At 39.1% G+C, this 144,179-nt stretch overlaps 1 protein-coding gene across 1 annotated transcript; it reads left to right on the plus strand.

Annotated features, from left to right (window-relative positions):
• The first annotated feature begins 5,434 nt into the window (after window positions 1-5,434).
• Window positions 5,435-100,480, plus strand: cand1 (cullin-associated and neddylation-dissociated 1). The gene is made up of 15 exons (XM_028806955.2): window positions 5,435-5,845; window positions 25,674-25,817; window positions 46,324-46,478; window positions 71,863-71,986; window positions 73,223-73,479; window positions 73,561-73,666; window positions 81,085-81,230; window positions 83,442-83,734; window positions 86,604-86,745; window positions 88,035-89,528; window positions 90,703-90,798; window positions 95,957-96,126; window positions 96,207-96,371; window positions 96,896-97,003; window positions 99,148-100,480. Exons 1-15 carry the CDS (start codon window positions 5,778-5,780, stop codon window positions 99,370-99,372), a joined length of 3,693 nt encoding a protein of 1,230 aa, XP_028662788.1. The 5' UTR covers window positions 5,435-5,777; the 3' UTR covers window positions 99,373-100,480.
• The last annotated feature ends 43,699 nt before the right edge of the window (window positions 100,481-144,179 follow it).

Consider the following 144,179-nt stretch of genomic DNA (forward strand, 5'->3'; position numbering starts at 1 on the left):
AAAAGTCAAACAATTTGCAAATCGCAAAAAAGTACAACAAAGCACAAATAAACTCACTATTCCCAAGCATGTTCAAAATGAACTGCCAGGAACTGTGGAAGACTGTCTGGATTTATAGGGTGGAGGAAGGTTCCTGGTGGTGTTTAGTAGTTGGCCATGCCTCTTTGCGGACTACCCACAAAACACATGGAACATAACACCAGAGGACAAGATGAAAACCAAAGAATAGTGCACATGACCAACAAAAGCAACATTATCATAAATAAATAGTACAAAAGTGAACAAAAAAGACATGAAACAAGACTTTGAACCATGGCCAGCGGAGAAACCCTAACTAAAGCATAACATATGCATCTGGTCATGTCATCCCTACATGGCATCAAATCTTAATCCAGATTCTTCTCATGTGTAGCTCCTAGCTGGTGGAATGACCTCCTTCCCTCAGTGTGTTTATGAAGCCTTTGAAAAATGTTCTGTGAATATCTGTCTAATGGATAATGGCTTTAATAGGTTATTGTAATTCAGGAAATAACTAGTTTTGCATTCTGTTTGGATTAAAACTCTTCACTTGTGATGAGCAATTTTGCAACTTTGTCCTGTAACACTTCATTTCTGAACAGTCCCCAAGTTTATGCTTACTTGATTATGTTGACCATTTTGTAAATCACTTTGGATAAAAGCACCTATTAAACTGAATAAAAGTAGCACATAATTTAATAGGAGTAAAGTGCCCTTGCCATAATCACCAAACAAAATGTTTAATGATTTCACTTAGGTAAAACCATATGTAAACACACTCAGAAAGGTATTTCAGTGTTTTTCACATGGTGTAATTAGCACATAGCCTGCACCAGCTTCCACATGGAGAAAAGAGTATATGGCAAAGAGTGGATATTAATGCACAGTGAAAAGTACCATGTTACAAGGGCGGTGCACTTACAATGTTTTTATAGATTTGGCAGACCTTACAATGCACGAAAATATAACAATAAAGACTAATTTTTCTTTGCTTGATACTGACACACATCCAAGACTGGACTTTGGCTGTAGCCAGAAGGAATGACGTAGCATGAATTTGACTGTTTATGAAGCACTGTTTAGGAAAAAAATTGATTTATTAAAATCAGAGTATGTGCTTGCAATTAAGTCACTGTGTCTGTATATGATTTAGTATATACAACAGTACTGGGAAAAAAAAACAAAACACAACAACATGATTTGAGAACACATGGCATAGTAAAAAATAGATTGGATTTGAATATACATCTGACACCAGCGCTGGCTCATGTTTTGAATCATATACAGTCACTATAGTCTGATGAGAGAGGCACACTCAAATCAGATGATTTTACAGCACACTGACAGCTTTGCTGCTACATCAAACACTTAGCACACCTTTGTTACAAGCCATGGCAGAACATATCCATTGATGAAACAGAATTGGAAACACAAAAGAAAGAAAGCTAAGGTGAGGCTTAGAGCAACTGCCAATCAGACAGAGTTAAAAAATAGTGATATAAAGTGGGCGAACAATTAGATGTATTGGCACATGCACCCACTTCTTTTTAATACAAATTTGATACATTAATATAAACCAATACTTTTGTAGTAAAAATAGAGAAGGTTACCCTTGACCAAAGTGTATTGATAAATAGAACAGAACAGATGTTACAAAATGACAGAAGCTATTAAAGCTATTCTAAATGATTAGACAGGGTCAGTTTACCTGATTTTTGTGCAAGAATTTAAAGCACTCATTGAAAATTCTAAAGCAAATGAAAAATAATCTGTAGAAATCCATCCATTTTCCAACCTGCTGAATCCAAACACAGGGTCATGGGGGTCTGTTGGAGCCAATCCCAGCCAACACAGGGCGCAAGGCAGGAGCCAACCCCGGGCAAGGCGTCAGCCCACCGCAGGGCACACACACACACACGCACACACACACACACACACACACACGAAGTACACACTAAACCCAATTTAGAATTGCCAATCCACCTAACCTGCATGTCTTTGGACTGTGGGAGGAAACTGGAGCACCCGGAGAAATCCCACGCAGACACGGATCTGTAGAAATGTTTAACTAAAAATATTTAATTGCTAATTTGACAGAAATAAATTTAACATAAATAGTTAATAGAAAAAGAATCAGTGCAAGAGACTGATACATTACAAACATCTGTCTTAGATTTTTATCATTCACTGGTTTTAGCCCATTTTTATTTCCATTGTCTAACTATGTCATTAAAAGCAAAAATATTTCATGCTAGCACATAACTCACAATCATTATTTAGAAAGAAATTAAATGATTCAAAAGGTATTGCTCAGGTGAACAAAAATAAATCAATGCAATAAAAAATAGAGCATACATTTCCAAACTCACTTAATCTCATCATACAATAACAGGGAGTCTAGAACTCCTCCAGGCAGCATCTGACACAATGCTGGAACCAAACACACTAGTTGCTAATACTACAGTAAAACTACTATCTTTTCCAGGCTGCATTGAAAAGACTAGCCCATAAAAGACTATGTTATTTAAGCCCCCACATAATCTTTGTAGCTGGATAACTCTGGCAACCCTAGTAAACTACACATCTGCATGGATGCTCTTCTGCTGAAATGTTCTGGATGTTCACTTGCATAACTCATTTTTTAATGTCCACAAGTCATTAGTTGTTGAGGGGAAGGTTCAACAAGAAATACTGTAAGTATAACACTAATTTATACATTTTAATAAAATGAATTGGTTCTATACTTTGATAATTAGAATTTAATTAAAATAAAACTTAGTAAAATATTTAACGATTTACATGAAATGTCCTACAATTATTTTCTCACTTGCATATCTTAAACTACATGTTTTCTCTCATAAAGACCATTGGAAATGTTTTTGCTATGAAACACACTAATATGAAATAGAAACTACTTGTTTTAGCTATGCGTAACTGAAATATTTGTGTAAAGTGCTGACTCTTGATGATGTTGCTTATAAAAATTAATACAAGTCAAGTGACGCCATGGCAGAGCATGCAGTAAAAGGACATAAGGTAGGTGGATGGGCTAAATAGAAGTTATATGAAGACATAAACTGGCACTGACAAATGGAGAGCCTTTCTGAATGTGAGTACAGGTATACAGCAGTTGGTTTGGGGGGGCAGGATTAGCATGGCAGGGGTTAGAACCTTGTAAATGTAGATGGGATTTCTAGATAAAGATTCCCTAAAGGCACCTAGGGTGAGAAAAATGTTGTGGGTGATAGGTATGACAGTGCTGCGGTGGGTTGGCACCTTGCCCAGGATTGGTTCCTGCCTTGTGCCCGGTGTTGGCTGGGATTGGCTCCAGCAGACCCCCGTGACCCTGTGTTCGGATTCAGCGGGTTGGAAAATGGATGGATGGAGGTATGACAGTATCTGAATTCCTCCTTTACTAGGTGGCAGCAAAGAGTCCTGAAGAGGGAGGTAAGACACCCATGGGTCTTAGCAGCTTAGAGGAATATGACATATAGCAATCTAGAGAAACCACAGGGTGATCTTATATGACCCACATATCTTGCTAGAAGCTTGCCTCATCTGAAAACGAACTCTTATGATTGCTCAAGGAATTCATTTTGGTCTGAGGATTAAAGGTCATTTCCTTTAGAATTGAAAGTTGTGTTTTGGCAGTGGTTTACCAAGCAGGGTTGTAGTGTACTCGTGAGAAGAGAAAATGAGAGTAAATAAAAGTGCTGCCTGATTATTGCCTTTTTAGTGAGGGGTATGTGGGTGAGACACCTTATCAATTAGACAGGAGTCTCTGTGAAAATAAAGTTATGTGTGGTAGCAGGGTTTATTTTGTTATGATTTTTGTTACTTTTGTTAACCTTTGTGGGCTTAATATGTTTTTCTTTAAGACCTCATAATTTTTCATAATGTGTTATACTCTGCAATTTTATGTTTGTCTGTTGTTTCTACACTACTTTTGTTTAGGGAGATATATTTTACCTTTTATTTTTGCTGCATCGACAACTTGTTTTTATTTTTTTGTGACATGGCCCGTAAGTCGCATCACATGATGTCATCAGTGCAACACTATTAAGCTGATGTTGTGGATACAAGTCCAGTGTACCAACCACAGCAAACACCATGGCTCATAATCCATAAAACTGTCAAACATACACAACAACACAAATAGACAGCATATTGTATTAGCAATATTTGACTGCTAGAGAAGAACAAACCTCAAATATTAACCAGCTAGCCACATATATACCCACTGGTCAAAGTTAAAAAAAAACTGTTTGTTACTTACATATTAAATGACTAAGAAAGGCAGATTCTGACAAACGACTATTAAGAACCTTCTCGTCTCTCATCCACTGTGATGCCATTGTTCACAGTGGTAATAAACTGCTTGGAAAAAACTGAAGTGTCACCTATGAGATGAAAAAAACTATGAATGATACAATCAACAGATAAAAAATAACTATGACTATTATATATACTTCATACAGTGACACCCTTAAAAAATGGACAGTGATGTAAAATAATATTGTTTCAGTACAGTTACACAATTTATGCTTGAGATAAAAAAAATATATAAATTATATACATATATATTTGTATATATACTGTATATATATCTGTATATTAGCGAAGTAACTAAAACTGGTTACAGTTCTTTTGCATTCAACAGCTTCTCCAATCTCGTGGTCCATTGATACGTACATTTTTTCCAGTGTAGATGTATTGCTGTAGAATTGTTGCTAAACTGGCCCTCGTGTATGTACAGTATGTGTATGTTCACGCTGTGATGGACAGGCGCTCATGTTGTTCCGACCTTGCTTCTAATGATTTCTGTCGTTGGTTTGAACTACCCTATGACTTACTTTAATTTCATGACATTTGTTTGTAAAAAAAATAGTTATTAAAAATGTATTTCATTCTTCCTTTATCCACACACACGCTGTAAATACATGTATTAATTTCTCAAACTTTTTGTGTTAGTTAATAGCCTTCACATTATTGGTATTTGTTCACCCTTATTACAACACAAGGGAGGGTATATATTTAATATACAGGAATTTAATGTATTCAGTGTATTTACATCATTTAATGTATTTAGCACGCTGGTTACTTTTTAAAGCCACGCCATTAAACGGTAATGAAGAGCTACTTGAAAATACTTCTGATAAATTAACATTTATAGCATTTGGGTGGTTAATAAAAAAAATGCTAGCCATATACGTCAGCAAATCTTAAATAGTTTAGATTTATGTTCTAAGTCGTTCAAAAGAACTCTGATAAACAGTTGAAAGTGACAGAGCAACAGCAAGAGCATGATGCCATAAACGGAAACAGGAAGTACTCTTCCGATCCATGACAAACTGACAGCGAAGCGAACCAACCACAGCCGCTGAACTTCTACTTGGTCCCGCCCTATAAGAAACTATCAACTTTGACCCTTCAGAAAAAGAAAAAAGCGCCCTGGAGCAGAATCAGTAACAGCGTGAACTAACCTAACGCGTCTGCTTTCCTCTCGCTAAAGAGATACGGAGTTACTGAGACACAGCTTCAATTAGGAAAGCCGGGAATGAAATTCGGATCACCACGGGGTTATCGCTGCAGCCGTTAAAGAAAAGATCGCACCCGTCCCCGTAGGTGTACAGACTGCAGAGAGGTGCAAAACCTCATAAAACACCAATCCCCACTTCACTTCCATCTACTAAACTTGATCTGTAGTATTCCCACCCCCTATTTTAACCCGGCCCGACCGGAGTACTGTAGCCGCAAAAATGGCGAGCGCCTCCTACCACATCTCTAATCTTCTGGAAAAAATGACATCCAGCGACAAGGATTTCAGGTAAACAATGTTTATTATTTTCTAACTTTCACCATTAATAGTGACTTCCAGTGTGGCGACTCCTTATATATCTCGCTTCTTCTCACTTCACCTGTACGATGCTTTTGAAAATTAAAGTGCTAGCGTTTGAACTGAGACAGCAGCCGTCAGGCGGCTGCTTCCAGGAGGAGTAGGCCGCTAAAGATTGACAGTTTTTGAGAGCTGAAGTGTTGAGAAGCTCCAAAGCGGTGACAGGTAGTCTCAGTTGCTGGCAACTGCATTACCTTATTAATTGTGCTGAGCGTATTAAATAAACTAAACTGGAGCTGCACTGGTGTGTTAAGCTGTTTGCAAATATGTATGAGTTGGCGGCAACGAGCGAATAAACAATCCAGCAATGCATTCCTTGACAAACTCTTGGCGTGTCATCGTAAAGTAAACCTGCACAGCTTAGTAAGCGTTTTGCTAGTCTGATCGGAACTGGCTAGTAGCGAATGCAGCATTTTGGGACAGAACAGCACCGCAACTCCTTCACTGCATATGAACTGCACTCTTATCTAATAGTTTTTAAACTAAATGTAAGTGCAACTGCAGCGATTCTAGAATATCGATATAGAGTCAATTTTATAAACGTTCTCCCAACGATGCATTTTAATTTTGTAACATGATATATACAACAGTATTCATAGTGCAACATGCCTACATTTAAATGAAATTCTACCCGTGGGGTACTATCAGATTAATTAAAATGATTATGGGTAATAAAACATCAGGAAAAACGATCCAGGAAACTCCAATGGCCGTTTTATGGATAATAACTGGAACGCAATTTGCCATAATACTGTTAGTGGTCAAGAAGTTGTCTTCAGACTGCCAGTCAGTTACCAGATAGATGAGACTTTTTTTTTTTTTTTACATAACTTTAATTCTTACTGTCCTTAGTTCTGACATCACCCGGATTTAGTAACATTAGTTTCATTGTTATCAATATATACATACCCGTGTTATAAATTAGTTTCAATATCAATATGCTAAAATGAAAAATACATTTGATATTAGTGTATGTTTCTGTGTTCACTGGCCACTGAAATATAAAAATAATATATTTGAGTTATATAGCACCTTTCCCAAGAACAGAGCACTTCACAGAAATTCAAAATGAAAAATTACATATTTAGCACCGGATGCAAATAATAATGGAATTAAACATAAATAAAGCTTTGAATTTGAATAAAAAAAGACTATAAACCTGAACAAAAATACAAAACATATGAAATAGTACAAACAATGAGTAACTTTCATACTCTTTTATGTTTAAAGTATGTTGATTCTGGTTTCTTATTAGAGTGATTACCCAAAGCATAATAATAAATCTATTACAAATGAAGTGTCAAGCATGGGAATACAAATCGGTCTTTATTTGGGTAGCACCACTGTGCAGTAAACATCATCCTCCAGATTAATACAGTATAAACACTTTGAAATTGAGGATTTATGCGAGTTGTTGTATAGCACGTGCTTGTGGTCTTCAAGAACCTGCAGTGTTTATTACATCTAGAAAGGAGTTGATATTTCACTGATGGGGGTGTGTTCGGTTGATACCATTATGCTGGTTTTGTCAGATGATGAGCCTTATGACAGCAGTCTTTCATGCTAATGGTTCAAATTCTCTGAATTAGAAAACAAAACAAATGTAATCAATTTTATCTTAAATGTTTTAAGTCGCCTTGAATAAAGGCAGTCTAATAAGCAAATGTAAATGTAAAAATTGTCCTTACAGTGATGACGCTGAAAAGGTGTAAATTTTGAAATTATTAGAGGCCTCAAAATAAATAAGCATGTGTCTTTGGATATTAAATGTTCAGTATGCAATTTACAATGGAAATTCACTTGAAGCAGCACCTAAATTATTTGCTGGGATTTCATACTCTAGCTGCCAGACATGCAGTATGGGTTTATAGACCAGAGGAAGACCTTACGATCAGGGTTTGTTTGCAGCATACTGTATTTTAGTTTTGCACCAATCATTTGAGCAGTATTTGGCAGTAGTTGCTTTTTAGCCTAAAAATCTAATTACTTAATAATATTATACATGGTAGATTGTTTGCCTTTAATAGCGTAAATAATTCTATGTTAATTTCATAATTCAGAGATTTGGTAATTTGAAACTTTTGAAACAGTAGTGAATTTTAGTTAAGTTTAAGTTCATTTGCTAATTTATGTATTTTTTTTATACTTTTGTGAATGGGCATAATATATTAAGATGAACACTTTATAAGGCTCCTTTCCCACTGGATTGTATTTTTTACAACTTATGTAGCAGAAGTAGTTCTTGTACAGTCCAGAATTCATACATGAAAGCAGCATCTTCACTTTTCCTTCACTGGATGAAAGCTGGTCCAGAAAATTACCACATGGTGTAACCTTCAATAACAAAACAAAATTTTCGTTTAACTTTTCATTGTTATTTAAATAAGCCGAAGTGTTTGAAAATTTTGAATTTGAACTTTTCCTTTATTAAGGTGTATATATAACTTCTATTCCAGCACTAGCATTTAAATTTTTCTTTTTTTTAAATATTAGAGATTTGAGGTACAAGGCATCTAATGATGCAGAAGGCAGCATGCCTTCAAAATAGCAACAAAAACTGCCTTGAAAATGTAAAGAGAAATTAAGGCCAAAATTAGAGAGATGTTTTTATGGGTTGCTGCAGGGTTATAGTGAAGAAATGGATAAAGGCTTCAGTCATGCTGGAAATTCAGTGTCCGAGTTCCTAGTCCACTTGGCACCAAGGTAAAGCCAAAAGTGAAACTGGAATTCAAGAATTTTCACATGCAGCATGCAAAACAAAAGGCGTTGTTTTATCACCCAAATCTACAAGCCTTATACAAACACCAGGTGGTTAAGAAACAAAACTAGGATATTGTGAAAGAATTAGAGCTGCAACTAACAGCTCTTTTGTTAATTGATTAGTTGGTCAATTATTATTTAGATTAATCTAGAGTTTTAAGACTATCAATGACATCAAGGAGAAAAAAGATTGAAACCAATAACAACCATTGACAAATTTTTCCTTGAGTATTTTATTTTATTTACAACGACCACTAGCTGAACCAAGTTTTGCTTATTTAAAGCCACCTTTTTCTTCACAGTGCAAAATCAAATACTAGCTATTAATGTCAAAAATACTCCGCAAGAGACTTTTCATATTGTTAATGAGGTAAGGATTTTGAGCTGTTAGAAGAAATAAAATAAGTGAATGCTGCTAGATTATCCAAATGTGCGAGTGACGGAAGCTTCACCATTATATTGATGTATTTTCTTTTAAGGTTCTCCCACATTTAGTTATGACCCCGTACTGAGTAAGTTCATTTTCACAGATCAAGCAAGAGTTGAATTTCTTACCAGATGTGAATTTAAAATTTCTTCATACTTTTGAGTTCTTTGCTTGACCGAACCTGCAGCCTATTTACAACCTCTGTCTCTTTTTTATCTTAAAATGTGATAAACATTGACTTTTAGGGAAAAGTGAGTTACATAAATAATAACAAGGCAACTAATTGATATCAAAATTAATTTCATCATGTTATTATTCATGACTTTGATTATTTGTTGCAGCCGTAGAAAGAATACATAGAAAATGCTTCAGTATGAGGAACTTCATGATTAAGTTGTGGATAGAGATGAAAGAATGACAGCTATGTCTGAGGGTTTGAGTGAGCAGGAAGTGAGGGATGAAGTGTGTTTGTTAGGAAATTGGACACTGAGATTAGAATGGTTGGTGCTCGGCTCAATAATGTTAAATATGTTTTAACAATCCCCATAGAAGAAATGGAACAAATGGTCAATACCACTGATGAAAAGAATACTTCTTAGAAAATGAGTGTAAAGCTCTTTGGAATAAATAAAAAATTTTGGTAGACCCAGCAAGAAAGAGGATTGTTTAAATTATTAGAATTTTGAATGGCTTGAAATGTTGAAAGTCTACAAATGTATTTTTTTTTTTTTTACTAAGATCTTCCGTGATGCGATTAAGAAAAACCCAATAAGTAAAAGTACCGTATCATTTACCTGGTAAACGCTGTCAGAAAGCTTTCTTTGTTTAATTTCATGAGCTCTAGCTAAAAGGAAAATATGTTATTACATGCTAGGAAAAAGGGAGAGATTCCTATCGAGAAAGACTGAATCTCTCTTTTTCTAGCCTTTTCATTTGCAGCCACTGAAAAAAGTGCAGCATATTGTACTATGAGCAGCAACTAGGGTTTGTAGGAATAAGTATTGGCTTCCTTTTTTCACCCAAACTAAGTGGCAAGTTTGAAGGTTACACCCAAATGCATACAAAATGCCTGAGGGGTTGGAGAAAAGTTTTAAAGGATTTCTCCAGTTTTACCTCGCATGTCTTTAAATTTGAATAGGGTCTAACCATGGACTGTAATAGATAATACAAACTGTGATTCAAACAAATATTGTGAAGTGAGCATCTTTCTATTTTAATTATTTGTCTGTTTTTTTATTTTAATTATCCTTCTGGTAGAGGGGTTGCAGCTTTTATGCTATTTTAAACAGCAAAACACAAACATTTAGGACTTTCGCTTATTGATGTTTGAGACTTTTCTCATTTGTTCATTCCACCATTTTTTATTTTTTTTAAATAATACAATTACCAAAAAAAAAAATCAATATACAATATATGACTGCATTATATGTAACATGGGCAAACAATAATACAGTATAGTGTACAAAACCACAAATACAATTTACTATCTAAATGCAACTGCCTCTATGTATATGTCACTAAAAGTAAACATGCATTCATGTTTTGCTAAAATATAGTTAAATTGATAACTGCAAAAAAAAAAAAAAATGTCCACACATCAGAAACACTTTCACACAGGATTACATATTTGAATTAAAGACCCGCCTCTCCCCTGATTCCTTGGTCTAGAGTTCTGCTTTCAATACAGGCATGACTTTGAGTGAATGTTCTTCAGGGCTGTGGACTGCTCTTTTAGTGGACATATTAATATAAAAATATTTTTATTGCATGCATTGTGCACAATGTAAGGAAATGATTTGAAGACTTAACGTGGATTATGCAACACAAGTATGCAAGATTTTTTCATGGACTTTTTAATATGGTTTCCTGTTTTCCAGTGCTGGTCACTGTATGCTTCCATTCAAGCATAAGTTCAATTCTCCATGAAAACGTGAGATTAGAATGTTTTCTTAGCCATCACTACAAACCACATGGGATAAGTAGCATTTAAAAAAAATCGCTTTTTGGGTGGAATATTTGTTTATGTACATTGTGTTTATTGAGACCTAGTTAAAGATTACACCAAATTTTTATGAGTAATTACTGCAGCAATCCTGGTAATCCCCTAGCGTTCATCAGTATTTTCTTGAAACTGTATATATGGGATGTGCTTTGATGTTTGGATTGGTATAGAAAACTGGGGTACCCACACAGATATAGGTAGAAAGTGCAGATTTCATACTGAACATGATCCAGATCCTTGAAGCTACAAGGCAGTAGTTCAAATCTCAAATGATTGTGATTACTCCTCCTCTTCACACACAAGGTTTTGTCCTATCAGGTACATATAAAGCTTCAAAAGGCTCACACACCAGTGTTCACTCACGGCATTTAATATACATTAAGCAAGATGAGTGCACCAAATTGCAAAATTCCAGTAAATAAAAAAATTAAAAATTTATTTTAAAAAGAGCACTATTATGAGAGTAAAGCAAAGCAAAGTGAAGTTTGACACAAAAACAAAGGCAGGACTTGGATATTACTTTCATTCTGTAGATCTTATTTCAGTAGCACTGATCATGCAAAACTGTTGACTTCTGTAGTTTATCTAATAGTTATTTTTAAAGCCATTTGTAACTTTTGTTGAATTTTTTAATTCTTTATACTTAAATGTTTATATAGAACACTCAACTATATTTTGTGAACTAAAAGTCATAACTGCCTAGACTTCATTTCACAGTTGCTTAAGCTGATGTCACATTGCACAACTTTGTCATGGCGTATGTCAGATTTGCCGATCGCAGTTGCTGATGTTGTCGATATGCCATGTCAAGTTACACAATGAAAAATCACAGCCCATGTCAAATTTACAGACTGAGCATTGATCTTCCAGAACAGTTGTGTTTGCTGCTTTTACTGGCAGCCAGTAGCATGTACCCCTGACAGAGCGCTATACGAAGTGTCAACAGCTGCAATGGGTTTTGCAGTAGTGTCTACAGTTTATTTTTTCCATTCTCTTATGGTATCCAAGATATGAAACATCCAATGGACAAGCTTCTCTTCTGTTTCTGAGGTTCACAGGCCCTGTGTGGGCTGACAGAGCCAGCGCTGTGTGAAGGTTTAATAGCTTAGGTGTGTGTTCAGCCCTAGTCTTTTCCTATTTTTTTTTCTCTTTTCCATTATGTTTTGCTACATAAAACACAAGATATCAGACAGACAAGCTTCGCTTCTTTTTGTGAGGTTCAAAATATGTGTTCCTTATTCCTTGTTGCTACATTCAATGCATTGTACTCCCGGCTGAACACTCATTGGTTCTCAGCTCTTGGTTACAAAGATCAGACCAAAGAGAAAATCAAACCGGTTTGATTTTACCTTTGCCAGTCACAAATAGGTTGGTATCAGTCGTTAGGTATGTCACATTAGATGATTGGATTTAAGGTGTTCACATGTCCTCCCAGTGTATGCTTTGCTTCTCTGTGTTCCACCATCTGAAAACCCTTAGGACTATAACTGTACCCTTCCCTTGCACCAGTTAATACTGATATAAAAGGAAGTTTTAGTTGAGGTAAGAAGGTTAGAAAATGTTTAGGTTAAAAAAAAATGTCAAAGGAAAAGATTGAATTAGAAAACACTAGTATATGCGACAGAATTTCTTGATAGGTGACTGAAAATATGTGGCTTTAGCCACTAGCTAGTAAACACTCATTTTCAATTTCCATATTTGGGTGTTTTTTGAATGTGGTCATTCTATTAAATTATGGTGCTGCATTACACGCTTACAGTGTGTTTGTTTCTTTGCAACCATTTTTTGTAAACAAAAGTCCCTGTTCAAGCAGACTTTTTTTTTTTTTTTTTTTATATATATACCCCAGTCTTCTGTGCAAAGGAAATCAAAAACTCTGCAAGAGTGTGGTGGTAATTCTCAGCCATGTGTGATGTGCTGTGAAAGACATATTGCTCATTCAGAGTCAAAAGATAGGAACGGGGTAGAAAAACGAAAGTTCCAGACTAGCTTTTATACAATCTGGAGTATAACGTGATGATGTGCAAGAGCTGATGCAGCAAGTCTAGTGCATCTGGTTAAACAGATTTTGTGGCTGGATCACACAGTTTCAAATGTGAAAATCTAAGAGTACACTCCCGACAGCAAATGATATGCAGCAGGCTGTGATGGTGTGTTGGCCACAAGCAAATGTGCCAAAGAATCTGCGGTGGTAAAAGGATTCTGGACCCCAAAAAAATGATGATACAAAAAGATACGAACTATATATAATATGGCATGTTACATAGCAAAGGACTTGTTTTGCTTCAAAAGGAAAAGAGTCTGGACATTTCCCAACATATGACTAATTTTAAACAATGCTGCAGACTTAAAACTAATAAAGTCATGATGGTGCAACAAATTCTTCTGTGGTGGAATATTATGGTGGTCAGATATTTACATGATACTTTGCCAGCAAATTACATATTATATTCTGAAGTGCTGGTTTGATGTGATTCTAAATACATAAACCAAAAAGCGAATTTAGTTAATTTATTGAAAACCTTAAATACCTGGATGTTTCCTGTGTTTAGCTGGCTTGTTATCCCTGTGTCTGTTTGGATTTTCTTTTAGGTTCTCTATTTTTCCTATAATATCCTCATAATAATGATGAGCAATTCATTCATAATGATTTTTGAGTGTATCCAGTATTTTAGTAGTAAACATAAACATCCTTGTCTCATTCCATTTCCTATTTGATGATGATGATCTCTTTATGTCTTAAGTGGTGCAAACAGTTGTACCTGAAGTTGATTTAAATCCAGTTTTTGCTATAAGCATTACACCACCTGGAGAGTGGGTCTGAATCCCAGGAGTGGTCACTATATCTGTAGCAAAGTGTGAACATTCTCTTCCCTTCCTATATGAATTTTCCCCCCTCATGTTCTATAGGCATGCTGGTTAGCATATAAAAAAAAAAAATCACTGGATGTGCATGTATCTAAACTGTTGCACCTTGTATGAAAAATGTATAAATCCTAATGTCAGATGCAAGATTCTTTTATCCAACTGTTAAATTTAAAACTGTTTTGCCCCTAGTATTATGAGATTAGCTTCTCTTTAAATAAAGACTTAACTGTATCCACAGTATTCTCAGTGGCACAGAGGGTGTGCAGCTTTTCGATTTAATTAAAATTGAAAAAAGAAAAAATCCACAAAAAAATTTTCTCTTTGGCATACTTTCACTGTAAGCCGTCTTTACTGTGATAATTTGACTGTGGAGCTCTAACTAAAGGCACATAATTTTAACAAATCAACATTTTATGTATTCTTATGGGGGGGACATTTAAGTTATCTGTTTTTATTTTTGATAGAAAAAAAATACTCTTTCAGGTAGGAACTGTGAAAGAAATTTGTTGTACCACTTCATATTACATCTTTGTAAAAAGTAACAGAAAATATCTTGAGTTTAGAAAAGATTTCAAATTCCAGTATTTAATACAGCAGAGTTAACCATGCTCTCTACATACCCTGGCTTTCCTCTAACCCATCCCTTCTTGCTATGGAGGAAGTTGCAATTATGCAATTTGTAACCACATATGCATGGTTTGAATTATGCGGAGTTCTCACATTAGTCAGTTGTAACTTTCTTATTTTTCAACTGATTTTCAGAAAATATAATTGGTAGATTAATTTGCATATTATGGTACAGAGGAAGTGTACATGTTGTTGCACTTGGAGCTATCTGTAAACAGAGTAGCCAGGAAGACGTTCTATCAGAGAAGACTGGAATATTTACTTTCACATTAACACTAGAATTACCAAAGCTTACAAAAAAACTCGTAAATCCGGCCCACCTTAAATACGTTCGCACCTCACCGTCACTGCATTTTGTTTTGTAAATGTCGATAAGCCCAAGCAGCAAGCAGCCTGCTATACCATCCACCCCACCGTCGCTGAAAGTGCTAAAAGCTCTCCCAACTTAAGTCTGGTTTATCAGGGAGTCAGGTACCTAGAGCTGTATAGTAGTGCTGGGAGGTATACCGGTTCATACCGAAAACCGTTTTTTATTTTTATGATAATGGATTTTTCTTATAGGTTTAAATAGCCTAAACAAAGTTCAGAACATGGCGCAGCGTGAAAATGTTTAAGGGGGGACCTTTTTCTCTGCTACTCCACTAAACACGCTTGCAACGGAGTACATGTGTTAGCGGAGGTATTGAGCAGTGAAAATGGACAGAGAACATTCTGAAACTGAAGCTGTGGCAGACGAAAAAGTTGAACATGATGACACAGAAGAACTTTTGCCGAAAAAAGGAGCCGTGTCTGTTGTCTGGAGATTTTGGTTTTAAAAGGTTGGATGTGGACCAAACAACTATTTACTGTAAATGTGGTGGAGCTAAAGTTGTTGCTGGAGGCGGCAACACGAACAATTTGCTGCACCACCTTAGCCGCAAACATGCTTTGGAGTACTATGAATGTATGGAACTAAGATTGGCACCCTCCACGTCCTCGGGTAAAACTGAAAAAGCTAGAGGACACTCGAGTCAGACATTACTTGTAGACGCATTTGCTAGAGGTATTGCCTACGAAAAAAAAAGCAAGCGGTAGATTGAGATAACCAACACCTTTACAATCCGTATAGCTAACATGTCATTGGACAGAGATTGATAACATTAACAAAGTGTAGTTGGTTTTCAAAAAATATTTACTCTTTATTCCTTTTCTAAGACATGTTCAGTGCAAACTTTTGACAAGCACCTTTGAATATTTTACTAAGTTTAAATGCCTCTTTAGATGGTTAAAAATATGTTGTCAAAATTATAGTTGTTTGCAAAATTTGTTCAATAAAAAGGTTCTATATTTTGACTGCAACTGTCATGCAATGTGATTCCTTCTCTTCATTAGTGCCACCCCCTTGAAAGCTATCACTTTATTTGGCCATGCAAACCTGTATTAATACTTTTATGCACATTAAAATAGTGCTGGGCGGTATGACCAAAATTCTACAGTGGTGTGAAAAACTATTTGCCCCCTTCCTGATTTCTTATTCTTTTGCATGTTTGTCACACAAAATGTTTCTGATCATCAAACACATTTAACCATTAGTCAAATATAACACAAGTAAACACAAAATGCAGTTTGTAAATGGTGGTTTTTATTATTTAGGGAGAAAAAAAAATCCAAACCTACATGGCCCTGTGTGAAAAAGTAATTGCCCCCTGAACCTAATAACTGGTTGGGCCACCCTTAGCAGCAATAACTGCAATCAAGCGTTTGTGATAACTTGCAATGAGTCTTTTACAGTGCTCTGGAGGAATTTTGGCCCACTCATCTTTGCAAAATTGTTGTAATTCAGCTTTATTTGAGGGTTTTCTAGCATGAACCGCCTTTTTAAGGTCATGCCATAGCATCTCGATTGGATTCAGGTCAGGACTTTGACTAGGCCACTCCAAAGTCTTCATTTTGTTTTTCTTCAGCCATTCAGAGGTGGATTTGCTGGTGTGTTTTGGGTCATTGTCCTGTTGCAGCACCCAAGATCGCTTCAGCTTGAGTTGACGAACAGATGGCCGGACATTCTCCTTCAGGATTTTTTGGTAGACAGTAGAATTCATGGTTCCATCTATCACAGCAAGCCTTCCAGGTCCTGAAGCAGCAAAACAACCCCAGACCATCACACTACCACCACCATATTTTACTGTTGGTATGATGTTCTTTTTCTGAAATGCTGTGTTCCTTTTACGCCAGATGTAACGGGGACATTTGCCTTCCAAAAAGTTCAACTTTGACTCATCAGTCCACAAGGTATTTTCCCAAATGTCTTGGCAATCATTGAGATGTTTCTTAGCAAAATTGAGACGAGCCCTAATGTTCTTTTTGCTTAACAGTGGTTTGCGTCTTGGACATCTGCCATGCAGGCCGTTTTTTGCCCAGTCTCTTTCTTATGGTGGGAGTCGTGAACACTGACCTTAATTGAGGCAAGTGAGGCCAGCAGTTCTTTAGACGTTGTCCTGGGGTCTTTTGTGACCTCTCGGATGAGTCGTCTCTGCGCTCTTGGGGTAATTTTGGTCGGCCCGGCCACTCCTGGGAAGGTTCACCACTGTTCCATGTTTTTGCCATTTGTGGATAATGGCTCTCACTGTGGTTCGCTGGAGTCCCAAAGCTTTAGAAATGGCTTTATAACCTTTACCAGACTGATAGATCTCAATTACTTCTGTTCTCATTTGTTCCTGAATTTCTTTGGATCTTGGCATGATGTCTAGCTTTTGAGGTGCTTTTGGTCTACTTCTCTGTGTCAGGCAGCTCCTATTTAAGTGATTTCTTGATTGAAAACAGGTGTGGCAGTAATCAGGCCTGGGGGTGGCTACGGAAATTGAACTCAGGTGTGATACACCACAGTTAGGTTATTTTTTAACAAGGGGGCAATTACTTTTTCACACAGGGCCATGTAGGTTTGGATTTTTTTTCTCCCTAAATAATAAACACCATCATTTAAAAACTGCATTTTGTGTTTACTTGTGTTATATTTGACTAATGGTTAAATGTGTTTGATGATCAGAAACATTTTGTGTGACAAACATGCAAAAGAATAAGAAATCAGGAAGGGGGGCAAATAGTTTTTTCACACCACTGTATATCACGGTATTTTTCGAAATTATCCCGGTTTCACGGTATTGGACTGTATTTTTTTCCCCATGCATGAGTGAATGTTAACCACATTTTCCACTGCAATTACTGCAGTAGACTGGCTAAGAATAACCTATTCCACTGTTATGAGAATTGTACATTGTACAAAAAAGCATTTTAATGTGCACACAAGTATTAATACAGGTTTGCATGGCCCCATAAAGTGATAGTTTTCAAGGGGGTGACACTAATGAAGAGAAGGAATCACATTGCATGACAGTTGCAGTCAAAATATAGAACCTTTTTATTGAACAAATTTTGCAAAAACTTAAACTATGATTTTGACAACATATTTTCAACCATCCAAAGAGGCATTTAGACTTAGTAAAATATCCAGAGGTGCTTGTCAAAAGTTGTATTGAACTGAACATGTCTTAGAAAAGTAATAAATAAATATTTTTTGTGAACCAACTACACTTTGTTAATGTTAACCATCTCTGTCCACTGACACGTTAAAGTGACTTTTTCAAAAACTTTACCATCAATAAACTGCATAATATTTAAACTAATAAATAATAACAATAAAATAAAATAATAGTATTATTACTGATAGCTGCACTATTACTTCAAGACTTCAAGCCCAGGTGCATTACACAGTATTCACCAAATTAAAATAAAATAAAATAAAACAAGTGCAACTTTGTGATGACATCCTTACCAACTGTACCATCATTTAGGCAAACTGCATTAATATGAACCTTGCTTCAACCTAAGCTATATACATAAATAAAATAACTGCAACTTGCATTTACTGTATAATGCTATTTGTGGTATAGCCCTACGGAAGTGCAGTAGGGCCACGGTGAAGAAAAAAAAAATACAGTAAAGAGGGAAGAAAAAAAACAAACTACCGGTATATGTCAAGAATAAAGTCGACATGCTGACTTTATTCTCGACATTTCCACTTTAATTTGACGCTTATGTCAAGATTAAAGTCGAAATTTCCACTTTATTTTCATAGTTTACTTCATAATTAAAGTAGAATGTCATAAACTAAACTTCATCCTAAAATCAATGTTTAATTTACTCGATTTTCTCAAAGTCCGTCATAAGTTAATGCAGCACATTAAATGCTTTGTGTTGTGTTCCCCGACCCAGTTGTTAATCACTATGCTTCTTAAACTGACTTCCTCCGCACTAAGAGGAGGCAGCAATCACTGCACAGAATCCATTCACTTCATGGTATTCCTGCTCTCTAAAAATTTAGAATGCTAAGATAAATACTTGATATCATTTTCATGATGAAATGCATTAAAGCAGGTATTAAACAAGCACGGTAGTGAGGCTGTAGTGCTGCTCCCTGGCAGTAAGGGGTCCCCAGGTGTACGTTCAGTGTAGAGACCTTTATGGCAGGTGTGACGAGGCTCCAAAAAAACTGGATGTATGAATAGCTATCGCACAGGTTTAACTTAAATATTGTGTAAATGTTGGGTTTGTGATCTGGTGGTTGGAGACACAAACACAGAATTCAATGCATGTTCTTCTGAGCGGACTTTCTTTATTGCACGCGTGCTGTCTGCCTGACGTACCAAAACCCCAGTTCCTATCCTTCCTTTTTCTTTCTCCACATAACCAATCACCACACGATAAATGTCTTTGTGAAATTGAAACTAGTTATAAACTTAGCCCACGGAGTGTTCAGAACTTTAAAAATATCTTCGCTATACATGTTTAATTATGCCATCTATTCAGGGTTGCGCCCATCCCAGCAAACATTGTGTGCAAGGCAGGAATAAATTCTGAACGAGTCGCCAGCACATCGCACAGCAAAATCCCACATCCTACATGACTTTGAAAGGAAACTGAAGCACGCCGAGTAAACCGACCAGAAACAAATGCAAATTCAAAGCAGGGAACACCCAGGACTCCTTTTGCTGCAAGGCAGCAGTGTAACCTCCATGATTAATACATGCTTTAATGCATTTCATCATGAAAATGATATTAAGTATTTATCCTTGCATTCTAAATGTTCTGAGAGCAGGAATATCATGAAGTGAATGTATTCTGTGTGGCGATCGCTACAGGTGCCTCCTCAGTACAAGAGGAAGTCAGTTTAAGAAGCATGTACTCGATTTAACATGGCTCGGGGAACACTTAACACAAAGCATTTAATGTGCTATATAACTTATGACAGGGTTTGAGAAAAATCTAGTAAACTAAATATTCATTTTACGATGTTCTACTTTAATGGCAAATTACGAGAATAAAGTCAACATGTCGACTTTAATCTTGACATAAACAGCGAGAATAAAGTCAACCTGTCGTCACACTATTACACAGTACCCAGGTACATTACACAGTATTGAAAACAAATAAAACAAGTACAACTTGGCTTGCAGTATTATCCAGTAGTATAGAAACAGTGTTTACACATTTGAACATAATGGTCCACATCTGACCTTTTAAAATCAAAGCATCTCCAGATAACGGACGCGACTCCTTTTTTTCGGCAAGAGTTATTCTGTGTCATCATGTTCAACTTTATCGTCTGCTACAGCTTCAGTTTCAGTTTTGGAATGTTCTCTGTCCATTTTCAGAGTGCAATACCTACACTACCACTACCTATTTAGCGGTGTAGCAGTGAAAAAGAGCCCCCGTGCAACACCGCTGTGATTAGCGGTGTAGCAGTGAAAAAGGGCCCCACGTGAACAGTTTCCCGCTGCGTCACGTTCCGAACGACGTTTAGACAATTTATACCGGTGTTGCGATAAAACAAAAATCCATATCATAACAAAAATAAAAAACGGTTTTCGGTAAGAACCAGTATACCGCCCAGGACTACATTAAAATTTTTTTTGTACAATTCTTATGACAGTGGAATAGGTTATTCTTAGCCAGTCTATTGCAGTAATTGCAGTGGAAAATGTGGTTAACATCCACTCATGCATAAGGAAAAAAATACAGTTGAATACCATGAAACTGGTATAATTTTGATAAATACCGTGGTATAGAATTTTGGTCATACCGCCCAGCCCTACTGTATAGGCTAAAAAAATATATTGTTATTGCATGTGTGTTCCGTGTCAGCAAAGATCTATGTAAGTGTAGGATGACAGGAAATGCAAGAAATGTTGAACACATGCCTAAAAGACAAAACTTTTTCCATGTTTCAGTACTAACGAAAAAAGTTTGAGATGAAGTGTATAATGCATGAAGACTGAAGTTCAAATATCAAATAAGCACTTTCACAGAAGGTACAAATATAACAGAACAAGTGAGCTTTTATTCAAGACTATAACCGAAGAAAAAGAAATCGGGTTAGTGTGGTTTTTTTGTCGCGGCTCCTTTGGTATTACAGCGGTAAGAACTGCTGCCTCCTATTCAAAAGGTTGCAGTTTTGAGCCTTCCCATGTCTCAAAAAAAATGTTTTGAGTAATGAGCTGCTCTTATTGTTACTATTATACAATAAAAACAAATATTTGATTTGAAATTTATATACGTTGATTTATTTACTTATCTTCCTACAGCGCAAAGTCACAAGCAGACTGCAAAGCTTTTTGTGTTTGATCGACAAGGGCATGCTCACAAATTACACATGTAATGCCATGAAAAATGCCTGTTGACACTTAAGTACGCGAGCAATGGTACGAGAATTCAGTTAGATGATATGTAAATAAATCAAGGTAAATAACATTCGATCTGGCTTTTATATAAGTAACATATAAATGTTTCTTATGTAAAGACCATCACAAGATGTAATCAGAAACAGGACTCTGCACAATATGTTGTTGAGCTCTGTAAGGAGCTCTGTAAGCCGTGCTCTTTCGTAGAAGGGCAGGTGTGGGGCAGACTGACTGGCAAGATGACACCTGACCTCTTGCTGCATCCAAACAGTGCCATCTTTCCCCTTTACGACTGGTTCAGCTGCGTTGTTCTTTTATGTGAGTGGATGTTTCTTGGGGGGGGGACTCTGTTCTCTTTCTCCGATGTAGAGCCCTCATCCGAATTCACCTCTGTTATAACACGTCTTTATTTGAAAACTAACAGTGTCAGATGGGGGCGAGCGTGAGCGCGACTGAGGGAATAAAACTGAATAAAAAAAAAAAAAAAAAGCTAACCTTTACAAGTTCCATACATTTACACCGGCTGTTACAGACTTAAATCAAATGTATGTTTTTATTGTCTAATAGTAACAACAAGACCAGCTCACTACTCAAAACGTTTATTTTGGGACGCGGGAAGGATTGAACCGGTGACCTTTTGAATAGGAGGCAGCAGTTCTTACCGCTGTACTACCATAGAAGCCGCAACAAAAAGCCACACTAACCCGATTTCTTTTTCTTCGGTTATAATCTTAAATAAAAACACACTTGTTTTGTTATATTTGTACCTTTTGTGAAAGTGCTTATTTGATATTTGGACTTCAGTCTTCACGCATTATACACTTGATGTCAAAATTTTGTCATTAGTTCTAAAACATGAAAAAAGTTTGTCTTTTAGGTGTGTGTTCAACATTTCTTTTATTTCCTGTCATCCTACACTTACATTGATCTTTGTAGACATGGAACACACATGAAATGTATGTGTTCCAAATAACAATATATTTTTTAAGCCTATACAGCTCTTGGTACCTGACTCCTTGATAAACAAGGCTTGAACTGGGAGAGGTTTTTGCACTTTCTGTGGCGGTGGGAGGATGGTATAGCAGGCTGCTTGCTGCTTGGTCTTATCGACACATTTATAAGACAAAAGACGCTGACGGAGAAGTGCGAGCGAATTTAAGGTGGGCCGGATTTACGAGTTTTTCGTAAGCTTTGGTAATTCTAGTGTTAAAGATAGTTGAATAATGAACTGAGAAAAAAGAATCTGAAGAATCATCCTATTAGTGCTGGGTGATATACCGGTTCATACCAAAAAACCGTTTTTATTTTTGTTATGATATGGATTTTTCTTATACCGCAACACCGGTTTAAATAGCCTAAACAACTTTCACAAAGTGGCACAGCGGGAAACTGTTTAAGGGGGGACCTTTTTCACTGCTGCACCGCTAAACACACATGCAATCGAGTACATGCATTAGTGGAGGTATTGAACGGTGAAAATGGACAGAGCTCATTCTGAAACTGAAGCTGTAGCAGACGATAAAACTGAACATGATAAAAATTGAACATAATGACACAGAAGAACTTTTGCCGAAAAAACGAGCCATGTCTGTTGTCTGGAGATACTTTGGTTTTTAAAAGGTTGGATGTGGACCATTATGTTCATATGTGTGAATACTGTTTCTATACTGCTGGATAATACTGCAAGCCAAGTTGTACTTGTTTTATTTTTTTTCAATACTGTGTAATGTACCTGGGTACTGTATAACAGTGTGATGACATGTTGACTTTATTCTCGACATTTCCACTTGTAATCTCAACGCTTATGACGAGAATAAAGTCAACGTTGCAGCATTACATTACATCGTAAACTGAACTTCATCTTAAAATTAATTTTTAATTTACTAGATTTTCTCAAACCCTGTTTTAAGGTATGTAGCACATTAAATGCTTTGTGCTAAGTGTTCCCCGAGCCATGTTAATCGCTACGTGCTTCTTAAACTGACTTCCTCTTGCACTAAGAGGAGGCGCAGGCAGCGATCACCACACAGAATACATTAATTTCATGATATTGCTGCTCCCTGAACATTTAGAATGCTAAGATAAATACTTGATATCATTTTCATGAAGAAATGCATTAAAGCATGTATTAATCATGTGGGGGCACGGTGGCATGGAGGTTGCACTGCTGCCTCTCAGCAAGGGGGTCCCAGGTGTTCCCTGCCTTAAATTGCATGTTTTTCTGGTGGGTTTACTCGGCATGCTTCAGTTTCCTTTCAAAGTCATCTAGGATGTGAGGTTTTGTTATGCTATATTGACCCAAGTGTATGTATTGCTCATATTCACCCTGCGATGTGCTGGCGACTCGTTCAGGGATGGGCGCAACCCTGAATGGATGGCATAATTAAACATGTATAATGAAGATTTTTTTGTTACGTCAGACAGACAGCATGCATGCAATAAAGAAAGTCTGCTCAGAAGAACTCTGACGTAGGCTACCAAAACCCCAGTTCCTATCCTTCCTTTTTCTTTCACCACATAACCAATCACCACACGATAAACGTCTTTGTAAAATTTAAACTAGTTATAAACTTAGCCCACGGAGTGTTCAGAACTTTAAAAATATCTTCGTTATACATGTTTAATTATGCCATCCATTCAGAGTTGCGCCCATCTCTGAACAAGACGCCAGCACATCGAAGGATGAATACAAGCAAAACATACACTAGCAGGGTCAATATAGCACAACAAAACCCCACATCCTACATGACTTTGAAAGGAAACTGAAGCGCCAAGTAAACCCACCAGAAAAACATGCAAATGCAAGGTGGGCACGCCGCCGTGCCCCCATATGATTAATGCATGCTTTAATGCATTTCACCATGAAAATTATATTTAGTTTATTTTAGCATTCTAAATGTTCAGAGAGAAGGAAGATCATGAAGTGAATGTATTCTTGACTACAGATCGCTGCCAGCGCCTCCTCTTAGTGCAAGAAGAAGTCAGTTTAAGAATCACTTAACACAAAGCATTTAATGTGCTATATAACTTATAACGGGGTTTGAGAAAATCTAGTAAATTAAATATTCATTTTATGATGAAGTTTAGTTTACAATGTTCTACTTTAATGACAAATTACGAGAATAAAGTCAACATGTCGTCACACTATTACACAGTACCCAGGTACATTGCACTGTATTGAAAACAAATAAAACAAGTACAACTTGGCTTGTAGTATTATCCAGTAGTATAGAAACAGTATTTACACATCTGACCTTTTAAAACTAAAGAATCTCCAGGCTCTCTGTCCATTTTCACCGCGCAGCATTCCTATGCTACCGCCCACTATTTGGTGGTGTAGCAGTGAAAAAGAGCCCTAGTGCAACAAATCTGTGTTTAGCGGTGTAGCAGTGAAAAAGGTCCCCACTTGAACAGTTTCCCGCTGCGCCACGTTCCGAACGTCGTTTAGGCAATTTAAACCGGTGTTGCGGTATAAGAAAAATCCATATCATAAAAAAAAATAAAAAACGGTTTTCGGTATGAACCGGTATACCGCCCAGCACTAGTATGTGTTCATTCATTCACCCTGCAATGGGGTTATGCCCTGACCAGGGAGGTTTCTTTCCTGATGCTTCCCTGCAGCCTAGCTCTGGATAAGCAAATATGGTAAATGGGTGGTTTGATGAAAAAGAAATTGAATGTAAACAAGAACATCATGCAGTTTCTACAAAAATGAATTAAATACATATACTTATAAACCGGAAAGTTTGTTGAAATGTGCTGCTTTTTTTAAAAAAAAAAAAAAACAACAACAAAAAAAAAGGATAAATGAGCTGGAACGATGTTTATGTTAACCATTGTATTTAAAAGTTGAAGATACTGATAACTTGCTAATTTGCATTCAGAAGTAAAAGTCAGTGGTTTAATTTTTAGCAATAGCAAAGTCTTGGAATGAAGGCTAAGTACTCACATCTTTAAGCTAATTTCATGCATATATCTGGAGTTATTCTGAGCAGTGAAAGAAAATGGAACTTGTGCTTTTGTTTTGTATTTTTTTCTTTAGTGACTAATATAGACTCAGTATTATAGAAAACATAATACAACTTCAGTATAAGAAAAGACTAAAGATACATTAATCCTATGTTTGTTAAACCTGCAGCTGATAAAAAAAAAAAAATTTCCCCAAAATTTCTGATATTAATTTTTTAATACAGTGTTTTAAAACTGTACACACATTGCTTGTCAGAGTTGGTTCTTTACTTTTAGTCAGTACTACCAGTATACATTCCTGCCCTAGTGACTCTGAACTGTATTAACTGGTTTGACAATGTTATATCATGTTAATGGTTTCTAATCAAACATTTGTGTATAACCTTGAAACAGGTTTATGGCAACAAATGATCTCATGTCTGAGCTTCAGAAAGATTCCATTAAACTGGATGATGACAGTGAGCGCAAAGTAGTAAAAATGATTTTAAAGCTACTGGAAGATAAGAATGGTGAAGTGCAGAACCTGGCTGTCAAATGGTAAGTAGAGAGTTTTGTTCAGTTTCTTAACTTAGTGAAATTTGAAATTGGATTTATCAAAGTGATTACTTTAGTGAGGTGCTGGTAAGCAGTTTGTTTTCTAGAAATCTTATGAATTGGAGTGATGAGCACCGTCATATCTTAACTGTTTTATAATAAGTATGAGTGTGTTATGTGTAGTCCTAAGTTGATAATCTGTTGTATGATATGTTCTTGAGATGGATGTTCTCAAAAATTCTTTTGACTTTTATAAAAAATAAATTTTATCACAGCAAGCCATTCTCTAGAAGTAATATATTGTACAATTTAATTACTTTTTTATTTATATTTGATTTATTGTAAAAAGTTAGTTGGGGTCTACTATTATTATTTTTAAAGTATGTGCCAATTAGAAAACTGGTATCCAGGGGACAGCAAGCAACATTTTGGGATCATTGAGAGGAATAGAATACAGGTAAAAAAAAAAAAATAAATTTTTTGGGTCACTTGAAAATATATGATGGTAGGAAGGATATGTATAAGCCTAGATATAAAATATTGATTTTCCGATTGATCATTTTTTCTTTTAACAATTTGATAACAATTTTTAAAGTCAACATCAAATTTTTGAATTTTTGCTCTTGTCCGTATTTGACTTCTGAGCCAGTAGATGTCACTAATGCGCCTGTTAAGACACTCCTTGGAAAAAGCACTTTACTACTTTGTATAAAATGTTGTGTCCTCCACAACTGAAATTAGCACCTACACTTAAATCAGATATGTGGACTTACTCTGGATTGAAACAATGCGTCAGTAAAAGGACAACTGAATAAAAGGAAAGCCATATGCAAGCTGTGCAACTCAGAAGTTAAGTATTGTAATGCAACAAATCTGAGAAATCATTTATCCCAATGTCACCCATAAACGTAATCTCAGTTGACATCCAAGTGAGTAGAAACAGTCTGCATTTAGCTCTGTACTTCAGTTTAATTCGCCTCATGCCCAAAAAATAACAATCTAATAGCAGTTTTATCTATAAAGATATGAGACTCTACAGTGTTGTTGAAAATGAGTGCTTTTGACAAATGATACAGGTTTTGAAACTGTGGCATTCTATATTAACATGGTAGCAAATGAGTGAAGTTATAGTACTTGGGCTTTATAGAAATCCTAAGGAAAGCATCACCACTTCTCTTATGTCATTACATTAAAAGTGACTGGGCACCTGTAGTGGATGTATTGCAGAGAAGAGCACAGAATGCTAGTTATACTGGGAGCAACCTCACTGCTGAGATGGTTGATTGTTGTTTCAAAAACCTTTCTATCATTTCCAATGCACTGTTGTATTGTGGGACTGCATCAGTCCCAGGTTTATGTGTTGGGTAGTCCAATAAATGTTACTTCTCTTTATGCAAATGGCTAACTGTACTGCTAAGGAGGAAAAAAAACTGCAACATGTTTCAACAAGCCAAACAAATGGACAATTGTTGCAATTTTCATAGCAGCCTGTGATACCAAAGTAAATGTGTACACAAAACAGATAAAGAGAGGTAGCTATGTAAGCTGTACTGCACAGATCATGGTAGCGCTGTTGTCAGTCAGGATGGCTGGTTCTTTCTTTTATGTTCCTTTCATCCAATGCCGCTGTCAACATACCTCAAATCTAGATCCTAATTTTAAAATGCTTCCTATTTGTCAGAGGAGAAACTGTGAGAGGACATTTTCGAGACTGATTAATGTGACTGGAACACTTGAGTAACTGAAGATATGTGTAACCTATAGAATTATAGAAAGACACGAGTCTTCCTTTTTAATTAATTCAAGATTATTTTAAATGCCCAGTATGGAAATAAATTTGGCTAACAGTTTAGTTGAAGGGTGTCTACATGGAGATTCATAACACATGAATAGATTACTGAATAACCTATTTATTATTTAAGAAGCAATATTTGATTATTTTATAGTAATATTATTCACAAGATGATACAGATGCTTTATAAAGTACTGACCATGTCAGGTCCCCAAACTTTTGTTTCAGGCCCTTTTCACTTTTTTGGTATTTTGTACCTGTGAATGATGGAAATAAAATGTAATCTTGCTTAAAATATTAAAGAAATGTGTCATCTTCAACTTTATGCCTTTTGGTAAGGAGTTCATCATCTTCTCATTCAGTAACAGACATATTAAGCAAGAATGCCCAAACTTTTGCATGCTACTGTAAGCATTTACATCCCTGACTGGTACTTCTCCATTGTTATGGCAATGGAGAATGCCACAACTACTGCTGATGTGTTTCTCCCTTTCGTTATTGTGACTTGCACACTTCAGCTTCTTTTAGTCCTGTTCATTACTCACTGTCCCTTCCAACTCTTGCAGCGTACTCTGGCTCCCATATTTAATCCTTTCATCTCTTTGCATAGAGAGCCACACTCTCCTGTAAAAGTCATTGGTTGCTGGGAGGCCAGTTACATCAGGACGGGGGTTTTCCCCCACTTTCCTTGCCTGGTGAATGAATTTCACTGCATATGTTATGAAAAATATAACATCATAAGGATAGGCTCCTTCTGCCGGCATGATCATGCCCAGGATAATTGGGTTAGGAAAATGGATGATGAATGAAAAATAATGACAACCTGCATTAATCTGTGGATCAGTCAATATAAGCTGACCTTCCATTACGTAGATGTGCGTCTTTAGGGGACCAGTTTAACAAGGGCATACCTGCCAAATTTGCAAAAGAATTCCAACTTGTGCGCAGCCACAGTGAGAGATTATTTTAAGGACAGTGAGCTACCGAAAACAGTGCGAAACCATGGGCACTTGAAGTCTGTGAGCACAGCAACAGTGTGGTGCTACAAAGATACCTACACTCCTCTCATTCAAATTTTGCATGCGATGCAATGATCAGGCTGCTTTCCCTCAACTACAGCACACTTCTGCTAAACTTAGCAAGGCACAGGAATCTAGCATGCCCCCTGCTGAGAATCTGAGTCCCTAACAGGTTACCTTTGGGCATGTATGATTTATAAAACAAACAAAATAAAACTGTTGAAGTTTGTCACTTTGATTGAAATTGATCATGGGGACGATGATAGAACACTGCACACCACATTTCAAAAAGAAAATTAGACATCATATTCAGAAATATTTTGTCTTCAAGACAGGAGAATTTTGTTGCTTATTACTATAAAAAAGCCAAAACTCACACACACAGAATGTTGTTAATGCCACGTTTTTCCCCATTATGGAGGTAGTTTATAAATAGCTACATGTATGCTTTGTAAGTGCATTGTTGTGGTCGATGCAACTCTTAATTGTTCAACTTATAGTGTCATGATGTTATAAGAGGAGACAAAATAAGGGCGTGATGAATCACTTTTTAATTTCATGTCATACATGGTACATAAAAAGAAACGGAAGCTTCCCATATAGTCTGATTATGAAACTCCTCCAAAGATGTGCTTTTAAGCATCCATCTTTTTTTCTAACCAGTTCATATAGTTTTCATGAGGGAAATGCCGCATGCACCATTCACTGTTATGCAGATAGGATTGTCTGTGCTGGTAGTGCAAACTGCTTTAGCATTTTAAAGTTTAGGCAAGTTTCTAAATGTGGCTATTTGGCTTGCCTACACTAGTGAAGAAATGAGCAGCTCCATTTGTTAATACCAAAATACAATTTATTTAGGGCTACAAAGCACTGTGATTATGCCAGTTAGCAGGACAGGCAAAATGACATTTTATTGCTAATTATGAATACAGTACACCCCCAAAAATCGCAGGGGCTACGTTCCTAGAGCATCCGCGAATTGTGAAAAACCGCGACTTTTGGATGCGGTTAAAAGATACCTTTTAAATGCCTATTTTTATAGTTTCACCCTAAATACAATATGCCCCCAAAGCACTTTCATTTCGTTGCAAACTCAGCTTAATACATTACCTAAAAAATTACCTTAATACATTACCTAAAAACAGAATGTAAAGGTAAACCTGTCTACTGTACAGTACTGTACTGCTATGTCTCCTGCAGTGCTAGAATGTAAAATACCAATGTTACCACTATATGTACTGTAATTCATGCAAGCGCATTTTCTTTGGTATGCGCTGTCATTTTCCTTGTTATAAGTAAATACATAATTTCATTTCATTAAAATACAGTAAAATGTATGGGTACTCGCCAATGATGAATGATATTGATGATGATGAAGTAGCTTTAAAACTTTAGTAGATTTAAAACTCCTCGGGTGGCGCCTCTTCTTCAGGCGCTTCAGGAGGAGTCGTATCTTTGTATGGGTCTTCTTCTGGTAGGGTTTCGTGCTGGCTTTTCTTTATAGGTTTCAGGAACATTGTGATAGGAAGTTGCTACATTGTCTCCTGTATAGAACTGCTGGTACAATTTCCGTGCTTTCTCACGGATGATGTTACCGTCTTCCTGCAGTCGGTGACCAACAGTGCCAAGGCAGGTTCCATCCTGATGATATTTTTATTCCTTAGTCTTTTCCTTTTTGGCACTATCATAGAAACTTACAGATACGGTACTCCAGTTCGCTGCTTTGTTCTTCTTTATGTAGCATACGGTGCTTTCATTAATGCCATAGTGGCTCGCTACTGCAGCATATCTTTTTAGTTCCCGGAGCAAATCAACCTTCTCCTGGAGTGTTTTAAACTTCTTCTGGCGCTTAGGCTCAGTTCCTGAAGCCTTAGAAGGTTCAGAGCGGTTTGACGACATCGTGTGCGTTTAAAAATAACAAAACAGTAACAAAATGGAAAACACTAGGACACTCAGCTGGAGACGCGTCACAAAGCAGCAGCCAGTCATCAGCAAGGAAAAATGAATAACGCTCTCGGATTGGCTACTTTCACCATCCCAAACCGCGTTTCCCTCGGCGGTGGTAAACCCACTCATCAGGAGACTCGTCACATGGCAGCAGTCAATCAGCAGCAAGGAGAAATGAATAATGCTCTTGGATTGGCTACTTTCACCATCCCAAACCGCGTTTCCCTCAGCGGTTGCACAGTATTGCCACGAAAAAAGCCATAAAAAATTGCGGAGGATATTTGCGCTTTCCGCTAACAATTAATGGTTAGGTTCTAAGAAAAAATCCGCAAACGATGTAGTCCGCGAACCCTGAACCGCGACTTCGCGGGGGTTTACTGTATATAAATGCTAAATTTTTGTCATTCGTTTGGTTTTTGAAACCAAACTAATGTTCATTCGTATAATCCCTAAAATGTTACAAACCTAGAGAAAGCAAATGTCATGTATTTGAAAGGAATGTTGTTGAGTGTAATGCATCCTACCAGTTACATTGCAGATCTAGTTAATATTCTAATATTTTGTACTAGAAAACAGACTAAGCAATAACAAACTCCAGTTAATTATATGTGAAATTTTGAAAATATATCTTTATCTGAAATAACACATTAATTTATAGTTGTCAAGTTTGATTTCTTGCAAGAAGTTAAAGTTTGCACTAACGTAAGAAACATAATAAAAAAAGAGACAGGAGATAGATTTGGAAAATTTAAAGTTCTAGGATTTTGTGAAATTTTACTCATTAGTGTTTTTTTTTAAAAAAACAGCTAATGATTGCGCAAAAAAAAAAAAAAAAAAAAAAAAAGATTAATTTTTCATTGTGTAACACATACATCGTGATTCTGGTACACTACCTGAAACCATGCTTAAAACTATACTTTAAAACAAAAACACATCTAATTTTCTCACATGTACAGCTCACACATTACACGATTATCAACATATACAAAAAATGTTTTTTTTTTTTTTTAAATATTGCACAACCTAAGATAATAAATAATGACAAATATGGTAGCTCACAATTATGTCTATAAGGTGTGTGATTTCAGTACAGAATTTAGTGTAGTAATCACTTTAGGGTAGAAACTGTTCATCAGTCTTTTGGTACAAGCTCTATTGGACCTACAGTATATGTCTTTACTGAGGGGAGAAGTTCAGACAGTTCGTGAGATGGGTGTTGCATGTCCTTTATGATATGGATGTCTTCTGCAGACACTGAGGACTGTAGATGTCTTCCAAGGTAGGCAAAAGTGTGCTGGTAATTTTCATTACTGTTTTTATGATTCTCTTCAGTTCCTTTTTGTTAGCTGCTAAGCTGCTGCCATACCACACAAATATCCCATGAGTCAGGACACTCTTAATGGAGCAAAGATGGAAAGACACCAGAAGTTATTGTGACAGACTGACCTTCCCGAGATTTCTCAGGAAGTAAAGTCGCAATTGTGCTTTTTTTCACCTGTGTGTTTGTGTTTATAGTCCATGTGAGATCTTCTGAGATGTAGGAACCTAAAACTAGAGACTCTCTCCACTTTCACTGTTTATATACAGTGGCCGATGGTCATCCTGCTTCTTCCTGAAATAAACGATCAGTTCTTTAGTTTTTTTTTTTTCCATGTTAAATATCAGGTTATTCTCTATACACCAGTCCCCGTAGGCAGACTCGTCTCCATCATTGATCTGCCCCACTATGTTGTATTGTCCTCAAATTTAATAGCATTGGTGTTGAGGGCTGGTATGCAGTCTTGTGTATACAGAGAGTAAAAGAAAGGGCTCAATACACAGCCTTGTGGTGCTCCTATGCTGAGTGACAGAGTGGTGGGGAGTCATCCTGACTGACTTTGTCCAGTTTGTTAAAAAGTCCTACATGCAATGGCAGATGTTATGTTGGAGGCCTAGGTCAGTCATTTGAAAAAGTAGTCTGCTGGGCATGATGGTATTAAAAGCAGACCAGGTGGAGCAGTACAGTGTAGAGTATAGCGGAAAGGACATTGTCCATTAACCTATTGGATCTATATGTGTATTGGTGAGGGGCTAGAGTGGGTGGGAGAGCAGCCTTGATATACTCGAGGACCAGTCTTTTCAGACACTTCATGATTACTGGCGTTAATGATACTGGCCTGTAATCATTGAGGTAGGTTATTTTAATCTGCTTTGGAACTGGTGTTATGGTAGATATCTTCTTGCAGGTAGGGATAGTGCACTGTGATAGAGATCAGTAGAAGATATTTGCAAATAACTCCGCCAACTCCACAGCACAGTTTCTGAGAATCCATCCTGGGACACCATCTGGGCCAGCTGCTTTCCGTACATTGATATTCCGGAATGTGCATACAGCATCAACAAACTAGAGAGAGTACCTGGCTGTTGGTGTCTGGAGTTCCCGGTGTGTCCTCCCCATGTCGTCTGAAGAAGTGGTTAAGCTGCTCTGCCAGTGAGGAGCTGGTGCTATTGGTAGCTGGGTTGGTATAACTGTTTTGTTTAGTGATGTTATGTATAACTTGTCTTGTATGGTGGGGGTCTGAGTTGTCAAAATAATGCTCAATTTTCCGCTTGTAGGCTGATTTGGCATCTATAATTCCCCCTTCTGCCTCGTCCTGGCAACGTTGTACTGCTGTTTTCAACCAAAGTGGAAAGCTTTATGAGTCTTTCGCAAGAGTCTTACATCTGTTGTCATCCATGGCTTATTGTTGAAGAAAGCACAGATGTGTTTTTTATAGTGACTTTGTTGATGCAGCTCTTTATGTAAAACAGTACAACAGAGGTGTATATATCAATATTGTCATCTTCAGATACAGTCCTGTCAGTGCTACTGAAGCAGCCCTGGAGCTGCTCAGAAGCTCCCTCTGGCCACACCTGTATGTGTCTTACAGTTACTGTAAACAAAGAGATGTGGTCAGACTGGCCCAGATGTGGCAGAGGTAATGCTGTACACATGGTCAAGTGTGTTTTGTTTTTTTTTGTTTTTTTTTTTGTTTTTTTCCTCTCGTGCAACATTGGACATGTTGATAGAATTTGGGGAGCGTAGCCTTTAAATCTGCCTGGTTAAAACCACCTGCTATTACAAACATTCCTTTTGAGTGGGAATTCTGTTTGCTAATGGCAGTTTACAATTGCCTTGGGCTTTTTGCTGTGTTAGCATTTGGAGGTATGTATACAGTGGTAACTATAATAACTAAGTTCTTTTGGCAAATAGAATGGATGCCATTTTATTGACCCACATTCCAAGTCTAGAGAGCAGTGAGTATCAATAATCTTAGCATTTGTACACCATTTGTTTGTGTATACACGCAGTCCTCACCCCTGCTCTTACCGAAGTCTGTAGTCCTGTCGGCTCATTATGTTACATGGCCCTCTAGCTTAATAGCCTTATCCTGAATCATCGGGTTGAGTTGCATATCCATAATGACCATAATGCACCAATTATTACAAATCTGAGTGATTTTTCTGACAAACTAGATTTTGCAAGCACGTTACAAAAACAGCTTTAAAGAGGTTGTTTAAGTTATTCTAAATTATCTTGGAATTCACTAATTCAACAGAACACATATATTAATACTTGATTTTTTTATGTTTAGTAAGTAATGCTTTTTGCATCTACTGGTGAGAAAATGTCAAAGAATAAATTCTAATGTGTACATGGTAAAATAAATTAGGTGGTTCATGTTAATATCATCCTTTATAAACACTATGCTGAAGTCCCATAAAGATTTTTAAAATTCCCACCATTTCTTGTTACACTAAAGAAATTCCCCCATGTTCATCACACATTAGAATTCAAGCCCTGCATTGTAATTTGATATTTATCAATGCCAATACTAGTTTACTTAAATGAGAGTTGGGTAACCTCTCGATGGATATACCACTATTTTAAAGCTGCTGTTATAACTGTAGCAGTGTGGCATAGTTTTTGGCAGGCAGTGTGGTATAGTGGTTAAGGCTTTGGACATCAATCCCTGTGGTTGTTGGTTCAAATTCTGCTACCGACAATGTGTGACCATGAGCAGGTCTTTTCACTTGTCAGTGCTCCAAATGGAAAAACAAAAGAAAAAGAATCAGTTATGTCTGAAATGTTGTTAAGTCACCTTGGATAAAGGTCTCCGGCAAATAAGTAAACAAATTAGTATTAATATATATTGCAGAAAAAGACACAATGTTGTTCGCTTTAATAAGGAAGGTATACTTTAAATAAAAAGTGGTTGAATGGGATTTCTGTTTTTGCTGTAGTATCAAAAAGGTATTGAGTATCGTGGAATTTCACCTGGTTTTGGTATCGAAAGTTACAATTCTGGTATTGTGACATCCGTGTGTGTGTGTGTGTGTGTGTGTGTATGTATATATATATATATATATATATATATATATATATATATATATATATATATATATATATATACAGTGGACCCTTGACTTACGAACTCAATTCGTTCGCGAGGGCTGGTTGTAACTCAAGTTGGTTGTAAGTCAAGACTATTTTTCCCATAAGAAATAATGGAAATACCCATAATGCGTTCCGAACCTCCCACTGCAACACTTACTTAACCTTTTCATAATAAAAAAGGATTGTATAATGTGCATAATTTACCAAAACACCAATAATTTTTCTAATGTACTAACCAAAAAGTAATAAAAAGTGCCTAGCCTACCAGAAACAACAATTTCATACTGTACTCACCATTTAATTTGACATCTTTGGGCTGCAGGAAGGGAGGAGGATGATAATGAAACTGATGGCTTTTTAAAGGCTTTCTTTAACTTGCGCTCAGGCATTTGCAATCATTTCAATAGCTTCTTTTGCGTTAATTTTAATCTCCTCCTGCCTACAAGTTATTCTGACGAGAATTTTTCTCAGCATTTCCTTGCGATGATACAAGGAACTGTTTCTGAACTCTTCTGAGACCCCCCCCCCCCCCACTCAATGGGAACGAAATGCTGAAGTGCTCCTGAAGCGCGATTGCCGCAACTGTGGAAGCTTGCTTGTCCATTGCCAGGCAGGGATATCACATGCATATCACCCATCAATATCTTTTCTGTTTGCTTTGGCTGAGAGACTCAGCACAGCTTTAAGCCGGCTGTTGCCCCAGCAACAGATAAACAGTCTTCCATACGGAGTTTGGACTTTGGCATGTCTTCTAGTTGGGGGAGGTCCTAAGAGAGTTTACAAACCTGACATTTTATTGAATTAGTGCCACATTAATACGAATGTTTCTGTTTGTTTACAATCGCGCAAGCGGATACACGTGACCGCATTCAGGTCGTAACGCAAGATGTTGGTCATAAATCAAAATAAAAATTTTGGTCGTAAATCAAGTTGTTCGCATGTCAAGCCGGTCGTATATCAAGGGTCGACTGTGTATGTGTATATATATATATATATATATATATATATATATATATATATATATATATATATATATAATATAAAAAATACATACACACAGGTCCATAAATATTTGGACAGAGACAACTTTTTTCTAATTTTGGTTCTGTACATTATCGCAATGAATTTTAAATGAAACAGCTCAGATGCAGTTAAAGTGCAGACTTTCAGCTTTTATTCAGTGGGGTGAACAAAACGATTGCATAAAAATGTGAGGCAACTAAAGCAATTTTTTTTTAACACAATCCCTTCATTTCAGGGGCACAAAAGTAATTGGACAAATTAAATAACTGGAAATAAAATGTTCATTTCTAATACTTGGTTGAAAACCCTTTGCTGGCAATGACAGCCTGAAGTCTTGAACTCCATCACCAGAATGCTGGGTTTCCTCCTTTTTAATGCTCTGCCAGGCCTTTACTGCAGCGGCTTTCAGTTGCTGTTTGTTTGTGGGCCTTTCTGTCTGAAGTTTAGTCTTCAACAAGTAAAATGCATGCTCAATTGGGTTAAGATCAGGTGACTGACTTGGCCGTTCAAGAATTTTCCACTTCTTTGCTTTAATAAACTCCTGGGTTGCTTTGGCTGTATGTTTTGGGTCATTGTCCATCTGTATCATGAAATGCCGCCCAATCAATTTGACTGCATATTACTGGATTTGAGCAGACAGTATGTCTCTGAACACCTCAGAATTCATTCGGCTGCTTCTGTCCTGTGTCACATCATCAATAAACACTAGTGTCCTAGTGCCACTGGCAGCCATGCACGCCCAAGCCATCACACTGCCTCCACCGTGTTTTACAGATGATGTGGTATGCGTTGGATAATGAGCTGTTCCACGCGTTCTCCATACTTTTTTCTTGCCATCATTCTGGTAGAGGTTGATCTTGGTTTCATCTGTCCAAAGAATGTTTTTCCAGAACTGTGCTGGCTTTTTTAGATGTTCTTTAGCAAAGTCCAATCTAGCCTTTCTATTCTTGAGGCTTATGAGTGGCTTGCACCTTGCAGTGCACCCTCTGCATTTACTTTCATGCAGTGTTCTCTTTATGGTAGACTTGGATATCGATACGCCTACCCACTGGAGAGTGTTGTTCACTTGGTTGGCTGTTGTGAAAGGGTTTCTCTTCACCATGGAAATGATTCTGCGATCATCCACCACTGTTGTCTTCCGTGGACGTCCAGGTCTTTTTGCATTGCTGAGTTCACCAGTGCTTGCTTTCTTTCTCAGGATGCACCAAACTGTAGATTTTGCCACTCGTAATATTGTAGCAATTTCTCTGATGGGTTTTTTCTGTTTTCGCAGCTTAAGGATGGCTTCTTTCACCTGCATGGAGAGCTCCTTTGACCGCATGTTGTCTGTTCACAGCAAAATCTTCCACATGCAAGCACCACACCTCAAATCAACTCCAGGCCTTTTATCTGCTTATTTGATAATGACATAACGACGGACTTGCCCACACCTGCCCATGAAATAGCCTTTGAGTCAATTGTCCAATTACTTTTGAGCCCCTGAAATGAAGGGATTGTGTTAAAAAAAATGCTTTAGTTGCCTCCCATTTTTATGCAATCGTTTTGTTCACCCCACTGAATTAAAGCTGAAAGTCTGCACTTCAACTGCATCTGAGTTGTTTCATTTAAAATTCATTGTGGTAATGTACAGAACCAAAATTAGATAAAAGTTGCCTCTGTCCAAATATTTATGGACCTAACTGTATATATATTGTGAGACATGCCCAGACACCATCAGACTGACACCACATCTTTATAAAAGTACACACATTTATTCACAGTTCTTCTTACACAACACAGACCCGCACAACACACTGTGCTTCCAGCACCAATCACCCCTACTCTGGGCTTCTCTGTAAATGTCCGTGGGCCACCTTTCCTCTCTCCATGGGAGCCTCGTCCTGCTCCCACTCCCGACTCTAGCTCCCCGATTGTAGGGAGGTGGCTCCTTTTATTCTTACCCGGACGTGCTCCAGGTGCCTGATGACATTCTTCCGGCAGCACTTCTTGGTGTGGCGGAAGTGCTGCCCTTGCACCTGGAAGTACTCCGGGCGTCCCTGGAAGGCTCCTCATCAACCTTCTCGGGTGTGGCGGAAGTGAATGCCTTCTAGGCTCTCTGAAGCTTGGGGTGCCCCCTGGCGGTGGCCACGGACCCCAATGGGCTTGAGCCTCCTTGCTCATCTCCTGTGGTCCTCTCCCGATCCAGGGCGGTTCCCCCCTCGTGGCCCGGAGGACGAACATGGCACCTCCCAGTCTTTCCAGGCGTCCCGGCTGGGTCTGTCCCCCAGCCGCTTGTGACTATATAATATATATACAGGTGCTGGTCATAAAATTAGAATATCGTGACAAAGTTGATTTATTTCAGTAATTCCATTCAAAAAGTGAAACTTGTATATTAGATTCATTCATTACACATATACTGATATATTTCAAATGTTTATTTCTTTTAATGTTGATGATTATAACTGACAACTAATGAAAGTCCTAAATTCAGTATCTCGGAAAATTAGAATATCAATTAAGACCAATGCAAAAAAAGGATTTTTAGAAATGTTGGCCAACTGAAAGGTATGAACATGAAAAGTATGAGCATGTACAGCACTCAATATTTAGTTGGGGCTCCTTTGGCCTGGATTACTGCAGCAATGCGGCATGGAGTCGATCAGTCTGTGGCACTGCTCAGGTGTTATGAGAGCCCATGTTGCTCTGATAATGGCCTTCAGCTCTTCTGAATTGTTGGGTCTGGCATATTGCATCTTCCTCTTCACAATACCCCATAGATTTTCTATGGGGTTAAGGTCAGGCGAGTTTGCTGGCCAATCAAGAACAGGGATACCATGGTCCTTAAACCAGGTACTGGTAGCTTTGGCACTATGTGCAGGTGCCAGGTCCTGTTGGAAAATGAAATCTGCATCTCCGTAAAGTTCGTCAGCAGCAGGAAGCATGAAGTGCTCTAAAACTTCCTGGTAGACGGCTGCATTGACCGTGGACCTCAGAAAACACAATGGACCAACACCAGCAGATGACATGGCACCCCAAACCATCACTGACTGTGGAAACTTTACACTGGACCTCACGCAACGTGGATTCTGTGCCTCTCCTCTCTTCCTCCAGACTCTGGGACCTTGATTTCCAAAGGAAATGCAAAATTTACTTTCATCAGAGAACATAACGGAGTGGCGGAGTGGTGGCTCTGAGGCTAAGGATCTGTACTGGCAATCGGAAGGTTGCCGGTTCGAATCCCGTAAAATGCCAATAGGGACTCCGCTCTGTTGGGCCCTTCAGCAAGGTCCTTAACCTGCAATTGCTGAGCGCTTTGAGTAGTGAGAAAAGCGCTATATAAATGCAAAGAATTATTATTTATTATTATAACTTTGGACCACTCAGTGGCAGTCCAGTCCTTTTTGTCTTTAGCCCAGGCGAGATGCTTCTGACGCTGTCTCTTGTTCAAGAGTGGCTTGACACAAGGAATGCGACAGCTGAAACCCATGTCTTGCATACGTCTGTGCGTGGTGGTTCTTGAAGCACTGACTCCAGCTGCAGTCCACTCTTTGTGAATCTCCCCCACATTTTTGAATGGGTTTTGTTTCACAATCCTCTCCAGGGTGCGGTTATCCCTATTGCTTGTACACTTTTTTCTACTACATCTTGTCCTTCCCTTCGCCTCTCTATTAATGTGCTTGGACACAGAGCTCTGTGAACAGCCAGCCTCTTTAGCAATGACCTTTTGTGTCTTGCCCTCCTTGAGCAAGGCGTCAATGGTCGTCTTTTGGCTGTCAAGTCAGCAGTCTTCCCCATGATTGTGTAGCCTACAGAACTAGACTGAGAGACCATTTAAAGGCTTTTGCAGGTGTTTTGAGTTAATTAGCTGATTAGAGTGTGGCACCAGGAGTCTTCAATATTGAACCTTTTCACACTATTCTAATTTTCCGAGATACTGAATTTGGGACTTTCATTAGTTGTCAGTTATAATCATCAACATTAAAAGAAATAAACATTTGAAATACATCAGTCTGTGTGTAATGAATGAATCTAATATACAAGTTTCACTTTTTGAATGGAATTACTGAAATAAATCAACTTTGTCATGATATTCTAATTTTAGGACCAGCACCTGTATATAATTTTACTGCTTGTACAGCCATGATCCTATAATGGTTAAGGCTAGTTTTGAAAATACAGTTAGATACATTGGGCATGAAGGTTGTGTATGGTGACTTAAGTATTCCCTCATTGCTTTAAACACATCAGTGGTAATTAGCCAAAAACATCCCTTGGTTTGAGGGTCTGCACCATAATGAATAACTAGGTTGACCAGTTTACCAGTGTAGGTGAATCATAGAAATATCTGGTTATCAAGCCAGCAGTGATGAATTTCGAAAACGCGTTAAGCACAGCACAGGAAATGGTAAATAATATTCGTTATTTATTTAAATCTGTGCCAGCAGCGGCACCCTGCTATGTGTGAAAGCACTGACTTGTTCAAGAATCAGACATTTCTGCACATTCACAAGTCAGTGAACATTATTGTTTCCTAAAGCAGTGCTTTCCAAACTTTTCCATGATATAACCCCCGAACTTTATTATACATTCTGCTTCATGCCCTTAGCTTTATGGGAGGAATCTACCTAAGGAAATGTTTAAGAGCAAGGGACAAAGTACAAAAAGTGGATGAGAATATTTATTTTAGTGGTTTGTCTTTTAAATATCTATGTTCAGAGCTCTTTGGTGTGAGAAAATTAGTTACTATTATTATTTTACTGCACTTGCAGTATATTTCTTTCTTGATTAGATCTTGTTATAGGATTGAAAATATTGTTTATAGAACAAAGCATGCACATTAATATGGTTAAAGGTAAAATTGAACTCTTCTAGAAAAGTAGCATTGTTTGACACCGTTTCATGAAGTTTACTGTCAGCCTTTTAACAAAAGTGTTCTCCTAAAATGAAAATAATGCATGCAAACGGCAGACCACATTAAATCAAATAGAGAAACAATAAGTAAAGCACAGTGAGAGAGAGGAGGCAGGGCTACTGCTCTGTGTCAGGGACTGTGTGTTTGTGTGTCTTGTAGTTTGTGCCTCTCACTGTCAAAAATAAAAGAGCAAGCAGGAAAGTGCATCTGGATAAAATCAGTACTATAGAAAATGAGCATTGGTAGCATTTTAAAATTTCAGAATCGATATTTATCAATAAGGCTGGTTTTGACATTGCTTAAATAATTAGCAGAACTTCCTGTTTCTCATTTCTTTAAAATTGATATATCCAAATTGTGACATGTTGTGATGTTAGTAGAATACTAGGGGGCTCCGCCCCCTGCTCGCTTCGCTCGCCAAACCCTGGTGTTGGGAAATTACAAAGAGCGTGATGTATGAATGAGATATAGCATAGTGTGATGTTTGGCACAGTGTAAAGGTTTATTGGAAAATTTCTTTGTAATCAACATTAGTAGTAAAGATGGTGTCTTGTCCTTGAATGAGTTTTCTTTGGCATGGAGCATTTATGACCTTAACTGTAACGTCAGATGAACGTCGAAGTTGTGAGAAGGCCACATAAAGTTGTCCATGTCCAAAAACGGGCTCAGATAGGTAGATGCCAACCTTGTGCATGGTTTGTCCTTGTGATTTGTTGATGGTCATGGCAAAGGCAGGTTTAATGGGGAATTGTTTCCGTTTAAGTTTAAAAGCTAATTCCAGGTCAGAACTTGTAAGGTCAATTTTAGGAATTAGAACAGTATTGTTAGCATGTGATCCTGTAAGAACTGCTGCTTGAATAACATTGTGTGTTATGGTGTAGACGACTAAACGTGTACCATTGCATAAACCCTGTTTAGTGTTAAGGTTTCTTAATAGCATGAGTATTCATCTGTTTTTAAGGTTAAGACTGTGTTGTGGTAATCCGGCTGGGTTAATAGTGTTCAAATATGCTAAGGGGAAATTAAGATGGTCATTGTCCTCATCAGAGTCAACTTTGTCAGAGCTTAGAAAGAGGTGTGACTCTCCAGGAAGTAATGAAATGACCTGGTTATTAATGTGATCAACAGTAATATTTTTTGGACATAATATACTTCGTTGTGTTAAAAGGGGCATTTGGTCTAATGAGACCGCTGTTCCAAATATCTCCGTAAGTAAGTCGTCGCAGATGAAGGGTTAAGGAATTGTAATAATATCTGGGTGAAGTCCATCTGTATTGGTGAGTGTACAATGTTCTAGTTGTAATAACCAATTGTTATATTCGGGATCTGGAAATCGCATGTTTTGTACCAAGTGTATCTTTAGAAAGCAATGCCAATTGTTCGCGTAACATTTTTTGTTCAGCGGTTTTAGAAGCGCGCCGAGGTGAATTTTTTTTTTTGATGCGGGTTCGTGTTTGTGGTCCCGTTACTCGAGCCGTCTAGTTTTGTATCCGTGATCGTGAATTGATGACTTGTTTGATCTTTATCGTTAGGAATATGGATAATTAATAAGTAGGATCGAACTCACTGTTAATATGCGGACTGTTCGTTTCTTCGTATTATCACCAATCAGGTCTCGAGCCTGTATATGTATTGTAGTTCGGTCTCGTGTTGTTTATATGACGTCGTCGCGTATTTTAAGGTGGACTGAATAATAGCTGAGCGCATGGCATGTGGAGCAATAGGTAAGCACTGTCTAAAATGTACTCCTAATAAAAGTACCTTTCCTCCAAAGGGAATATTATTATTCATCAACGCAATGCCAATTGTCCGCGTATTTTAAGGTGGACTGAACAATAGCTGAGCGCATTGTAAGTGGAGTAATAGTTAAGCACTGTCTAAAATCTCCTCCTAATAAAAGTACCTTTCCCGCAAAGGGAATTTTATTATTCATCAACGTTTGTAGAAGTTTATCAATGGTGTTGAGTAAGTGACTGGATGCCATTGTACATTCATCTATAATTAATAGTGTGGCAAGACGGATGTCACGTGCATTGTTACTGTGCATTGTCATAGTGGATACCGATGTTTCTGTGATTGGGACCGGTATTTGGAATAAGGAGTGACATGTGTTTTTGGAGCCGAGACATTTTTTCTTCCGCGGTTTCAGAAGCGCTTTGTAGGTGCCGACGTGATTTGTGCATATTTGCGTTCTTGATTTGTTTCAGGGTGCACTGTTCCAATGCGATGTAATATTTGTCCACATACGCGAAAGCAGTATGGGTCATTGCCTTTTGGTGACCTGATATTTACTCCGGTAGATGCAAAATCAAATAAACTATTGTAGGATGTAATGCAGTTCATAAAGTTTTTACTTTCAGGTACTTCGTTAGTTAGAAGCTTCTGTAGATATGCAGGATATGAATGTAAAGGAGGCAGTGTAATTTGACTTTTTTGACAACAACGTGTAAATTCATTACTTGTATTGCCATTTGTTTCTTCAGGGAAGTTAAGTGAATGACAATGATTGCAAATGACATTCATTAATCCCAATGAATTTTCATGAAAAGTGGACTTATTATTGAACGCGCTGTCAGTTAACTGGCGCAATCGTTAGTGTGGTCGTGGGTCTGAATCGTCCTTTTTGTGTACGTTTCGCGTGCTATGTCCGTAGTCTGTCCCGTTTCGTGTCCAATGGGCTTTGTGTGGCGCTTGCGGCTTGTTTTTTTTGTGTGCTGGGGGCTTGTTGCCTGAGTTTTTATTTCTGTTAGTGGAGGGGGTGTTTGTGTGTCGTGGGGCTGAATCGTCCTTTTTGTGTGCGAACCGTTTCGTGTGCTATGTGTGCCTGCGTGTGACTCCTTTGTTTTTGGTGTCCTAGGGGCGCGTGGCCTCATTTCTTATTTCAGTTACTGGAGGGGGGCTTTGGGTGTCGTGGGTGTCAATCCTGTTCTTTGTGTGTGTCCCGTTTCGTGTGCAATGGCTTCGTGCGTTTACGTTGCATTCCATCCGGCCGGTTTCCGTTGCTTGGGGGGGGGGTAGGGGGGTTCGTGGGGCGCCTGCGCAGTACGTCTTTTGTGGCCACGGCCCATGGCCGGATGTCCCTGCGTCCATCCGGTTTAGCATTCTCAGTTAGTAATATGGATGACTGCTGAGTTTCTATTTGTTTGTTTGTTTATTTTTTTTAAGCCAAGAGATCCAAGAGTTTGGGTCTTATTTTAAACAAGAATGTATTAAAAATACATCATTTTATTTTATTTAATAAGTACAAATCACTTGATTTACTCCTTACCCCAGTTGAAGTTAAACATGAGAAACCGTTATGTTAAAGAGGAACATCCACAAGGACAGGCCTTCTATGGTATTGGGACATTAAGTACAAACCAGCTTATTTTATCTCATCTACTAACTCCTTAAGTCCCTGACACTTTACATGACTTTTCTAGAGATTTTCAGTTGCAGATTAATACATAAGATTAGCAAGTCAAGGGCTGTCACAGAAAGCTGCTGTGGCTTTCCCAGCAGCTCAGTTGGACCAGTCTGCGATTCACCCCAACAAAATCCAAAACAGGTTTAGATTTGTCTTAAGTAATATGGACAAGCATAAGTGTTTGCACCAATTACCGCAATCTGGAAGTATAACATGCAGTCCCACTGACTCCCTTAGTGTCATTGCATATCTCATTGCTTCTCCAGGGTACCACCTTTGGAAGTGTGGAATCAAATCTTCCACTGTGCTTTGGAAGGTTCTCTGACAGTTCATACACCCTAAAAAGGATGTGGTGTAAAAACTGAAAAGCAGAAATTTCTGGCTCAACCCTGACCTCTACCTCCTTTAGCCACACAAAATACTGTATTTTGCCTGTTCTGCCACAATTCCTTTTTAAAAATATGGAAATAAGCATTTTGTTATACTTAAGTTTTGTAAACTGAGAAAACCTATAACAAGTTAAGTCACAGCTCTTTCGCCAGTTAATTTATGCAGAGCAAGTTTTCACCTTTGTATTTCATAGGTGAGGAGAATGATGATACAATATTATTTTGATAGTTATTATCTATTATATAGAAAACATTAGCCAGAAATAAAAGATGACATTCTGTACTTTAGTTTCATATTAATCTTTTCACCTAGAATACATATTTAATGGATTTGATAAAATATTAATTTTTAGTGTGTCAGGTGATGTAATTTATTCCTTTATTTTAAACTGTAGTTTAAATAACCTATTTTTGTAAAACCTGACTTATTTGTATGGAATGGTGTTTCATTTAATAAAATCAATAAAATAAAAAAATAAAAAATCTGTAGTTAAAGTTGAAATCGTATCTGTATAGACAAAACAATCTGTTTTCCCAATCAGAAAAATCTTCAATTCAATCCATAGTACTTTTTTTTTTTTTTTAATTTTATATATTTATTTTTTAGGTATTGCTGGTTTCCTTGGGTGAAAATTTATATACATTTAAAATCCTCAGGCCACTCCCCAACCATTCTAGTGCCTTCTCTTCAAGAATTTTTTAATATTTTATTGATATGAAGTCAACCCATTCATTCTTGTTGTACCTTTATGACTTATAATGCTCTTTATTTTAGCAGGGTTGGTGGACTTAATCTTATTAGCAGTCCGTTCCTTAATACAGTGTTAGTATACTTTTATGACTTGCACTTCACTTAAGCCCCATCTATCTTTGTTGCCTATCTTTCCCTCAATTTTCCCCTGCCTGTGTTGTCAGACACATCAACATTGATTTATTTGGACATCTGTTGTTTCACAAAGCATGTTCTTCTAGTCTTCCAGTAATCATTTCCAAAGATTTGACCTAATCTTTGGTGTGATGTTTTAAATTATTTTTCTTGCCCTTAACTTCAAACTTTATGCCTGTCTTTCTTAAATATTTTGTGTGTTTCTTATTTTTTCAGTGGCTTTCTTGATCAAGATATTTTCATTTCTGCTGGACCAAAAAGAGAAATTTAAGTAGCAGCATGAAGCACAACATTTACCTGACTCTTGTTTCCTGTTCTATGTTAGGCCATACGATTTTTATTCTCACTATCAATTTTACTAACTATTATACAGATAATTATCAAATTCATTATAGAAACATATTTAAACTATCTACTGGAATGTATACAACATTAAAAAATTGTGTGCGAAGATTTGTAACTTTTAGAGAACTAGCCAAGCTAGTTCTGAAAACTTAGGTTGTGTAAGTTCATATTTGAGATAGGAAAATAAAATGCCACTGTAATTTTGTAAAGAATTAAAGGGTTTAAACTTTTATTATCCCCTGAGATCTGTTTTCATCACAGGTGGATTTATAGCTTCAGATTAGAAGATGACTTCTAGTGATGTCTTTTACCCCTACTTTCTCCAAATTACTGGATAAGAAATGGTGTAACCTTTATAATTTAAGAATTTAAATCATGTTTATATTTTTAGCCTTGGCCCTCTGGTCAGTAAGGTGAAGGAATACCAAGTGGAGACCATTGTAGACACCTTGTGTACTAATATGCTGTCAGACAAGGAGCAGTTACGGGACATTTCCAGCATTGGACTAAAAACAGTAATAGGAGAACTTCCACCGGCATCCAGTGGTAAGTAGAAACTTTTCAGTTAATGGGCAAAAATAATTCTCATTTTGAATATAATCTCAGCAGTTTTGAATTAGTTTTTTTCACCGATTTGTTTTTTTTTTTTTTAAATACATCACATTAGTCCATTTAAAGAACACAGTTTTTCCCCTCTTGTTTTGTTTACACTGTTGCTTCATCAAATGAGTGGCAGTGTGTATGGAAGTGCTGCAGTCCAGCTTAGAATCCTAGGTGATATGCAAGTTAGGATGTATGCTTAAGTGTGCCCTGTCCAGGTTTCGTTCCTGCCTACACCCAGTGCTGCTGGTAAAGGTTTTGGTCTTTTATTAACTCTGAGCTATATAAAGCAGATGTGAAAATCAAGAGATTAATGCATATGCTTTAACAAAATCCCTTCATTGTTATCCAACATTACAATTACTTTATTTGTTAAGTGTTATTATATTTACAAGGATGTTCCTTAATCTTCTTAGTTATTTGACACTTATTTGTTTCAGTAAACATTGTACTGTTTTACTATTGATCCAAAATCTTGTATAAGTAAGTTGTACTGTCAAAAAAAAAAAAAAAAGTTAACTTACTTTCTAGGCTAGAAGTATGTTAATTGTAAATGTCCTGCAGTGGATAACTTAGGTTTATATACAGCAGTCAATGGTCATTTAGTGTCAGCAGAGTTTCTAGGGTAACCTATATGCTTGTTGAGGTGGTTAGTTTAGTTAAAAAATGTGGATTGCTTAGAACATTTTACCAACAAGGAGACCTGTTAGGTAAACTGTTAATCTTTTTTGGTTAGGAAAAAGCCAATCTGTCCTAGGATCACTGTTGTGTCATGTAGATAGAACAGTTTGTTGTAGATTTCAGCAATTCTTCCAATTTTTGGGCAGTTTCCCTTAACAACCACTAATACACTGTATGGGTGAATCAACTGTATTGACTGCTTTGTGAATTTTGAAGCGCTGAATGATGGTAAGCCTTTTAAAGATGCTTAATTCCCTTTCACAGCTGAGTATTTTGTATACTGTTCCCTGCAGTCATTACGTTTTACTTTTTTAAAGCCAATAGATAGTCATTTAGTATATCCTTCTAATTTGGGTAGGTAGAAAGTGAGCTTTTAACAGTATTTTCTAGCCAGGTCTTAAGAGAGAGTCTTCATGAGAGCTTCCTAAACTACAGTATGTGACATGGTGTTTTATTTTAAGATTACAGTAATCCCTCACTATATCGCGCTTCGACTTTCGCGGCTTCACTCTATCGCGGATTTTATATGTAAGCATATTTAAATATATATCGCAGATTTTTTGCTGGTTCGCGGATTTCTGTGGACAATGGGTCTTTTAATTTCTGGTACATGCTTCCTCAGTTGGTTTGCCCAGTTGATTTCATACAAGGGATGCTACTGGCAGATGGCTGAGAAGCTACCCAACCAGAGCACGTATTACGTATTAAATAAAACTCCTCAAATATATTGTGAGCACGGGGGCTGTTCGCACCCCTAGAGGATACAGCCACTCCTCAAAAAACACTGAAAGATTACCTTCACATTGCTCTCTTCCTTGCTGGGCTTACATATGGCTGCTTTGTCAAGCGATATGCTTCCTGCATTGTGCTTCGCATACTTAAAAGATCAAACAGCACGTATTGATTTTTGATTGTTTGCTTCTCTCTCTCTCTCTCTCTCTCTCTCTCTCTCTCTCTCTCTCTCTCTCTCTCTCTCTCTCTCTCTCTCTCTCTGACATTCTCTGCTCCTGATGGAGGGGTGTGAGCAGGGGGGCTGTTGGCACCCCTAGACGATACGGACGCTCGTCTTAAAATGCTGAAAGATTACCTTCAAGTTGCTCCATTCTGTGCAGCTGCTTTGTCAAGCAACATGCTTCCCGCACGGTGCTTCGCAAACTTAAAAGCTTGAAGGGCACGTATTGATTTTTTTTTGTTTGTTTTTCTCTGTCTCTCTGACATTCTCTGCTCCTGACGGAGGGGGTGTGAGCAGAGGGGCTGTTCGCACACTGGCCTAGAGGATACGGACGCTCCTCTAAAAAATGCTGAAAGACTACCTTTACATTGTACATCCTTGCAGCTGCTTTGTCCGGCGGTGCTTCGCATACTTAAAAGCCAAACAGCCCTATTGATTTTTGTTTGCTTTTTTCTCTCTCTCTGACATTCTCTGCTCCTGATGCGCACTCCTTTGAAGAGGAAGATATGTTTGCATTCTTTTAATTGTGAGACGGAACTGTCATCTTTGTCTTGTCATGGAGCACAGTTTAAACTTTTGAAAAAGAGACAAGTGTTTGTTCTGGAACACAACCCCCGCGATCGAGGAGGGATTACTGTATAGCCTTTTGTGTAAAGTAGGTGACCTGATATTTTTTCTTGAAGAATTCAGTGGTTTGTAATTTTAGAAACAGGTTTTCAAAGCTTTAATTAGGTTACAACTTAGCATGGTTTCATCAAACCTGAACAGCTTCAGTTTAGGTCATAGTAAGCTTTAAAAAGGAAGTATACGTAATTACTGTTCTCTCTACGTCATATTCTGCTGCCTTTCCTGCTTTTTATATTAGATTTGTTGTTTACCCCAAATCTAGTCGCACTTGCATAGTATAGATTTTGAGCATACTCTTGTAAGACTTGTATTCATCATTTTTTACTGAAAAATACACACTTCAGATTTCATTGGCTTCAGCGGATTGTCTAGAGTATAGGAGTGGTTTGTCAAAACAAACCTCTAAATTATGTTTTTTGAAGTTTTAATATTATAGAGCAGCCTCAGCGGTTTTTTTTTTTTTTTAAATAGTATTTCCTTTGCCTATTGTAACTAGAAGGATGCAACATAAGAAAGAGTGATGGCCCTGGCTGGATGAAATCCTTTTAATTGAAAAGTTAGGATGGTAAGGCTTCTGAAAAGAATAGGGGATAAATGTGGGGAGTTTCATAATGCTCTTCAGGAAGACTGCTGGTGAAATGAAGATGTTTTCCGATATCTTCACATGGGCTTTTCGATTGTATGCACAGGAAGGGGAAGAGCAGAATTGATGGCAATGTTCTTCTAGGCAGTGTTCTCAATTCTATGTAGGTAGATGGATTCTGTGTAAATAACTAATTGTTCTACTATTATGTGATTTTTTTTTTTTTGATTTTTTTTTTGTCTTTCCCCTTTCTTTAAATTAAGTGATCCAAAAAATTGCAAACTTTCCACATTGGCAAGAGATGTGACTGGAGAGCACTTTCTTTAACTTCTTTTGTGATGCACGCTACTTTGTAACTGAAAAAGGGAAAAAAAAAAACTCAGCTGTCTTTCAGAAACTGTTCCTTCCCACTGTCTTGTCTGCAACTATTGTAATTAGCTACACCTTTAGCTATGGAGTGACAACAGGTAGAATTATGAATGATTACCACAACCTGTAATTTTGATCAATTTGCCTGGGAATTTCTTGGTGTAAATCAAAAAGTCTTTTCTGTAGTGCTGCTTCATCTCTTGCATATATTTCTCTTCTGGTTTGTCCTGCTTCCACTTCAAAACTGGTCCCGCCCACACGCAGCCAACACGGCATTTCTCGATTCTTATTCGTCCTCCTTCATGTCATGCACTATACTGGCCTGCTGAGCGTAATACATCCAACAAGTACTTGAAGTGCTGCCACAACGGTAAAGTAGCTTTACCACCTTTGCGGGAGCCACCTGTGTCTTTACAACAGCTTCTTACACAGTAAACATCGGAAGCTAAAAATTATCTGAACAAGTTCGTGAATACAACTCTTCTCAAGCGTGCACAGATGACTTAACCTCCTGGCCACGGACCATACTGTTTTAAAATACACGGGCAAATTTATCACCAAATCTCTCCACTATACGCTAACACTTCTACCTGTCCAGGATATGGACAGTTGTGTTTTTGACACAACGCAAGCTACTTAAGTACGCTTACAAAATAAAGCAAATTCTGCATGCGGCAAAAATGTACTTCTCCAGCTAGATTCCATACTCAGAACCATCAACCCCTTCACTAAATCATACAAACACATGCATGAAATCGCTCAGTCCAATCCAACAGCATCTGTAAGAATGGTTTTCAAGGAAAACCCTGGGCAGGATTTACGACGATACAATGCCCCGACATTGCAGTGATTTTCGTCGGAGAAGATGGCGAAACGTCTGCAGAAAGGGACATTTGCATCTATCCCATAGGCAACTCCTGTAAACAGATTTCCACGCTCAATATGAATTGCGATCCTATGGTTTACCCACTTTTATTCCCTTACGGAGACATTAGCTGGCACAAAGATTTACAACATGTTCCCGATAAAAGAAGCGCCAAGTGAATAAGGCTTACTCAATGCCAATTTTACACGTACAGATTAGCAATGAGGAATACATTTGGTACTTTGCACTCCAGCGGCAAACTATTCCAACTGTACGACATAGAAGCGTATGTTAAAACGGGGCGCGCGTCTCAACTATCTCAAATTACATCAACAAGATCTGCGCGTGGAACTATCGGACGCACTGCAAGCACACACTGAAAATAACCACGTACGTGTAGGCAAAATGATCATATTACCGTCCACATTTCCAGGAAGTCCAAGATACATGCAACAAAACTATCAGGATTCCATGGCCATAGTACGTAAATTCGGAAAGCCTGATTTATTTATCATTTTCACATGTAATCCTGCTTGGCCGGAAATTCTATATGCACACTGCGTCTTTCAAGAAGTATTTGTTTCTTCTTGATTTCTGAATTCCTTTCTCACCGTTTTCCGTTCATATTCTTACACCGCCATATGCTACAGTGGGCGTCGGCTAGTAAAATTATAAACCAATTAAAATTTTTAATTCCAAAAACTGAAATGTCAACAATTTGTAAGTATTCATTGCCACTGTTTAGTACTTGGTTTTGAACCACCACTTGCTGAATTATTACAGCAAGTAGTAGTGGGAAAATTTGCTCAAGCTGTTGAGGTTAGTTGGGGAGCTGTAGAGGTGAGTAATTTTTAGGTTTTACTACAGATGTTTGATGGGGCTAAGATGACGACTCTGTCTGGGCCACTCAAGGATATTAATGTTCTTAATTTTAGACCACTCCATTATTGCTCTGGCAGTGTGCTTTGTATCATTGACCTACTGAAAGACAAACTACCTCCCCAATTTAAGCCTCCCTTTAGATGGTAGCTGCTTTACCTCCAGGATCAATCTGTATTGTTCATCATTTATCTTCCCATTAATCCTGAGCTGACTGTTAGAACTTTCTTCTTAAACGTATCCCCACAATAGGTTACATTGGGGATGGTGCTGCCTTGATGTGCAGTTTTTGCAGTTTTAGATTTAGCCCACTAATGCTGCTTAGTGTTCAAGCCAAAAAAGTTGTACAGTAATCCCATCAGCCCATGGGATATTCTGTAACAATTTGTAACATCTTCTAAGTGACTTATTGCAAATTCTTTAACGGCATGTTTGTGTGTTATTTCTTCACTAGGGGGCTTCGCTCGCCAACCCCCCGTGCCTGCTTTGCTTCCGCAGTTTCAGATGTGCGTTGTAGGTAGGGGTGGCCGGTATGACCAAAATTCTATATCACGGTATTTTTCTAAAATATCCCGGTTTCACGGTATTCGATGGTATTTTTTTCCCCATGCATGAGTGGATGTTAACCACATTTTCCACTGCAATTACTGGCTAAGAATAACCTATTCCACTGTCAAGAGTATTGTACACTGTACAAAAAAAACATTTTAATGTGCACACAATTATTAATACAGTTTTGCGTTGCCCCATAAAGTGATAGTTTTCAAGGGGGTGGAACTAATGGAGAAGGTATCACATTGCAGGACAGATGTAGTCAAAATATAGAACCTTTTTATTGAACAAATTTTGCAAAAATAAACTATAGTTTTGACAACATATTTTCAACCATACAAAGAGGCATTTAGACTTAGTAAAATATCCAGAAGTGCTTCTCAAAAATTGTATTGCACTGAATATGTCTTAGAAAAGGAATAAATAGTAAATATTTTTTGTCAACCAACTACACTTTCTGTTAATGTTAACAATCTCTGTCCACTGACACGTTAAAGTGACTTTTTAAACAACTTTATCATCATTAAACTGCATAATATTTAAACTAATAACAATAAAATAAATAATAGTGCAACTATCAGTAATAATACTATTACTTCAAGACTTCAAGCCCAGGTGCATTACACAGTATTCACCAAATTAAAATAAAATAAAACAAGTCAACTTGGTGATGACATCTTTACCAACTGAACCATCATTTAGGCAAACTGCATTAATATGGACCTTGCTTCAAGCAAAGCTATACTGGGAAGAAAAAAACAAACTATATGTCGAGATTAAAGTCGACATTTCCACTTTATTTTCATAGTTTACTTCATAATTAAAGTAGAATGTCGTAACTAAACTTCTTCCTAAAATCAATGTTTAATCAATTACTTAATTTACCCCGTCATAAATTAATGCAGCACATTAAATGCTTTGTGTTACGTTCCCCGACCCAGTGGTTAATCACTACGCTTCTTTAACTGACTTCCTCCGCACTAAGAGAAGACAGCGATCACCATACAGAATCCATTCACTTCATGATATTCCTGCTTTCTGAAAATTTAGAATGCTAAGATAAATACTTGATATCATTTTCATGATGAAATGCATTAAAGCAGGTATTACACATACACGGTAGTGAGGCGGTAGTGCTGCTCCCTCACAGTAAGGGGTCCCCAGGTGTATGTTCAGTGTAGAGAACTTTATGGCAGGTGTGACGAGGCTCCAAAAAACTGGATGTATGAATAGCTATCGCACAGGTCTAACTTAAATATTGTGTAAATGTTGGGTTTGTGATCTGGTGGTCAGAGACATGAACACAGAATTCAATGCATGTTCTTCTGAGCGGGCTATCTTTATTGCATGCATGCTGTCTCTATCTGACATAGGCTACCAAGACCCCAGTTCCTATCCTTCCTTTTTCTTTCACCACATAACCAATCACCACATGATAAACGTCTTTGTGAAATTAAAACTAGTTATAAACTTAGCCCACGGAGTGTTCAGAACTTTAAAAAATATCTTTGTTATACATGTTTAATTATGCCATCCATTCAGAGTTGCGCCCATCTCTGAACGAGTCGCCAGCACATTGAAGGATGAATACACTAGCAGGGTCAATATAGCACAGCAAAACCCCACATCCTACATGACTTTGAAAGGAAACTGAAGCGCTGAGTAAACCCACCAGAGAAACCTGCAAATGCAAGGCAGGCACGCCGCCGTGCCCCCATAAGATTAATGCATGCTTTAATGCATTTCACAATGAAAATTATATTAAGTCTTTATTTTAGCATTCTAAATGTTCAGAGAGAAGGAAGATCATGAAGTGAATGTATTCTTGATTACAGATCGCTGCCGGCGCCTCCTCTTAGTGCAAGAAGAAGTCAGTTTAAGAATCACTTAACACAAAGCATTTAATGTGCTATATAACTTATGATGGGGTTTGAGAAAATCTAGTAAATTAAATATTCATTTTACGATGAAGTTTAGTTTACGATGTTCTACTTTAATGACAAATTGCGAGAATAAAGTCAACATGTCGACTTTAATCTTGACATAAACGGCGAGAATAAAGTCAACATGTCGTCACACTATTACACAGTACCCAGGTACATTACACTGTATTGTTTTATTTGTTTTCAAGTACAACTTGGCTTGCAGTATTATCCAGTAGTATAGAAACAGTATTTACACATCTGACCTTTTAAAACTAAAGTATCTCCAGGCTCTCTGTCCATTTTCACCGCGCAGCATTCCTATGCTACCGCCCACTATTTGGTGGTGTAGCAGTGAAAAAGAGCCCTAGTGCAACTAATCTGTGTTTAGCGGTGTAGCAGTGAAAAAGGTCCCCACGTGAACAGTTTCCCGCTGTGCCACGTTCCGAACGTTGTTTAGGCAATTTAAACCGGTGTTGCGGTATAAGAAAAATCCATATCATAAAAAAAATAAAAAACGGTTTTCGGTATGAACCGGTATACCGCCCAGTACTAGTTGTAGGCGCCTATGTTCATTGTATTTGTCCATGCTGGCGCGTTTTTGTAGCTCCGTTATTCGAGCTGTTTGGTTCTGGAGCCGAGGTAGTTTTGCTTCCGCGGTTTCAGACGCGCGTAGTAGGTGCCCACGTTTATTTTCTTTATCCATGCGGGCTCGTGTTTGTAGCTCCGTTAGTCGAGCTGGATTGTTTTGGAGCCGTGACCATGACTCCATTAGTTATCCGTTGTTCACAGTTAGTAATATGGATAATTGCACTTACTGTTATACTGTTCATACTGAGCGTTTTCTGTGGTTGTACTGTCAATGATGCATCACTGTAATGTGATTTACATATCAGTTGAGCTCGTTCGTTTTGAACCCGTGCCTGCTTTGCTTCCGCAGTTTCAGACGCGCGTTGTGGGCGCCTGCATCCATTGATCTTATCCAGGTGGGCTCGTGTTTGTATCGTTGAGCTGTATTGTGTTTGAATTTGGTGTAAAGCGTTCAGTGGTTTGTACAATCCCAAGCAGCACATTATTTCTAACTACTCCGCAGTAGTGCCACTCACAATATGGCGGTGACGCCTGCACCTTCACTCCGCAGTAGTGCCACTCACAATATGGCGGTGATGCCTGCGCCCTATCTTTGTGGACCTGTGGGGCCTCCGTAGCCTCTTCCATTTGAATCTGGGCTGCAGCGCAGAATCCTCTTTTTTTGTGTGGATGTGTCGTTAGTCGTTAGCTATGGGCACGTTGTTGCTTCATTTCTCATTCATGTCAGTTGAGCTCTTTCGTGTTTGGGCCGTGACTCCTTCGTTCACGGTGGATATGACTTCGCTTGTGGTTTATGAGATGCGTGCTGTACGCGCCTGCACAGTATGTCTCATGGTCCCATCGCCGTGTACCTGCGTCCATGCCATCCGGTTTTCGCCGTGTGCCTGCGTCCATGCCATCCGGTTTACCATTCTCGGTTAGTAATATGGATTGTTGTCTTGTAACCCCAAGTCAGGGCTTTTTTCTTGCCCCTTTTCCATAAATTGTCTTTTTGTGCAGTACATTGGAGATTGTTGAGCCGTGAACGCCCTCTCCATGTGCAGTTACTGATTTCTTCAACTGCGTGACAGTAAGCATCACACTAGCTCTCTGACAAATGTCATATTTGGTTGGCAAGTAAGTTTAGATTGGTGATCTGATGTAGGCAATGTGGTTGTAGTTTCACATTTTTTTCAACTTCCTTATGATAAACTGCACTTAGGTTCAAAATACAGTGGGTACGGAAAGTATTCAGACCCCCTTCAATTTTTCACTCTTTGTTATATTGCAGCCATTTGCTAAAATCATTTAAATTAATTTTTTTCCTCATTAATGTACACACAGCACCCATATTGACAGACAAAAAAAGAATTTTTGAAATTGTTGCAGATTTATTAAAAAAGAAAAACTGAAATATCACATGGTCCTAAGTATTCAGACCCTTTGCTGTGACACTCATATATTTAACTCAGGTGCTTTCCATTTCTTCTGATCATCCTTGAGATCACCTTCATTTGAGTCCAGCTGTGTTTGATTATACTGATTGGACTTGATTAGGAAAGCCACACACCTGTCTATATAAGACCTTACAGCTCACAATGCATGTCAGAGCAAATGAGAATCATGAGGTCAAAGGAACTGCCTGAAGAGCTCAGAGACAGAATTGTGGCAAGGCACAGATCTGGCCAAGGTTACAAAAAAATTTCTGCTGCACTTAAGGTTCCCAAGAGCACAGTGGCCTCCATAATCCTTAAATGGAAGATGTTTGGGACGACCAGGACCCTTCCTAGAGCTGGCCGTCCGGCCAAGCTGAGCTACCGGGGGAGAAGAGCCTTGGTGAGAGAGGTAAAGAAGAACCCAAAGATCACTTTGGCTGAGCTGCAGAGATGCAGTCAGGAGATGGGAGAAAGTTGTAGAAAGTCAACCATCACTGCAGCCCTCCACCAGTCAGGGCTTTATGGCAGAGTGGCCTGTCAGAAGCCTCTCCTCAGTGCAAGACACATGACAGCCCGCATGGAGTTTGTTAAAAGACACCTGAAGGACTCTGAGATGGTGAGAAATAAGATTCTCTGGTCTGATGAGACCAAGATAGAAATTTTTGGCCTTAATTCTAAGCGGTATGTCTGGAGACAACCAGGCACTGCTCATCACTTGTCCAATACAGTCCCCACAGTGAAGCATGGCGGTGGCAGCATCATGCTGTGGGGGTGTTTTTCAGCTGCAGGGACAGGATAACTGGTTGCAATCGAGGGAAAGATGAATGCAGCCAAGTACAGGGATATCCTGGACAAAAACCTTCTCCAGAGTGCTAAGGACCTCAGACTGGGCCGATGGTTTACCTTCCAACAAGACAATGACCCTAAGCACACCGCTAAAATAACGAAGGAGTGGCTTCACAACAACTCTGTGACTGTTCTTGAATGGCCCAGCCAGAGCCCTGACTTAAACCCAATTGAGCATCTCTGGAGAGACCTAAAAATGGCTGTCCACCAACGTTTACCATCCAACCTGACAGAACTGGAGAGGATCTGCAAGGAGGAATGGCAGAGGATCCCCAAATCCAGGTGTGAAAAACTTGTTGCATCTTTCCCAAGAAGACTCATGGCTGTATTAGCTCAAAAGGGTGCTTCTACTAAATACTGAGCAAAGGGTCTGAATACTTAGGACCATGTGATATTTCAGTTTTTCTTTTTTAATAAATCTGCAACAATTTCAAAAATTCTTTTTTTTTGTCTGTCAATATGGGGTGCTGTGTGTACATTAATGAGGAAAAAAATTAATTTAAATGATTTTAGCAAATGGCTGCAATATAACAAAGAGTGAAAAATTGAAGGGGGTCTGAATACTTTCCGTACCCACTGTATGTTCAGTGCTTTTGAGATGGTCTTTGTACTCTTTCCCAGATCTGTGCTTCTCTCCAGCAACATTCTTGACTTATTTTGAATGAACTTTTGTCTTCATTTTGGTTTGTATTGTGGAAAATCTCCACACTTACATTCGACTGTAGCATGAGAGAGGGGGTGTTGAAGCTCATAAATTAATTAATAACAGGTGAGCCTGTTATAAATTAGAAGCAGAGATCGTAAACTGTGGAAATAGTTTTGGGGAGGTTAATATTTCAAGGCCCTGTGTACATTTTTGGTTTGGATCCTGAGGTGCAAACTTATTTTGTTTTCAAAAGAAACTAATTCAAGGAAGATTTTTGATAATATTGTTTATTAGAACTACTTTTAGACAATGCATGGTAACTGAGGTAAAAGGGATTCTGGGTTAGACTTCTGTCGATGGACAATATCCTTGACAACTGATGATTATTTGCATCTTCGATGTGCGTTTTGGTAGTGATTTGAACCATGTGATTAAACACATCATAAATGCTCTGTTTATGTTCAGCACTTCTATCTTGATTTTATTTATTTATTTATTTATTTATTTATTTATTTATTGTGAAAGGATTCATACAGACAGGTTTGAAGAGGTTTGGGGGCAGCCGTCTGTATACTTGAAAATAGGTTGCCAAAAGTGAAGGTTGTGGTTCAAAGTTTGTAAAAACTTTAGTCCAAAACAAGAACCAACAGACAGGATCAGTGCACCCTGCCATCTCCTGGTCTGGCATAGAATTACCTTCATTTGAGCCCTTTAGCTGCCTCCCATGTGCACGTGTGTGATGTGGGCCCCCCCTCAGCCCAGATCCATTGGGTCGTTATTTTCCTGACCGAGGGGTTTGTGAACCTGAGAGAGCATCAGTGATGGTGTGACGAGAGCCTTGTCGGAGAATGAGCGAAAACTTATAAGGCTGCATGTCTAAAAACCATCTTGTGACTCGCAGGTTCGACTCCTTGTGCAAGGTCATCCACTGTAAAGGTGCATGGTCTGTAACCAACGTGAACTCACAGCCCAGGATGTAGTACATCAGCTGTGTAATCACCCTTTTGATTGCCAAGGCCTCCCGCTCCACCACCGCATACCTGGTTTCCCGTTCTAGCAATTTTTGGCTCACGAACATGATGGGGTATTTGATACCATTGACACTCTAGCTCAGCACAGCCCCCAGACCTGTATCCGAAGCATCCATCTGGAGTATAAAAGGCAAAGACAAGTTAGGAGCCTTCAAAATAGGTGCCGACATAAGTGCCTGTTGTAAGTCACAAAATGCAGCTTCGGTGTTAACAACCCATACCACACTATTAGGGGCCCTCTTCTTTGTAAGATTAGTCAAGGGAGCCGCTCTATCAGAAAACTGGGGTACAAACCGGCAGTAGTAACCCGCTAATCCAAGAAAGGCTTGGACCTGCCTCTTGGCCCTTGGACGGGGCCAGTTTAAAATGGCATCTACTTTGGTACACTGTGGTCTCACAGTATCCTGACCAACCAGGTAGCCTAAATATTTGGCTTTGTTCATCCCAAAAAAACATTTGCTCGGATTGATATGGCTTCTCCTAGCATCCGTAATACCGCTTTGACCTGCTTTAAGTGCTCTTTCATGTGGTGCCCCATGTAACCCAAATGGATGAACACAATACTGCCAGTGACCAATGGGGGCGTTAAACGCAGTCTTAGCCTTCGTGGAATCTGTTAAAGGAACCTGGCAGTACCCCTTCGTCATGTCAAGTGTGGTCAAATATTCAGCCTATCCTAGTCGCTCAAGGAGGTAATCCGCTCGCGACATTGGGTAGGCGTAAAAATGGGAAACTTGATTAAGCCGCCGGAAGTCATTGCAAAACCTCCAATTTCCGTCAGGCTTGTAGACCAATACAATAGAACTGGACCAGGGACTATGACTCTACTCTATCAGTTCCACCTCTACTCTTTTTGCCTTCTAGGGAGTCAATGTGGGCATTCTCGTATGACTACCCCAGGTTAGGTCACAATGTAGTGCTCAATCAATGAGGTTCATCCTGGTTTCTCATTCACCATCTTGGGAACAGAAAGGATAACTGTTTCCAGCTCCTGTCGTCGTTTGGCGGTCAAATTGGGTCCAAAGTTAAGATCTGATTTGTGAGTAAAGAGGGAACAGGGCTGGCCGGAGGAGGGGTCAGGCTCCCTATCCTTCCACAGCTTCAGCAGGTTCACGTGATATACCCGTTCACTTGGTCGACGATTTGGTTGCTTCACCAAATAGTTGACAAGTCCCTTCCTCTCCTTAACTTTTGTAGGAGCCTTGCCAATGGGCCAATAGTTTAGAGTGGGAGGTGGGAATGAGGATTATGACATGACCTCCGGGGCGAAACTCCTGTAGAGATGTGCCACAATCATAATGATGGACCTGCGCTGCTTGAGCGTTTTCCATGTGTGTTTTTAAGATAGGCCTAATTTTTTCAAATTTATCACATAACTGCACAATATCCATCCATCCATTTTCCAACCCGCTGAATCCGAACACAGGGTCACGGGGGTCTGCTGGAGCCAATCCCAGCCAACACAGGGCACAAGGCAGGAAACAATCCTGGGCAGGGTGCCAACCCACCGCAGGACACACACAAACACACCCACACACCAAGCACACACTATGGCCAATTTAGAATCACCAATCCACCTAACCTGCATGTCTTTGGGCTGTCGGAGGAAACCTGGAGTGCCCGGAGGAAACCCACACAGACACGGGGAGAACATGCAAACTCCACGCAGGGAGGACCCGGGAAGCGAACCCAGGTCCCCAGATCACCCAACTGCGAGGCAGCAGCGCTACCCACTGCGCCACCGTGCCGCCCACTGCACAATATACTCAAGTATATTTGTGGAGGAGAGTGCCTTTTCTTCCCAACCTTTTTTTAAAATATCCAGAATATCCCGGGGTTGTTGCCCGTGTAAAAATTCAAAAGGTGAGAATCCTGTGGAGGCTTGTGGGACTTCCCGATAGGCAAAAAGGAAGAGGGGGAGGTGCTGGTCCCATTTCCTCCCATTCTTGTTGACCACCTTGCGGAGCATCTGCTTGAGGGTCTGCTTGAACTGCTCTACTAGACCATCGGTTTGAGGATGATACCAAGGTCTATAAATGCTTCATCTTAAATAACTTGGCAACTTCCCTGAATGTCCCCGAGGTAAAGGGTATCCCTTGGTCCGTCTGGATGCCGCCTCGCGTAAAGACCCCTACAAATTCCCGTGCGATAGCTTTGGAGGTAGTTGAGCGCAGAGAAACAGCTTCAGGATATCGAGTAGCACAATCTACCAGGACCAGTATGTATTCGTGTCTTCTAACCGAGGGTTCTAAGGGTCCCACTAAGTCGACCCGATGCGTTCAAATGGGGCGTCAATAAGGGGAATGGGAACTAGAGGAGCATGGTCCTCTGGGAATTTGGCGGAGTTCATATTCTGGGCAGGATGTGCAAAAGTGGCAAACCTCCTTATTTATTCCCAGCCAATAGAATCGGAGGTTGATCCACTGAAGAGTTTTTTCTAGGAAGTGGGTGTGTGCTAGCTCACAAACTTGCTGCCAGTAAGTTTGTGGGACTAACAGCAGCAACCTTTTACCTCCTCCTCGTGTTTGGCTACCTGATAAAGAAGAATGGTTATCTAGCTTACTAAACCACAGTTAATTTATGCACGGCGGACGCACCGAGGCGCATGCGTACTGCCACCGAGGCGCATGCATACTGCACCGTGGCGCCCGCCCCAGAGTCAAACGCGGCGGCTTCCCAGAGTCAGTAGATGGCGCCCAAACAACACAACCTGTAGGGTCAAACGCAGCGGCTTCCCAAAACGCGGCGGATTCCCAGAGTCAGTGGGTGGCGCCCAAACAACACATCCTGTAAGTGCCAAAACAACACCACCTGTAAACTAGACTTAATGAATGAAGGCGCCCACACGAAGAAACCGCTTTAGTTCAAATAGGGTTATTCAATTAAATGGAAACTTTACCATGCCTACGACCTGTGAACTAAACCTGAGGTAAAGGAGGAACGGCAGGTTGTACAGCCGCCCGGACAATGAACGAGCGCGCCGACAACGCGCTTTTGACACAGCACAGGCAAAGGAGGCACGTATCCAAATAGAGGGAGCTCAACGATTAGTAATACAAACATGAGCCCGTATGGCTACGACCTGTAAATGAGCCTGTATGGATACAAACAATGAACGAAGGGGCCCACACAAAGAAACCGCTTTAGTTCAAATAGGGTTATTGAATTAAATGGAAACTTTACCATGCCTACGACCTGTGAACTAAACCTGAGGTAAAGCGTACACGCCAGGTTGTACAGCCGCCCGGATGCGACCGCCCACACCACCGCATATACCCTCCATGATATTTCATCACGCAGCAGCTTCCCACCGAGGCGCATATTGCGCCGTGGCGCACGCCCCAGAGTCAAACGCAGCGGCATCCCAGAGTCAGTAGGTGGCGCCCAAACAACACAACCTGTACACTGCACTTGCTCTAATCCACTATACCAGTAATATAGATCACATAACGGTCACAGACTCAAACCCAGCGGCTTCCCCAATTCAGTGGCTGGCACACGAACACCACAACCTGTGAACTAAACTTGCTGTGCTCCACTCTGCCAGCAATCGGTGTCAGCAAAGGCAACAGAATCACGTCTCCACAAAACGAAACCGCTTTAGTACAGATATGCTTATTTAATTAAATGACATTTCCCCAGACGCACCCACCCTCCATGATATGTCATCCATCCAAATATCGGACGGAACAGAAACTGATTGCCATTCTTGGATTTCCAATTCGCTAGCGAATCGCGGGCTTACTTGTTTAATTCAGAGTGAGGCCCATGTGGCATAGGATGTTGTGTGCGATGGCCATTTACCATAACCACTGCATTTTTAGCAAATTTAAGGGAATCGTCATTCCATTGTTCCCTTTTAAATGGTGTCTGCTTAAATTGAAAGTGCAACTGAGAGAGTGGATCTGTAGTGACCTCAAAGGGCGTGGTTTCATATCATTCCGCCGCAGTGCTGGGTGATGACGTCCCATCATTCGCTGCTCCAGGATTCGCCACATCACTTCAAGGAGCCGCGTAACCGCTCTCAGCCATCTCTGTACACGGCATAGATACAGCTTGGGATGTATTTTCCCCATCCATTAATAGGCCCAATCTTTGTTTAGGAGTGGATTAAGTAAACCGCATTTACTATCGGACCAATCTCACCTGAGTATCACTGGGAAAGGTGGAGTTGGAAGGACCGCCACCATTAGCTTTTTTAGTGATCCTTCACACGCAGTGAATTAGGAGGCAGACCTGTATGAGCGAGTATCCCCGTGAACACAGGTCAGATTGGTCTTAACTGTTGCGGTAACATGAAACAGCGAGCAACAATGGAGATGTTACTGCCGGTATCCATGAGGGCTGGTACCATATATCCATTTACAATTACCACTCCTGTCTACAGCTTTGATAAGGGATTAGCCAGAGCACATCACCCCTCTCTCTCTGTACCAGCACTTGCCACCAAGCAAAAGATGCGGCAATGTAATCGGTGGCTTCAGCGCTTGCTCCAATTGGTGATGACTAAGTGTAAGGTTAGGGACACACAATGGTTGGGTTTTATACTAACATTGCCCGGTTCTCCCAGAGTGTGAAGCTGCCCAATTCTTTTCAATGGCCTCTATGAGATTGACCATGGTTTTTAAATAATCATCCCCAGGCTTGCGGGACGAGATATTCAGGCAGTGCGTTCAGTAAGACAAAACAGGCCAGTTGTTCAATCACCTGAAGGGCGTTGTTTTCATTTAGCCATAGCCAGCACCCGAATTTCGCCCATAGGCGCTCTGGGTCAAACTTTCACCCTAATATTTTCCTTGCCTGCTGTGGCAGGGCTTCGATACCTTTTGAAAGGTGTTTGTGGGGCATGGAAGGGCAAACACCTCCTCCAAGAGGCCATAACAAACCTCCTGTACTTCCCCTGTCCATCATGGCTGTATTCTGTTGGCCCCCTTCACACTCTCCCTGTGGACTGTATTACATACTGACCACTGGGATGGAGCTTGCACCTGGTCCTCCTGACCCCGCGACCCACACCCTGTGCTTGGCCACTTGGGTATGGTACTCTCCCACCTGGATCCTGTATATGTATGTATATGTTTTTATGTGTATATATATATGTATACAGTATATATGTGTATATGTATATACAGTACTGTGAAAAAATGCTGTAAACAAAGAATGCTTTCAAAAATGGAAGTGTTAATCATTTTATTTTCATCAATCAACAAAATGCAGTGAATGAACAAAAGAGAAATCTAAATCAAATCAATATTTGGTTTGACCACCCTTTGCCTTCAAAACCGCATCAATTCTTCTAGGTACACTTGCACACAGTTTTTGAAGGAACTCTGCTGGTAGGTTGTTCCAAACATCTTGGAGAACTAACCACAGATCTTCTGTGGATGTAGGCTTCCACACATCCTTCAGTCTCTTCATGTAATCCTAGACACACTCGATGATGTTGAGATCAGGGCTCTGTGGGGGCCATACCATCACTTCCAGGACTTCTTGTTCTTCTTAACGCTGAAGATAGTTCTTAATGACTTTGGTTGTATGTTTGAGGTCATTGTCCTGCTGCAGAATAAATTTGGGGCCAATCATACGCCTCCCTGATGGTATTGCATGATGGATAAGTATCTGCCTGTATTTCTCAGCCTTGAGAACACCATTAATCCTGACCAAATCTCCAACTCCATTTGCAGAAATGCAGCCCCAAACGTTCAAGGAACCTCCACCATGCTTCACTGTTGCCTGCAGACACTCATTATTGTACAGCTGTCCAGTCCTTCAACAAACAAACTGCCTTCTGCTACAGCCAAATATTTCAAATTTTGACTCATCAGTCCAGAGCACATGCTGCCATTTTTCTGCACCCCAGTTCCTATGTTTTCGTGCATACTTGAGTCGCTTGGCCTTGTTTCCACGTCGGAGGTATGGCTTTTTGGCTGCAACTCTTCCATGAAGACCACTTCTGGCCAGACTTCTCCGGACAGTAGATGGGTATACCTGGGTCCCACTGGTTTCTGCCAGTTCTGAGCTGATGGCACCGCTGGACATCTTCTGATTTCGAAGGGTAATAAGCTTGATGTGTCTTTCATCTGCTGCACTAAGTTTCCTTGGCCGACCACTGCATCTACGATCCTCAACGTTGCCCGTTTCTTTGTGCTTCTTCAAAAGAGCTTGAACAGCACATCTTGAAACCCCAGTCTGCTTTGAAATCTTTGTCTGGGAGAGACATTGCTGATGCAGTACAACTACCTTGTGTCTTGTTGCTGTGCTCAATCTTGCCATGACACGAAACTGTCTTCCACAACCTTACCTTGGTAGCAGAGTTTGGCTGTTCCTCACCCAGTTTTAAGCCTCCTACACAGCTGTTTGTTTCAGTTAATGACTGTGTTTCAACCTACGTGTGACATTGATGATCATTAGCACCTGTTTGGTATAATTGGTTGATCATACACCTGACTATAATCCTACAAAATCCTTGACTTTGTGCAAGTGTACCTATAAGAATTGATGCTTGTTTGAAGGCAAAAGGTAGTAACACCAAATATTGATTTGATTTAGATTTTTGCATTTTGTAAATTGATAACAATAAACAATCATTATTTATATTTCTGAAAGCATTCTTTGTTTACAGCATTTTTTCACACCTGCCTAAAACTTTTGCACAGTACTATGTATATGTATATATATATATGTGTGTATGTATATATGTGTAATATACAGTGCCCTCCACAATTATTGGCACCCCTGGTTAAGATGTATTCTTAGGCTTGTAATAAATTATTTTTTTTCCCCCAAAAAATATAGGCTCACAACACAAAAAAGAGAAAAATCCAATGTTTAATTGAAGTGCATTTATTCATTGGGGGAAAAATCCCACATTAAGAAATACATTTTTTACATGAAATCATGTGTGCCACAATTATTGGCATCCCTAACAATTCCTATAAAATAAATGTAATTGAAGCGTTTTTGTAATTTCTAGTTTAGTTTTTAAAGTTGATCAGAGTAAATTGGACCTTTTAATTAGTAATTAATGACTTCCTGTGTCCCTGGGGTATAAATATGATGCGACACAGAGTCCTATTGCTCTTAGCCACGCTTCAACGTGGGAAAGACAAAAGAACATGCTGTTCAAGTAAGGCAGATGTGTGTCGACTTTCATAAGTCAGGTAATGAGTACAAGAAAATAGCTACTCGCCTAAACCTGCCTATATCTACAGTCAGAGGAATAATAAAGAAGTGTAAAACAACAGGAACAGTGACGAACAAGGCTGGATGAGGACCCAAGTTTATCTTGCTACCACGCACAGTGAGGATGATGGTAAAAGATAAGTAAAAAATTCTCCAAAGCTTACTGTTAGAGAACTTTACCAAAGAGTGGTATCTTGGGTTCACAAAGTCTCCATGACAACCATAAGACGCTATCTCCATGCCAACAAGCTGTTTAGGAGACATGCAAGGAAAAAGCCTTTTCTCACCTACAATCATAAGCGTAAATGTCTGGAGTTTGCTAAGCGGTACTGGGGCTTCAACTGGGACCATGTGCTTTGGTCAGATGAGACTCGAATTGAGTTTTTTGGCAACAAACATTCTAAGTGGGCCTGGCGTGAATCCAAGAATTCGGAAGTATGCGGAAAAGCACCTCATGCCCACTGTAAAGTATGATGGAGGATATGTGGGGCTGTTTCTCTTTCAAAGGCCCTGGGAACCTTGTTAGGGTGTATGGCATCATGAACTCCTTGAAATACCAGGACATTTTAAATCAAAATCTGGTGGCCTCTGCCAGAAAGCTGAAAATGGGTCATCATTGGGTCTTCCAGCAGAATAATGACCCTAAACATATGGCAAAATCTACGCAAAAATGCCTCAGCAGACACAATATGAAGCTTTTTCATGGCCATCTCAGTCCCCAGACCTCAACCCCATTGAAAACCTGTTGGGTGAGCTAAAGAGGAGTGGACCCAGGACTCTGGACGATCTAAAAAGACTGTGCAAAGAGGAATGGTTAAATATCCCTGTCTCTGTATTCTCCAACCTTGTGAAATGTTATAGGAGAAGATTAAGTCCTGTCTTGCTGGCAAAAGGGGGATGTACAAAATATTAACAGCAGGGGTGCCAATAATTGTGGCACACATGATTTCATGTAAAAAAAAACATTTCTTAATGTGTGATATATTTCCCAATGAATAAATGTACTTCAATTAAAGGTTGGATTTTACTCTTTTTTTGTGTTGTGAGCGTATATATGGGGGGGGGGGGGGGGGGGAATTTATTAGAAGCCTAAGAACATATATTAACCAGGGGTGCCAATAATTGTGGAGGGTTATATATATATATATTTATTGTAAAAGACCAAGCCCCAGGCACAGACAGACAGACACCGTACGTCTTAAACACACACGTTTTATTTTCTTCACATGTGGGCGCACGTCTTCCCCGTGACCCACAGGCAATACACAGTCCCAAACAAGCACAAGTCTCACCATAGCAACAATCCTTCTGGCAGCACCACTCCTCCTCAGGCTTAGTCGTCCTCCTCCTCCCGACTCTGGCTCTCTCGAGTGGTGGTGGCTGGCCTTTTTTATACCCCACCCGGAAGTATTCCAGGTGCTTGATCACCTGAACCTAATTGCATTTCCGGGTGGGGCTGAGGAATTGACCAGCCGGGCTGCAGAGTCCATGCAGCTCCCCCTGGCGGCCATCCGAGCCCCCAACCAGGCTGTGGAGGACTCCATCTCCCATGGAGCCATGCGCCCGGTTGGGGAATCATAGTCTGCCAGGGAGGCTGCCACCAATCGTCCCGGGGGAGGTATTGAGCTGTCCATGGTAGCTCCCCCGGAACAGATGCAGTAGGGGTGTCCCTGCCGGGCATGGGACCCGGCTGTCCTTCACATAGCCTCTCCCTCAGATGAGGCTTATGGGGCTCATCGGCCTGCCCCGCGAGGGCCGGTCCTCTCCAGGATAGGGAGTCGGCGTCCTTGGCTCCGCTTTTGCGACCTGTGAAAATATAACCAACAGGTCTGGGGGTGCTGCCCCGACATCCCTGCCACTCGGACGTCCTTACAGGACAACACCACCAGACGTGGCCACCGCGGCCGCAGTTATAGCACGCCCGACCCCCTCCAGTTCGACCGTTGCGGGAGTACAAGCAGGCAGGAAACTCCTGCCCCTTAGCCTTCTCTGCGGAGGGCTTGCGAGGGTTCTGCCCCTCTGCAGCGTAGCCCTCCCTCATCGTTAAACCAACGGGCTTACGCTGCACCTTGTTAGGAGTCTCCGACCTCTTTGTCCAGGTCCCTCTTTTTCTTTTGGGTGTACTGACGGTCTGAGTCCCACTATGGGAAGATGGGAGACCCCGTGCCGTCTGCACCCCTTTAGACGGCTGTAAGATAGGCGCAGGCAGTCGGGGCGGAGTCGTTTGGCAGCCGGCGTTCACCAGCTGCCTCTCCTCATGCTCTTCTGCCACGCTGTCTGTCATCATGGCAGCGTCCTGTGTTGAGGGCAGAGCGGCCTGGCAAGCAGTACTAATTCTCACTGCTGCTGCTGCGCACCGCCCTCCTTCCTGTCCGACCCAGGTTTCACCTACCTGCGGGCTGGAGGGTGACGCCCTACATGTCCGAAGCCATTCAAACAGCGCTCCGCACGGGCCGCCGAGCTTCTTCTCAAGACCCTCCTTCGACTCCTGCAGGACCTGAAACACTTTAAACAAGGACTGCAGAGCTAGGGTGACGGTCTTCACCTCCCCTACAGCCCAGGCCACGTTAATAGTTTCGGTCGGCAGTGGACTTGGGCTCTCCTTGTCCCCTCCCGCCGACTGCGAGCCATCGGTATCCTGTGGATTCTCCGCAGGCTCTTTCGGGCATTCCGGAGGTGTGGGAAGAAGGTTCATCATCCCCGCCTGCCCCTCTTCCTCGGCGGGTGACTGATACATGCCCTCCCCCCTGTTACCTGTGTCAGGGAGCTGCTCCCGCTCCTCTTTCGGGAACACCACGCTGGGAAGCTTGTCCTGGCTCGCCTCCCCCTGGCAATAGCTCACGCTATAGGGGAAACGCATCTCCGCCTCGCTCTCCCCTGAGCTTCTCCACCATCCCTCCACGGACAGACATCGTCCTGCCACTGCCGGGTACTTTGCGGCTCTTCGTCCAAGAGGTAGGCTGACACGAATGCGGAAAACCCTGCCCGCAGCCCGTCGCCTACCTCTGGCTGCAACCCGTGGTGTGGAGCGGTATGGCGGCGTCTGGCAGCCGGCTTCTGTGTCCGCCCAGTTTTCTTCTTCCCCATGTATGCGGTGCCTGCAGCAGCTCCTTGGCGGCCTCAGTTGCGATCTCTCGCGCTGGCTGTGTGTGCCGGCTTGCAGCCCCTGCCGCGTGTGCGCTCCTCGCGCCTCTCGCGCTGTGCTGCGCTGCGCATGCTGGTTTGCAGCTGCCGGCTCCCGCCGCGTGTGTGCGCTTCGCCTTTCTCGCGCTGTGCTGCACGTGCTGGTTTGCAGCTGCCGGATCCCGCTGCGTGTGCGCGCTTCGTTGCGCTGTGCGCTCTGAGCCGTGCGTGCTTGCAGCGTGCACGTGCTGTCGTCTGTTGTGCCGGCCTGTTTTTACAAATTTTTATAAAGGGATCCCCACTTTTTAACAGGTGGAGGGTCCCATCTGGGATGCCATGTAAAAGACCAGGCCCCAGGCACAGACAGACAGAGAGACAACTATGTCTTAAACACACGTTTTATTTTCTTCACCCGTGGGCGCACGTCTTCCCCGTGACCCACAGGCAATACACAGTCCCAAACAAGCACAAGTCTCACCACAGCAACAATCCTTCTGGCAGCACCACTCCTCCTCAGGCTTAGTCGTCCTCCTCCTCCTCCCGACTCTGGCTCTCTCGAGTGGTGGTGGCTGGCCTTTTTTATACCCCACCCGGAAGTATTCCAGGTGCTTGATCACCTGAACCTAATTGCATTTCCGGGTGGGGCTGAGGAATTGACCAGCCGGGCTGCAGAGTCCATGCAGCTCCCCCTGGCGGCCATCCGAGCCCCCAACCAGGCTGTGGAGGACTCCATCTCCCATGGAGCCATGCGCCCGGTTGGGGAATCATCGTCTGCCAGCGAGGCTGCCACCAATCGTCCCGGGGGAGGTATTGAGCTGTCCATGGTAGCTCCCCCGGAACAGATGCAGTAGGGGCGTCACTGCCGGGCATGGGACCCGGCTGTCCTTCACAATATATATATATATATATATATATACACACACACACAGTGGAACCTCGGTTTGCGAGTAACTTGGTTTAGGAGTGTTTTGCAAGACGAGCAAAAATTTTTAATAAATTTTCACTTGATAAACGAGCGAGGTCTTGCAGTACGAGTAGTATTTACTGTATACGCTTTGTCTGCTGAGCGTCATGTGATCACAACTGAGCTGATGGTTCCTCTCTCTCTCTCTCACTGCGGGATTGTGGGCAATTGTCTCCTATTCTCCGTCTGAGTCGGCGCGCCTCACTCATATAGTCAACATCCGTACGAGCGTATAGTGTTTACTACAGCATTAGCATCGTGACTGTGTGTGTGTGTGTGTGTGTGTGTGTGTGTGTGTGTTCGTTCGTGTTCATTCGCGCGCGCGCTGTGACGTGCGAGTCCCCGTCTTGCACCCTAAAACACGAAGCTGAGTCTCAGCACTTTAGCAACACAAGCTTTATTCAGCTTGAAACAGCAACAGCGCGATTATTTATACACAGACACAGCAGTCAGGCAGGGCCCTGCACATTTATAATGTTCCTTGTATCACCCATTGATGGCTGGCGCTTATAGCATGTCCGCGATCTTTTCGGATTCGCTTTTATGGTGAACTGCTACAGCGCTGGGAGACTGTGATTGCTTTGGGACGCTCTTCCGCGTGTCGTCCCGTTGGGTGCAATCCCACAAGAGTTTAGAAACTCACTCACACCAGCCATGATTCTTTTCAAAGGTAAAGTGCAAGTTAATTTGTTTTATGTATTTTTACTTTATATTTTGTATTAATCATTTTTATATGAATAGTTTTGGGTTGTGGAACAAATCATCTGAGTTTCCATTATTTCTTATGAGGAAATTCACTTTGATATACGAGTGCTTTGGACTACAAGCACGTTTCCGGAACGAATTATGCTCGCAAACCGAGGTTCCACTGTGTATATATAATATATAATATATCTATATATATATATATATATCTATATATATATATATATATATATATATATATATATATCTATATCTATATATATATATATATCTATATATATATATATATATCTATATATATATATATATATATCTATATATATAAAATCCCTATGTGCGTCCAGGTGTCCGTGTGTGGGTGTCTTCTGGTGAAGTGCGCATGCGCGGGGCACGGTGCGATGCGCGATGTTACTGTCAGAGAAAGTTAGAGGCGTTTTACGGAAATACAAACCAATATTACTGCGAGAGGAAATTAAAGGTACACAGTACAGTGACGCATATTACAGCCACATACAAGCCAGTATTACTGTCAGAGGAGATTAAAGGCATATTACCGACGCGCATGCCTGTATTATCGCCAGAGAAAATTAAAGGTATATTACGGACGTACAAGCCAGCGGACGTACAAGACGGTATCCTTCAATAAGGGCGTGCACAAAAAGGCAAGCCTCAAAAGGGCGACCTCAATTGGGCGCAGCGAAAAAAGGCGCGTGTAAATTAAGATCTGCACCTTTGTTGCTCTTCACATATTCCAGAGCCATTTGAACTAAATTATCTACGAACGCCTTTATTCGCCGTGCTCAATTGAGGTCGCCCTTTTGAAGCTCGCCTTTTTGTGCGCGCCCTTATTGAATAGAGCCGTACAAGACAGTATTACTGTCACAGAAAATTAAAGACACACAATACACGGCGGCAGCCCACGAAGAATGGTCAGCTCAGCAAGTGAACATCAACAAAAGAAAGGCTGAAAGAAAGAAAAATACGACCGTCAAAAAGAATGAGGTCAAAGTCCCTTGCCATTTAATATAGACTGTACCTACTAATGTTTATGCACTACTGTTCTAGCGCCCGTTATTGTAACAGGCTAAATGACTAGTGATATATATATATATATATATATATATATATATATATATATAAAATCCATCCATCCATCCATCCATTTTCCAGTATGTGTAGTTTTGAGCAGAAGAGTGTAATATAGCCAACCATTTTTCGGAGGTTGGTAGAGCAGTGTAATTTTTCATGTGCTTTCTGGTTAGTTTTGACTTGGATACAAATTTATCTTTTGACTTCACAATTTTACAAATTGCCAACATTTTTGTGCTATTCTTCATTCTGTATAGCTAATTTAAGTTCCTTTTCCTTAACTAAAACATGTTGTCATTGTTTTGTAGGCTCTGCTCTAGCTGCCAGTGTTTGTAAAAAAATTACAGGCCGCCTTACAAGTGCCATAGCCAAGCAAGAAGATGTATCTGTTCAACTTGAAGCCTTAGATATAATGGCAGATATGTTATGCAGGTAAGCAGTTTTTTTTTTTTCTCTGATGTATCAGAATTTTGAATCTTAACTAATTCATGATATGTCAGTTTTAATTTGTAAAATTATAGTCAGGCTTAACACGTTATCTTTTTGTAGACGGATATTTACCAAATATTTTTTTTTTTTTTTGGTCTCATCTGAGATTGTATGCTTCATAATGTAATACCTTAATTTACTGTAAATGATTAAAAGCTGTACTTAATTTGACAAACTATGTTGTATAGAAATGCGGAGTGGTGACTCTGAGGCTAAGGATCTGTGCTGGTATCTAGAAGGTTGCCGGTTTGAATCCCTGTCACTACCAAAAGAGATCCTACTCTGCTGGGCCCTTGAGCAAGACCGTTAACCTGAAATTGCTCCAGGGGCGCTGTACAATGGCTGACCCTGCACTCTGACCCCAAGGGATATGCAAAAACTAACAAATTCCTAATACAAGAAATTGTATAAGGCGAAATAAAAAACAAAAACACCTGTTGATAGTGTAGTGAGCTACTAATGATTTTCTTTGCAACATTTAATGAAAAATTCTGTGAGAATTTATCATTAGTATTGGCTAATAATTGAATTTTCCTTAGAATGGTATGTCGATTGGAAAGGTGACATGACAAAAGCATGCAGGACAGATAATGAAACTTTGCTCATGCAGGTGTCCTTAGCTAAATGTTCTTATTTGGTAGCCACTTTTAACAACTTCTTTTGAAGGCAGTAGCTCTGTACTTTATTACTGTTTCTGACAGGTGCTCTTGTTATAAGTCCTTAATGCTTCATTTTTTGTTTTTTAAGCTCTCATACAGCTTTTTTTTATAAAAAAAAAAAAAAGCATGAGCTGTGAAGCTAACAACGCAATATAGTTTAGAACGTTAAAATAAACTGTGATTGCAGTACCTCTCTCTTTAGAGTGTGCATTTTTTTATATCCTGTGTTGCTCAAGTTTTTCGCTTTTTTGCATGTTCAGCACTTCAGCTGCTAATGCCTTCTGCTAGCATCAGAGTCTTGCATATATGACAACCCATTTCAGCATTTAAAGCCTTCCTTTGAGTAGCTACCTATATAAATAGTTTGAACTAGTTATAATTCAAATGGTAATAAATTAGCCAACTTTAACATCAACTTTTTCTGTTTATATGCAACTAATATAAATTACTCAGTGTGTATTTTGTTATTCTCATAGCATATGTCAAAGTAATTTTTTCATTTTTCTGTCTTTTTCATTAGACAAGGGGGCCTTCTAGTTAATTTTCATCCATCCATTTTGAGCTGTCTACTTCCTCAGCTCACTAGTCCACGTTTGGCAGTAAGGAAAAGAACTATTATTGCATTGGGACACCTTGTTATGAGCTGTGGCAATCTAGTGTTTGTGGACCTCATAGAACACCTGCTAACAGAACTTTCTAAAAATGATACCATGTCTACAACCAGGACATACATACAGTGTACTGCAGCAATCAGCAGACAAGCAGGTCATCGCATAGGTAAGTTAAAAAGGATGCAATGCAGAAATTACTTCTGTGTAACAGAATGTTTAATAACATTTCTTTTTTTTAAACTTGCAGGTGAATATTTAGAGAAGATTATACCACTAGTGGTTAAATTCTGCAATGTTGATGATGATGAGTTAAGGGAGTACTGCATTCAAGCATTTGAATCTTTCGTGAGGAGGTAAACAAAATGTACTTTTTTGTTCTATGAACCCTTGTTTTGCACTCTTAAAATTATTTGTAACCACTTTTAAATCAACAACACACTTATAAAATTGTTCACATAGATGTCCACTGGAGTACTAAGTGACTTTCTTAGGTTCACACAATGAGTAAGTGGTGAACAGTCAGTTTTGATTTACAGTTCTTCTTCATAGTCAACAGGCCACTTAGAATTTTGACTAATGCTGTGTTTCTGCATGCAGATGTTAGAGATTATTTTGTGAAAGAAGAAAAAACAGCTTTTACTTTAAATTATTTGTATCTAATTAATTTGCTCACCTTAATCAGTATTTTGTTATCTGCAAAGAAACAGTATATCATAAATCCTTACATATAGTGCCTCCTTCGTTTGGGAAACTGATCCTCTTTGTGTTTTATATTTTGTATGAAATGTATGGCTCTAATGGCTATTGGTCAAGTCTCTTGTAAAGGTAATAGTCGACTTAAGACCATGTTCGGTTCCGACGGACCGGTCTCAAGCCAATCTCAATGTGAGCGAAACCTTTAATAGCTTCACAGATCCTTTCTTTGTCTGTGTTTTGTTATGTCATCAGTGTGAGCCTCTTCCAGTGTTCAGTGTGTTAACTGTAAAAGGAAGAGTTGTACTGGCAGAGTTTGAGCACTCATTTGTTTTCTGTTTTAACATTTCAACCTGTTAATGATAAACTTTAACAGATCAGTGTGGTTTAATTACCATTTTGTGTCAGTTAGCATGAAGCAGCATATCATGGTTCACAACGCAGAAGCTTCGGAGGTTAAGTGGATTAAAAGCCAGAGCGCAGCAGAACAGCATGTGCGGCGGACACTGGTTACAATGGGACAACTTACAATGGGATAACTTAGTTATATGCAATCGCGTTCGCTTTCTTTCTTTCCACATACTGCTTGATCACCTTTATTTTTGTGTCAAAATAATTTGCCTTTTTCCTGTAATTGTAAGACAAATGTAACTGAATGTAGTTGAAACTTCTGCAGGTAGTAAACTGAGATCGAGATGAACAAATCACGACATATGCAGCTGGCATAGCGAAAGCTGTTATTTTCCTATGAGACACAGTAACCGTCGTAAGTCAAATGGCCGTAAGATGTATAAGTTGACGATTACTTGTATTAAGATCTTCTAAGTCCACATAGAAGTAGAGTATGTTAGAACTGTTTTCTAAATCTTTCTTACTGTGCCTATTACCATATTTCATCGAAAATAAGAACTACTCCGAAAAATAAGCCCTAGCATGATTTTCAGGTTACTCTGTAATATAAGCTCTACCCCAAAAATAAGCCCTAATCAAGATCGTCAGCTGAAAATTAAAGCCCTTAAGGCCAGGTTTATACTTCATGCGACATGACGTGTGCGCCTGTGGACACTACAGCTATGCAAGCATTGTACTGTTTATACTTGTGCGCGTACTTTACGTAAATCTGGAAGATTCCACCAGGTTGCAGAGCGAGATATCATCATGGTGAGAAGACGTTCGGCTTTGCAATGTTTTTTTATTGCCTGAAACAGCCATTACATTCTGATGACACCTTGCCACAATCTCTCTGAAAAGGATGTTTAATGATTACATCTATCAATCCGGGGATGCGCCCATTTCAGCAAGCATCGTGTGCGAGAAAGAAACAAAATCCCTGAGTGGGTCATCAGCTCATTGCAAGCTGAACACAAGCACACACATACACTAGTGTCATTTTAGTGTCACCAAATCCCCAAACCTTCATGTATTTGGACGGAAAACAGAGCACACTGTGGAAACCCACCAGGAAAACATGCAAACTCTACACCAGTGACGTTGACTCCCTGCGAGACAGCAGCGCTACCGTTCTGCCACCATGTCGCCCCCGTATGTGTAATTATTAAGAGCATTCATTATTTAAGTGAAGTTTATCTGTAAAATGTAACATATATAATTTAATGCATTTCATCATGAAAATGATATCAAGTATAAATCTAAGGATTCTAAATGTGCAGAGAGTTGGAATATCTAATTTAATGTGTTCTGTGTAGTGGTCTACTGCTGCTTGCCGCTGCTTGTCAGGTCAGGAGGAAGCCTGAGAAGCACGTAGCGATTAACAACTGAGTCAGTTTTAAGATGACGTTTACGATAGTCTACTTTTACAATGAGTAAACTACGAGATTAAAGATGAAATGTCCACTTTAATCACAATTAGACCTTTTCACAGTGTCCTTAATTTTTTTCTCTGTGGCTCAAATACGCTGCCGTACATTCTAATACTTTTGTGAAGGTGCAACAAAAAGACTGCACAGAAGATAGTATGTGAGACTTTTAAAATATATTGTGTCATTACATTGGGGAATATGTGATGCTTGAATATAAAAGCACCACGAATGCTTTTGTATGTCGGTATTTGCTTCACCACATTGAACCATTCATCAAACGTCGAAGCACGCACATCGATCCTGGAGGATCCTAAAAGCAGCTGGAGTCGCACGAAATTCAGGCTGGAATTCAGGGTTTGAATGTGGAGAGTTATGACGATATTCCAAGAAGACATGACTATATTTGAATAAATGTAGATTGTTGTACACAAATAAATATAAGGCATCCCCTGAGAATAAGCCCTAGTGCATCTTTTGAAGTAAAAATTAATGCAAGACCTGGTCTTATTTTTGGGGAAATATGGTAGTAGTCATCTGTGTTTTACATAACCAAATAATGTTGCTGGCTGTTAGCGTGACTTTCAGGAGGTGCTCCTGAGCAACTCCCAACCTAGAATTATGCCCAAACATTGGAATTTATTAACAGAAGCTGAGGGATACAGGGAGAATAAAACAAAAGGAAAAGCTATTGGGAATCATACAAACAACAAAACTATGCCCCTCTTCGGCCAAACTACAAAAATAAAATTACTTTCCTACCTCGTTGCTTCACTGTTTTCTCGTACTTGTCAGGTGAGCCACATTTTGGTCTTCTCTGGCCAAACTCAACTGGCTAAGCAATCAGAGGTCTGTTTTAAGAGCGAGTCTGGAAGACTTCCGGTGCACTGTTTATCCAGCCAGGGGATACTTCTGGCCTGTTGAAAAGCCTTTGGGAAGCATGTGTTATTCCCCTTGGTATAATGGCACCTCCTGCTGCTTCTAGCCAGCTGGGATGACTAAGCCCTGGCTTTGTGAACTCTTCCAGTAGCCTTTAGTATCCTGTCTGGTACTCTTGCCTCCTGTAACCATTGAATGACTCCTTGGTGTCCTGTCTGAGCAATGACCAAGACCACCTCCCAAATGTCTCATTGATATCCTGTCCAGTCTGTGGTCCATGCCATTTCCTGGATCTTGGTTGCTAATGGAGAATTAGCCAGATTTTACCTTTATACATACAAAATAACTGCATATAATTTATGTGTGTATTTCTGTATATATTAGGGTTGTACATTATACTGGTACTCAAAAGGTAGTGAAACCCTAATTTTTTAAAACAGTAAGGTACCAGCACTTTGTTCATTTCAGTACTGTAATTAAATGTGCGTTTATTAGCTCAATGGTAATGACCCCACCTCCCAAACTGCTCTTTGATGAAGTATACATATTAAATCTAGTTCAGCTCAACATATGTGACCCCACCAAACCCCCAAACTTAAAATGAATATTAATAAAAACCCACTGGAGACTCCCCCAGCCCCCTCCCAACTACCTTGAATTGATTTGCAGAGTGTGGTATGGCAGAGAGCTGCACAATAATGTGGCGAAGCAGCGGGGCTGCTGTGGGTCAGTGGGTGGAGAGTTATCCGTTATTTGCTTTAGTACCGGTACTGATTTACAAAATTTAGTATCGATTACTGAAGTCAAAATTTTAGTACTGATCCAAGACTTGTTTTTGTGCGTGTATGAATGTTTATATGAGTGTGTGTATATTTATATTTGTTTATACTAGCAAAATACCCGTGCTTCGCAGCAGCGAAGTACTGCTTTAAAATTTTTATTAAGAAGAAAAGTAAACCTTTTTAAACTGAGGGAAAATATACCAATAATTATTTGTTAAGGATCTCTTTGTATACCATGTTGTCAGTTCGGCCCTCCGGTTGTAATATGACCAAGCTGTGTGCTGAGCTTACTCTTGAGCATGCAAATATATAGTTGGCCATGTGAAAAGCAATCTTGCCTCAAATCAATGCCAACCTTTTGTAGGGTCTGTCCCTGAGACTTATTAATTGTCATTGCAAAGCAGAGCTTACTGGAAATTGGAGGTGTTTGAATTGAAATTGGTTTCATCGATAACTTCGCATCCAGCTTTTGAGAGTTTAAACATTCATAAACAGCAAAGTGTCCACTACTCAAATCGTCACCTCTGAATCTAAAATGTTTAAGAGGCATTGGCGGTTGTCCAAAGGTGTAAAATATTTGGCCATTTCGGTACATTTGAAAGCGACAACCGAACAATTCAGCGGCAGCCATCAACTCACCTGCAGAACCATAGGTGAAGGGCTTAAGCATTTCACTCTTATAGTGCTCCTGTGTAGTATAATTATCTCCTGTGCCGTCATCAGTCCACACCTTGAACCTATCCCAGTCATTCAATACATAAGACACAATGTTCCTCCAGAGAATAGAAAAGGCAGTCGCCATCTCCGGGCATGGAAACCACTCGGTAAGTGACAGTTCTTTGATCGATGGTGATCACCTCGATAAACATGTTAATGGGGGTACGGTTGGAACGATAAAGGAAATGGGTACCTGAACAATGTAAACTAAGTCTAAAATACCTACATAATAACTATAATCGTAATAAACGGAACAATAAAACAGTGGAGAAGCCGTGGATTAAATAAAAAGGTTGCAGTTATCAGCAGGGAGACGTGAATACTGTGGCGAAGCAAGGAAGGGAATGAAGAGACTGGAGCGACGGATGGCCTTATATAGGCAGGCAGCCAACTACGTGGGAGGCGTGGTGATGGGGGACCCAACGCCGCCTCACACGGCGACCGAGCTGCAGGCTATGGACGTATATATGTACGTAAGTAGGATTCAATTAGCGTTGGGAACCCGCGTACCAAATTTTTTGAAGATGGGCCCATAAGTAACAAAGACCATTGGAAAGTTCAGTATGGCGGCCGACAGTGGCGTCATACCACCGAAATAAGTTCGTACATCGGTTTCGGTTAGCGCAGGGAAGCCGCCTACCAAATTTCGTGAAGATGGGGCCATAAATAAGAAATTTAACATGGCGGACGTTGTCGACCGTTATGACCGTTACACAAAGAATTTCGAAATGAAACCTGCTTAACTTTTGTAAGTAAGCTGTAAGAAATGAGCCTGCCAAATTTCAGCCTTCTACCTACACGGAAGTTGGAGAATTAGTGATGAGTGAGTCAGTGAGGGCTTTGCCTTTTAATAGTATAGATATACTGTATATATGTGTATGTATGTATGTATGTATGTGTATATATACAAAGAAATGAACAGTTTGTAATTTTTATAGTAGTTTCATTTTAATGGAGAGAGACAAAATATCAACCAAAAATCCAGAAAAACACATTACATAAAAGTTATAAACTGATTTGCATGTCTTTGAGAGAAATAAGTATTTGATCCCCTACAACCCAACCAGAATTCTGGCTCCCACAGATTGGCTGTGTGCCCATGTGGCACACAGATTACAATCAATCAGTCAGTCAGTGAATTACAGATATTCCTGATCTAAACTCGTTGTGTGTATAAAGCACACCTGTCCACAGAATCTGTTTCTTCCATTCCAACCTCTTCATCACAATGGGCAAGACCAAAGAGCTGTCAAAGGATGTCGGGGACAAGGTTGTAGACCTGCACAACGCTGGAATGGGCTACTAGACCATCAGCAAGAAGCTTGGTGAAAAGATGACAACTGTTGGTGTGATTAGTCAGAAATGAAGAATATAAAGTGACCATCAATCACCCAAAACTACCTGGGAGGAGCTTGTCAATGATCTGAAGACATTTGGGACCACAGTCGCCAAGAACACCATTGGTAACACACTATGCCTTAATGGATTGAAAATTTGCAGTGCCCGCAAGGTCCCCTTGCTGAAGAAGGCCCATGTACATTTCCGTCTTGCCAGTGAACATCCTGGCCTGTACAAACTGTAATTGCCTACACTTCACTATTAGCATGTAGACTTATCTTGCTCAACTGGAAGAATCCTAACCCACCTCTTTAAAGTCGTTGAGTAAGGGATGTTATATACTATTTGAAATTGGAAAAAATCTAATTCTCACTTAGAGGATCTGTTCAAAACTTTTTTAATACCTGGAAGGACCTAATCAATAACATTTTAGAATAAACATTTATACTGGGGGAAAAGACTCTCTTCTGTCTTTACTACTTTCAACAGTTTGCTGCGGTTGTTGGCCTTCGTCTCTTTCTCATAGGTGGGGGTTGATTCGATTTTAGTTTTCTTAAGTTTGACTTGATTGTGTGGAATGTTATATGCTTTTAATAAACTCAAATTAAAAAAAAAAACAAAAGAATGCCAGCACCATGCTTTAGTGTTCTTATGGCTTTACTAGAAGAAACCGTAGGTTTACAACATATTAAACATTTGGTTTTCTGTTTATATAAATAGAACTTTCATTAACTATACATTTATTTTTTTGTCATCTTCACTTGACTAAGATTTGCACATTTGGAATATTCTGTGCTTTACACTTCTTTATGATGGACTTCATTGTGCTGCAAACCTTGTTTAGTACCTTTGCAATTATTTTGTAAGAGTTTTGAAGTATATTTTAGTGGTTAAGAAAGTACCTGTAGTTGTATGAATTTTTTTAATTAGCTTTTGATATTTTTAGTTTGAATGCAGTTCACCAAATAATCTTATAAATATTGGTTTAATTACACTGGATGTTGTCAAATTATGTGACCCATTTCAGTTGCATACAGATAGAATTCAGTGTTGTGATTCCCTCCACTATTTATTACCTTAATCTGTACGACATTGTCTTATTGTGTTAAATATTTTAACTATTCTGTTGCACTAAATTTTCATTGGAAAAAAAGTGTGCCAAATGCAAAGAGAGTGAATAGAACAAAGCCACAGTGTATATTGCAGTGGTCTAAAGGGGCAAAGAAACTGACACTTTCTCAGACAAGTGAGTTCTTAAACTGTTGGCAGAAAATTGTCATTATGTAGCTTTAGAATATTAGTTCAAAAGAGTACGATCTATAGATAAATCTTGTTGTTGATATAAATAAAGCAGGATGTATTCATTATAATTAACTTTTTTCACATTTTTCCTAATTTTGTTAAAAGTGTTGTAAGATAACAGATGTGGCTACTGTTATACCTAGAATTATTTCATAGTATCAGGAAAAATGTTTTTTCATTCTGAAGTGTAGTATGTTTTTAATATATTTATGTAGTATTTGAAATTTTTTTTTCTTTGCCCAGGTGCCCAAAAGAAGTTTACCCTCACGTGCCAGCTATTATCAGTATTTGTTTAAAATATCTGACCTATGACCCCAATTACAACTATGATGATGAGGATGAAGATGAAAATGCAATGGATGCCGATGGTGGTGATGAAGACTATCAGGGTATGTAAGATCTTTAACACACACACACGCAACATTGTACCTGTTTCATAGTAATACTATTTATTTGTGCAATTAAAAAGAAACCTTGGTTGAAAAGTTTTAGAATTTGCATGAGGCATAATTGAAATGAAGAAACACAAAAATACAGTGTTCTTTTGTTAAAGTTCCCTTCAAAGTTAAGTATCCTGACTCCCTTTTTTTAATATACTATATTGCAGTCTTAAGAAGAAATTGTTTAAATTATTTTTTCTGTGATCAAATAACACTTAATACCCCAGAATGACAAAGCAATAACAGGATATTAGAATTTGTTGCCAGGACTAGGAGGAGTACTGTTTTTTTTCAAAACCTCTTCTATTTAAGAATTAAGTTGCTTGATGGGGGGGGGTTGAGTTTAAATAATTTAAGCAGAATGCTTTAAAGTAGCAAAAAAGTGAAGTGGTCTGAATACTTTCTGAATGCACTCTAAATCTGCAGAAATTATTTTTAGCAGTCAAAGCTGCAAGTAAGAATTTGTGTTATTCCATACCTGGAAACCTGTCACGGAATTGCTGCTTATAATGCATACACTCACCATGCATTGTATTGTTTTATTGTATTTTATGTTTTTATAAATATTTAGAAGTAATATTTTCACATGAATTCTTTACTCGTGTAAAATGCTTCCATAAAGAACAGTATATTTAAGTCCTGTAAGCTGTATATTTAGCAGCTGTTTATTGACTTTTATCAAATGTGATTGGTTTATGTTTGTTTGAACTCACATACTTTTAGGACTGAAACTTTAATTGGATAAGCATTCATTTTCAAGATCAGTTGTGTTATTCTTTCAGTGTGTTGAACCTTATGATATATTAGCAGTTCTGTGTAGTTAAATTTAATCATTGTTTTTTTTATGTAACAAATTTACATTTATTTAAACATGTAACATAAATAACCAGGTAACACAAATGTCTCATCTGCACTGCCTAGATCTGCACCTGTGTATTGAAAAGTACACCTTAACAGATTTTTTGGTTAATGTGCCTTTAATACAGGAATAGTTTCACCTCAACACTAGACTATTATGTAGTGGTGCTACATAATTATTGTCTATTTAGTGTGTCTCCTTCTTTATTGCATACATATAGAGCAAAGGGGTTGAGCAAGCTCTAATTTGGGTGTCTCTACACTGCCTAGAAGATCTTCGTTCAAGTAGGGCTTTCTGTGACATCATCCACTAGCTTCTGTTCTAAGGAGATGTTTTCAACTGACAGTGATTATCAAAATGGAATTCTTTAAAAAGAAAAAAGACTGCGCTACTTTTAAATGTACAGCCTTCCAATTTCTAGTTGTTTGAAGGGGAGGATTAGGATATGGGCTGCTCATTCATGTCCTTGCCTGCCTCGGGCCCATTAATTCTTCAGATTAGAGTTCTTCCACCAGTCCGGCACTAGACCAGTAATGTCTCTGATGCATTCACTACTAAAAAGTAGCAAAATACGACTTGTCCAGTTTTTATATAATAAAAGATCTCTGGTTTCATCAGTCAGGTTTATCTTGGCTTATGTGAAGGATACATTGCTCTGGGAAATATTCTAGTTTCTTTCCAACTGCAAAAGATATCTCTGAAGATAGAAACTTGTGTCCTCAAGGATGTGCTCCTTACCATATTTCTTGACCTTCACTCTGGCGGTCATGGTTTAGCTTGGAATGAGTGCATCATCCTAAAAAAAGGAAAGACCTGTGCCTGCCAATACTACCTCATTTTGGTCTAGGATAACACCAGTGACCAGCCCCCTACACTCCTCTTTTACTGTGTATGTTGCTGTTGGTGTATAAAGATGGTTTGGATCCACTAAGATACTTTCTTATAGCATATAAACAACCAACAATCTTCTTCTTCGTTACTGTGCATATAGGGCATGACTGCATTAAAGGTCCATCTTTCAGCTACAGTATCTTTCCAAGTCCATTGCTTGTGATGTAGAACTTGTTTAAGTTATCATTCTAGCACTGTAATTAACAGGTGTACTGCAATAATTGACTCACACTGTTGACTTGAATCTGGCCATTGACTAGTAGAGGTGGTACTTGTATTGCTGTTGAAAATATATATAATAACCTTGAGAGCAAAAAATATACTGTCAGGTACTTTATGCTAATCTAATATTCCCTTCCAAATCAAGAAATAACTAATTAAATTATTTATGTACTAATGCTTCTTTCTAGGGAGTGATGATGAATACAGCGATGATGATGACATGAGCTGGAAAGTGAGGCGTGCTGCTGCCAAGTGTTTGGATGCTGTTGTCAGCACCCGGCATGAGATGCTGCCAGAGTTCTACAGAACAGTTTCACCTGCTCTAATTGCCAGGTTCAAAGAGCGGGAGGAAAATGTCAAAGCAGATGTTTTTCATGCTTACCTTTCCCTCCTGAAACAGACTCGTCCAGCACAGAGCTGGCTGTGTGATCCTGATGCCATGGAACAAGGGGAAACCCCACTTACAATGCTTCAGAGTCAGGTAATGCTGTAGTTTATCTGGAACTGTCTTTCACTTTGAAAATGTAATTTTCATTACATTTTAAAGTTATGTTAACAACTGAAGTAAAATATATTAGCTGCAGAAGACACAGGAAGCACAATTAAAAAGGCTTACCTTGCAAAACTTTAACAATTTCCAGCATAGTTAATGTAGTATATATGGAGTTTACAATATGCTAGATTTCTTGTCAGTGACCTCCCTCTATGGAGAAAACTGTTCACTTATTTTGTTAATTTTAAGCAAATTATGATAGTCTACCAAAAAAATAAGGCAATTAGCTAGTACAAGAAAATGGTTTATTTCTAGCTTCAGCAGCAAATTACTTCAAAATGTGTTTCATGCTTTTGATTTTTATATTGAAAATTATAAGCAAAAAGCAACCCAATAGCCTACAGTAAAACCTCATAGATTGAAGGTACTTTTTCATATATATATATATTATATATATATATATATATATATATATATATATATATATATATATATATATATATATATATATATATATTATATATATATATTATATATTATATATTATATATAATATAAAAACCCTACAAAAAAAATGTGGTGTATATCATCTATTTCAGAATCTCAGAGAATGTGTACCATGCACACCAGCTTTTAACTCACTGACACACAGGGCTATGCTATACTGTTTATTTCCCTTCAGTGTGCTTCTGTGTTATTGGTAAAGCATTGACTATCTATGCATAAATTACCTGCTTGTATTGGGTGTTTTTCCAAAATCATTTTAATACCCATAAAAGAGAGCCTGCTTTTCTCACCATTACCATTAGGGTTCAAAGAAATGTATCTGTAATTGAATTATGTCACCTTTCTTTCTGATGGGATTTATGAAGGGGTAGGGAAAACTACTCTTTGTTAAGTGAAGGTTTTTATTCATTTTATTTATAATCTTATAGTTTAACTTAATATTTTTGTTTTAGCAGTTTAATACTTAATGTCATATTAATGAGTTGAATTAGCATCTAACTTGAAAAAACAGCAATAGTATACCTATGTTTTCTTGACAGAAACAGGCATTAGCATTTTAATTTTCTCCAAATTTGTGTAACACCACTTATGCTAGCGGATAGTGTAATTAAATGTGCCTGTTTGCTTTTTTTTTTTTTAAATGTCTTCAGTTTCCTTAGGGTCCTCAGAAGGCAGCTTAAAGAGATTGTTTGTTTTTCTCTAGTTCTGTTACAATATGAGTAAAACTCCTTTCTTAACTTTTTCAGATTTGAAGACTGGTAAATAGGTACAACTTTGAGAAAAAAAGACTAGGTGCTAATATAAGGAGTATATTTTAAAAATATTTGAAAATGTTAAAATTTGATGTAGTATGAGGTCGAATTGAAGTTTCCAAAATCCAAATGTGGGATAACAGCATTTTAAATTTGTGATACAGACTTGTACATGGTTTTTCAACTATTTTTAAAAACAATATATTTAGTTTTTTTTTACTATTTTGGAATCTTGACATTAACCCCTGGACTTTGAGCTGTTGGGCGGCATGGTGGCGCAGTGGTTCGCTTCCCAGGTCCTCCCAGTGTGGAGTTTGCATGTTCTCCCTGTGTCTGCGTGGGTTTCCTCCAGGTGCTCTGGTTTCCTCCCACAGACCAAAAACATGCAGGTTAGGTGCATTGGTGATCCTAAATTGTCCCTAGTGTGTGCTTGGTTTGTGTGTGTGTGTGTGTGCGCCCTGCGGTGGGCTGGTGATCTGCCCGGGGTTTATTCCTGCCTTATGCCCTGTGCTGGCTGGGATTGGCTCCAGCAGACCCCTGTGACCCTGTGTTAGGATATAGCGGGTTGGATAATGACTGACTGACTTACTTTGAGCTCTCTGTATGAAATTTGTTGTTTTCTGTACCTTACTTTCCATAATCCATAGCAACATGCTTTTAAAAATTTAGATGTTAACAAAGGCCTGGGCTTTTCCAGTTGCTCTGGCATTCCCCATAGGTTGTATTGTAAACATTGTGTGAAGAAGAAAGATTAGATATGTGAGTGGAACATGGTATATTAAACATCTTCATGGGCAATAGATTATGTATGTCATGATGCCCAGGGGGCATACCAGCCACCCTACCCGACACAGACAGGCAGACACAAATACTGTTCAGCACACACGCTTTATTCCAAGGGGGGCAGCGCTTCCTGTTTGCTCCCCATTACAGAGCTCAGTACAATAAAGCACAAGAAACCAAACACAGTCCTTTCTTCTCTCGCTCTTTCTCAGCCGCCTCCACTCCTCTCCCAGCAAGCTTCATCCACCTCCTCCCGACTCTGGCTCCCCGAATGGAATAAGGCGGCTCCTTTTATTCAGGTCCTGGGAGTGTTCCAGGTCAAATTGCACACATTAAAAGTTCAATATTTAAAAATATTTCAGTGTTTTTTTTACTGAAAATTCCTTAGGTGATACTGTCAAGATCTTCTGGGCAGTCTTTACCTCACAACCTACTGTTTACTTTTATTTAGTGTTACATATTAATATGTTGCATGAGGGGAAATTAAACCTTAAACATGAACAAGAGTAATATTCGACTAGAACTCTAATTTTCTTAGCATGTTCCAGGTAGGTAAGTGTTCAAAAATCAATTGCTTATGTTTGGTGTTATGAACTTGCCTTCTGGGTTTTTGTTGTTGTCTGTGTTTTGGGGTGGGGTTCAGGGTTGTTGGGTGGTTGGCTGCCATTGACAGCTTAGTTCTGTTTTCTAATACTGTTTATAAAAACACCAATAAATAGACCTTTACTTCATACATTCCATATTCAAATAATATGTGTGTCCATGTATTATGTAAGTCATCTTTACATCCGTTTATTATTTGCTTTCATCATCAGGTGCCCAACATTGTGAAAGCACTTCACAAGCAAATGAAGGAGAAAAGTGTGAAGACGAGACAGTGTTGCTTTAACATGTTAACTGAACTGGTTAATGTGCTGCCCGGAGCTCTTACACAGCATGTTCCAGTTCTGATCCCAGGTACAGATGCATTTAATGCTTTTATTTCCATTTTTGTCAAAGCTAGCTATGATATTGACAGAAAAAGGTTTTTTAATTATAATATCTGACTTATATCTAAAAGATGCTTCAAAATGCATAGACACCAAGCATGTAATGATTTTTTTAAAAATGTTTTTACATACATGTCCTTTGACAGTTACTACTTCAGAACATTTTCAGATGGGACTTCTTTGAAAAGATTTCAGTTTAACAATTTGTTAATCTATTTTTAAAGTTTAAGGTCGCAGTACTTGATAACACCAGTGGTTTATTATAGGTTTATTATGAATGTTCTTGGCCATTGTTGCCATCTAATGTTGTTTATAGTCTTGGAATTTGCTCTTTAGCTCTACCAGTGAGCTTTGGCAAACTGATGCTATAGAATAGTCACCAGGTAACAAACTAAAGCATGAACTTTTTGACATGTCCAACAAAGGACATTACAGAATCATAAGAGAGGCACTCACAGTTTCATTCAGTTTGTGTCCACAGTAAATTTGAAACTTGAAGCATGTACATGTTAAAGTTTGGAATTGGCTTATCTAACCAATTTCAAACTTATTTCTTCAGTTTTAATTGCAGGGTGATATGTTTAATTAAAATTACATTGCTGTTTGGTGTCTGTCCATGTTTCATTTAAAGTTAAAAGAAATTTTAAAATGTAGAATAAATCTTTGTTTAGACAGTTGCACAATTATGTTTATGTACTGCAGTTTATGATCTATTTATAATTTTACATTAGTTTAGCTTGAGTCAGATGACAAATATATTCCTAAGAAAATTCACCAATTATTCTTTATCATTAATGGCAATATATATTACTTTATTTGGCAATTAAATTAACTAATTTAAATAGGACTATTCTATGTGTAGCATGAATGTTTGTAAATACCATGAGATGTATAAGGGAAACAATATTAAATAAGCTTAAACTTTTTTGAAAGATTTAAATTACTGCCTTACACAGAGGTATACAAGTAAAAACTCCTACAAAATGAGTGAGTGTTAATTATGGTTTGTTTAGAAATTTGTGTATTTTCTTTAATGTTTATTAATGTCGATAGATAATTTTTTTTTTTTTAAATACTGTAGTTATTTCTTTTTACTGTTATTGCATATATACTATGTACTGAAATTCTTTAGTAGTTCTAGTATGAAAAAGGGACAGAGGTTGAATTTTCTGTATTTTGCTGCTGTATAATTGAGTTTTTCACTTTAGGTTTTAAATTTAACTTTGTATGCTTTGTTTCCCAACCCTTCTATCACAGGGATCATTTTTTCTCTCAATGACAAGTCCAGCTCCTCCAACTTGAAGATTGATGCATTGTCTTGCCTGTATGTCATTCTGTGCAATCACTCCCCTCAGGTCTTCCACCCTCATGTGCAGGCCCTGGTACCCCCAGTTGTTGCTTGTGTAGGGGACCCTTTCTACAAAATTACATCGGAGGCTCTTCTTGTCACGCAGCAGCTGGTGAAAGTGATTCGCCCCCTTGACCACAAAGCTGTCTTTGATGCAACCCCTTACATTAAGGATTTGTTTACTTGTACCATCAAAAGACTGAAGGCAGCTGACATTGACCAGGAAGTTAAGGAAAGGGCCATATCCTGCATGGGTCAGATCATTTGTAATCTCGGTGACAGCCTTGGCTGTGACCTGTCCAGCACCTTGCAGATTTTTCTTGAGCGACTGAAGAATGAAATCACCAGGCTTACTACTGTGAAGGCTTTGACGCTTATTGCAGGCTCACCTCTTAAAGTTGATTTGAGACCTATTTTAGGGGAAGGGGTGCCTATTCTTGCATCGTTTCTTAGGAAAAACCAGCGGGCACTTAAACTAAGCACATTAGCAGGCCTTGATATATTGATAAAGAATTACAGTGATAGTGTGACACCAGCTATGATAGATGCTGTCCTTGTTGAACTGCCTCCTCTGATCAGTGAAAGTGATATGCATGTGTCACAAATGGCCATCAGTTTTCTGACCACACTTGCCAAAGTGCACCCTGCATCCTTGTCCAAGATCAGTGGATCTATTCTCACAGAACTAATCACTTTGGTACGGTCTCCCCTGTTGCAGGGTGGAGCCCTCAGTGCCATGCTCGAATTTTTTCAGGCTCTGGTTGGGACTGGTACAGCCAGTTTAGGTTACATGGATTTACTACGTATGTTGACAGGACCAGTATATTCACAGAGCACAGCACTTACACACAAACAGTCTTACTATTCCATTGCCAAATGTGTAGCAGCACTTACACGAGCATGCCCCAAGGAGGGGCCGGCAGTGGTTGGCCAGTTCATCCAGGATGTAAAGAATTCACGCTCTACGGATTCTATACGGTTGCTGGCACTGCTGTCTCTCGGAGAGGTTGGTCATCACATTGATTTAAGTGGGCAACCTGAGTTGAAGTCTGTCATATTGGATGCATTCTCTTCTACCAGTGAGGAAGTCAAATCAGCTGCATCCTATGCTCTAGGCAGCATCAGTGTTGGCAACCTTCCGGAATACTTGCCTTTTGTTCTTCAGGAAATTTCCAGTCAACCTAAAAGGCAATACTTGCTACTTCACTCACTGAAGGAAATCATCAGCTCTGCATCTGTGGCAGGTCTCAAACCCTACGTGGAGAACGTTTGGGCATTGCTGTTAAAGCATTGCGAGTGTGTAGAAGAGGGAACGAGAAATGTAGTTGCAGAGTGCTTGGGCAAACTGACCCTAATCGACCCAGAAACTCTACTGCCACGGCTTAAGGGATACCTTGTGTCAGGTTTGTTCAGCCCCAGGGCTGGGGATTGGGTGGTATTGGTGTTGTTTTGGGTTATTCTTGTACTCCTTATAGATTCAAAAAAGAAAGTGTGAATGTTTATACCAACTAGCAAACTAAACTATAGTTAACCATAAGAAAAAAAAGTTAAGTAGTGATAAACTTTCTAGTATAATCATCAGATTCTGCCCAGAACAGACAACCAGATTTTATAGAAATCTTTATACAAACCGAAGAACTTGGATGTTCTCAGTAAGTCAGTATGTAGATTATTAAACTAGTAGGCTAAACTGCATTCAGAAGGACAAACAGGTATCTGTATCTTCTCCCATAAGAAGTCATGAATTTGTTGTAAAATTATTGCTTTCAAATAGACAGATTTTGTCCAGACATTGAATACTATTTTCAGTTTTAAATCCCTATTAAATTAAAAATAAGGGAGGAAGAGTGTATCGTTGTTCGCTCTGAAATACGGAAATACAGCCATTTCTGACTCGGTGGAACATTTGTCTCTTTTGTTCAGAAATGAGAGACCCTGTAACAATAAGGAAAACTGTTTTCCAAAATGAATAGTGTATAATAATAATCATAAATTTTGTTCATAGAGGGCCTTTCAAATGCTGAAGTTTACTTGATTATATGTTTGTATGCACTTTGTTTTATTTTATTTTTTGTTCATCATTGGCTAAATGTGCTAAAAGTTCAAAGTTAAAGGTAATCAGCTCATAGCAATATTATTTGTAGGCTTGATATAAAATAGTCTATATAGCCTAATCAGAACAATCATTAACCTGGAGTTGGTATTTGATTGGCAAGATTATACTCTTGCTTTGGTAATCTAGAATGAACATTTCTGTGTTTCATCTGTAAACAGTAGGCTGATAACTAAGAGTAACACTAGGCACAGTTATCATGCTTTTTGCAGCTGTCCAAATTGACACTAGCGAAACACATTGTCTAGCTGTCATAATAACATCTTTTTCAGTGCCATACCGAAAAACAGCTTACTGTTTACAGCTCCTGATGGTTCACCCTTAAATCCTAGCGCAACTTTCCTAGTATTTGAATTCCTTTCCAATTTGATTATTTTGCAGAATCGAAGGCAAATGAAAATGGCCTATATCTGTAAAGAAAATTAATTAGCTGTAATTAATTTTGTGTTTCTTTATCTCATCAGGCTCATCCTATGCACGCAGTTCAGTTGTTACAGCTGTGAAGTTTACCATTTCAGACCATCCACAGACCATTGATCCTCTACTGAAGAACTGCATAGGTAAGAAAAGTCCTGCCTATCAAATCTGTAAAGGGCAACTTCATTTGATAGCATTTGTCTTTGTATTGTAGATAGAGTATTTTTAGTAAGGGTTTTAGCTGTCAGTCTAATGTGTCTTTGTTCATAACTTAATGAAAGATTTCAAATATTTTAACAGCTTCAGACACTGTGTGCATAAGAAACTACGCTTATATTGTCACAACATGTACATAGAAACTAGTCACCTAGATATTAAAGTTAACATTAATAAAATTGTCTTTAACTGTACTAAAACATTTATAATTGAGACAGCATTTCATTCTTAGTACCATTCATGTACTGTTTATATATGTGACATGTGCTTACATTTATGGCTTATACTAATGAATGGGAGTTTATGGCTTATACTAATGAATGGGAGTTTGTCTTCAAAAACAAAATGAATCACGCAAGTTCAGTGTTTGCAGATTCATGTTTAACAATGAAATATGCGGTTTTGTTTGTTCTGCTAACTGTATTTTGCTGATTTAAGTGTCTGCTAACACGGTACTTGTTGTATTAATAGGGAGATTTTCCTTGACCTTCGAGGCATTGAAACGCTGAATAAATTTCATTTGTATTTAACAAATGGAACAACTTGTGCAATCGCCAGTTTAGACCAGACAAATGGTCCTTGATGTTTATGTGCAGCATCTGTTGTTTGTGCAGGCAGTTCTCCCACATCCCATTGTCCTTTTGGCTTAACCGTGGAAGCTTATGAGGTCACTCTTCTTGATTTGCGACATTGTACTGCATACACACTGGACGAATGCTTGAAATGGTAGACATTTGTAGAAGTGCTCATTATAACCGGGAGAGTGAATGCAAAGCCTCCATTCATTTATTGGGACTGTGTAGGGAGCTAATTAACAGCAGTTAATCTCATTTTTTTCACCTTCTCTTACAAATGCTTGACAGTACAAGTTAAACGATTATACCTCGTTAGACTAGTTATGTTATTTTGGTTTCCAAGTACGCACAAATCTGTTTCTGCGCTAATACCATGATGGGGTAAAAGTGACAATAATGCAAGCCTGTATGGGTGTTTTTAAAAACAAGTGTGATTCCTGCACTTGCATTCTAAAATTCTCTTGTGTGAGCACAAAGCATTTTCAGACATGTCTGCTGTTTTTCTTTTTGACGTGTGTTGATGGTTTTTACTTACATTTTTCTTTTGTATTATGCCTTCCAAATAAATTTGTCTCTTTGCAGTCACACATGAGCACAGTACTGACTTCCTTGGTACTACTGATACTGAATTAGTACCAACATGTTTTTTGTGACATTTCTATTTCCAAGTATAAAGAATTTGCTTATGAACTGCTTTTAACAATGTAAGTTAATTGTATAGTTGGCTATGTAGTGTTCAGTTTTTCTCAAACAGGAACTTCAAAACTGCAATAAAAAAATTGCCCAACACAGTACTTTAAATAATATTATATACCAGTGTGTTAAATTAAGAATCTAAATTTAAATGTCTTAAATTTAAAACAGTACATTGAAGAAGGAAAATAATATAATTAAAACATTTCTACCTATAAAAATGAACAGGACTACTCAAAAGTAACCAACAGAAATGAACTGTTTAGTAAAATCCTGAAATTTCTTAACTAATACAGCATACTGCTATCATTTCATACCAAATTCCACAAACCCTAAACAAAAAATCCAAAATTATAATTCAGAGATCTAGAATTAAAATGGACAAAAGACTGGCAAACTAGACAAATTGAAGAAGTACAAGAAGGCGCCAAAGAACACAGATGTGTAATGTGAATTGATGCCACAGCAAAATTTTGTTTACTATATAGTATATACAAATGACAGATAAAAATGTTACTCTTCTTAGTGTGGCTTTTCAGCAACATTAACTGTTATGTGTTTATTTTGTATACATTGTGTTAGTGCTCTGCTAGTGTTGAATCGGTACTAAAAATTTGACTTCAGTATCAATACCAACTCTCAGACCTCACTACTGGTGACAAAATGGTTCAGAGGCAGAATAAAATTCTCACACCCCATCCCCTCATCAGAGCTGCGACATTCCCACAGCATGTAAGCACACTTGCCACCCTGCTCTGCTGCACAGTCACGTGCCTTCCTGCATTAACTTTTGTGGGTCACTCCTCAGAGTGTCCAGAATATTAATATAAATATATGTGGAGGAGGGCATCCTATTTGCTCAATCAAGCTTAATGTAACAAGTATATTTAATTTTAAGAACTGAAACATGGGACCCCCTTGGAGTTCCAGTCGCACTAATATATGATTGGAAGGTGCTTGAAAACTACCGTTTACTTCAAGTACCAAAAATAAAGTGCTGGTACCGTAGGGTTTTAAAAATTACAATAGTTAATGATGCGGTGGGCTGGCACCCTGCCCAGGGTTTGTTCCTGCCTTGTGCCCTGTGCTGGCTGGGATTGGCTCCAGCAGACCCCCGTGACCCTGTTTTAGGATATTTAGCAACACTGCATAAAACTGTGGTAGCATTTTAAACAGGAAACTATTTCCTGCTTATTTCTCTTTCCCTGTCTGTCTTTGTGCACTCTCCATCAATGCCTTCATTTGCAGGCTCCCTCACAGTTCTGAGCAGATAAAAGGACCTGGGGCCTCATGTATAACGCCGTGCGTAGAACTCACACTATAACATGGCGTAAGCACAAAAGCGGGAATGTGCGTACGCACAGAAAAATCCAGATGCAGGAATCTGTACGTACGCAAACTTTCACGTTCTTCCACTACATAAATCCCGATCAGCGTGAAAAGTAACGCACGTGCACGCGCCTTCTGTCCTGCCCCAACTCCTCCCAGAATTATGCCTCTTTGAATATGCAAATCAATATAAATAGCCTTCTGAGAAAAGACAATGGGAAAAGCATGGGGGAAAATATAAGAATTTCAGCGAATGCCAAGTGGAGGCAAAGGAAAAACGTACTATTTGTTGGTTTAAACAGTGGTATAATCAACAAAAGGAAGTTGATCGAGTGACAGTGTGTCGGAGAAACTTGAAAGCTCAAGTTCACAAAGTCGCACAGTGCCCGAAATAAAAAAGAAATTACATATCAAAGTCGCCGTGAAAAGGCAATTCGTAGCCCACCATCTGAGTGTCATATGAAAGCTTATTAGAGTAGACAAAAAAATAGGCACACAGTGGGGGAAAAACACGAAATGTCAACTTTAATCTCGAAATTTCCACTTTAATCACATAGTTTATTTTGCCATTAAAGTAGAACATCATAAACTTCATCTTAAAATCATTTAATTTACTAGTTTCTCAAATCCCATTGTAACTAAAGTAGGACGTTAAATGCTTTGTTCTGTATTTGATCTTCTTTGTGCTCTGTGTGTAAATTACTACCTGCTTCTTAAACGGGCTTTCTCTTTCTCCAACAGGACACATAATCTATTACATTCGTGATATTACAGCTTTCTGAATAATTAAAATACTGAGATGTATACGTGATATCTTTTTCATGATGATAGGAATGAAAGCATGTTATTAAACATGGGAACACGGTGGCGCAGTGCTTGTTCATATCTCATGCAAGAGGCTTGCTGCGCCATGCACGACCTTCAATGAAATAATTTATCACAGCAGTACTGTCTCTTTCAAACGTACTAACCTCCAATTCCTGTCCTTACTTTTCTTTCTCCAAATACCCAATCGCCACACAATCAGCTATGTAATAGACGTGAAGCCATTTGTAAGCTTAGAACGCCGATTCTTCAAAACTTTTAAGGAACATTGAAATATCTTCGTAGTACATGTTTAATTATTCTATCCGTCTATCATTCCAGTGTCGCGTTAGCGCAAGAATACAACGCAATGCAGGAACAATCCCTGAACTAGCTAGCGCTGCGGCACCGTGTCCTCACATGTTTAATTATTAACAATACAGATTATTTAAATGAAGTTAAAGTTTTATCTGTATAATATAATCAACATATTTTGCTGCATTTCATCTTAAAAATGATATCGTCATCATATGTAAATACGTGCTTTATAAAGTGGTGCAGGTTGTGCAATATTATAACTGTAGTGCAAGTGTACTTATAAGTAAACAGTTCTACAAGGAGCACTTGATGGACTGATTGAGTGCGTTTATAGTTCTTGGGATGAAACCTTTTCTAAACCGCGAAGTCCGTACAGGGAAGTCTCTAAAGCGTTTTGCTGTGGCTCAGGCAGCGTCTGCTTCATGCTGTATACCGATATTTCTCTTTCCGATCAGCTGCTGCTGTAATTCCCCACTCAGATACAGTGATATAAATACTCCGAGTGGTGCAGTGAGAGTAATATGGAAAAAGATGATCTGCTGTGGCAACCCTTAACTGGAGCAGCTGAAAGAAGAAGAAGAAGATGCAGTGAAAGTTACAACGCTAAAGCAATTATGGTATTTGGAATACTATGGCTATTCCCTGGACCATTATATTGCTGCAGGTTAATTACAATCAGATGCATTACACTAATAAACAATATGCAGTTAGTTTCAGTGTATTTATAAAGCCGCATCAGGAAAGTGGAGCTAAGAAAGAAAGGGTAACCACACAGGAACAGTAGCACTGCTTTGACGCTGGGTGCCGCCAGTCTGCAAAACCGAGCGGAGAAATTGCATACGCCAAGGTATGAGTTACCGTGGAAATGTGCGTGGCTTTACGCCAAGTTTAGGTTTTATACATCGCGATTTGAGCATGGAAACGTTCGTACGCAACATTTCTGTGCGTACGCACCGTTTATACATGAGGCCCCTGGTGCCTTAGAATAGCCCACCTATTACAGCATTATTATTAACAAAAAAGGGGGGAGGGGTTGGTAGGCTAATGTTTCTTTATTATGAAACATCACCAAGTTTCAATCAAATCAAAGTATTTCTGAGATTTTGTAGTATTTCGTTAACCCCTAAATATTAATGCATTGAAATGTCCTTTCTTAGTGGATATCTATTGCCGTACATGTATCATCCTGACAAATTTCAACTTTTTAGCTAAATGTGAAATAGTGTTTTTTTGCTAATTAGTTAATGTTTGAGTTAACTTTGCATTGTGTGTATATAGATTAGGAACCTGTTTTTTTATACTTGATTTACCTATAAGAGTTAACAATAATTTATTAATTATTTACTTTTTCACTTTTTTTTTGTAGGTGATTTCCTTAAAACATTAGAAGACCCTGATCTTAATGTACGAAGAGTAGCTTTGGTTACCTTCAATTCAGCAGCTCATAATAAACCTTCTCTCATTAGGGACCTTTTAGACACTGTTCTTCCTCATCTTTATAATGAAACAAAAGTCAGAAAAGAACTCATTAGAGAGGTTTGTACAAACTTAATCATTTATTTTAGTTAAAACTATTTTCTGCGTTTTATTTATTTAGTTATTTGTATCAATTTCAGGTGGAAATGGGACCATTTAAGCATACTGTTGATGATGGATTGGATATTAGAAAGGCAGCTTTTGAGTGTATGTACACACTTCTGGACAGCTGTTTAGATAGACTAGACATCTTTGAATTCCTTAATCATGTTGAAGATGGATTAAAGGACCATTATGATATCAAGGTAAATAATTGTATTTTTTTTCATCAGTTGTAAACTCTTTGTCATTGATATGTACCTTTTCAGTTTAATATAATGCACTGTGGGGTTGTACTTTGTGGGTAGAATTTGTGTGTTCTGTCCTTGTATGTGGGGTGTTTCCTCCTACATCACAAAGATATACATGTTAGGTTAACAGACAGCTCTGTAGTAGCCAGTTTGTATGTGTGTGTGCACATGTATAGATCTGTGCATGTATGTGCTCTGCAATAGATTGTTCCCTGTCCATTACTGGTTCCTGATACAGCTGGCATGTGCTTTGGTTCCCTTTGTCCCTGAATGGGGTTTTGGAGGTTCAGCAGTAGGTGAGTGAAGAATATCCTATATTCTCTAATCATGTCATATTTATGCTTGTGTATATACATTGAAATTTTAAAACTATTAATTCCAACTTTAAATAATTTAAGTATTGCTTTAGTGACTTTTCAGAATTGTATTGGAGGATATATTTTTTTATTTCTGTAATGTTTTTTTGTCTTGATTTCCAGATGCTGACTTTCTTGATGCTAGCTAGACTATCCACCTTATGCCCAAGTGCAGTTCTGCAGAGGCTGGACAGGCTTGTAGAGCCATTGCGGGCTACATGCACTACTAAGGTAAACAGCTGAATTTGGATTTCATTAACTACCTCTCAGTAACAAGTAATACTGTGACTGGCTATAGTGAAGTGTGGTATCCTCCAACCTCTGCTTCCTCATTTTTTTAAAACATTTCTAACAATATACAAGTAATGTGAGATGATTTCACTGTCCATATTTTGCCAGAAAAGTGGGTTTGAAGCAGTTTTCTGTAGGAGCACTGAACTGCTTTCCTCCTCCATTTTATTTATATCCAAGACAAATAATCAATAGCCTATAAGCATAATATTGTACAGTAAAGCATATAATTTAATTAGTTGAGGCACATTTAACAAGGAGCAAACTCATCCCCAAATCTTCTCTCATTTTGAAATAAAGCAAAGAAAGTGTTCCATTTATCTGAATATTAGAATTTGTACAAACATAGTATGTCTGTTGTATTTCTGATCGGTTGCAATTTTATCTCTTTACATAATATATTTTATTGTGCATGGTTTTCATTTAGTTTCTCCATCACAAGTTTGTAGTATGATTATTCAATGTTTTTATTCTTTGTATGCAATAGCTGAAGAGTGCAATGTTAAAGAGTGTGTTGCTCTAAATATTTGAAATTTTGTTACTGCACTTTCTATAGCAGACTGTTAACATGAAACAGTCATATCTGTTTTCAATTCTGTATCATCCCAAGATGTGTGTGGCATCATACACTAGATGGTTTTTCTCCTCTTCTTGAGCACCAGAAACATTAGAGCCTAATATCTGTTTAAGTGAAGATTTAACAAAGCTGCTTAAGAATGGTGTTCACTTTGGTAAGAGAGAAGGTTGTGGCTATTAATTAGCAAAATTATAGTTTGGAGAAAAAATAAAGAAAATCTCAAGTTAAAATCCAGGAAAAGTTAGCTAATTTCTTTTAATCAGTGTTTGGAATATATTAAAACTACTCTTAGGTATTTCTTGAGTAATGGAATAAATATGGAAACTAGCTAAGAACATGTAATTGGTAACTGTAACTAGTAGTGATCATCTCCATAAATCAGAAAATGCTAAGTCAAGTTCGTTTGTATTGCCTTGTAGTACTTGACCGCATAATTTTAAGCTGAAGGTTTTGTTGCAGGCTGGAATTAGCTTCTAATTAAAAATAGGTTAGACTGAAACTGCAGCAGCTGTGGCTTGAAAAAGAGAAAAAGAATGTGATATATCCAGCGTACTTTGGCTGATTAGATAAACATTGTGTGCCTTGTGTGGTGCCATAAATTATGGGGTAATACAGTTATCTAGGGGTAACAGTTTTTGGTATGCAATCTACATTAAAAGAAATACATAGCATTTGTTTTAGAAATAGCATGAAGAGACTAATGCTAAGGTTGAGTAATAATAATTCTTTACATTTATATAGCGCTTTTCTCACTACTCAAAGCGCTGAGAAATTGCAGGTTAAGGGCCTTGCTCAAGGACCCAACAGAGCAGAGTCCCTATTGGAATTTACGGGATTCGAGCCGGCAACCTTCCGATTGCCAGTGCAGATCCCTAGCCTCAGAGCCACCACTCCGCCTATAAACGGATAACATGCTGTAAGTGGTTTAAGAAGAGACTAAGTATCAGGTGACAGTAAGACTTACCGGTTGTCACATATACAGGTAACTTCATAAAAGAAGGGTAAAAGCTGAACTCAAGAAATGTTTGAGAAGAACAAAAATATAGTAGTAATGAGACTTTTATTTGGGTATATTTATTTGGGTTTTCAACCCAACAAATCAATCAGAGTAAATATTCAGATGGTGTAAGCCAAAAAAAAAAAACAGAGTAAATGTCAGGATTAATTCAGCACTGTTACGTAAATTTAGTTATCAATAAGTATGAGCTTCTGTCTTTGTTCTGTGACCATTTGCTGACAACTTTTGCCCAGGGCACTGTTCTTTAGTACATTGCTGTAACAGGATGCTCCCCCTTCAAGCATCTGCTCAAGAGAAAATAAGATGCCATGAACAAGTTTCCTCCTGTCTGGCTCTTGACTCGGAGTGCCTAGCCGACAACAAGATTTCTTTCTTTAATATATTCCCAATTTATTTCTACTATAGTTTTAGTAGCCTTTAATTGGTGCAACAGAGAAACACTGGTCAGAAAAAGTATTTAAAATATTTTTTTTTTTTATCCCCCCACAGGTAAAGGCCAACTCTGTCAAGCAAGAATTCGAAAAACAGGATGAGTTAAAACGATCAGCCATGCGGGCGGTAGCAGCACTTCTGACCATTCCTGAAGCAGAGAAAAGTCCTCTAATGAGTGAATTCCAGTCTCAAATCAGCTCAAACCCTGAGCTGGCAGCCATCTTTGAAAGCATCCAAAAAGATTCTTCTTCTGCAAACATGGAATGTATGGATACCAGTTAAACCCATTACTTCCAGACTGGGACCTTTGTAAACGTTCCATGCATTGCACTGAAAATATAGTTTAAAAAAAGATGAAATAAAAGAAAGAAAAAATGTAAAAGAAAAAAACATAAAGGAAAACATTGTCTAAGCTTAAAAGCTTACCACTTTGTTCCTCTTTTTTGTTGACGAAATGATGTTTGGCTTTTTGTTCACTGTTGCTTTTCTTCTAGTGTTTAATCCAGAAGGATGCAAAGTGCACGGGTGCTTCAAATAAGTCTTTGGACTCTGTGGAGCACTATTTGATAGCAGAAGAAAATCAAACCAGCTTTTATCATAAAATGGGAGATTTAGACTTTATATAAATTTAATTATATACAAGTGTACAGGGAAGGGGAGCTCATAGTTTTTTTTTGTTTGTTTTTTTTTTTGTTTAAAATTACAAGGTTGCTCATATACAAAATGTGTTCTGTCCTACCTAGACATCTTTATCTTGGCTGCCTGATCCCCTTTTATAATAAACAAGCTAAGTTTATAACTGAAGGCAGCTAGGAAAAAATGACTGTGTGATGATGTCATTTAATAAGGTGAAAGAGAGGTAGTTTCTTGCTGTACCCTGCCATTCCTGCATGAATTTATAACCTGGTGTATAGCAAATAATAATAATGGCATGTACACTTGAATGAGTACATTTGCTGTCTCCTTTAGTGCATTATTTGAAATTGTGTCTTCTATCAAGCAAACCTATCACTGTTTATAACAGAAGTGATTTTTAGAAGTATTAATGTTAGAAGAGATGGAAATGTCAAGAAAGACCAATATGTGGTGCTGTAGGGCTTGGACACTTTTTTTTTTTTAATATTGCAGCTGAACAGCTCTGTAAGATCTCTTTAAATTTAACCTTTTTTTTCCCCACTTGCAAGGGTACCTCACAAATTACTGTTGTGGGATTCTTCTCTGATTTTTAGTGAAGACCAAAAACGCCAGACCTCATTATTGGCTCAAAACAGCTATCGGATAGTGCAGTTAAAAAGCTAGCATTCATCACTGATTTTTTGACAGGAATCTGTTAAAATATTGTTACAGTGGGTGTACGCCTGAATAAAAACATCAAGAATTATTTTGTAAATACTGTGAAATGTATTTTTTTATTTGACATTTTTAAGTTCTTTTTAGGAATTAGTCTGTTTTGGTCTAGACCAGTGGTTTTCAAACTGTGGTATGCAAAAAATTACAAGATAGTGTATGAGAGAACACCCAAATAGATACATACATACATACATTTGGGAAACCATGATGGATAACCGAGGAATGGATATGTACTCCAGAGATCTTTAATAGGTAGAAGGGCCATCCATTATATAATGGCTGAACTTGAATCGCCATTGCCTGTTGCTGTGACTCACGCTGTTACTCCTGTGAAATTCCACTTCTGTCTCCAACCTGATTATTCTCTCCTCCTTCACATCCGAGGTTGATGGACTTTATTTATTTATTTGGACACAAAACTTCCCTAAATCTGACAAATGAGAGCAAGTAACTTGGCATTCATCATCCAGTTGATGGACGCTAGTAGAGGAGAGCCTACAAAGTTCTTGCTTATTTACTTAATGGATAAGTGCTCCTTCTCAACCCACACTCTGCATGGGCAGTACACAGACACTTCAATTCAAAATCGTACTGTCCAGTTTTGTTTGAAGGTGCTTCACTGTCACACATGAGAGGATTTTCCAAGAATTGTTTAATTTAACAATATTTTCACAAACACGTTTAGATCATTGCCAGCTGGTTGATTGAGTTATGACCCCACATTTTGATTACGCAACAGTAATTTGATCGTTGTTTTGATGCTGTTCAGCTTTGCTCCTGTTCAAGCTCATTACAGCAGGAATATTGTTAATGCCATTCTTTATTAGGACATGAAATTGCATTCTTCCTCTGCCATTACTACAAACAATGCAGGGAGTGTTGCACATATAAAAATGAGAATTTTTGGACACAATATTCCTTTAAAAAATACATTTTTGATCTCAAGTCAAAATCTGAGTTTTTTGATCCAAATTCATATGCAGCTGTATAATTTATGTAAATTTACAAGTATGGAAACTTTAGGGTAGTTTTTATTCCACATTAAATTACATTATCATTATTGAGTTTAAATAATTGTTTAAAAGAAGATTAAGCATACAAAACACAATTTTAAAGGACGTACCAACAAGCAAAATGTCAACAATGAATTTGTAGTACTCCCAAAAGCACTATAAATGTAATGAATTATTATAATTGGGATGTAAAGAAACATCACCTTTAGTTTGCAGAATAAAAAGTACCTAACAATTTTAAGATGCTGAAAAGTAATTTGAAATATTTGAATTCCCAGAAGTGGTACTCCAAGGGAAAAAAAAGGTTGAGAACTCCTGGTCTAGACCAAATATAGCCATGCACCTTCATCAGTGTACAGGTAGTAGTGGTTCACAAGATGCTTCTTTCTCCAAAACGGTTACATTTTATTCGTACATGGTTATTCTATTTGGCACTTCTTTAAATTTACTGTAAGTGATTTTCAGAAATTCTGCCACTTAAGCCATTATGCCTGATTTAAGTTTAAAGGCATCTAAATGCGGGTGACCACATCTGCAGAAGTCTGATGCTTTATTTTTCAGGCCTTGCCTTTTTTCCAATGCAGGGTTCCATCTTGAACACAATATTCACAGATGTGTAGTATATGTATTTGGTTAACTCCTGGATTATGCTTATTGCAGGGAAGAAAAACAAATGGTGTGAATACAACAAAGTTTTTAAAAGATTTTTAATATTTCTGATTAACCAACCAGAGCACAATAGTGAAATCTTAACAAATGCAGACTGCAAATCAGTTAAGTTTTGACTTTTAATTTTTATTTTTTTAAGAAAGCCCACTGTGTTATCTCAGTGTGGTAATTATTAATTTCTGAAAGAGACTGTGACCAGAAACTGCTTACTCTGAACTTGTATTAAGGATTAAAAGACTGGTTTTTTTTTGGTTTTTTTTAATATTTTGTTAAAACAAAGAAACCATTGAACTTTTGTGTTAGATAAAAGATCAATTGATAATATAGGTTTCAATTTTGAACATTAATTTTCTTAAGTGTAGTACTTCACTTTATATTTATTAAAACGTTTAAAGCATACAATGCACTATTATAGTTATTTTATAGGAAAGTATTGATTAACACCTATTGTTTGCTTGCTCAACAATAATGAACGTTTTGGTATCTTCCTTTGCAATAGCAGCTTTCTAAAAGTTTTGCTGGTACTCTTCTGTGAAAGACCTGTATAAAATTAACATTGATGTTTAATATACTAATGCTTAATGCTAAACTGAATACTCCCTTGATATTACAGTGCTGTTGACTGCATTCTAAAGGAACTATTCACCTTCAGAGGCACACTTTGAAAATAAAAATTGAAGTTCTACTCTCACTTTTCCTTGACTAACAAAAATGTCCTGTATTTCTTAAAAGACAATAACTGCCAGCTATGTATGTCATGCGACATGTCTGCTTTTACCTTTAAAGTAAATCCAGTTCAGTGACCTTCAGATGATGCCTTTGCATCATCCCTGTACCTGATGTGGCTTCTCATAGTAACATTGCTAAATCTCAAAATACGAGACTTGTATCTTCAGTAAGTCTACAATAACTTTTTTTTCTCCTTTCTTTCCAAGCATGGTCACATTTTCTTTTATTAACCTGAGTCAAGCATAACTTCTGGATATTTGGGCTTGGTTGTGTTATTTATTGGGGCTCCATTTTGTTCATGGTTTCTTTGTTTTAATTACATTTTGTCTTTCTGGTGTAATTCATATTCCTGTAAAAACCTGATTTTTCCCTACAATCATGGAAATACTGCAGTCTAAGAGAAGACTTTTCCCTTTTTTAAATTGTTTCAGAAGGTAGATTTAGAAGAAGCAAGAAGTAATCATTTTGATTTACCACAGTATAATTCTTTTTTGGTTGCAAGGGAGTTTTATAATAAAGCCACTACTATATAGGGCAGGGGCTTAAGAATTTTGGCTCCCTTGATAACCATGAATATAAAAGCAATGCAGAGTACAACACCCAAATAATGAGCTGTGTATATGATCAGCCCCAAACGGGAAAACTGCCTTTTTTTTCTCAAAACATACTTTTAATTAGAAGTGCCTTTTGTTCCTCTATAAGGGTTGTTAGTAATTTGGCAAACCTATGAAGAAATTTTAATGTAAGTAAAACTGGCAAGAAACATTTTTGTTTCTTCTTTTACACTGGAGTACAGAAAATAGTTAACACACTGTTACAATTTGCTAGATATGTGAGTTAATAGATAAAAAATAATGCCCTAAAATGTACTGTGTTTCCCATTGCATGGCTGCACTTGGTTCCTAATGTGGGATCCTGAGGTGGTTTGTCATGTGGTGGGTGTCATTGCATACTCCCAACCTCCTCCTCCTCCTACTTGGGATAACAAGAAATCAGCTTTTCAAGAACAAGGAAGGAGTGCGTCTTGTCCCTAAGGGCCAGAGTTAGAAAACCACATTGTCTCGTATCTTGGTGTCATCAGATCTCGAGGTTGAGCGTTAGAATGACAATTGAAATGTGGCAGTGGTTGATGTTTTCTGCTTCTGGCTTAGGTCCTTTTAAAGACCAAAACTGTCATGAATTCCACAAAATATCAAGAGTATTCTGTCTAAATCCTGATTTACCTTCCGACTAGGCAGTAATTGAGTACTCGCCTCAGAAATCAGGGTTTACTGTGGTTTTCTCAATTTTCTAAAGCTGATCTGGTTTGAAATCTTTGCATTTAATGGAAGAACACAGGTGTCCCATCCAGTGTTTGGACCCTGCTGTATTCCAAGCTCTGTTATGATATATCTTGGGCCCTGCAATACTAAATGGGTTTCATAAGGTGGATGGTTCTTTTGAAGACATAAAGACATTACAGACTTAGAATTTGCTTTTTCTTGGTGTAGGTGTGGTCTGAGATCTCTTCCAGGGTGTTTGCCACCATATAAAGAATTATAAAAATGAGTGCATGCAGGTGCCCTGGTAAGTTTTTATCTTCCACCCAGTGTGCCTCCAGCTCTCGTGACTCTTCATTGCATTATTCATGTTCCAGAAAAGGTATTATTATTATATATCTATTACAAACTGACCCTCAACGTTAGGAAGCTGTACATGAGTTTACATTCATTTTAACATCTGGGCCACTGCTGGATTATGGGATTGGACTTGTTTTGGAGGAAGTGTATTACAATAAAACAACAATAACATTTATTTATATAGCACATTTTCATACAAAAAGTAGCTTAAAGTGCTTTACATAATGAAGAAAAGAAAAATAAAAGACAAAGTAAGAAATTAAAATAAGACAACATTAGTTAACATAGAATAAGAGTAAGGTCCGATGGCCAGGGAGTACAGAAAAAACAAAAAAAAAAACTCCAGATGGCTGGAGAAAAAAATAAAGTCTGCAGGGGTTCCAGGCCACGAGACCGCCCAGTCCCCTGTGGGCATTCTGCCTAACATAAATGAAATAGTCCTCTTTGTAATTAGGGTTCTCACGGAAGGACTTGATGATGATGGTCATGCAGATTTCTGGCTTTTAATCCATCAATGTTGGAACATCACGGAGCTTTGAGTAGGTGGTGGTGGCGAAAGCCGTCACCACAAAGAAACCGGAAAAAGAAACAGAAGAGAGAGTAGGGGTTAGTACGGATTTTAGAGCCCCCATGAATAGTTATAATGAATTGGATATACAGAGTATCAGGATTAAATTAAAGTGAAGTTATGAGAAAGCCATGTCAAAGTAATGTGTTTTTAGCAGTTTTTTTAAAGTGCTCCGCTGTATTAGCCTGGCGAATTCCTACTGGCAGGCTATTCCAGATCTTAGGTGCATAACAGCAGAAGGCCGCCTCACCACTTCTTTTAAGTTTTGCTCTTGGAATTCTAAGGAGACACTCATTTGAGGATCTAAGGTTACGATTTGGAATATAAGATGTCAGACATTCCGATATATAAGATGGGGCGAGATTATTTAAGGCTTTATAAACCATAAGCAGAATTTTAAAGTCAATCCTGAATGACACAGGTAACCAGTGTAGTGACATCAAAACTGGAGAAATGTGCTCGGATTTTCTTTTCCTAGTTAGGATTCTAGCAGCTGCATTCTACACTAGTTGCAAACGATTTATGTCTTTTTTGGGTAGTCCTGAGAGGAGTGCGTTACAGTAATCTAGTCGACTGAAAACAAACGCGTGAACTAATTTCTCAGCATCTTTCAATGATATAAGAGGTCTAACTTTTGCTATGTTTCTTAAGTGAAAAAATGCTGTCTGATGAATATGCAATTTAAAATTCAGATTACAGTCAACAGTTACCCCTAAGCTTTTTACCTCCGTCTTGACTTTTAATCCTAATGCATCCAGTTTGTTTCAAATAGCCTCATTGTATCCATTATTGCCAATCACTAAAATTTCAGTTTTCTCTTTATTTAGCTTTAGAAAATTACTATTCATTCATTCAGAAATACAAGTAAGACATTGTGTTAGTGAATCAAGAGATTTGGGGTCATCAGGTGCAATTGATAAATACAGTTGTGTGTCATCAGCATAGCTGTGGTAGCTCACGTTGTGCCCTGAGATAATCTGACCTAACAGAAGCATATAGATTGAGAAGAGCAGCAGACCCAGGATAGAGCCTTGTGGAACACCATATAGGATATTAAAGCCTGTAGTGTCACCATTTTTGACATAACCTATAGTTTATTACCTCTGTTCAGTGGTTTATCTGCTAGCTCCTCCCCTTTACATCTATTAATGATATATATATACACAAATAGAGACCACAAAGTTGTGTCTTTACCCAGAAATGGTGTTCTGTGGTGTTGACTTTGCAAAGACCCGCTTTTACTCAAGTATGGGAATGACAGTTTTCTAGAATCTGTGTTTTAAAATAGTGAGTGGTATAAAATATTACACTTTAAAACTGTAGCCTTCCTCACAGTAAATTTAATGGGGGGTTTTATGGTTGTGTTTAGTCTAAATATGGTCTGTGATTCTAATTTTAAGTCAATTATGGAGTTCTGGCCACTTGCTTCCACCCTGAACTGCTCTGGCCACCCATGTCCATTTGAAGGCAGCTTGTGACTGTTGAGGGGCCGTTGTAACAGCATCGTAGATCCCCGTTTTGATAGCAAAACAGGCAACAGAAACCTCACGGGAGCACCCGGCCAGCCCATACGTTAAGATGGCCCTGGCTTCTCTCTTTATTTTGGAATAATTTAACTTCACTCAATATTATCTTTATTTCATAAGAGGCTCTAAGTACTTTGGGATTTCTTAAGTAGTGCTAATCCTTTGTAAGTCACTTTGGATAAAGTCATCCGCTAAGCAAGTAAATGCCAATATAACCCTGCAATAAAAATTCAGCACAAAAGTGCAATTTCAAAGTCAAAGTGAACTTTATTGTCATCTCAACCATATACAAGTATATAGATAGATGAAATTGTGAAGCTCAGGGTCCACAGTGTAACAACATCACGTGCAATAAATAAATTAAAAATAGAATTAAAATTTTAAAATTAAAACTTAAAAATTTTCCAATTTAATGTTTCTTCTTCCATTTGTAATAGTAAAAGTGAAATCTTCATTTGCAGTTGTCCTTGAAAACTGAGTAATAAATACAAAGTGCGTGTTAGAAAATTCCACAAAACGATGAAGAGTTCTTTGTAACTTTACATAATTTGAAAGTACAGTATACAGGCATTTGGATGACTCAGGTGCCGCCGAGAGTGGCAGCCTTTTCAGCAGCTCCGTGTATGACTTTATTTTTCTCCCTTTTATTTTTCTCTTTATTATTTTTTTATTGATCACTTCTATAACTTTCTTTTATGTGGATTCGTTCCCTGGACACTTTTACTATTACAACGTAGACATGGACTTTTACACGCCGAGACTCGTCTACTCAAGTAGTCAACTTCAAGCGCTGAGAACAAATGCCAGTGCTGGTGTGGTTCCCTATTTACCTGACGAGGTAAGAAGGCAGTATCGTGGCAGCAGAGCCGGCACTAAGCTAAAAATGAAGCGGCTTGCAGGAAAGTGGCATTTTAAGCCTTCTGTGATTCTGGGAAATGTGAACTCAATATCAAATAAGATTGATGAACTGGCTGCACTGGTGAAAAATGTCAGAACCTTCGGAGAATGCAGTTTGTTGTGCTTTTGCAAAACATGGCTAACTACCACCATCCCAGATGCTAACGTGGAGCAACCCGGGTTTAGCACAGTTAGAGCGGACAGAGACGCAAGTACAGTGAGGCAAAAAAGTATTTAGTCAGTCACCAATTGTGCAAGTTCTCCCACTTAAAAAGATGAGAGAGGCCTGTAATTTTCATCATAGGTATACCTCAACTATGAGAGACAAAATGAAAAAAAAAAAATCCAGAAAATCACATTGTCTGATTTTTGAAGAATTTATTTGCAAATTATGGTGGAAAAAAAGTATTTGGTCAATAACAAAAGTTCATCTCAATACTTTGTTATATACCCTTTGTTGGCAATGACAGAGGTCAAACGTTTTCTGTAAGTCTTCACAAGGTTTTCACACACTGTTGCTGGTATTTTGGCCCATTCCTCCATGCAGATCTCCTCTAGAGCAGTGATGTTTTGGGGCTGTCGCTGGGCAACACGGACTTTCAACTCCCTCCAAAGATTTTCTATGGGGTTGAGTCTGGAGACTTGCTAGGCCACTCCAGGACCTTGAAATGCTTCTTACGAAGCCACTCCTTCGTTACCCAGGCGGTGTGTTTGGGATCATTGTCATGCTGAAAGACCCAGCCATGTTTCATCTTCAATGCCCTTGCTGATGGAAGGAGGTTTTCACTCAAAATCTGACGATACATGGCCCCATTCATTCTTTCCTTTACTCGGATCAGTCGTCCTGGTCTCTTTGCAGAAAAACAGCCCCAAAGCATGATGTTTCCACCCCCATGCTTTACAGTAGGTATGGTGTTCTTTGGATGCAACTCAGCATTCTTTTTCCTCCAAACACGACGAGTAGAACTTTTTGGTAAAAACTCTATTTGGGTTTTATCTGACCATATGACATTCTCCCAATCCTCTTCTGGATCATCCAAATGCTCTCTAGCAAACTTCAGACGGGCCTGCACATGTACTGGCTTAAGCAGGGGGACACGTCTGGCACTGCAGGATTTGAGACCTTGGCGGCTTAGTGTGTTACTGATGGTAGCCTTTGTTACTTTGGTCCCAGCTCTCTGCAGGTCATTCACTAGGTCCCCCCATGTGGTTCTGAGATTTTTGCTCACCGTTCTTGTGATCATTTTGACCCCACCGGGTGAGATCTTGCGTGGAGCCCCAGATCGAGGGAGATTATCAGTGGTCTTGTATGTCTTCCATTTTCTAATAATTGCTCCCACAGTTGATTTCTTCAAACCAAGCTGCTTACCTATTGCAGATTCAGTCTTCCCAGCCTGGTGCAGGTCTACAGTTTTGTTTCTGGTGTCCTTTGACAGCTCTTTGGTCTTGGCCATAGTGGAGTTTGGAGTGTGATTGTTTGAGGTTGTGGACAGGTGTCTTTTATATTGATAACGAGTTCAAACAGGTGCCATTAATACAGGTAACGAGTGGAGGACAGAGGAGCCTCTTACAGAAGAAGTTACAGGTCTGTGAGAGCCAGAAATCTTGCTTGTTTGTAGGTGACCAAATACTTTTTTTCCACCATAATTTGCAAATAAATTCTTTAAAAATCAGACAATGTGATTTTCTGGATTTTTTTTCTCATTTTGTCTCTCATAGTTGAGGTATACCTATGATGAAAATTACAGGCCTCTCTCATCTTTTTAAGTGGGAGAACTTGCACAATTGGTGGCTGACTATATACTTTTTTGCCCCACTGTACCTGCGGGAAGCACAAAGGAGGAGGACTCGCTCTCTATGTCAATACAAGGTGGTGTAACTCTGGACATGTTAACGTCAAAGTCTCCACTTGCTGCAGGGACATCGAACTGTTGGCCGTAAGTTTGCATCCCTATTACTTGCCCAGAGAGTTTGGACACGTCATTGTTGTTATTGTTTACATCCCTCCTCGGGTGGACGTGGAGATAGCGGGTGACATCATCCATTCTGCTATTGCTAAACTACAAACGCAGCACCCTGAGGCGCTTGTGCTAATCGCTGGAGACTTTAACCATGTGACGCTGGACAAAACATTACCTGCCTTCTCCCAGTATGTGGACTGTAACACCCGGGGAAATAGGACTATTGACTTACTGTATGCAAATGTTAAAGATGCATACAGCGCCACCCCGCTGCCTGTGCTTGGGAAAACAGATCATAACCTGGTTCTGCTTCAGCCTCACTACAAACCAAAAGTGAGGGTCCTACCTACAACCACACGCTCATTCAGGAAGTGGTCCCCTGAAGCAGAGCAGGCTCTGAGGGACTGCTTTGGAACTACAGACTGGGATATCCTGCAGGGGTCACATAGTGAGAACATTGAGGAAGTTGTTGACTGCACTACTGACTACATCAACTTCTGTATGGACATTGTAGTTCCAGTAAGAACAGTACGCTGCTATGCTAACAACAAGCCATGGATTACAAGCGACATCAAGGGCCTTTTGAACCAGAAGAAAAAGGATTTTAAAGGCGGTGATCAGCATGAGCTCAAGCGCGTGCAGAAGGAACTCCGAGTCCAGCTCAGGGCAGCGAAGGAGCAGTACAGGACAAAGCTGGAGCAGAAGTTGCAGAATAACAGCATGAAGGAAGTGTGGGATGGGATGAAGATCATCACTGGCTGCAGCTCGAAGCGGGGTGCCACCATCGAGAGAGACGTGAAGAGAGCAAACCAACTGAACAACTTCTTTAACAGGTTTGACCACCCTAACCCACTCTCACTCTCACCTCGGAGTACCGCACCCTCCACACATCCTTCTGCTGATACCAGCATAGGAGAGACATCCGCACCCACAATTACAGCAGCGCAGGTGAGCAAAGAGCTGAGGACACCTTGTGCCAGCAAAGCAGCAGGTCCAGATGGAGTATCGCCACAACTGCTGAAGGCCTGTGCGTTGGAGCTGGGGAGTCCTAAACAGCGCATCTTCAACCTGAGCCTGGAACAGGGGAGAGTCCAGAGGCTTTGGAAAACCTCTTGTATCTCCCCAGTCACAAAGGTATCACGTCCTAGTGAGCTGAACGACTTCCGGCCTGTCGCTCTGACGTCACATGTGATGAAGACCATGGAGCGGCTGCTGCTTCACCATCTGAGGCCACAAGTATGCCACGCCCTCAACCCTCTGCAGTTCTCATACCAGGAGAAGGTGGGAGCGGAGGATGCCATCATCTATATGCTACACCGATCACTCTGCCACTTGGACAGAGGCAGTGGTGCTGTAAGAATTATGTTTCTAGACTTCTCTAGCACCTTCAACACCATCCAACTTCTGCTCCTTAGGGACAAGCTGACAGAGATGGGAGTAGATTCATACCTGGTGGCATGGATCGTGGGCTATCTTACAAACAGACCTCAGTATGTGCGTCTCGGGAACTGCACGTCTGACATTGCGGTCAGCAACACAGGAGCACCGCAGGGGACTGTACGTTCTCTGGTCCTGTTCAGCCTATATACATCGGACTTCCAATATAACTCGGAATCCTGCCACGTGCAAAAGTTTGCTGACGACACTGCTATCGTGGGCTGCATCAGGAGTGGGCAGGAGGAGGAGTATAGAAACCTCATCAAGGACTTTGTTAAATGGTGTGACTCAAACCACCTACACCTGAACACCAGCAAAACCAAGGAGCTGGTGGTGGATTTTAGGAGGCCCAGGCCCCTCATAGACCCCGTGATCATCAGAGGTGACTGTGTGCAGAGGGTGCAGACCTATAAATACCTGGGAGTGCAGCTGGATGATAAATTGGACTGGACTGCCAATACTAATTCTCTGTGCAAGAGAGGACAGAGCCGGTTATACTGCTGCTGTCACTGTCCTGCTCCACTGACAGACTGAGGAGATTGTTCCTCCCCCAAACTATGCGACTCTTCAATTCCACCCGGGGGGTAAACGTTAACATTATGCAAAGTTATTGTCTGTTTTTACCTACATTTTTATTACTCTTTAATTTAATATTGTTTTTTTGTATCAGTATGCTGCTGCTGGAGTATGTGAATTTCCCCTTGGGATTAATAAAGTATCTATCTATCTATCTATCTATCTATCTATCTATCTATCTATCTATCTATCTATCTATCTATCTATCTATCTATCTATCTATCTATCTATCTATCTATCTATCTATCTATCTATCTATCTATCTATCTATCTATCTAAATGTAGTTGTGCTTAATAATAGTAAAAGATGAAACTGTTAAAACAATTATTTATATAACCATAAATATCCATGCATGTGTGAATTTGTAGTAAGAGCTGCATTACTCGGAATTCATAAAAGCAAATTGGTAGTATGGGCGTTGTTGCAAGGTTTGTTTGATCACGCAGTTAAGTGAATGTGTGTTATGCCAACTTGCAAGTAAAACCTTTTGTTTTATAAACAACAACACACACTGTGTGAGGTCCATCTGGGAGTGCTACACCAATAGCTGATTTGCTACTGTTAACAAAGGTAACCAGTACTAGGACAGAATTTGATTTGGGGGGGGATTCAAATAGAAAGCAGGGTAACTGGACAGTTTGGATGGCCATTGTTGACTGCAAGATGTGATCATGTGATACCACCGGCCCCTCAGCCAAGGTCCATTTCCTGTATCTGAGACCGTTATGACTGGGCTGAAGTATCCAAACTGTAAACTTTTTTTATTAAAGTGCATATGTACAGTGCAAATAAATAAGTCATCATAAATCGTAAGAACAATAGCATGGAGAGTCACCCCTGGGAGGTTCACAAGTCAGTGTGACAGAAAGGGGCCTCTTCTTTCTTTCAAACCAGCACAAACCAGCACACGCAGCACTGTTACAGTGCTTCCATTATCACAGCCCTCTTGAGATAACAGGTAAAGACGCCAGCAACATTTGCAAACAGCTTCCATTGCCACATTATCTCCAAAGCTCATCCCTTTCGGGACTAACCCTTTCACTCCAGCCGCGTCATTAATCCTTCACTGTTCCTCCAGTATCAATTCCCTCAATGACTATGACTCCTCCACTCCAGGACACCTACTCAATCCACTGCTTCCCCACCTGTTCCTTCCTTCTATCTTCTTCTTTTGTTTAATAGGGGTTAGCAAACCAACTTAAGATGCATTGCCGGCACCAACTGGACCGAAGTGTAATGCTGAATGGGGGAAAAAAGTACTATGACTAGAAATACCTATTTTTTCCAATTAAATGCTTTCTAATGACCGTTTAGTCTTTAAATAACAAAATATGGATCTATGAATTAATTTAAACTCCTCTCCATACCTTAATAATTGTTCTAATGTCAAATTATCCATTCCCAGGGATTAAAACTCTTTGTAGTTCATATGCCACACACCCTAATAAAATATACTCTACGGTCTCTAAATGATTACACGATCTACACACTCCTGACCGATGCTGTCCTGTTTTGAATAATGAATAATTTAATCCAGTGTGTCCAATTCTGAGTCTTGTTAAAGTGACAGTGGAGGAAAGGATAGGAGACCGGGTTAAAATTTTAACACTGGGACAGAGTTGTACTAGCGGCCAAACTGTTCCAGTGAGCATCCAGAAGCAATGTTTGAGTGATGGCAGCAGGCTGTCAACCAAGAAGATTAGATGGACACAAACTGCTTGGTCTAATTCCATTTATCAGTCTTGCCTACATTGTAGAACAACGAAGAAGAAAAAGACTGAAGACAAAGACTAAAGATAACAACTTGGAAGAATTACTGAAAATGCAAAATGACCAAACAACACTTTTGGCTTGAAAATGAGTAACATGTCCAGAAGATGTACAATAATAAGGCTATTTGTTAATAGTTATAGATTTGCATTGTAATTTAGGGACCTGGGGTATTCCAGCACAGGCTAAGTTAGCATTCTATGAGATGGAAACTGCAAATCACTTAAAAATACCAAACGTAAGGGCAACAGCTTTGAATTCATTAACAATAACATCATTTATCTATATAGCAAATTTTCATACAACAGTGTAGCTCAGGGGTTCTCAGGGTTGGTGTTGGGGGCCCGCTGTGGCTGCAGGTTTCTGTTCCAGCTAGCTTCCGTTTTTAATTGGACTCCTGGGCTAATTAATAGAACTGTTATTTGCCAGATTCCGTGTTTTGGGAAAAATGTAGGACTTAGTTTTCTAAGTTTGGGAAAAAAAAAAATATATATATTATATATGGTCTTTAAATGAGTCATTTTTAAAAAAAAAAAAAAAAAAAGTTTTTATCTATAAGAATGCCAGTTAAAACGAATGGATTGTTTATTTAGTCTCTTGTAAATACTCATGGAGCACAGTGGACCTTAGTTTAACGGGAATACTCCTGTCGGTAAGAGAGTAAATATTTTATTCTCATTTCATGATTTTTACTCCGTTGAATAATAATGAATTTTTCTTTTACATTTTTATAGAATTTCGTGATTTTGACTCCAATAAATAATAATTTTTCTTATGTACATTTGCAGGTTTTACTAATATTCTGGCCGCAACTGGGGGTTGGGCACCAAAGGCGCCAGGGGGGGCTTGCCCCCCTAGTATATAGATAGACAGATAGATAGATATAGATATTAATATAGATATAGATATTAAAATGTACCAAGCAGTTATATTGGAATAATGTTTTTTTTTTCTTTTTAACAACATTTTCATCTTGATTTCCATTCTGTTTTTTGCCGCGTGTTCTAATTGTTTAACTAATCCATTATTTTTTTAATTAACGCCTAAAGTAGTTGCAGCCTTTGGTTATTCTGTGTTGTTTGCCTGGCTGTCTGCTGTGCTGGTTGTCATTATTAAGATACAATGAAGGAAGCGAACTGCACAGAGAGAGGATAAAATATAATAAAATCAACAAAATAGGGTTAAGCATTTAAATCTCTAGCAAAAGTGTAAATATTATAAATGTAAATATCATGCTGTGGTGCTTTCTGAATGTAAAATAAGAGAAGAGAGAAATACCAGCTAATTAAATGAGATCAGTGTTATCAGTTGTCACTGACTATGAATCTGGTTAGAACAAAAACCTTCAGCCAGAGTGGGCCCCCCAGGACCGACTTTGAGAACCCCTGGTGTAGCTCAAAGTGCTTTATAAGATGGCAAAGAGAAAGTTACAAGAAAAGAAAAACAATTATGATGAGTCAATGATATTAAAGAATAAGTAAGGACAGAAAAAACAAACAAGCAAACAAAAACAAACACTTGTTTGGCTGGGAAAGGAATCTGCAGGGGTTCCAAGACCTAAAGATGGCCCAGTGCCTATTGGGCATTCTACCCAACATAAATGTTTTTAAATCTTCTTTGTTTCCAAGCTTTATATGAGAGGATCTGATGAAGTTGAGACACCCGTATTCATTCCATCAACGCAGGGGGCTGCGTGGTGCCAGGATCAGGTGAAGAAGCAGAAAGATCGAGATTAGTAAAGATTGCAGATCCCTGAAGAAAATGATAATTCTATGCACCTAAACAAAAAATACCAGGCCTTGGTGTTCTGAAAATCTATTTGAAATTATATGAAAATTTAGCCAACACAGTTAAAAATAATAAAAATATAATGAATATAAAATAAATAATATTATAATAACAATTGTCACACATGTGAATAGGAGGAAGCGGAGTGGACCGAAAGAAGGTAATTTCACGCCAGGCCAGGGGGTGACGGGGTGCGCTAAACTTCCCTCTGTTTTCTCTGCAGACCAGATACAGGAAAACCTGTCTGATTTCTCTTCAAAGACTTCCTGTTCCAGCATCCGAGATGACATCATTTCCAGGACCTGGTCTACAAAGATGCCATTTTGCCTTAACAAATCAGTTCAGACTGAGAACTCGAACTGTGCACTTCAGTGTGACGACTAAAACCTTTTGCAACCAGGTACAATATATGGGTGGCTGCCCCAAACCTTTCTGTATGTCCGAGGCTGATATATTTTACACAATATAAATAAATGTATGGCCTATTTCTTACTTGCTCTCCACTGTTTTAACAAACAAGTACCGGTAAACAAACTGTAGTCGATAACAAGTACATTTAGGTTTTCCTTAGCAAAATATTATACCGAACTGGGCAAACACCACTAACTTGTAAAGCTACCTATCTTGCAAAGTAGTTTTGCTCAGGTAGCCTTATCTAAGCATTTATCAACTGACAACTAAACTCCCTCTCTGATGGTAGACTGGTGGCAGGAAATCAAAAGGTTTTTTTTGTGTCAGGCAGCTTAAACTGGGGAAGATGACTGCATGTTCCTTCCACCATACAAGGAGATCAGCTTTGTGCTCTGCTGGCCCTGACACTATGCAGCTAGACAGTTTATTCTCAATTGTTTTCCTGTTTGATGTTATGTGTAAAAAGCCTGCAAGGGATTTTTTTTTTTATTTAAAGTGATGCCCCTGTTGGCTGGTCTGCAGGCTTAGACACAGTGTTGATCACAGCTCTGCACAGAGGATCGGTGATTCCATTTCTAATACAGCTCTGAGCTTCAGCGCCTCAATCCTGTCAGCTGCAAAGTGGATTTAAATTGGGGATTGACAAATGATGTCATGTGCAATGTCGCTAGGTGATGGGTCAGCATACTTTTCATTTAGGTAACCCACAATCGCAGATCTGATGGATCTGCAAAGCTCCCTGTCTTCTTCATCATGTGCCAGGATGGTAGCGCTGAAATCCATTACTTGGACATATGAAAGGGTGACATAGTCCTCCCCAGACGATGCATCTGTGAAAAGGTTTCAGAGCTTTTCAAGCACCTCTAAATCTTGCCAGGAAGGGACAGGACTTTCTCCTGGTCTAGAACCCTCTAAATCATGTTCTGTCTTGATCCCCAGAGTGTTGCGGTCTCTGTGATGAGCTGGTGAGCAGGCAGACCCAACTGCATCTGAAATTCAGCCGGCTGTAGAAGAAGCTGCTGACAATTCTTTTGCATAAAGAAATTGCCTGGGTCACTTGGTCATTATCCATGCCCTGTTCTGTAATAAAACATGCTTTTACTTTTTATATTTTACATTTATGTTAAAAGGAAGTTCACTTAGACCTAATGAAAACTGACTAACACATGGATGTACATTAGAAATGCATTTAAATTTCTTGCAATTTTAACTTGCATTTGTTTTTTTAATAAATAAGTCTGTAAAACACATTTCATTTTTGAAAAAGGGGCATTTTACATTTTATGCTGTATCTAATTTAAACTTCACTTCATGAAATAAGTAATGTGTTTAACTGACATAACTCACTGTAAAGGCAAGCAGTTTAAAACTCACTTTAACTGCCTAATTCTGGCTTTGGTAAATATAACACTTAATCTGTTAAAGCTATTGTTTTTTTTAAACTTGCACTTACTAATTACCAGATGATGTCGCTGCCTAAAGGAGTGCGTTCTTTGCCGCTTCAGCAATTGCACCACTGTCGGTTGTAACAGAAAGGAGTTTCTTTACATCCGGTTTTCAGTTTGCGAGGGTATCTGGTAGAGCTTCATGTGCTCCACAGTGTGGTTTTCAGGGAAATAGCTCATTTGCAGACACACACGTTTAATCTCCCATTCTTGTATATATATATATGTGTGTGTGTGTGTATGTGTGTGTGTGTAAATATATATATATATATATATATATATATATATATAGTATATGTGTGTGTGTGTGGATATGTTTTTTATTTTTACTTCTTGCTAGTTTGGGCCATGTGTTATATTTAATTAGTGTTTTTCATTCAGTTTGCATTTTTTGTTGTTGTGGGACATGAGGCGGCAGATCACATTTTTTGGCCACAATAATCAATCCGACATAGCTGGCAGACGCTTCAATAGCCTTCAGCCAGTCTTGAAACACCATTGCACCATTATAAGCCATTCAAACCCTGTTCTGTCATTCCTTCCCCTTTGACTTGACTGCTTTTCATGGAGTTTGGTGAAGTTCATGAACATTTGCATAATTATAGTGAACTTGCAGCAAAGCTGTGTTTGGTTATTGCTAGCAATTATGATTACAGTACCCAGAGTGCTAAGAGGTTAAGCCTGATTGGAGAGTCAGTGGAAACAGTAAAATAGGACCAGAAGAAGCCATGTTTTATGCTATGCTTGTTTGAAGGAATCATGAGTTAATAAGCGAGTGAGTGAAAAAAAGCCATAATATTATTGGTCCAAGAGAGGTGAATAAAGTACCTACTATCAAATCAATTTAAGTCTTAACAGGAGTTTTGAGAGATAAGAGGTGCAGCTTTGTGCACATTTAATCAATATTACATTTATTTGTGAAAAAATACTCTTCAGTTAGAAAAGTATATACTGTATACTGACATCTATCAAAACCATCAGAATTTTTCATTATTCTGTAATATAGATTTTTGACCATACCACCTCTTCCTTTGTGGGGTTGTTTCAGACATTGCTCATAATAAACTCTGCACGTGTACATATTGTTGCGAGAAGGCAACGCAAACACGGTGAAAGAGTGTGAGGCTTCCAAAAGTTCCACAGACCAGGCCAGAACCTTCACTAGCCTGCCTAACTCCAACCAACACAGGCTTTAAAGGTTCAAAATGGCTTAAATGTCCTTTAAAATATATTAAAATGCCCTTCAAAAGAGAGGAACCATCAAACCTCTGGCTTTTAGAGATGATCTTAATCAGCAGTCTTTATAAATGCAAGAATTTATTTATGTAAACAAAGAAGCACAAAAACAGCAAAGGTAAAAAGGATTTGTATAAAACGGCAATCTAAGGTGAACAAGTCTAAAATCCCAAACAGGTATCAAAATCCAAAAACCATTAACAAAAGAATCCAAAACCAGAAACTCAATGCCCCCTTCAAATATTAATGAACCACCATCTCATCGATTTAAAGGCTAAGGGTGGTCCCAGAAAAAGTAATGTCAGGGTGTTGTGGGTTCCACCCACAAGGAAACAATAAATGTAAAAACAAGTAGACCAAGTGTAAATTTAAAGAGGTAGGTGTCTGAGTGGGCCCTGTAATGGACTGGTGCCTTGTCCAGGATTTTATTTCCTGTCAGAACAGGGTTTGAACTGGATGAAGTTAGTTTGAGATTGATATTGTATAGATAGTACTGCTTAAATCTATTGCATTTCTTTGTCTCTCTATTATATAAAAAAATCCTGGGATGAGACGTGATTTTCTCAGAGAGTCACGACCGGCAAGATGAGACTTTGTGCCAAGAGATTGAACCACGCTTGGGGCCAGAAATAAAAGACAAAGACTAGATGACAAAGTAGAATATCATAAAGAATTCAAAAACGTTGGTGCAATACACGTGCAGAGCAGGTTGGAGATAATGTAAGTACGAAAATTCGAATGTCTCAAAAAAATGATAGTAAAGATCACATTAGTGCAAACAAACGGAAATTATTTCTTGGTCAAATAACGTAACAGCGAAAAGAGATTGAACATATTGTTTGGGTTTAAACTTTAAGTCGGAGACTTGTAGATCATCTAATTCGTGTTGCCATCAGGGAAAAGTAGTGTTCCCAAAGAAGAGGCGTATCAGTGAGAATTAAAAGATTTGTTGTTTGGTGAAAGTGAAATCCACATACGCAAGTGGCAGAGACGTGAAGTGGCTGGCGCGTAACGCAGGACAGGGGGTTGGCAAGCAAATCGAGCAGGGGGCAAAGGCCCCTAGTAATAAAATAAAATCAAAAGTAAATTAAAGAGGATAATACAAAGAAAAAAATACGTGTGTATTCAAATTATAAAACGTCTAGTCATACTAAGTGCTATTTCTAGGGCAGGGGTACTCAAGTCCAATCCTGGAGGTTCAAGTGGTTGCAGGTTTCCTTCTCTCTGAATTGTCTTTGCTAAGATGTCTTCCAATTTTGATTCCATACAAGTTGTTTTTTTTTCTGTTTGGGTTTTCTTGTACACTAAGGGAGTCAGTGCCGGAGGGCTATCAAACCAGGGCTAGTTAAAGCCCACTGAGACATTCTCTGTGTGATTGTGGGCTATACAAGAAATAAATTATTGTTGCAACCAGTTTCATAATGTGAAGTCTGGACCACCTGGATTTGGACCCGAGTGCAGCAGGCGACACTTCAGCACCACACTGGAACAGTGTGAGGTTGCTTACAGGGAGCGGAGTGCCAAACCTGCCACCAACCCCCAAGTTTTCCCAGTAAGTTGGAGGACTTGCTTGCAGGGCTGGATACAGATTAAAGCTGATGAAAGATGTGTATGTTATTGATGGACATAGATGAATATTTACAGTAGATTATATTCCATAACAACATTTATACAGATCATTAACGTGTTTTGCTGTAAAGCCTGTTTAGATTTAACACTGATGGACATCTTAAGAAATTCAAGTTGTGAGATTTGTATTGAGAGATGACATATATCTAGTTCAAACAACAGTACTCTCTGGTTAAAAAGAATTCATTTATTATAGAAAGAATTTTTCTAAAAAAAATGTATAACTCTGTTGGTCTTCCTCTGATTTTCTTTTCACAAAATTCTTCTAAAAACTCCCACAGGAATGAATTATCGCTTGGTTTTCTGCAAAAAAAAAAAAAAAAAAAAGGGATTAGCATAAGTACTGAAAAAACCATTTAAGACTGGTAAGCTGTTGCTTTACATTCTTGCACTTTGCTGCCAATCATTTATCTTTAACAGGATGACAACATGGCACTTACTATGGTGTTTAGTGCTGTTGCCACACAGCTTCAGAAGACAATGTCTGAATGAATTTGGCATGTTTTCACCATGTCTGAGTGAGATCTTCTCTGGGTATTCTGTTTTTTCTCCCACAGTCCAAACACGTGCAAGGTAAGATAAATTGGTTTGCAATGACTACATCCTACAATGGAGTGGTTCTCCTTCAAGTGTTACTTCTTGCCTTATGTTAGCTAGTATCTTGTACCCTGAACCCTGGACTGGATTGTAATAAGATTTAGATGATTACCAGACTGGCTGAGACAGGCCACAAGAGACCATTGTTTTTTTTAGTATACTAGGGGGCTTCGCTCGCCAACCCTCGTGTTTGGTTTTCCTGATACACACTTTTAAGCCTTTTTTTTTTTTGAATTGTTTCTATTTCATTAGTTTGACTTTTATTTCAGAACTTCTGTAAAAACAATATTTGTAATCTTGCGAGTCCCAATATGCTGAATCTTTTTAATGAGGTCAGGATAGGTTTCTCTGTTTGGAATTTCAGCACAGACAAAACGATCTACATCATCAGACGTTAATAATTTTTTTTTACAAAGTAAAAAAGTAAGTAGAGTTCTGCATTGGACTCCTGTCTGTAAAGTCGTGCTATTTTCCTTTCACATTTCCAAAAGTACATGGGGTTACCAAGGTGATACCCCAGCTTTTGTCTAGGTTTTTGTACAAGGGCTAGACAGAACGTTTTTGACTCCTGGGGTAAATGTAGCTTTTTAAATAAGCAGACAGATAAATATATATACATTAACAAAGTAACCAATAAATGCATGTGCAGTAAACTCCGTTTTTGAAATTCTCAAGATTCTTTATTTGTCACATGCGTAGTTATACAGGACAACACGCAGTGAAATGCATCCTGATCAGCTTATCAAAAACTGTGCAAAGTTAGAAGAATATCAGTTAGATTAACAAAAAGTCATAGATTGAAAGATAACAGTATAGTAGAACATAATAAATAAGTAAAATTATGTGAATAAAGTAGAATTAAGTGTTAAGGTGCAATAGTGTAGTAATTATTGTGCAAAACCAAAGTTAGACTGGTGCATAGTTAAATGAGGCAGTTTGTTTGTTTGCGCTACTGCGATCTTTACTTTTTTATATTTTCTAATTTTCCTACTTTCATATCCTTTAACTTTCTCCACATGTGTATAGCGCCGTTTTTTTTTATTTATTTATTTTTTTTTTTAGCCTTTCTAATTTCCCTGGTTTCATAGTCTCTAACTTGCACTGCATGTGTTTAGCGTCAATGCTTGTAAACATCTTTATGAAGTTCTTTGTCATTTTACTCATTGTCTTTTAATTCTGAGCCGTACAGTACAATACATAGAACAGAATAAATCCTCAATACAATATAAAAATAAAAATTCTAGAAGTACGGAGTAGAATTTCACATTAGATGATATCACATAATATGATTTGGATTTGTTTTAAGTCCTGGAGACCTTATTCATCAAGCTGCCTCCCCCATTTTGCCATTCAACATCTGAAATAGCACTAATCCGATTAAAGAACCCCTCATTCCCACGTCCCCATTCATCAGAGATGACTTTACCTTAGGCAGGCAAGCTACAATTTAAAGACATTGTTATTTTCTTGTGAATTGTTACATATGTATTATTTTCACTTTTACTTTAAAACCTTTTGTAAAAATAATACTTGTTTCTTTATTTCCTGCCCCGTGCGTGTTTACATCTCTTTCTTCCCGGACGTATAATACTGCTCGTGTTGTGAAGGGTGTTGCAGCTGAACGTACACTAAGGATATGCCTTTGGATCATTTTCTGTCTTTTTGCTGCTTGCTAGCTGCCTCTTCTGCCTGTCGCATGTCGTTGTTTTAAGAGCTCTGAGCACACGATGCTAGCCTACCAAAAGCAATCCAACAACTGCTAGCTTAGAGGTCTGTTGACTTGTTTTAAATGATGGCTCTCTGCCTCGTCTCGCCTGACTTTGTAAAAGCAATACCTGTCTTTTACTTCTGGCCCCGGGCGTGTTTGAATTCTTTCTTGCAGGATGTATAATGCTGCTTGCGTTCGTTTGGGGTAGCTGCCGTCGCGCTACCCTTCGATCTTTTTAAAGCCTGTACAGCCGCTGTCCTTTTTGCTATGGCCCTGGGACAATCTCTTGGCATCATGTTTACGGTCCCCGCGAGACGCACCGTGGCAAGTCTCCTTTGTCTCGCGGTCTTTTAAATGTCTCTCGAGATTATCACGTATCGTAGCCTTGCATTTGCTTTCCATTCCAGGATTTTCTTTTATCCATATTATTAACCGAGAATGCTAAACCGGATGATGGACGCAGGCACATCCGGCAAAACCGGATGATGGACGCAGGCACATCCGGCAATGGGCCGTAGCTGCAAAAAGACGTACTGCGCAGGCGCAAAAAGAGTCCGCGAGGGTCGGCTGAGGAGCCGAGAAAGGCGGATAGAAGAGGGCGAGAGAGGCGGATGAGGGGCCGCGAGAGGCGGACAAGACCACAGAAAAAAGGAGTGAGCACAGGAAAAATTGAGAAATGAGGCGCAAAGAGCACCGAAAAAAGGAAACGGCACATAAAAAAGTATTCAAACGCAAGCAAAGCACGAAACACATTGCACACGAAACTAGACCCAAAAAAAAAAAAAAAAAAAAAAAAAAAAAAAAAAAGAGGCTCGCGCACAACAGCAAGGCACCCCCCCTTACAGGCACCGGACGGGACACACACCAAGAGGGGGATTCAACAAGCCCATGGAACACAAAAAAAAGAACACAAAACCACCCCACAGACCCTACAAGCATGGGACGGGACACACACAAAGAGGGGGATTCAACAAGACACAGGAACACAAAAAGAAAGAAGACGCTCGCGCGACAATCCTCAACCTATTCTAAAGTGAACATCAACACCGTCACACTAGACAGCATAGGTGTCAGCATTGGTGGATCTCCTTACAATAAAGCACTATTAACCGTTCAACTGCAGAAAAAGAAACATATTAACAGTGACTGCGATCCTTCTTATTACTTATCCATATTTCGCATGCTGAGAAAGAAACAAGTCATGAATACACGGTCACGGGTACAAAACGAAAAGGAAAGGATAACAGGAACAAACACACGAAAACGAAAGAAACAACAAAATAGACAGCTATGCAGCATAGGTGGATCTCATTACAATAAGGCACTATTAACCGTTCAACCGCAGAAAAGGCTCCATATTAACAGTGAGTGCAATTCTCCTTATTACTTATCCATATTTCTAAAAGAAAAAATGTCTCGACTCCAAAAACGCAAAGCTCAACTAAAGCTTCTAACTAACGATGTACCTAAAAGTAAAAACTTTATGAACTGCGTTAGATCCTACAATAGTTCATTTGCTTTTAGTAAATATCAGGCCACCAAAAGGCAATGGCCCATACTGCTTTCGCATATGTGCACAGATACTGCATCGCATTGGAACAGTGCACCCTGAAACAAATCAACAACGCAAATATGCACAAATCTACATCCTAGATCCACATGACGCAAACTATCAATCAAAGTGCTGCATCGCAACAGGCACGGATTCAAAACGAAACACCTCCCGTCTCAGACATACGTTAATGGCAGCGAAGGCTACAACGGGCTTCTCACACAGCACAGGCAAATCGATTACAGCTCCAAAACAACACGTCCCAAATACTACACATGCAACAACGCGCCTCTCAAACGGCACAAGAAAAACATACACCAGTAAAATTCATTCGGATTAATGAATGTCATTTGCAATCATTGTCATTCAGTTCACTTCCCTGAAGAAACAACTGGAAATACAAGTTATACATTTACACGTTGTCAAAAGGGTCAAATTAGACTGCCTTCTTTACATTCATATACTGAATATCTACAGAGGCTTATAACTGACGATGTACCTGAAAGTTAAATCTTTATCAACTACATTAGATCCTACAAATCGGTATCCACTATGAACATTAACGGTGGCACTGCACGTGACATCCGTCTTGAAAAAATGTTGTTTATTGATGAATGTTCAATGGCATGAAGTCACTTACTCAACACCATTCATAAACTTCTACAAACGTTTATGAATAATAATATTCGATTTGAAGGAAAGGTACTTTTATGAGGAGGAGATTTTAGACAGTGATTAGCTATTCTTCCAGATGCCATGCACTCAGCTATTGTTCAGTGCACCTTAAAATACGCAGACAATTGGCATTGCTTTCAAAAGATACAGTTAGTAAAAAAGATACGATGTCCAGAACCAGATCATAACAATTGCTTATTACAACTGAGAGATGGTACACTCACCAATACAGCTGGACTTCAGGCACATATTATTACAATTCCTCAAGCCTTTATCTGCGACAACTTAGTTACAGAGACATTTCGAACAGCAATCTCATTAGACCAAATGCCCCTTTTAACACAACGCACTATATTATGTCCAAAAAATATTAATGTGGAAAACATAAATACCCAAGTCATTCCATTACTTCCTGGAGAGACACAACTCTTTCTAAGCTCTGACAAACTTGACTCTGATCACAACAATAACCATCTTAAATGACCTTACAAGTTCTGAGCTGGAATTACCTTTTACACTTAAACGGCGTGTACAAAGAAATTTTCAAATAAACCTTTACACTGTGCCACACACTTTATTGTTTGCTTTCTATTTGCATCATCTACACCTTCACACTATTCTGTATCTCATTCATACATCACGCTCTTTGTCATTCCCAACACCAGGGGTTGGCGAGCGAAGCGAGCAGGGGGCGGAGCCCCCTAGTATATAGAGAGATGATGAACAGGGGTATAAAGGACTGGCTGAGAGTGAGGCTTGACACCATTGGACAAAGGTTACCAATGATACCAGTGTCTTAACCAATGGCAATTCAAATCTTATAAACCTGGCATCACACTGTAGTGTGGTTATTTACAGATGTTGGATTTATTTTGCATCCAATTCTTAACTAGATATGTGGGTTGAATAAAGGGATTGGGGTTCAGTCTTTGACTTGTAATCATATGGAAACAGTAAGCACTGATAGGCAAAGCCCACTCACAAATGAATGACCTTTCAATATATACAGGTACATCTTCTTTATTTAGAAAAACGGCACTCCATTTATTTATGTAGGATATTCCCTAAATTGTTTTACAAAGGAAAGGAGGCAAAATCATTATAAGAACAAATTACAAACGATAAAGGACTCACTGGTTTGCCAAAAGCATCCAGAACAATAGGCCACCCAGTCAATTTGGCCTGAACAGACTTTTTTTTTTTACAGGTAGTGCAAAATCATAATGGTGCTTCTTTCTGCTAGTTGGCAGTCATTGCCATTGCACTGACCATTTTGAAAATCTTATTAAGTTTGGCTGGTGTTTTGGGTTTAAATGACTTTCTACTCACTGCTGCTGTCACCTGGGAGGACCACTTTTGCATTTCTTAAACTCTTACCTGGTTGTTTGTCTACTTCACTACATCGCCACAAGGCACTGGAATCAAACATCAGCAGTGACATGACACAGATTCATGACTTTTTGAAAGGACATTATCATTGAGGGTCATGCCAGATGGTGGCACATAAAAGGCACATTGGGCCAATATACTCTTCCTATATTTCAATGCAACCTCTTAAATTTTGTGATTCCCAGAAAATACTAATTTTATCTGTCTTCCCCATACTGTCAAAGTTAAAGATAGATAGATAGATAGATAGATAGATAGATAGATAGATAGATAGATAGATAGATAGATAGATAGATAGATAGATAGATAGATACTTTATTAATCCCAAGGGGCAGTCTCACAATCTCTCACCAAGAATAAATATTAACCCTTTAACCGCCAACTCCCTAAATATTCCCCATGCCAGGAGAAATCTGAACAATTTTCATTTTTTTACTTTACATTTATTCAAGCAGTATTTACCTGCTTAAATACCTGCTGAAATGTTTCAAATAAATGGTCAATCAAAGGACGTAGCTTGAACAAGCGGTCACGGTTTGGATCTTTCATATCTGGCTCAGATAACGGGCAGCAGTCCAGTTGAGATGCTGGGGATACACCCACTCATCACCATCATCCGATGCGTCGTCATTCACAGTATCATGCAGCGCACGTTGCTGATCATCATTGTCGCTAAAATCTTCTTCAGAACTGCTACAATCATGATCAGAATTATTGTCCAAAATCGCCTGCAAAACCTCACTTGAAGTCAGTTTACGTTTCGCCATATTCACAGCTTTCACTTTCGAATCACATCACGTGAGCGGCCAATACAACCACAGAGTTGTCGAAATACAACGTAGTAATAATACCCACGCCAAACTGTCAGTTATACTACGCGCCAGGCATTCACATAACCACAGGCAAACGTGCCGGATAATTCCGGCAGTAAGGCGTCAGCAATAAAGCTACAATGCCGGATATATCCGGCAGAGGGCGGTTAAGGGGTTAAAGAAATTGCTTTTATTTTAAATTGGTGTTTATCCCGTTGTTTTTTCGACTTCAGCGCTCACTGAGGTTTGATGGAGCAGGAAAGAAAAAAAACATAAAAACATTTATGCACCATAGATGAAGCCTACATTATTCATTTTGGGTAGGTGGTCTTCTTAAATCTCTCTTTATAAAAGATCCACACTTCCTGAATGCTTAAGAGAGACACCAGCGAAAAATTGCTCAGACCCCATCCTTTTGTCTTTCATGTCCTCATGTGGGGCGGATAGCTGTGAACCCGGGGCAATTCAAAGGAATGCTACTTCAGGCCAACAGGTCTTTAACTGCAAAGGTACTTCTTTGGAGGCGCCAGGTTTTATGGTGAGCCTCTTTGTGTGAGGATGAGAAATGGAGAAGGTGGGCTCTCTCAGAGGTGACAGAGAACTGCCAGATGTTATTAATGACACCTTCATGCCATTCTGCTTCTGTATTAGCAGATGTAGAAGCTAAAGAGAAATTCCTTATGACGATATAATTCTTAGTACAATTACTTTGTACTAATTATGAATTTTTGTTATGAAGATCTTTCTGTGGTAAAACAATAAAATTGCCTCACACTATGATGGTGAAGCTCTATTGTCAGTAGTATTTTTTGGAATGAAAATTCTGGTGGAGCCATAAGGATCTCAGAGAGAGAGAGAGAGAGAGAGATGGTATCAGAAGGAGAGGAGCCATACTATGAAGCCATGTAGAGAATAATTGTGTGTGTTTGTGTATTTTGTGTGAGAAAGAAAGAGAGATGATCAAGCACTTGCTTATATCCACTGATCGAAGCACATGAATTCCAGTCATCTAGAGAGGGGTTTGGCAGCACGGTGGCGCAGTTGGTAGCACTGCTGCCTCGCAGTTAGGAGACCTGGGTTCACTTCTCGGGTCCTCCCTGCATGGAGTTTGCATGTTCTTCCCGTGTCTGCATGCGTTTCCTCCAGGTACTCCAGTTTCCTCCCGCAGTCCAAAGACATGCAGGTTAAGTGCATTGGCGATTCTACATTGTCCCTAGTGTGTGCTTGGTGTGTGTGTGTGTGCGCCCTGCGGTGGGCTGGCGCCCTGCCTGGGGTTTGTTTCCTGCCTTGTGCCCTGTGTTGGCTGGGATTGGCTCCAGCAGACCCCCCATGACCCTGTAGTTAGGATATAGCGGGTTGGATAATGGATGGATAGAGAAGGGTTCTGGCTTGGATCATCACTTGGAGTTGGGCAAAGTGAACAGATTGTGTCATCTCTGACCTCATATGAGTGTTGTGAGGATGAATGTGCAGGGAGTGGGTGTGGCAGAAAAAAAAATGGAAAGAGCCAAGGAAGATCAAAGCAATGGCCAGTCTTCAGTAAACTTCATGTGAGGGTGCAAGAGGGAGACACTGCGCTTGACAATGTTTTTGTCATTAGGTTTCGATTTAATTCATCTGGTATTTTCTATGCCTTGAATGCTATATTTTAGGTTCTTCTAACACTGATGTTTTGAGACTCGTTGCTGGGGATGTTTCTCACATTGCTGAGGATGGGACTTATACAGTTGTGACCCACAGGTAATCGATGTGACATTATAAAAGGTTGGCTGCAGGTTCCATTTGTTATCCAATCGGTGGTTACAAACCTCTTAAATAAACTTAAAAAAAACCAAAAAACTTAAAGAAAGTCCTATTGTGCTTCTCATGAGTTTCATTTTGGCCTGACCTTTTTGCCTATTTTTTCCACTTCGACTCTTGTCTCTCATTAGGATTTGGTAGTTAGGATTATTTTAATTTGGGCTCATTTTTATGTACTTCCCCTGTTTTAGTAAATAAAGCACCTGTCTGTTTCTCGGCGGGACAGTTTTAGGCTACCAATACAAGTGAGGATAAAATGTCACCAAATAATACCATAAAAAGACTCGCACAAAAGGAAGACTAATCAATATAATTTTTGGTCATATAGTACACCAACCAACTGACAGACATCTGAACATCAATATGAAATACTAAGCACTGAAAGCGCTTTTCATATTAAGTGAGGACCCACTTCAACCACCACTAATGTGTAGCATCCACCTGATAATTTGACAGCAGCCATTTTTGTGCCAGTACACTCACCACACATTAGCAATTAGGTGGAAGTGGCGAGAGTGGCAATGGCAGTTTAGCCTGGACATTGGAATACACCCTGCTCTTTACAAAGGCTACCCAGGGATCTTTTATTACAACAGAGAGTCAGAACCTCAGTTTTACATCTCATCCAAAGGACAGTGCCGCTTTTATGGCACAGTGTCCACATCACTGCACTGGGATCCCCATTCAGACTAAAGGGTAAGCGCCCCCCTGCTGACCTCACCAATACCTCTTCCAGCAGCAACCCAAACTTTTTCTAGATGGTCTCCTGTCCAAGTACTGGCTGGTGCCCGAACATGCTTAGCTTCAGGTGGACAACCTCTTCTGAAGTGCATGTGGTATGGCTGCTGGATGGACATATTCTATAGAGAAAAATACTTTTCTAGATACGAAATTGCAAATAACGTAAATCAACGTAGGGCATAAACTGGAAACACGTTCACAAAATCCTGAGCTTGTGAATTAAAGATCTGCTTCTGTCCCCCAAGGACTCTTGGTCAGTGAATTGGATGGGCAGGTGGATCTTCATATCAAAAGCTCAGGCTCATGTGAATGACTTTCTTATTTATGTCCTGCACTGATTTTTCTGGAAGCCTGTATATAGTGAGATTTTATCAAAAACTTCAAGTGTTTTGTTTGTTCTGAGCATATGACTCGATTTTTTTCCTCTTGGATGTTTTTTGTTAGCAAAAAACAAAAAAAAAAAGTTGTCAGACTCCTGGCAGAATGGTGTCAGGATAACAACCTAACCCTAAATATTAGCAAAACTAAGGAGATGATTGTGGATTTCCGCAAACAGGCAATAGAGCACAGCCCCATCTACATCGGAGGTAAGGCTGTGGAGCGGGTCATCAGCTTTAGGTTCCTCGGAGTCACCCTTACTGATGACCTTAAATGGGCAAGTCACACTGCAGCAGTATTCAAGAAAGCCCAACAAAGCCTCTACTTCCTGAGGAGACTGAGTAAAGCCCGGATGTCCCCCACAACCCTGTGCAGATTCTACAGGTGTACTGTGGAATCCATCCTGACAGGATGCATCACATCCTGGTACAGCAACTGCTCAGTTTAGGACTGCAGAGCTCTGCAGCGTGTGGTGAACACAGCACAGCAGATCACGGGCAGGAGATCAGCTCCCTGCAATCCATAACATCCACACTACACGCTGTCTCAGGAAAGTGTACCATATCAGGTGGGACCCCAGCCACCGTGCACTGTCACTTTTCACCCTCCTCCCATCTGGGAAGCATTCGGACGCGAACCTCCAGGTTCAGGAACAGTTTCTACCCAACTGCAATCAGACTCATGAACAATCAGCAACCTTGTGTCACCTCCACTGCTACCTGCACATATACTTCTGCCACTGTCTCTATTTATTCCGAGGATTCTGGTTTTATTTATTTACTTATTTATATTCATTTATTTGTGTTTTTTTTTTTTTGTCTATGCTCACTGTCTGCAGAGGCACATGCAAGCAAGCATTTCATTGTACATGGTACTTGTACACAAGACAATAAAGAACTGAATTGAATTGAATTGAATTTGCCATTATACAGTGTTGTTCACTATAGACAGCTATTCTATCATAAAGGTTTTCATCTCTGATCTCTCCATGAACACATGAGATTAAAAAGTCTTCATTGGTCATCACTACAAAGCAAAAGGGGTAAGTAACATATAAAAAAATGTTTTGAATGGAGTATTCCTTTAATGCCGTGGTGTCACTATTGTTAAAAGTTTGGCAAACAGGATGTTTACATGGGATCAACATTTAGCCATTTTGTCCTTCTGACCTGTACAAGAAACTTACATAGGCTAAAATATATCAATGAATATGAAAGAACTTTGTGTTGTAATATTCTTTGGAACTTGCATAAGAATGCTACTCTCTTCTTGCTCTTGAGTATGAATAAATGCCCTCCATCTTAATACTGTAACCTGTTTTTATTCCAAACAGGGATACAGATGTGTTTGTATCCTTAGTGTTCAATCAAGTCCATTTCAACTGGACATACGACTTCAAGATGGGAGTGTGTCTGTGGTTGTCAGCACCCAACTGAGTTACTTGCAGGCAAGTGTGAGAAGGTCATTATGGGAATTATCAACTTCTATTCAAAGGCCATAATCCTCTCTGGTAAAAGAGTAGTTTGCTTCCTATAGATGGTGAGAAAACAGCTGGGAATATGAATTTGTTCATGAGACAGGGTGACAGCTATCAGTGCAGACCTATGGTATAAAGGAATTAAATTATAGCTTCTTTATAGGGTTACTAATGTCATATTAACAGAGTACAGTTAGCTTTTTCTTTACTAGTTACAGGGATCACTCATTCCCTGAGCATGAATATTTAGTGTTATTTCAGAAAAGAATCGGCTAAGCCAGTTTGTACTTCTATGTGTGTGTGTGTGAATGACACCTCCAACTGGACACATACCTGGCACAACCTAGTCGGGAAAACTATATTTCTCAGCTAGCCATGGAGCTCTTGTAAATTGCCACAGAGAAACTACAGACTCTTAACACACCCACACAATGAAGTTTGTTTTGGTCACCATTTTGTTTTCTTTTACTCAGTAGATCTTTATTCCTGTGAACAACTCATTTGTGGTTGAAGTATTCCTTCAATTTTTACACTGTTTGATGTCTTTTTAAAGCATTTTGAGATCATTTTCACTAGTGCTTTAAAAAAATGTGAAAAATACAGTAATAAACTATGATGTCCCATGGTAGTGGAAGGAATAAGGTTGCTCGAGTGTTTGTATGTGTCAGGTTAGGGAGATGGGGGAGTTCAATGGGCTGTGACAAGAAGGGAGACCTGTGCATTTTCTGTAAAATGATCTCCGATTTAACTGTTTGCCATATATACTCACGTTTAAGTTCTCCCACGGATAATTTGGGGCTTGATTTTACCTTATAATTTCTGGTATTTTATAATGTTGGTCGTATAAGTTGAATGCGGAAAACTCACGCTATTGGTCAAAGAGATTGTGATATACTAACGCCCACCTGAGAGAGTAACCACGGAGCACACTGCCATTTTTTTCTATGTATTGTGTCTACGTGACCACTCAGTAATACCCAAACTATTCCGAAGCGATGTTTGCATTGATTTGTGTTTCTTGTATCTCACACCCTCATACAATTTATCGTAAGAGCATCTCTTATCTATGATGGAGCTTCGATCAGAAGAAAATATGAAGCTGGTTTTAAATTAAAAGTTGTTGAAGTGGCAAAAGAAATTGGTAACTGTGCTACAACAAAATTCGATGTGTCTGAGAAACTGATACGAGATTGGAGGAGGCAAGAAGATGGAAAAAAAAATGTGTTGCATTTTTGAACAGGCATATAAGTCGGGGTCTGATTTTATGATCGATTTTTCGGGTTTCTAGACCCGACTTATACGCGAGTATATACGGTAATACAATTATATGGTCACTTACCTCATTTTTCATTTCTTGGTATTTTCTCAGAAGGTGTGGATATTTCTCCTTGCAATATTCCGTAAAGCGCTTTAGTTTTCGGAGTTCCCTTTCTAGCTCTTTCTTTTCCTTATTGAAAGAAGGAAGGCATATAAATGAGTCTCCATATCCAACTCATCTTTTGGTGTCATACAAAATTTCAGATATTCGCCATTGTGATGGGTGGCAGCCGGCACCATTATCTGACCGGGATGCCTCCGAAATGGAAGGACAGGGGGAGAGGACTTCTGAAGGGCGCTGTCTCCCCCGAACTCTTATTTGGCAGCCCCCCTGGGTTGCAACTGTGCCTCGGATTCCCGCAGGGCTGTATTGGAATTACTGTTTGTCAGCACAGCCCTGAAGGGTTCTGTGGATGCCGCCAGGGTGAGCTGTGGGAACTGTGGGAGCTACAGAGCCCTACTTTAGGCTTCAGCCACAACTGGGAGCAATTCCAGACTTCCCTAACAAACCACCTGGAGTTCTCCCAGGTGGGAATCCAAGGCGCCATTGCAACCTAGGGGGGCTGCCAAGTAAGAGTTTGGGGGAGACAGTGTCCTTCAGAAGTTCTCTCTCCTTGTCCTTCCATTTTAGAGGCATCCCAGCCAGGTAATGGCACCGGCTGCCACCCATCACATCATTTTACACTCCCATTGTTTTCTTCCCAATTACTACAAGGTGTATTATCCAGAAACAAAAAATAGAGGGTAAAGAATGTTTTATTTTGATTTGTAAATTTAAAAGAAAATCTACAATTAGTAACTGAGAACAGAGTTTACCAAATTTGTTCTCTCAATTTCAGCATGCAACCTTTTTATTTCCTGTTCTTGCTCATCAACTTGATCTCTTATGTGAACAACTTCATCATCAACTCTGAAACATAAAAAATAAAATATAAAATCAAGTTATTTTAAAACTTATTTTCGTTGGTTTCCAACAACAATCCAATGTCATAATGTTTATGTTCATTATTGGTTGTAAATTGTACAAATGTGACTAATGAAAGGCTGGTGTCCCATTGGGGACTTTTTGGGCCCATTTCAGTCAGGAATGGCTCTAGATATCCACAAGACTAGCTGTGAAAAAAATGTATAAAAAATGGATGAATATGAAAAATTAAGACCTAATGGTCCTTGTCATTTAGGCTCGAAAGGTATGTTGTTTTTCTTTTGTAACTATCTCTAGCAATGTTTTAAGAACAGATTATTTAACAACTGATTACACTTCATCATGGTTTGGTCTTCCTCCTTGTAATATTCAATCTGGGAGCACATGGAAAACCCAGAGAAATATACAAGGATCTCCAGATACCTTAGAATATCTTCTTGTTTCCCAAGCGTTAAATGGGGCACAGCCCAGCAAAATACTTTATGAACAGTTGGGACAGCAGAAGATGAACGATAAAAGAGCTACCAAATAAGGCTGGCCAAATAAAAGAGACACATAAGCCAATGATTCAGTTCTCCCCCAAGCTTCAACAGAGAAGGCAATCAACCAGTTAATAGATGTTATTAAAAAGGAGGCCCCTAACCCTGTCTTTTAGGATGGGGCATAAGAGACAGGGATTAACTATTTTATAGATTGCTGAAAAACAATTTTGTTTACTTTCTTTCGTCAGTTTAGAGAGAGTTTTACTATATTAACTGTAAAAAGTGCCAGTCAGACCAAAAAGAGAGGTTGATGATCAGGACAAAGAATGGAGTCATAAGACAAAGAGGGGTCAAAACTGTAAAACAAAAGAGAGAATCGTCAAAGCCAAAATGCAAACCGAAAATCAAAGTCAAAAAGCACAGTTTGTTTCAAAACCAGTAATCAACAGGAAATTCGGTATAAATGGGTCCATTCTTGGATACTGAGTGCCTGCTTGGGGAATCTTTATACCAGCACACCTAGCGACGTCACAAGTGGCGCAAACCTGGTGCATCATGGGTAGCTCTACAAAGTGATGGCCGATACCTATTGCCAAAACAAAATGGTATTGGAAAAGATATAAACTGAACTGAACTTCAAAGTGCCAGCTCTGATTAAAATTCTGATTACAGAATTGGATTCCTTCAGTATAAAAACTAGAAAACCAGTTTCTGAAAAAACAGAAAATTTTAAAAAGATCACTAATGATATTTACAAAGCTGGGGCCGTTGGTTGGATATGGACTTTATTCTCTTTTTGAAACTGAACGTTTGTGATCTGGTTGTCCAGCCTTTTCTCTTTTATCTATAAAAATAATAGAATTTTTTTTAAAAGAAATGTCTGGGACTTCACACTGATTAATCTTTTAGAGAGCTAGTGGAAATTAAGCATTTTATCTTATTTTGGAAAGATTCAAGCATAAGCTCATTCTCTGATTGGCTGTTATATCCAGCAGGGGTGATATTTTTAAGAGCTGCAACCATACTAAAGCCAATATACCCTGTATGAGGAGAAAGGGCATCTCAGCCAGAACGGGATGCCAGTCCAGTATCACAAGCAAATTGGCTGGAGTGACAAGGAAATAAATTTGCATCCAACCGATATACTATAACAAATGGACTGAAAAAAGCTGAGGATTGGGAGTGGTTCTATCTCCTATACACCAGGAGGCAGTGGTCCTTGTATGGGAACCCAATCGGGACACCCACAGGGGTGCTAAGGAGTTGGAGTCTGGAAGTGCAGCCCTGTCAGGGTCCCTGGGTATCAATAGAGGATGCTGTCGGATGAGACCCACCCTACTTTTTCTATGGCCCGGAAGTGCTTCCTCGAGGACACAGTGTGACGCCGGACACATACCCGAGTCCGCCTTAAAAGGAGCCCGCCGCCTCACATCAAGGAGTCAGAGTCGGGCGGTAGAGGAGGAGGAAGAACTGTGATTGTGTATTGTTATTGTGGCTGATTATTTTAGAAGAGAAGTGCCTTGTGAGAATAAAAGTCCTGTGTTTTATTCATATGACGTGTGTTGTATCGCTGTGTTTTGGGTTTCGGTATCACTGGTGCCCCCTTGTGGTCACAGTCCTTTCATAGTAATCAAGACAGACATAGTTAAACAAAGAAAATATGCTACAAAAGAAACAATATATCTAACTTGATTTTTAATCTCGCTTTCACACGCAATGATAAAAACAGCTGAAGGAAGCCTGATGAAGTGTGCAATTGTCTTCAGTGGGGTTTTTAATGATTGTATCTTCATTAAGAGTTGGAGGCATTTTCGTAGGTAAATCTTTAATCTGTTAATTTAGGCAGATGTAGCCTCAACAATACTGTGACAGTCTTCCATTCCTTCATAATAATCATTGACTTCAAAGTAGCCATTTACACTCTTTTCTGAATGCCTGTAGTCGTCCACTTACAGTTAGGTCCATAAATATTTGGACAGAGACAACTTTTTTCTAATTTTGGTTCTGTACATTACCACAATGAATTTTAAATGAAACAACTCAGATGCAGTTGAAGTGCAGACTTTCAGCTTTAATTCAGTGGGGTGAACAAAACGATTGCATAAAAATGTGAGGCAACTAAAGCATTTTTTAACACAATCCCTTCATTTCTGGGGCTCAAAAGTAATTGGACAATTGACTCAAAGGCTATTTCTTGGGCAGGTGTGGGCAAGTCCGTCGTTATGTCATTATCAATTAAGCAGATAAAAGGCCTGGAGTTGATTTGAGGTGTGGTGCTTGCATGTGGAAGATTTTGCTGTGAACAGACAACATGCGGTCAAAGGAGCTCTCCATGCAGGTGAAAGAAGCCATCCTTAAGCTGCGAAAACAGAAAAAACCCATCCGAGAAATTGCTACAATATTACGAGTGGCAAAATCTACAGTTTGGTACATCCTGATAAAGAAAGCAAGCACTGGTGAACTCAGCAACGCAAAAAGACCTGGATGTCCACGGAAGACAACAGTGGTGGATGATTGAAGAATCATTTCCATGGTGAAGAGAAACCCCTTCACAACAGCCAACCAAGTGAACAACACTCTCCATGGGGTAGGAGTATCGATATCCAAGTCTACCATAAAGAGAAAACTGCATGAAAGTAAATACAGAAGGTGCACTGCAAGGTGCAAGCCACTCATAAGCCTCAAGAATAGAAAGGCTAGATTGGACTTTGCTAAAGAACATCTAAAAAAGCCAGCACAGTTCTGGAAAAACATTCTTTGGACAGATGAAACCAAGATCAACCTCTACCAGAATGATGGCAAGAAAAAAGTATGGAGAAGGCGTGGAACAGCTCATTATCCAAAGCATACCACATCATCTGTAAAACACAGTGGAGGCAATGTGATGGCTTGGGCGTGCATGGCTGCCAGTGGCACTGGGACACTAGTATTTATTCATGATGTGACACAGGACAGAAGCAGTCGAATTAATTCTGAGGTGTTCAGAGACATACTTTCTGCTCAAATCCAGCTAAATGTAGTCAAATTGATTGGGTGACGTTTCATGATACAGATGGACAATGACCCAAAACATACAGCCAAAGCAACCCAGGAGTTTATTAAAGCAAAGAAGTGGAAAATTCTTGAATGGCCAAGTCAGTCACCTGATCTTAACCCAATTGAGTGTGCATTTCACTTGTTGAAGACTAAACTTCAGACAGAAAGGCCCACAAACAAACAGCAACTGAAAGCCGCTGCAGTAAAGGCCTGGCAGGTCATTAAAAAGGAGGAAACCCAGGATCTGGTCATGTCCATGAGTTTAAGATTTCACGCTGTCATTGCCAGCAAAGGGTTTTCAACCAAGTATTAGAAATGAATATTTTATTTCCAGTTATTTAATTTGTCCAATTACTTTTGAGCCCCTGAAATGAAGGGATTGTGTTAAAAGATGCTTTAGTTGCCTCACATTTTTATGCAATCGTTTTGTTCACCCCACTGAATTAAATCTGAAAGTCTGCACTTCAACTGCATCTGAGTTGTTTCATTTAAAATTCATTGTGGTAATGTACAGAACCAAAATTAGAAAAAAGTTGTCTCTGTCCAAATATTTATGGACCTAACTGTATAACCACATTCAGTTCCAATGGACCACTCGCAAGCTGATCTGGACGTAAGACGAACCGGTATATGTATTCACACCTGACCATATGTATAGGACTGTATAATAAGTCTCTTAAGTTATGTTTGTTTTTTATCATTTTTTGTCATCATTCTTAGCAGATTGCGCAGATTTTCTGTCTTTGTTTTTGTAAATTATTTTTTTATTTCATTAGTTTGTTTCATTATTACTGTTGCTCACATGGGTGCCGAACCTTTAACAGTTTCACAAATCCTTTCTTTGTGTTATATTTTGTCATCACTGTGAGCCTCTCCCAGTGTTCATTGTGTTAACTGTAAGAGGAGGAGTTGTACCAGTAGAGTTTGAGCACTCATATGTTTTATTTTAACATTTCAGCCTCTTAATAATAAACATTAACAGATAAAGGAGTTCAGTGTGGTTTCCTTACCCCTTTGTGCCGTTCGCAAGAAGCTGCTCATCGTGAGTCACAACGCAGAAGCTTCAGAGGTTAACCAGATTCAAAACCAGAGTGCAGCAGTACAACGTATGCCTCGAAAATACCGGTTACAATGGGAGAATTTAAAGTCATATGCAAACGCATTTGCTTTCTTTCTTCCTTCATAATGTTTGATCACCTTCATTTTTGTGTTGAAATAAAATGCCTTTTTTCCTGTAATTGTAAAACAAATGTAACTGAACACAGTCGAAATTGCTTCAGGTAATAAACTGAGATTGAGATGAATGAGTCATAGCATACAGAGCTGGTGTGACGAAAACTGTCATTTGCCCGTGTGATGCGGTAGCGGTCGTAAGTTGATTGGTCACTAGACTACGACTACCTGTAATGCTGTTTATGGATACTGGTGTTCCTCTGACTAGTTCAGCTCATTCAATAACCACTTCTTATATGGCTACCTGTATTGCACCCATTACACATGGTAACCTTCTTAAATTCCTTCTTTTACAATGCTCACAAGATTACAGCTGCTGGGAAAGATTCTTCTGCTTATGGCCTCATCTAATAAGTCTTATTTGTGTATTAGAGTGCAGTATATATAGCAGTTATAGCTAGAATGTCTGTGCATAGGCTTAACATCAATATATTTAAAGCCACCAGGATCAAAGATTACAATGTCACAAATTTTTAGTAGTTCTTTTCCAACTGTGAATACAGTTTCACACCATTGAGTGACCACAACAGGTATTTTCTACAAGTCAGGAGCTGAAACCTTGCGATTTAAGTGGCAAAGTATTATAAACACTGGGTCAAAAGTTGGTTTGTTTAGTGAAGTGTTTCACTTTAGGTAATATCTATAGGTTTTCCAATAGTTTGGAATATGTTAGGGTGTGCTGTTTGTGATTTCCCTAGGTTGCAGGTACTTTTTCTCTGTAACATTTTTGAAGGAAAATGATTTGGGTTACAGATTACAATATTTATTTCTCATTATCATTCTGATAATATTTTGAACAAATGATTCTGTCCTCAACTCTTGTAACATAGAGTCACAAACATAGCTAGAAGTGAGGCCTCCACAAAGCAGGCCAGGACCTTCACTGGCCAGACCAGAAGAGGCTAGCCCCATACCATCTAGCCCCCGAACTTCTACAATGTTTCCCCAAAAATAAGACAGAGTCTTATGAGATGCACTAGGGCTTATTTTCAGGGGATGTACAACAATACACATTTATCCAAATATAGTCATGTCATCATCGTCATAGCTCTCCACGTTCAAACCCTGAATTCCAGCTTGATCTTCTTGCTACATCAGCCACGTTTAGGATCCTCCAGGATCGAGGTGCGCGCTTCGATGTTTGATGAATGGTTCGATGTGGTGAAGCAAAATGCTGACATACAAATGCATTTGTGGTGCTTTTATATTCAAGCATCGCATATTCCCAATTGTAATGACACGATACATTTTAAAAGTCTCACATACCATCTTCTGTGCTGTCATTTTTTTTTTTTTGTACCTTTACAATACCGTCAGAATGTACGGCGGCATATTTGAGCCACAGAGAAAAAAAATAAGGACATAATTAAAATGGCTATTTTGTGATTAAAGTAAAAATTTTGGCTTTAACCTTGAAATGTCCACTTTAATCTCTTAGTTTACTTTATCATTAAAGCAGACCGTTGTAAACGTCCTCTTAAAACCGACCCAGTTGTTAAATCACTACGCGCTTCTGGGGCTTCCTCCTGTCCTGACAGCAGCAATAGATCACCACAGAGAACACATTAAATTTATGATATTCTAGCTCTCTGCACCTTTAGAATTCTTAGATTTATACTTGATATCACTTTCATGATGAAATGCATTAAAATATGTATGTTACATTTTGGCGGCACGGTGGCGAAGTGGGTAGCACTGCTGCCTCGCAGTTGGGAGACCTGGGGACCTGGGTTCGCTTCCCGGGTCCTCCCTGCGTGGAGTTTGCATGTTCTCCCCGTGTCTGCGTGGGTTTCCTCTGGGCGCTCCAGTTTCCTCCCACAATCCAAAGACATGCAGGTTAGGTGGATTGGCGATTCTAAATTGGCCCGTGGGTGTGTTTGTGTGTGTCCTGCGGTGGGTTGGCACCCTGCCTGGGATTGGTTCCTGCCTTGTGCCCTGTGTTGGCTGGGATTGGCTCCAGCAGACCCCCGTGACCCTGTGTTCGGATTCAGCGGGTTGGAAACTGGATGGATGGATGGATGTTACATTTTATAGATAAATTGTTAACTTTTTTTTAAATAATGAATACTGTTAATAGTTACACATATGGGGTGGCATGGTGGCAGAGCGGTAGCACCGCTGTCTCGCAGGGAGTCACGTTCCTTGTGATCCCTGCCTGGAGTTTGCATGTTTTCCTGGTGGGTTTCCACAGTGTGCTCTGTTTTCCTTCCAGAGACATGAAGGTTTGGTGATTTGATGAAGCCACAATGATGTAAGTGTATGTGTGTGCTTGTGTTCACCTTGCGATGAGCTGATACCCCGTGCAGAGATTTTGTTTCTGTTTTGTACCAATGCTGCAGGAATGGGCGCATCCCCGAATTGATGGATGTAATTATTAAACATTCTTTTCAGAGATATTGTGGCAAGGTGTCCTCAGAACTTAATGGATGTTTCGGGCACACGTATCACATTGCGTTAACTATAGACCTGGTCTTAGGCGCCTTACTTTTCAGCTGATGATCTTGACTAGGGCTTATTTTTGGGGTACAGCTTATATTACAGAGCAGCCTGAAAATCATGCTAGGGCTTATTTTCGGAGTAGGTCTTATTTTTGGGGAACCATCAGGCTTCAGCCTACACAGGCCTATTAATGGGGAGCTGGCCTTCAAAGTTCAAAAATGCCATAAAGTCTCAAATTTTACAAAAGAAAAATACCTTATAAAGGAGAGAAACCATTAAAACTCTGCCTTGTAACCAAAAAGGCAAAGAAAATCTTTATAAAAAGTGATCTTTACTCATAGAAGGCAAAAAATAAGCAAATGTAACAAAAAATGCTCAAAAGAGCAGAAATGAGTTGCCTAAATGGCAATCCAAAACTGATAAGTCCCAATAGACTTATCCAAAGGCAAAGATCAAGAGGTAGAAACAGAATACAGTGGAACCTCGAGATACGATCACCTCTGTATACGAGAAATTCAAAATACGAGGAAAGTATGAGCGAAAAATTCAGATCTAAATACGAGCATTGGCTCGCGTAACGAGCCAGGCTGTGGGTATAGCTCGCGGCTTAGCGAGGGGGCGTGGTAGCAGTAGCGAGCCTCAGGGCGATCTGTGGTGTCTGCATTTCTCACCTAAGTGCACAGGTGGGAAACTGCCCACATCCATGATTGTTCCTGTGGCTGATGGGCTGCAGCTGCCATGTCCTCCTCGCATATATAGAGAAGCGCGAGCCGGTTAAGAGGGAGAAGAAGTAAAAGAAAAGAGAGGAGAGAGAACGGAGGTTGCAGGAGGAGGCAGGAATCCGCAGCAGTAGGAAGTCGGTGCGGGAGAGCGAGCAAGTGCAGGCTTGCGTGTAGCTGAACAGTGAGCTGAACAGGCGAGCCAAACAGCTGAAGCAGGACGGTGTAGAGAAGGTCAGCTGCATTAAGTGTCTCGCCTGTTGCAGAGCCCGCATGGGAGAAGCAGGTGAGACGCTAACAGAGAAGAAGCACCGGGGATTGTCATCTGTTTTTTGAAGACTGCTTCCTGTTGACGTTTTAACCTCGTGTTAAAGGATTGTTATTCTTGTGTACTTTAAACCTCCACTTCACAACTGTTTTAAGGATTATTTATTTAAAGATTTATTGAATGCTCTACTGCACTTTGGACACCTGTTTTGATTCTTTTAATAATCAGTTATATTATTTACCAGTGTTATTTATTAAAGGTAGACTACAGTATATATAATTTATCAGTGTTATTTGTTAGGAAAATTGATTTTTATGTTAATATATTTGGGATGCGGAACGGATTAACTGGATTTCCATTATTTTCAATGGGGACGTTTGTTCTAGATACGAGAAATTCGCTATACAAGCTCAGTGCTGGAACGAATTAAACTCGTATCTAGAGGTTCCACTGTAATTTAGAAAACCCAAACGGAAATCAATACTTACAGTAAACTTCAAACAAGCTCAATCAGCCACTGCTAAATCCTTCTATTTGGCTGATACGTTAAGCCAGTGGGAGCACTCAGTGTCGCTAGCTTGAATCAGGAACATGGCAAAAGTGAGGCTGAGGCCTCCGAAAGATCCACATAAGCAGGCTAGGCTTCAATGACCTGCCGGAAATAGCATCACCCCAAACCAGGCAGCAAAAATACTACTACTATAGTAGACTATTACCATAATTGCCACTGATTTGTTTTGAAAAGTACTTTCTGTTCTAATTACTATATGAATCTTGATTGTAAAATTCTTTTAATTACTGCCTTTTAAGTTGCTGCATTGTGTGATAGAAGTATGAAAGGTATTATTTAATGCTAGCTGTGTTAATGAAAAAGTTTAAAAATATTGGAAATCCCTTGCCCTATGTGTGTCTTCAGTGCCTTTCCTCAGTGCCCTCATGTGTCTAAACCTCTCTTGATCAAGCACACTCCCGTTAAGACTGCTCCTCAGACTCAGATTTCAAGCCACCTTGCTTGCCTTCTGTCCTTCTTTAAACTTCTGGTCTTTGAAGATGAATCTCAGCATGGCTTCTACGCCTTTACTCCTTCTCCTGTGTCTCACACTCACACTTCCCCTTTTGATCACATCATTAAAGCCAAACTGTCCAATCACACCAAAGTCTAACTGACCAATTAGATTGCTCTAAGGGACCGGATAAACTCACAGACCTTGGAGTTTTATTATATCGTAGATTAAGATTTACAGAATGTTTCCTCATATATATGTCATTTGTTAATGTTTAAGTATTTTAAACAGCACTGCCACTCAGACAAACTTTTGTTTACAAGTTTTTTTCTGTTTTAAGACAAGTTACTGCTTTAATAGTGCCATCTTTTTTAGTTTGGAGCTAATTGGCAATCTATTTAGAAACAAATTCAATTACTTGCCCGAGTGCTTTAATTTCCACAAGCATAGAACTTACTAATTTAGAATACTGTGCGCACTTTCTCTAAAGATTTGCCTGCTAATGGACTCACATCGTTCTGTGGTACAGGTTCATCTCCATTAAAGCCTCCATCTCTTGAAAACTCATCTTCTCATAGTACCCCTCCTCCTTTTCCTCTGCCACGTCTTGTTTCTTCTCTTTCTCTTTCTCCTTCACTCTCTCGTCCCCTTTCACCTCATTGGACTCCTCCTTCTCAACAGATGCTTCAGCCTCTGCAGGTTGCTCTTGTTCACCACCATGCACCTCTTGTGCAGGTGCCTTGTCTTGTACACTAGGTGCTTCCTGTTTCTGAGACGCAGGTTTTTCAGCAGATGCCTCCTTCTTGCTTGTCCCGGCTTGTTCACTGTGACCTTTCTAAAACAAGGAAATAAGGGAGAAGCTTCCTCTACCACTACAACATGTGGCTAACCATTCTAGCAGGTGCAAAAATGAGAAGGAAGAAGAAATAAAGGAATGCTTTTAGGAATCAGGCAAACTACAAAGGCACGTGCAGCAACTGCCCATCTAACCATGCACTCCTCCAACTGTTCTTTTACCACTTTATCCAGCTCATGATCATGTAGATCTACTCTGCAGCATCAGGTGTCAGCCAACAACCAATCCAAGTTGGAGCGCCAGTCCATGACAGGGCACACTCACATATATAAACTCATGCCAGGCTGATTTGAGTCACAAGTCAAAAGTACTTAAACTCCATAGCTGCGAAGTAGCAATACTATGACAAGTGCTAGCATTCTGCCCCTACCTGTAAAGAAAGTTTTTATTTATTGACTAAACATTTGAAAATGTCTTGTTTACAGATGGATTCATTTCATCTGTACTTAGAAGTATGTAAATTATTAAAAACCTTTAGTTACATTATGCCTTTCAGGCCAAACATGATTTGGGGTTCCTAAAGTGATAATCTTTCATTTTTTTTATTATTATAATGTTCTGATAACTTGTAATCCCATAAATATCTAAATATCAACAAGGATATACTGTAAGGCTATACCTGATTTTTAACTTTAGCTCTTTGTAAATGCACATATTAGAACAATTTTAATAAGAATGGACCATTCAGTCCAACAAAGCTTTTCAATCCTTTTCACTTAATTTCTCCAAAATATTTTCAAGCTGAGGTCTGAAAGCCTCACTGCTACAGATTTGTGGTGTTCCCTTCTTCTTCATGAATCCTTGCTTTGCAAGGCCTACTGAGTTATTGTAAGTACCCCACCCAGATTACCCGATTATATGGTGCCCACCATAATGTCTGGGACAAAGGCACATTTTTCCTTGATTTACCCCACTGCTCCACAGTTTAAAAGTACAAATCAAATAATTCATAAATGATTAAAGTACATAATGCAAACTTTCATTTAAGGGGATTTGTATACATTTTGGTCACACCGTGTGGAAATTACACCACTTTTTCTATATTGTCCCCCCATT

The sequence above is a fragment of the Erpetoichthys calabaricus genome, chromosome 1 (genome assembly GCF_900747795.2).
Source record: "Erpetoichthys calabaricus chromosome 1, fErpCal1.3, whole genome shotgun sequence".
Classification (NCBI taxonomy): domain Eukaryota; kingdom Metazoa; phylum Chordata; class Cladistia; order Polypteriformes; family Polypteridae; genus Erpetoichthys; species Erpetoichthys calabaricus.

Coding starts and splice junctions, on each gene's coding strand:
- cand1 (XM_028806955.2), top strand. CDS start 5,778: ATGGCGAGCGCCTCCTACCACATCTCTAATCTTCTGGAAAAAATGACA. Junction 73,480..73,560: donor ACAAGCAGGTCATCGCATAG/GTAAGTTAAAAA, acceptor TTAAACTTGCAG/GTGAATATTTAGAGAAGATT. Junction 90,799..95,956: donor TCTACTGAAGAACTGCATAG/GTAAGAAAAGTC, acceptor TTTTTTTTGTAG/GTGATTTCCTTAAAACATTA.